Source organism: Onychostoma macrolepis, chromosome 19 (assembly GCF_012432095.1).
Source record: "Onychostoma macrolepis isolate SWU-2019 chromosome 19, ASM1243209v1, whole genome shotgun sequence".
Classification (NCBI taxonomy): Eukaryota; Metazoa; Chordata; class Actinopteri; order Cypriniformes; family Cyprinidae; genus Onychostoma; species Onychostoma macrolepis.
In genome coordinates, this window is record NC_081173.1 from 16122670 (window position 1) to 16263652 (window position 140983).

The following is a 140983-nucleotide window of genomic DNA, read 5'->3' on the forward strand; positions in this document are numbered from 1 at the left end:
AAAAAATTATATATATATATATTTTTTTTTCTGAAAGAACAATAGTTTTCAGTGACATCTCCAATATAAGCAATATACACTTAAAGAAATGTAGCTTTTTGACTTGTAGCTCAACTGTAGCTCAAACAAGCTTAATGACTGGCTGTATTTACACCAAGGTAAATCAATTTCACGTTAGACTAAAACAATTACATGGTAAATACCAAGTCCAAGATACTGACACAACTCACAGTGAATGACCCAACTGTCACAATTTCACCTCAAACCTTGAAACACAACACACTATGTACAGCTAAATATCTCTTAAATAAAAGTACAGTGTTGTAGTCCAAAGTAACAAAAAATTAACATTTCGTACAGGCTTGTGTCCAGAGTGTTGTTGTACTGAATATATAAATTCACATTGTTAGGAAATGTGAGCATTCCTATACTGTAAATCAATAGGGTATTTGATTATCATTTAGCAGAAACTGATGCATTTATAAAGAACACTTACAGTTGCACATGTGCATTTGATATCTGTGTAAGTTGTTACTGCATTCTTGTGACAGGCAATGCAAACTCTGTGACAGCTGCCTGTCATCACATGCATCCCAGACGCGTCTGATTTGAGCCAAGAGGGTCTTGTTATCCTCACAGTTGTCCAGTCTACACACGCTTAAATATACTGTATGTGGGCGTGCTGTTCTACATTTAGTTTCAGAAAACACCAAAGTATTTCTGAGGAAATTATTTCTTCAGGCATAGTAAGATGGGTTGCTTTGATTTTTAATAATGTTTGCAAACCTACAGTATATGCATGTGTTTGTATGTATGCATGTATCACTAGCAGTTAATATTTTTGTGGTCAATAAGATTTTAAAAATATTTTTGAAAGAAGTATCTTAGGCTCACCAAGGCTGCATTTATTTGATCAAAAATACAGTACAATTTACAATTTAAAATAATTAAAATGTAATATTTTTTAAAATGTAATTTATTACTCTGATGGCAAAGCTGATATTTCAGCAGACATTACTCCAGTCTTCAGTATCATGTTTCATATTCTTAGGAAACGTGAGGAGATCTCTTTTTTTTAGGATTCTTTGAAAATGGAAGGCTCAAAGAAAAACATATATATATATATATATATATATATATATATAAAAAATTAACAATGCAAAATCTTACTGACCCCACATAGTTTGTATATATATATATATATATATATATATATATATATATATATATAAAGCTTAAGCTATAAATGTTTTATTTAGAGCACCATTTATTTTAATCTAATTTCTTAATTTGTATTTTCAGCCAAAATCAGTGAGTCCCAGAAGTAATTTGTGCCCAAACAATGGCAAGTGAAGAAAAGTGGATTATTGATCACTAGATGAAAACATGAAGTGAATTTGGTGCATTCATGAGAGGTGGATTTTGGTTTCCAAGAGGAAATGCACTTACGGGCAAAGTGGCACTCCAGAACACTGAAAAGATGCCTCGAAATCAGACTTGATAAATACAATCTGCACTCTAAAACACGGGAGCTTATTAAATATATATATTTTTTTTGTTTTGTTTTTGTTTACAGAATACATTTTTGTGCATATCTATGCACATGTTTATGAATTAGCTTTTAAGCAGTCCTAAAATTGTCCATGTTGTTCATCTTTTCCTCCACACCCCCTTTCGCAACAAAGACGAGGCAGAAAAGTACAGCTGCAAAAACAATAAAGCAGTCAGGAGTCTCGCAAGACCGATAAAAAGCTATTTTCAAATGCGAAATGACCATCAGACAGATCTTTGTAACCTCCTTTGCCATTTCACCACCATCAGGAACAGGATTCAGGCACAGAAGAACTTTCCTTTGTTCAGAGACAGATGAGTGCAGCCTGTCCTCTGGAGGATCGTTTCCCAGTGGCTTTAGAGAAACACTCAGCATCCCACAAATCAACACATCCTTTGGTTTTTTGCAAAGTAACATTTTTTATTTGTGGCCACCAGCCCAAAAAGGATGTGAGAGGAGCCTGACACTAGCAGCTTTAGTATGACATTTTAAAAAAACGCAACCCATGTCTGTTTTTTTTTTTTTTTTTTTAGTTTCCTTTGCGTTTCAACTCGCAGAAGCAGAGCTGAAGAGAATATAAACAAAGCCTTGAGTAGTATTTCAACAGAAACGGCTTTGCCAACACAAGGCTTTGAATGTTCTGGTGTCAACGCTTAAGTGCTGTCTGAGATGGGGGAGTTTGCGAACGTTCAGTCAATCTGAGTCTCCAGTCTTCAGTTTGATTGAATCACTTTCTTTCCCAGTATTCTTTCTCTCCAAATGTTTATGCGTATGTCTCACCCGTCTTGAGGGCCACTAGCTCTGAGTCTTCTGTTTGTTTACCATTCAAGTGTTCACTGTTGCAGTCGTGATGGTACATGAAGGCGGGCACCTCAGTGATGGAGGTGGCGGTGTAGGAGGTGGATCTCATGGAGCAGTGCTCACGTCGTCGCTGACCCCACTGGGCTTTGTATTGCATCCACTGCCTTTTCAGAGCTCCCTGGACCTGCAACAGGTGACAATCGGTTAATATCTAACTTTTACTTATTTCAAATCTTCACTGCTCATAATAACATACAGTATATCTATGCTAAAATGCATCATATAGAGATTGAGGCTGTGTAATGATTGGTAAAAAAAATAAATTAAATAAAATTTAAAGTCTCTAATGCTCACCAAGGCAAGGCTGCATTTATTTAATCAAAAATACAGTAAAACACATGAATATTGTTAAATATTATTACTATTTAAAATAATTATTTTCTATTTTAATATATTGTCATTTTTTCCTGTGATGGCAAAGATTAATTTTCAGCAGTAGTTACTTCAGTTGTACCCTTCAGAAATCATTCTAAAATGCTGATTTGAATCTCAAGAACTATTTATTGTTATTATAAATGCATAATAATGTAATATAAAAACTGTATATTTTTACAGGATTCTTTGATGAATAGAACAGTATTTGTTTGAAATAGAAATCTTTAATAATCTTTTGTTTTCTTTCTTTCTGAATTTAAATTATTCATTTTAAAAAATGACAGATTTATTTTTATAATTTGGCTGTCCTAGTGAATCCGCCAGTGAAATGAGTCTGAATGTGTCATGTAATTGGACACAGATATAGTAATTTTTCCTTGTGCTGAGACACCTCATCACTCACAAGATTCTTCGAGTCTTTGTAGTTTTATTATAACCATCCTCAAAGACTAACTTGATTTAAACACAGTCTGTGAACATTCAATATACAACTATATTATATTTTTTAAATCATTATAAAATCAGCTGCTATTGAATTTAATGTTTAACAATTTCAGATGGCAGGTTTTAGTTTAACATCTGTTCTTATCTGGTAACATCTGGTGTCCTAGAACCTTACTTTGTCGGATCGTTTTGATTCGACAAACTGCTCTGCACTGTTTGTGCACACTGCACAAGTTACTTGCACTCATGTGTTTTGATTAATTGAGTAACATTTAAGTATAAATAGTTTTTTTTTTTTTCTTCTTTCTTTCTTTTTTTAACCTCTTGTGTATTTAGTGGATTTGGAGAATGTGGGAATTATATTACTCTATTATTATCATAACCGAATTTGATGTGCCAATTACCGCTCTGTGTATTTTTAACACATAACAAAGAAGGATATTGGATCAGGCACAAATTTAGAGGAGACAGGGGCACAAGGGAAGGACATTAGACTAGAACGAATCATTCCGCTGAGGTAAACAAACACCACCACAAAGAAAATATTATTCTGTGTCAGTGGCCCTTTTATTGTCCTGAAACTGGATCTGTGCTTAGGACACATCCAAATAGTTTGTAGACGCGCTGATGCTGATGCGAGCTGGCTGCTCATGCATAGGCTAATAATTGACCCATTTTCCAGGCCCAGAAATAATTCAGCATGTTTAAAACATGACTTACACATAGGCGGATGAAAGGCGCTAATTCATTCCATTCAGGTTTGTGCCAGGAACCTCATGCTGAGTATTCTAATGAAACTGTCTCTTCATTGTTTTGGTTTTGTCATGCATAAGTGCTCTAAGTCTGTTTTCCTCAAGTCTGGTAAATGTACTTTGACGTGCTTGTTGGTATTTACTGCCACTTAATACTCTTTTCATGCACCCCCTCACTTCGAGAGAAACGTTGAAAGTGTCTGGCTTTCAAATAGATGTTTGGTGAATGTGAAAAGACACAACGTGAGAAACGTCTTTTGCGATTACGACCAAGCCTTGAGAAAAGTATATCAGAGTCGGTATAACGCCACAGACGAAGTCTTAATCAGGTCACTCGGGAAATGTTTAGGCCTACATTTACGATTTATGAATTTGAATTGCAAATAAAAATTACACCTATTTGGATTACACAGTTTAAACATATATTCACTTGTATAACTAATACATTAAATGTGATGCATATTTGTAAGTCATGCATAAATGAAACAGGTAAGATTTCTGATCATGCATAATTCATTATTAACTATTTGCATCTGTTTGATTTTATTTAATAACTCATCTTTTCAAAATGCATTCAAGTACCTTAGAATCAGCATACATTTATCTGAAATCAATTTAATTTATTCAGTTAAATAGGTGCGGAACACTGAATTAGTTCAAATGTGTGAGATTTATTGATGATGATCAGCTAAACCTGGTTATTGTTTATTTAAAACAGAAATATTACCTGACTTTTACTTGATTTATATACAGTTTATATATTTCATTAAGATTATTAGTTTAGACACATAGACTCCCTACAATTGTTATCAAACTGCGTTTAAAAGCAATAAAAGTCACCGGTCATATCATATGTGCTTCCTGACAGATCATAGAGGAAAGTGACATCAACCATGTCTGAATCAATGTGTCAGTTGCACAACATGGCCAGGTATTCAACCAGAAACTGGCTGAACGCCTGACTGACTTCCTGAACACCAGCCACTAGCACTTTGGTGTTTTGACAAAACGTCAAGCTATCCCAAAGGTCGCGTCCTTCACGCAGGGGGTGATTTTGCTTAAATTTAGCCCCTTTTATAAGGATGACATTTATAAGGCAATTTATAAGTTATAAGGAATTATTTTGACATTCTTTAATGTGATGTGGCAAGTAATTGTCATTATTAGTCACCCTCATGTCACATCAAACCTGAATGCTGCATTCCAAGTCATCTGAAGGCATAGTCTTTTATCAGAAAAGGGTTGAAAACTCTATAGTTTTGTACTGTTAGCCTGAGGTACATCTTGAAAGTCATTCTCCATTCCATATATTCAAGCTGGCGATTCATGTTTAGTTGAAATATACTGTATGTGAAAACCAATTCCATTTGACATCACACCTCTGACAAGACACATCTTGCCACACATTTTTTTTAGTTTGAATGTGAATTATCTGACACAAACAAGTCTTATGAACTACTTTTATGGGCTTTTTGTGATGTTGCATGGAAAAAATTAATAATATTCTTCAAAAACGTTAAAATGCATGATGTAAGGGTAGGTAGGTAGGATCAGGGGCAGCACCAGAGTATTTTGAATGCAGGTGCTGAGGAGGTGCTAGATCATTGACAGGGGGAGCTGGGCAATTAATAGTAAATATGACCAAAACAGGTTATTATTTTTCATATAAATAATAAAATCACCCAGTCGATTTTGTAACATTTTATTACATGGTTATTTGACATGGTTATTTTTTTTGGCCGTTCACTCTGATGTTAATTTTGATGAATATGCGCTGTGCAGGCACATATGTCAACTGTTTATGAGTGTGGGAGTATAATCGAGGCATGGAGGTGTCTGCACAATCCCTTTCTTTTTTTTTTCCTGCGGAAAGAACTTAAAATACATAGCCGATCCGTCATTTTTGGATGCGCTTTCTGCCATCTCATGCAGTCTCCATGAAATTCAGCCCGTCACAACAATGAACCGGCCCACAGACATAATAAATAAATAAATCTAGGCCTATAGAAAACTTGAAATGTAGGCTGTACTATTATACGAACCAATTCAAATAAAAACAAATATTTTTTAATTATGTAGTCTGTATGAAAAGGTGCATTTCTCTATTAATTGCACGTCTATTACTGTGGAGATGGCGAGTCAGCGTCGGCATTCAGCAACTTCACGTTTGCAGCCAACACAGAGAAAGCACTAGTTTAGTAATAAATAATAAAAAATGTCTTCTTTTTCCCAGACGCATTCATAATCATTACTTTTGCAGGTGCTTTGCGGCAAGCTTTATGCATGCACTTGAGCGCGGAATAAGCAATAATACACAAGTATGACTAACCTATATTAAAGGATGGTTTAGTAGGTTATTTTATTAATCAATTTAACATAAGTTGACTAGACTAGTTGACTAGAAGAATCTTTAGTCGGGCACAGGCCTAAGTGATCAGACTTGTGGTTTTTGCATGGTGGATAGTTAAATGGATAAAAAATCCCATAGACCGATCCATTTTTAAAATAAAATGCTATGACATTACGAAAAGTGCGACTGCAAATCATGTCATGTTGTATTGTTTTGTATGTTATGCATGCGTAATGAGTCAAATGTTTTTTTATATTTTGTTTATTTCATCATCTTTATTTTTGGGGGTGCTATGGGGGTGCTTTGGTTTTTCTTGGGGGTGCTGAACCACCTGCTAGCCCCTCCCTAGCGCTGCCCATGGGTAGGATGGAAGTGTTTCTTGCACAGGATTAAAAAAAAATAATAATCTAAAAAATCTTTTTATCTCAAAATCTGGACTTTTTTCTTACAAGAGTTCATATCTCACAATTCTTACTTTTTTCTCAGAATTGTGATATATAAAGACAGAATTGCAAGATATAAACAGAATTTGGAGAAAATTCTGATATAAAGAATTTTGAGATAAAAAGTCGTTTTTATTTTTTATTCGGCGGTTCATATTTTGCAATTTAGAATAAAAAAAAAAAAGATATATAATTGTGAGATAAAAAGTTGCAATTACCCTTTTTTCATTGACAGAAAGAAGCTTCCATATTAAATAATGCCACCTCTATGTATTATAAGGATATTGCTCAATTTACTTACCTCTCCATTGAAAAAGCAGAATATGGTTGCCACCAGCAATCCCTTGCAAGACAGAAAATATAGAAGCGTTAACAATCATTTTGAGATATCTTCCACAAGTAAAAAGAGTTAACATTTAGTCTGAGTTACCTGGTAATGCATTAATATGTGCATGATGTAATCGTATATCTCTCCTGCCAAGCGGTTCTCTGGCCGCCAAGGGAAGATGACGAACTGAATGCCCAATAAGGGCACCAGAATGAGGGTGGCCCTCACCGCCTTCATATACATGTTAGACTCAGCTCGATGCGTATCTCTCAGTTTGGTCACTAAAACCCGTACTATGTTCAGCAGAAAGAATAAATTGACCTACAACATAAAAAAGTATAAAAATAAACTCCTATGTTCTCCAAACAGTCCTTACCTAACATGCTCTATTTAGATTTTAATTTCACACAGCGTTACCACAATTAAGCTTGATTAACTGTGAATGAACAAAGCCATTGACTCGATAATCCAATTTTAACAGAAAAGCGCTCTAATGAGATGTTAAACGCAATATTTGTCATTTTGGCACTAAGAACATGACATTGCATTAAAAGTTTTCCTCAACATTAAGCATACTCAAGCTTTTTTCAATATTAAAATGGATTATTCAGGGCAAATACACGCTGTGTGCATATATGCAAAAGCTCAATATAACAGATAAATATATTCAATAAATGTAAAAGGCGCTGACTCACTAATAAAGCTGCCATGATGGGGCCGTGAACCACATAGAGCAGATGTGTCTCCACACTCATCCAGCAGCTAGTGGAAAATATAATAAATCCCATATCAGACCCACTGTCCACTAAACCTGGCCTGTCTTCTGTATTTACTGCTGAAAAGCAGTGAACATTACTCACTTGTCATCAAAGTATTTCTTCCTCGCCACAGCATGGATGGATGCAGGCACCAAGGGGAATCCTGTTGAAAGGAGAATTGAGACATTAGTCAAACACGAAATATTATACCTCTAATGTAAAATGAATGATAATGCTGTAACTGTTATTAGACGGCGAGCCATGACCACGCGAAATGCCTCGCTTGATTTATTGAAGTATTTAAAATCATGGTGCGCTACAAACTCAGCATCTATAGGCTAAATAAACTAAATTGTCTTTGATGCATAAGGAATTGGGCACTGGAGGAGACGATTATCAGTGAATAATGACTTACATTTCAGCCTGTTTCTTACCCTAAGTTATTGAATAACTTCAGATGACTTGGAAAATAATGCATAGATGATATTAGCCACTTTTATAATACATCTAAAAAATTTTATGGAAAAGAGTGGCTTGGACATTCTTCAAACATTTTTTCTTTTGTTTTGTTTTTTCATGGCAAATGTAAGTCATAACAAGAAAGTGAGTAAATAATGACATTTTATGAAATTTTCCTGGGAGGTGAAATATTCCTTGGGAATACTGGGAATTTTTAATAACCTCAGAACAGCGTGAAGAGCCACAAGGCATTTTAGCAGATCTTCTAGCAAACAGTCAAGGGATTCTCTCCCTTTGGGGACGGACGACAGATCCTGCACGGGATTATCAGACAATCTTTAATAATGCTCCACAATTCAGGTACTTTCTCGTCCATTTATCAGGCTAGTTCCTGACCCATGTCATTGCTAACATACAGAAGAGGTGAAACAAGACAGTTAGGGCCTGACCTTCCATAAACCGTCATCGTAAAACTGCTAGCGGGAACCGTAAAGTACACTAGAATGTGAAACAAACCATGAACCGCAAACATCCACAAGTGTCCAGCACATTATGTCCTAACTGTGGATTAGCTGATTTGTCTGTCTTTAAACAAGTGTTTTTGTCGGCGACCGTGTTTTCTGTTTATGGAGCGTGAGGACATGACCACGAGCAAATGTATCCAATAAATTATGGAGCAAAGACTGATGAAACAGCTGCCTATGAAAACAGGTCACGCTACACTCCGTGCTGAGCAAATAGGGAGGGTGTTCATATTTACAATTCAGAGTTTGCTGACAGATGGGAAAGCAGAACAACTGTGGGGCAGCAGAGCTGGCAGAGACTCACCCCAGCCCAGAAGATAATACCAGTGCAGATGCTGCTCCTCCGCAAATACGGCCACCACAATCAGCGTGTGCAGGTAAATCCCCTCACAGAGCATCCAGAAATAGTTACAGCCCAGCATGTACATGTGGAAGAAGTGAAGCACCTTGCAGCCAATCTGCAGGGGGGGAAAATGAAGTAGACGGGTGCTTTAAGTTTCACTGCAACAAGCAATTTAGGCAAAAATGAAATCTGACAGGACAGCCCTGCTGAAAAGACCAGCTCACAGCAGTGTAAATTACCATGGTTCAAGCTGATTTATGCTGGGGGTTTTTTCGGGTCTGCGTTTCCCAAAAGCATCGTAAGTGTAAGCTGATCGTAGCTCAATTGGTTTCAATGGGTCTACGATGTACTTAAGCTTATGATGCTTTTAGGAAACGCAGCCCTGGTCTAGATAGTTAAGATAGTAATAAATGAATGCTTTGCCAATTATCTACTGCAGTTGTTTTCAGCTGGTTGATAAAAATGATCATCACACTTTATTTTAAGGTTGAATTGTCGCTGTTAACAATCCATTAACTACGACTTTTGCCTCAAAAAAACTCCTAATTTGCTGCTTTTTAATAGTTAGTAAGGTAGTTGTTAAGTTTAGGTATTGGGTAGGATTAGGGATGTAAAATATGGTCATGCAGAATATGTGCTTTATAAGTACTAATAAACAGCCAATATGTTAATAATAGGCATGCTAATAAGCAAATAGTTAATAGTGAGAACTGGTTCCTATACAAAAGTGTTACCAAAATATCAATTTCATGAACTGTACAGGCCACATTATTAACATTATAAATCAAGCTCTTTAAGTTTTTAATATATATATTTTTTAATGTAATGTACATTTATAACATTATAATTTGTGTTTTCTTACCTTGGCAATAAATTACATAAAGGGAATAATCAACATAATCTCTTAATATTTTTTCCTCTCTTTTGGAAAGTCATATAAATGCTAATGATTTTTTTTTCTTTTGCTGTTGGGGCAAATGAGAAAGCAAAAATGATATTTGTTGTAGTTTCCGTTCACCACTATAGAAGTTGACCCACATATGGCAACGTCTGTTTCCGAGAACCCGGGAAATGTGAAAAGGGTCCATTTGTGAAATTATTAACATGACATAGGCTGATTAGGACAAGTGACAATTTTATAAATGCGTAAACAACAGCAGAAGTGTGATTTAACAGCCTAACACATTGAACAAACACTGATCCAAATGTTGTTTTAGTTTTAGCCAAATTACTAAGTGACAGATGGATTCACATCAAAATACCATAAAGTTTGTCTGGACGGCTCAGCTCTGAGATCATCAAGAAAAATATGGGAAGCATTTTCTCCTTCCTAAAGTACATTTATTTTGCTATCCTAATCATGTGGGATTATATATTTTGTTGCAGTTTATTATTTGCATTTAGCAATGTTGTCCACAACAACAGTCTAGACAAAATATTCAAAACAGAAATGCTTTTAAACAGGTTACAGAATATTAAATTCACATTATTAGTTAATTAACATTCCATTAACTTCACAAATACCTGCAGAATATTCATTTTGTCCATTTTTTATCTCTTTAACGTGGCCCGGACATTACCTTACTCTGAATGTTTGAGATGCCTGCCTCCTTTTTAAGAACATGTGTGCAGTTATAATTATAAAATGCTGGCAAAAGTGTCTATTCTCAATCCGCTGAGCTCTGGATCGCACACCTCCCAACAACACGTCAGTCATCCAGATTAACTTTTTACCATATGTCCATAGCTCTCATCTGCCTGCTGCACCCACGCAACTGGCAGCAAGTCCTCACACATGTTATTCTCCACACACAGCTTTCTTTTAAAAGTCAAGGCTTCTTTACTTCAATTCAAATGTCCTAGATATGCAATGGCGTTCTTGTCAGACTATGTCAGAAACAGAGGATTTAAGTCGAAACTAAAGTGGGTAATTCTGGCTGTAAACTCTTCTCCTTGACTGGGAATGCATTCTGTATTGACTTCTGCAGAGTTGGAAGGAAAAACAGAAGGAACTTGTTCTCCAGGCTGAACAAGGATACTGTAAATTAAACACTGAGAATGCACCCACCCCTGTAAGAATGCACATTTCAAGACATCTGTATTACACTGGCCGCATAAAACGGATATCATTTTGAGAAAGCACGAGTAAGGATGGTACTTTGACAGGCACAGCAGCATTTTTATTTTATTTTTATTTTTTTAAATGAAGGAGTCCGGTGATTGTGCTAATGCGTCTCTCAGACACAACTCAGTATTCTCAGGCAAGTAAGAACGGGTGATTATCGTCTGTCTGCAACTCCAAAACTACATCTCCAATTCATCCAATCCTCCACACATGATGACAGGCCATTTCAAACCCCGGACAGCAGGGTGCAAAAACTCATTTTAGACTGTCTCACTTTTTAGCTCTGTTTTTATATCAGAAAAAAAAAGAATAGGCAATTCTCCTCAATCACATTAGATACAGTAGCTAAAAGTTAATGTTTTTCTTGAAACACATCTCCTCACCACACCTCTTAGATCATGCAGTGCATTCCAGTGTGGCAGATTTATGTATTCCTCCATAGAGAGCAAAACCTGAAAAGATCATATTCCAAGCAAAGATCTTATGCAATGAAAATACAATGAGAATTAAACAGTTTTGTGGTGGACTCAATATGCGCTTCATCTGAAGTGCAAAAACGCTTATACTTGCCAGATATAGAATATATAGCTAAATGATCTTCATTCAAATTTAAATACTGTTTTTAATAAAGACACTATGTTTAAAATGATATGTAATGTGAACAATTCGACTTAGTATTTTAAAAAGTATTTAAATGAAATTATAAAAAATGTAAAATAAAAAGTATTTTTTTCTCATTATTGAAACTGAATATATAAACTGTCATTCAAAAGTTTGGGGTCAGTACAGTTGCTCAGCATGGTTGCATATATTTGAATAATAAATACAGTAAAAACAGTAATATTAGGAAATCTTATTATAATTAAAAAGTTCTATAATAAAATATTTTCAAATGTAATCTATTCCTGTGATGGCAAAGCTGAATTTTCAGCATCATTAGTCCAGTCTTCAGGGTCACATGATCCTTCAGAAATCATTCTAATATGCTGATGTGCTGCTTAAGACAAATTTCTTGAAGATTTTGAGAATAATATTTTTGTGGAAATTATTATATATTTTTTCAGGATTCTTTGATGAAAGTTCAAAAGAACAGCATTTATTTCAAATAGAAAACTTTTGCAACATTATAAATGTCTTTATTGTCACTTTTGATCCAGTTAATGCATCCTTGCTCAATATAAAATGGTTAATTTCTTATTTTAAAACAAACAAACAATAAATTAATTAATAAATATTACTGACCATGAACTTTTAAGCAGCATTTATACGGTGAAATATGTGCTTTGTACTTTAAAGGTCTAAATGAAATTGTAAGGAAAACATATTTGATTTGATCTGATTGAGTACAATTACTCAGATTGTTCACACTTGTTCTCTAATATGTGGATCAGCCTCTTTTTCCTCCCTTTTCATAAACAGCAAGCATTACTGGCAGTAATTGTGGATGTAAAGGCACGCACCGGATTCCTCTGCACCACTTTGGGGTTGTTGACCACAGTTATGAGGTTGACGATGGTGAAGGCTGAGTTGAGCACATACGAGCAGAACAGGTTCTTGTGTAGAGTGATTCTCTGACAGCTCAGACTCCTGGATGATAGACAAAGAAATATTAATCACGACAGTAGCAGTTTTTGAAGAATAATTCAGTTTGGCAGGTCATTTAAGGACAGAAACAAACCATCTTTTGGATAATTTCGATACATAATCGATCATAAATCAGTCTGCTTCTGATGGATTCCATTTTTCACAAGCCTCAAGCACTCAACTTTTCAGCATTTCCAAGATTTGCCAGATTTACTCTAGATTTTGTCTGTTCCATCCTTAAATGCCTTTTTGCAAAGCCTGCATTAGATTATGACTGATTCATAGGCAAACATACAGCGCAAACAATAACAATTAGTCTCACACGATCAGGAAGATCAGTAAAATAAACTTCTGCTGCTTGTTTCTGACACTGGTATCATTTTGTCAGACACGCAGAGCAGAGCACTGGATATTGTCAGATAAATGGATCTTTTTGGACTTTTGAGTTCTGAATTGTACAGAATGTTTTCGTAGTACAATGAACTCTTTTATATCGAAAGATCAAGGAAAATTTGATTCATCATGATATGACCCATTTAATGAAGTAAACAGAACTAAAATTAAGCGTCACCTGAGGCCTGAGTATCCTGGCTTCATTTCAAATAATGTGATTGTCAGATGCTTGCCTGTTTTTACTATGTATTGCTTAGTGGCTGAAAATAAAAACTCAGTGTGCTTGCAAGGGATTATATCAAAACTGAATTTATGAAGCTCTGTACGATCAAGGAATAGTGCTAAAACTGGATATATATATATAGAGAGAGAGAATATAAATTATACAACAGCAAAAAATAAAATAAAAATAAAGTGATATAAATTCAAAATTATGTAAAACGCAATGTTGGCAAAGAGAAATGTGATTTCTAAGTAAATGCTGTCTTGTTGTTGGTCAGGAGTTGTAAAATAAGGCAAATTTGAGAGTTCATACCTGCATCAGCTAGCTCTGTCAACAAACACAGCTTCTGTTAGACAACAAGTTGATCTATATTTTGCTGTCAAAAGATAATGGTAAAATATCCTTGCACAAATGGCATCACAATCACCCAATTAAGAAAGTCATGCGACTCACATGATTTCACTCAATTTAACCTCAATTTGAGTGCAAAGCTGCTCCTGGAGCACTAGAGGGATGGGAGTGAAAGCTGAACTCATTTTCCAAAGCTATTTCCCATATTCCCAACCAAAAATTTCTGGCATTATTCAGGGGGCATAAATTAAAGCTTTGTGCAGCTGTATGCTGACACGTACCTCTCCTAGCACCACATCTGGACCCAATAAGACAACATTAAGACTTTGACATCTCAGAAGATCGGTCTGTAAATATCACCATCGCACGTAAAAACAAGCGTTGCTATGTTACACTTCCAGATATTGTATCAAAGCAGTTAAACACAATTTGTTTTGCACGTGATGCATTGTGAATGACACAATAAAAATATTTACAATTGCAAATTCATTTCCCATTAATCCTTAAAACAAAAATGCTCAGACCCCTTAGGAAAAAACAGATTGGTTAAATAGTGATTGCTCTTTTTTTTCCAGACATTATATATATTATCTTTCATTCACATTTTCAGGGACATGAAACATTTTGTGTATGCCATAATCAATATTGCACAGCAAATTAAACCGCTAACATTAAAATATTATTAAATTAAATTAAATTGTATTTTGTGGTTGTGTTTTTCCTAAAAAACAACAACAAAAAAACAACCTTTCTAATGAGCACTAATGTTTAAATGAGGTCTTAATCAAAATATGCTTTTAAACTCTCAACCTTTCAATGATTGCTTAGTGTACTGAAAAAAATACATTTGTAAGTTTACTTGCTGGATTCAACTGTCATACTATGTAACATATAACCCAAAGTTTATGTGCCGTCTAATGCATATAAGACTCTTTGGCTCCTACATTTAATTACCCATGAAATTAAGTTTACCCTAGGGGATACAGACGGAAACCAAGTCAGCATGAAATGACACACAAAACCTGACAAATAATGCTCGTCATTTGGCTCAGGGCTTAGTGCAGCTCTGCCAGACAAATGGACACCAAGGATTTACACTCAATAAAACACAATGATGAGAAACTATCGTTTTTTGCAATGCCAGAGCCAAAGGACCTTTTGCTTTCAGTCTGTACACAGTTCAAACAGTTGGCTCCCATTAAAAGTTCATTTGTTAATGTTGATGACAGAAGCATCTCTAAATCATTTAAACATCCATAAAAACATGCACGCTCCTTTTCCTACAATGAAATGTAATGTTCTGTGATGTTTTTATGTCAAGCACCAAATCAATAATCTTAATAACTTCAATTCGTGACTGGCAAAAATAAAAGTATACTTATGTGAGCAGCATATTTAAATCTCTCCATATTTTAATTCAATTTAAGAAAATGAACGGGAAAGAGCATCTACTGTACCTTTAAATAGTAAAGACATCAAAGCTATGAAAACAAAAATTGATGTTTTAAGGAAAAAGGCCAAAAAGTCACACTATCTTGATATTTTATTTTAGATTATAACTCTGGGCATTCTCGCAATGTTTTTAAACAGTAGTGATGGTGTTCCCATTTATGCTGGACAATTATTAGCTGCTTTTCTTACACAATCCAGTCCAACCCAACCATTAAAACTTGTTTGTAAAGAAATTGTAGTTGAGTTCATTCTCCTACTAAAAGATAAACTTTCAGCCAGTTAAAACAAGTTCCCCAGTAGAATTTCCATGCTTTTTGCCCCATACATTTTTTTTAAATTTTCATTTGATCAGGTTGTCCAAGTTCTTTTGATGAAAAGCTTTTCTTGTTTATGCATTGAGCATTTAGGGACCACATTTTCACAGTGTTTGGGTGGTCTGGTTTAACTTCCACATCCAGATAGTTAAACCAGCAATGCCGACTGAGACATCAAAACACTTGGATATTGTTTGTACGCTTTTCCTAATTTATGCCTTTGTTTTCTAAATCTGTAATGTCTGCTGAATACTTTAGGTCACTAATAATCTAAAATGTCACAATATAAATGCTTTTTAGATTGATAAAATGAGTATTAGCCTACTTATTAATCCATAAAATGTGGTAAGTGTTTTAAGGATAAAACAGCTAGGGAAATCGTGGCTAACTTGTAAGTAAACTGTTTTTCTTCAGTATTTTTTTCTTCACCAAAACAATATGACATTGAAATAATTCCATTTGGGTTTCAGTGCATATCCAAACATGAATTACATTTGATTTGCAATTCAATCAAATAAGAGGGTTGGTTTAGGATGCATTTGCGAGACCGTATATGGTAATTCAGTCAATACGCCCAGAAAAAAGGAACGTTTTCCTGACTCTGTAGAAGGAATCGCCTGAACCGCAGTTGTATATAATTCAGAGGTTAACGCATTTAACTCAGGGTTCAGACTGTATTTCCGTGTGGCCATGCTGACGGGAATGCCGATCCATCTTTTCTATTTGGTTTGAATTGGCTGTTGTGATAAATGGGGTAACCGAGAGCCTCTTGGTAAATCTCTATTTGAAAAGCTTAAACGTTGACTTCGTCAATTAAATAAATCTCAGATGCCACCGCAGCAATCTACCTCTACACCGTCATCATCAACAGCTCTGACAAATGACAAACTGTTTGAGAGCAGACAACACAAAGCCCTGCCAAAAACAAGTAAACAACTGAGCAACCCATCATCAAGAGATTTATTGATCGGTCTGAAGTAACTGCAACTATGCAGCAGATATTTCAAGGCTTCTTCAAGTCATATGGGTGGATACAGTTAAGACGTAAACTCACCTGAAATAAAAGAAAATGGCCAGCGAGATGAGAAGGGATACTATAGAAAGAGCATGACCCACAATTGCCATGTAATACAAAATATACGCCATCTGAAATGAGAAAAATAATGTTATGGTTAGACTTTTGTTCTCTTGAGATTCACTTCACTGTTTTATTTTTTTGAGTTCAAGAGACTCATGAGACCCTAATGTAAAAATAATGATAGCAATTTTGAAATTCATCTCTTGCTATTCATTATTCAGTATTTTTTATATTAAGAATAGTCCTAATAATAAAAAGGTTCCAAAAATAGCATAAAAGATCAAAACAGTTTATATAGGCTACAGAACGTACACCAGTTATTTGAAATTCAATTGTGTTTGTAACTGCAATTAAATTATTCATACAGGGTGTTTAAAGTATATTATCACATTAATATCCTGGGTATAATCAGTTCTCACAAGATGGGAAAAAGTATCAACCTTTTAAGTGCATTTTTCAAGAAAAAAGATTATAAACTTATGCCATGGTCTGTCTGAATACTGGATTCTGATTGGCTGGCAGGTGTTGATTAAATTTGTTGAACTGCACAGGTAGTTCCAGGTCAGTTTAATCACGTTCTATATTAATGCGCTTCCTATAAACATTGGTAACCATAGTAACGTACAGTTACAGTTGAATAGTAATACAGACGAAAATAACCGCCATTTTTATCGTTCCGGTCAAATATTGCAGCGCAAATATTATTAACATCTTTAATATGTGAATGCTGGCAAATGACCATGGCATAAACGGCCAGCTGCGCGTCGGGTGGTTCTTCGCCTCCACGTCGTGCATTCAAATCGTTTAATGCACAGCTAGCCGTTGATTATCCCTTACATATTTTGATGTGTGATATTGAACAGCAAGTTTCAAGCAACAAGGATGAAATCTCAAAGTAGTAAGAAGGCTTAAAAGTAGCATATCTCCATTTGAAAGTGCATATCTCAATTTGTTGTACCTTTTTCATAAACTCCATGCAATTTCATCTGGTTTGATAGAGTGAAGTGCACAGACTTTATTTGAGCTTGTCTGAGCTGACATTTTCCCTGCTCTCCCTCTCTCTATCCCTTGCAGTTTGTAAAGCAGCAGTTGTATGGCACTGAAACCATTATGTTATGAATAATTTTTAGTGCCACTGTCCTCCAGAAAAGCTGTTTAGTTAAACTGAAACTGCCTTGTGTAGACCTTCCGCTTCACTGCTACCGAGTCTAAAAGAAACACCCAAATCCAACATGCCCTTCAGGAACAGCTTTTAAATCATATATCGACCAATCTAAGATGTACTGTATGTATCATATTTATACTTTTGTGGTATGTTTACCCAGAAATGTTAATCTGCTAATTATTTGTCCTGCCTAGTTGTAATTCAGCCCTACATGTTTAAACACATGGACTAAATCACAGGAAATAAAGTCTTTATGCACTCTAACATGTGTAGGAGTTTGCTTTCATAACATCTGACCATTTAATTTAGAGATATACAGAATGTTAATTTAAGACAGGTGCAGAATTTAAAGATAACCTACCTTGAGCTTGTCCTTGGTGTGAGCAATGCAGAGGGTGTAGTTGGACCATGTCCTGTTTGTCTCAGGGTGCCTAAACCAGTTTCCTGTCTCATCACAATACTTGGTGACCTTTTCTAAATAAACAAGGATAAAGATGTGAGAATAAGTGCATTTCAAAAGCCTCTATACTTTAGCTTTTAAAGTAACCCTGGTAACAGGAAGGCTCAGCGCTTTCGAATTGCTTTAGTACAGTTTTCAAAAACAAATCTGCATTTTATATGCAAGTCAGGTTTCAACGTATCCTTCAAAAACCATTTGAAAATTCTTTAAGAATTGCATTGGTGTAGACTAGTAGAGTGGTTCTAGTCTGGTTTTAAAACCCAAATAACAAATGAGTGAACTGTACCAGTAGAGTCAAAGTCAGGGAAGTAATTGGGACAGTTTTGAGATGTGAACGTTCCTGCTGGCGTGTCGTCCCAGCATAGCCAGCCATCCCAGGTGCGGTTGCAGTATGGACCTAAAAGACAAGCACACAAACAATCAACGCCAATTCCACCGTGCAATTGCTCTTTGCACTTTGCGCTATGAGTTTCTGATGATTCAATTTAAAACCTCTTCTGAGGCTCTCTGTTTTCACACCTGATTTGTTATATGGCTGGTCTCTGTTCATTTTCTCAAAGCATTTATATTGACCATCAATGATCTTCTTCCTCTCCTCTGCTTTCTGAGTCACTACAGGGCTGACCTGACTCTCAGCGGTAGGATCCATCTCCGTCTCCATCTCTAAAAAGCCATGAACTGGTAACGTCTGAAGAAGAAGACATTCGTTTTGAGAATACACATAAAAGAAATATCTGAATATAGGCCTACTGGATAATTAGGGGCCAAGATTTGAAGTGTCAGTTGTATCTGTCATTTCTCTTTCTTCTTGCTGAGAGTCTATGCAGTCCATAAAACCGTATTTAAAGAAGTTGTGAAATGTGGCCCTCCTGCTGAGGGGGGTCTGATAATTCCTGCCAATTTTGGGTCCTGTTAAATCCTCTCTAATCTCACTGTTAACAGTTGTGCCCAGTGGTTTGATTTCTGCTTGACAAGACATTTAGTTCTCTGTTGAAAACACACATTACCTTTCAAAAACTTGGGGTCAGGAGATTTTTTTTTTTTTAATGTTTTTGAAAGAAGTCTCTTGTGCTAACCAAGACTGCATTTATTTGTTCAAATCAATACAAAAAATGTAATTTGATGGCAAAGCTAAATTTTCAAAATTTAAATCCGTTATTCTAGTCTTCAGTGTCACATCATTCTAATGTGGTTGTCAAGAAACATTTCTTACTATTATCAACAAGGTGGGCTGCTTAATATTTTTGGTAACACTTTTACTAACTATTAATAAGCAGCAAATTAGGAATTTATTGAGGGAAAAGTCGTAGTTAATAGTGAATAAGTGTTCCCTATTCTAAAATGTTACCATATTTTTAAATTAAATTTTTAATTTCACACATCCAAAATGAAAAGGACTAATAGGCAGATCCGTGGCTCTGCATATTTACATAATGCTCAAAATCATTTGCACAATGCGCTGTAAATATATCAATTTGGCGACAGCACTACCTTATTAAAAGTTATAAGCAATTGTACTGTGTTGTATTTATTTCTGCTTAGGGCAAACCAATTTTAGTGGTATTACCAAACAAATATACAGCTCATTATAATGTGCTTTATTTTACCTTTATTTTCTCCTTTGAGAATGTGAGACAGTGGGACCAGGTCTTATTGATAGATGAACTGTGTACCCAGTTGCCAGATTCATCACAGTATTTGGTTACTTTTCTGCAGGGAAAAGAAAGTTTAGTGTAATGACTTGAGCTTAAATGTTCCAGTGATTAACTCCAGTCTTCAGTCTCTGGAATCAATCAATCTGTGTGTTAGAACAAACACACTGAGCCGAGTCTCAGACAGAGAGATCTCTATCAAGCGAACAGCGGAGAATATCAATATTTCAGCACCTCAGCAAAATCCTGTTATATCCTTGCTATGGTCATTGCTTTATTTCACTGACATTTAGAATCAGAAATCAAATCATAAATGTTTGATATGAAACGTTGTCCTGTAGCAAAGATCCTTCCCCTTAGAACAACACTGCATGTCGCCTAATAAATTGTTTTTGCACTTCTAAATAAAAGCTCATATGAATGTTTCCAGACCTATAATCAATAATTTATCACCTTTGTTTCATTAAAGGACATAAGGTATCTTCACAGTAGCTTGCCTCTTGTGCTTTGCGATTCATTCTTTGGAGCAACATCTTGTGTTTCATAATAAGCAGACATGTAACAGATGTCATGCCTGCTGTAGAATATCAATGTTTTGCAGTGTCTGAGCGCTTTGGTCTGGATTGATAATCCAGATGTGATCGTACAGAATCTTACCCAAGGGTCAAAGCTGGGATAGTCTGGGCAGTTCTGGTGAGAAACGGATCACCCTCACCGCCTCTCCGAGGATGATCTCGCCAGATCCACTCCAGACCCAGAGCCCAGCCCACCAACTCCCAGCGGTACGGAGCATCAGCCCGAGCCCACCGATGACGGAGAGCCATTCCCCGCCGCGATCTGCGAGCCAGCGAAGCCGAGCGACTGAGCGGAAGATCGCCCGGAAGTTGAGCCCAACACGCCAGATCAGGTGCGAGCGGCGACGGTGCCCATCGCGAGGGAGCCAACCGTGGACGGTGTGAGCGGAGTGGAGCTCCACCCCTGCATCACGGCTGAGGATGAGCTGATCATCTATCTGGGGCTGCTGGACATGGAGGAGGATTTACTGGACTGGGAAACGGATCTGCAGAGAGTATGGCAAGCCCGCCGCAGAGAGTATGGCAAGCCCGCCGGCAGAGAGTATGGCAAGCCCGCCGCAGAGAGTATGGCAAGCCCGCCGGCAGAGAGTATGGCAAGCCCGCCGGCAGAGAGTATGGCAAGCCCGCCGGCAGAGAGTATGGCAAGCCCGCCGGCAGAGAGTATGGCAAGCCCGCCGGCAGAGAGTATGGCAAGCCCGCCGCAGAGAGTATGGCAAGCCCGCCGCAGAGAGTATGGCAAGCCCGCCAGAGCCGGCCCCTCGCAAGAGCCCGCCAGTGCCTGCCCCTCGAAGAGCCCGCCAGTGCCTGCCCTCGCAAGAGCCCCCCAGTGCCTGCGCCACGGCGCTTCCAAAAGTCCCCGCTGGTCCCGTCCAGCACCGCGCTGCCAGAGCGCCCCCAGTGCCTGCGCCACGGCGCTTCCAAGAGTCCCCGCTGGTCCCGTCCAGCACCGCGCTGCCAGAGCGCCCCCAGTGCCTGCGCCCACGGCGCTTCCAAAAGTCCCCGCTGGTCCCGTCCAGCACCGCGCTGCCAGAGCGCCCCAAGTGTCCGCGCTCAAGAGCGCCCCCAGTGCCTGCGCCACGGCGCTTCCAAAAGTCCCCGCTGGTCCCGTCCAGCACCGCGCTGCCAGAGCGCCCCAAGTGTCCGCGCTCAAGAGCGCCCCCAGTGCCTGCGCCCACGGCGCTTCCAAGAGTCCCCGCTGGTCCCGTCCAGCACCGCGCTGCCAGAGCGCCCCCAGTGCCTGCGCCACGGCGCTTCCAAAAGTCCCCGCTGGTCCCGTCCAGCACCGCGCTGCCAGAGCGCCCCAAGTGTCCGCGCTCAAGAGCGCCCCCAGTGCCTGCGCCACGGCGCTTCCAAGAGTCCCCGCTGGTCCCGTCCAGCACCGCGCTGCCAGAGCGCCCCCAGTGCCTGCGCCACGGCGCTTCCAAGAGTCCCCGCTGGTCCCGTCCAGCACCGCGCTGCCAGAGCGCCCCAAGTGTCCGCGCTCAAGAGCGCCCCCAGTGCCTGCGCCACGGCGCTTCCAAGAGTCCCCGCTGGTCCCGTCCAGCACCGCGCTGCCAGAGCGCCCCCAGTGCCTGCGCCACGGCGCTTCCAAAAGTCCCCGCTGGTCCCGTCCAGCACCGCGCTGCCAGAGCGCCCCCAGTGCCTGCGCCACGGCGCTTCCAAGAGTCCCCGCTGGTCCCGTCCAGCACCGCGCTGCCAGAGCGCCCCAAGTGTCCGCGCTCAAGAGCGCCCCCAGTGCCTGCGCCACGGCGCTTCCAAGAGTCCCCGCTGGTCCCGTCCAGCACCGCGCTGCCAGAGCGCCCCAAGTGTCCGCGCTCAAGAGCGCCCCCAGTGCCTGCGCCCACGGCGCTTCCAAGAGTCCCCGCTGGTCCCGTCCAGCACCGCGCTGCCAGAGCGCCCCCAGTGCCTGCGCCCACGGCGCTTCCAAAAGTCCCCGCTGGTCCCGTCCAGCACCGCGCTGCCAGAGCGCCCCCAGTGCCTGCGCCACGGCGCTTCCAAGAGTCCCCGCTGGTCCCGTCCAGCACCGCGCTGCCAGAGCGCCCCCAGTGCCTGCGCCCACGGCGCTTCCAAGAGTCCCCGCTGGTCCCGTCCAGCACCGCGCTGCCAGAGCGCCCCAAGTGTCCGCGCTCAAGAGCGCCCCCAGTGCCTGCGCCCACGGCGCTTCCAAGAGTCCCCGCTGGTCCCGTCCAGCACCGCGCTGCCAGAGCGCCCCCAGTGCCTGCGCCCACGGCGCTTCCAAGAGTCCCCGCTGGTCCCGTCCAGCACCGCGCTGCCAGAGCGCCCCAAGTGTCCGCGCTCAAGAGCGCCCCCAGTGCCTGCGCCCACGGCGCTTCCAAGAGTCCCCGCTGGTCCCGTCCAGCACCGCGCTGCCAGAGCGCCCCCAGTGCCTGCGCCCACGGCGCTTCCAAGAGTCCCCGCTGGTCCCGTCCAGCACCGCGCTGCCAGAGCGCCCCCAGTGCCTGCGCCCACGGCGCTTCCAAGAGTCCCCGCTGGTCCCGTCCAGCACCGCGCTGCCAGAGCGCCCCAAGTGTCCGCGCTCAAGAGCGCCCCCAGTGCCTGCGCCCACGGCGCTTCCAAGAGTCCCCGCTGGTCCCGTCCAGCACCGCGCTGCCAGAGCGCCCCCAGTGCCTGCGCCCACGGCGCTTCCAAGAGTCCCCGCTGGTCCCGTCCAGCACCGCGCTGCCAGAGCGCCCCCAGTGCCTGCGCCCACGGCGCTTCCAAGAGTCCCCGCTGGTCCCGTCCAGCACCGCGCTGCCAGAGCGCCCCCAGTGCCTGCGCCCACGGCGCTTCCAAGAGTCCCCGCTGGTCCCGTCCAGCACCGCGCTGCCAGAGCGCCCCCAGTGCCTGCGCCCACGGCGCTTCCAAGAGTCCCCGCTGGTCCCGTCCAGCACCGCGCTGCCAGAGCGCCCCAAGTGTCCGCGCTCAAGAGCGCCCCCAGTGCCTGCGCCACGGCGCTTCCAAGAGTCCCCGCTGGTCCCGTCCAGCACCGCGCTGCCAGAGCGCCCCAAGTGTCCGCGCTCAAGAGCGCCCCCAGTGCCTGCGCCACGGCGCTTCCAAGAGTCCCCGCTGGTCCCGTCCAGCACCGCGCTGCCAGAGCGCCCCAAGTGTCCGCGCTCAAGAGCGCCCCCAGTGCCTGCGCCCACGGCGCTTCCAAGAGTCCCCGCTGGTCCCGTCCAGCACCGCGCTGCCAGAGCGCCCCCAGTGCCTGCGCCACGGCGCTTCCAAAAGTCCCCGCTGGTCCCGTCCAGCACCGCGCTGCCAGAGCGCCCCCAGTGCCTGCGCCCACGGCGCTTCCAAGAGTCCCCGCTGGTCCCGTCCAGCACCGCGCTGCCAGAGCGCCCCCAGTGCCTGCACCAAGAAGGCGCCTCCTGTCTCCAGCGCTGCAAGAGCGCCTCCCTGTCTCCAGCGCTGCAAGAGCGTCTCCCTGTCTCCGCGCTGCCAGAGCGCCCCAAGTGTCCGCGCTCAAGAGCGCCCCCAGTGCCGGCCCCTCGCAAATGCCCACCCTCCCACCCGCTCCTGCCTCCTCCACCGCTGTCGCCTGGCAGCCCCTCTGCTCGCCCTCAGCCCACCATCAATACGGTGCGAGCCCCACAGGACTGCCATCCTCCAGCATCGCTGGGCTGGAGTATCCTCACCTCCGCCTCCAACCTCCTCGGCCCGGACTCTGCCTCGGCCCGTTGACCCAGCGGCTCCACCTCGGCTCCTAGCTCCCTCGCCTCCACCGTCACCCGTCGATCCTCCAGCTCCACCAGGCTCCTCGTCCCTCCGGCTCCGCCTTGGTCGGGCGTCGACCCGCCATCGCCTCAGGACTCCGCTCCTCCGCTGCACCTCGCCGCTCCGTCCCACCGGCTCAGTTGGGCTCCTTCCTCCCGCCAGCTCCACCTTGGTCCTCAGTCGCCTGCCCGCCCGCTGATCTCCGGAGCTCCGCCGCCTCGGTCGCCAGAGCACTCTGCTCCACCTTGGCCCCCGGATCCTCGGCATTCCCTGGCTCGCCGGCTCTCCGCCTCCGCCTCGGGCTCCTCCACCACCTGCTCCGCCGCTGGTCGGCCCCTGGAGTCGGAGGCCATTCCTCCTCCATGGCTCCTCCCTCCGCCGGCTCCACCGTGGCCATCATCATGGCTGTGGCCTGGGTCCGCCAGGCTCCTCCTGCCCGGGTCCCTCCTGTCTCTTCCTGGCTCCTCCCTCCTTCGTTGCCTCCTGGTCTCTGTCTGCCGACCTCCTCCCGGTGGTCCGTCCTCCTCCTGAGCCTCCGCCATGGTTCCCACCCGTTCCCCCCTCTGTTGTTCCACGGTGCGAGGACGCACCTTCCGGGAGGGGGAGTAATGTCACGCCCCTGGACTGTCTTGTGTGTGTTTTGCTCCCCATGTGTGCCCTGTGACCTAGTTTCTGTCTCCCTTGATTGGTTAATTTGATTCCAGGTGTGTCTCCTTAGTTCACTTGATTGTCTTGTCTTTATAAACCCCAGTCCTTTCAGTTAGTGTTTGTCTGTCTTTAAGTGTCTACGTAAGTGTCTACCCTACCTGTGATCTGTGTTCCTGTCTATATATTAAACTCCCGTGTTGCTAATTCCTCGTCTTCTTGTTCCTGGTTCCCGGGCTCCCCCGTGAGTTGTGACACCCTCCTGCTGAGGGGGGTCTGATAATTCCTGCCAATTTTGGGTCCTGTTAAATCCTCTCTAATCTCACTGTTAACAGTTGTGCCCAGTGGTTTGATTTCTGCTTGACAAGACATTTAGTTCTCTGTTGAAAACACACATTACCTTTCAAAAACTTGGGGTCAGGAGATTTTTTTTTTTTTAATGTTTTTGAAAGAAGTCTCTTGTGCTAACCAAGACTGCATTTATTTGTTCAAATCAATACAAAAAATGTAATTTGATGGCAAAGCTAAATTTTCAAAATTTAAATCCGTTATTCTAGTCTTCAGTGTCACATCATTCTAATGTGGTTGTCAAGAAACATTTCTTACTATTATCAACAAGGTGGGCTGCTTAATATTTTTGGTAACACTTTTACTAACTATTAATAAGCAGCAAATTAGGAATTTATTGAGGAAAAGTCGTAGTTAATAGTGAATAAGTGTTCCCTATTCTAAAATGTTACCATATTTTTAAATTAAATTTTTAATTTCACACATCCAAAATGAAAAGGACTAATAGGCAGATCCGTGGCTCTGCATATTTACATAATGCTCAAAATCATTTGCACAATGCGCTGTAAATATATCAATTTGGCGACAGCACTACCTTATTAAAAGTTATAAGCAATTGTACTGTGTTGTATTTATTTCTGCTTAGGGCAAACCAATTTTAGTGGTATTACCAAACAAATATACAGCTCATTATAATGTGCTTTATTTTACCTTTATTTTCTCCTTTGAGAATGTGAGACAGTGGGACCAGGTCTTATTGATAGATGAACTGTGTACCCAGTTGCCAGATTCATCACAGTATTTGGTTACTTTTTCTGCAGGGAAAAAGAAAGTTTAGTGTAATGACTTGAGCTTAAATGTTCCAGTGATTAACTCCAGTCTTCAGTCTCTGGAATCAATCAATCTGTGTGTTAGAACAAACACACTGAGCCGAGTCTCAGACAGAGAGATCTCTATCAAGCGAACAGCGGAGAATATCAATATTTCAGCACCTCAGCAAAATCCTGTTATATCCTTGCTATGGTCATTGCTTTATTTCACTGACATTTAGAATCAGAAATCAAATCATAAATGTTTGATATGAAACGTTGTCCTGTAGCAAAGATCCTTCCCCTTAGAACAACACTGCATGTCGCCTAATAAATTGTTTTTGCACTTCTAAATAAAAGCTCATATGAATGTTTCCAGACCTATAATCAATAATTTATCACCTTTGTTTCATTAAAGGACATAAGGTATCTTCACAGTAGCTTGCCTCTTGTGCTTTGCGATTCATTCTTTGGAGCAACATCTTGTGTTTCATAATAAGCAGACATGTAACAGATGTCATGCCTGCTGTAGAATATCAATGTTTTGCAGTGTCTGGAGCGCTTTGGTCTGGATTGATAATCCAGATGTGATCGTACAGAATCTTACCCAAGGGGTCAAAGCTGGGATAGTCTGGGCAGTTCTGTGAAGCAAAGGTTCCAGCTGGTGTTTCATCCCAACAGAGCAAGCCATCCCAGAATCTGCTGCAGAACGAACCTATAAAATTTGAATAGGCATCTTAAAGGAGGAATTAAACGATCCTTGATCTTATGAGATACAAGAGTTCATCGTACAGTGAAAATGTACTGTAACATTCTGAACTCTAAATGGCCTCCCCAGTAAAACAAACATAAACGAAAAAACACTGGTTGTGTGTAGCACCTGCAACTCTGCATGTCATTCTGAAGGATCTCAATCTCAATGTTAAAAACTAGTTCATTTTTGAAAATGTGTCTGATTATTTTAGTCTGATCCTGTAACATTTCAACACACATTGTTTTGTGATCCATAATGTAGGCTTTGTAAAGAGGCTGTTGTTGAAAGATAGGGGAAGTTTAAACGTATACAGGACTCAACAACAAACTCACAACTGTGAATAACTCCAGGATAGGCCACTGCACATCCATATTTTAATTTCTAAGGATGAGAAAGAGGGTGGTAAATGGTCATTAAAACAAGGCAGCGGCTATTTACACTAAATTAAAATATAATATTTTCTTAGCGATATGCTCTTTACATTAAGAGCAAATGTAAAAATAAATAGCACTATGTAAAAATAGCAGTAAAAATTGCAAAATTATCACTTGGATGCTATTTACAGGACCGTCCTTTGGACAGTGCAACTGGTGAGGTCGCAACGGGTCCCGCGCTGTGAGGGGGCCCCACGGCGAACGGACCGAGGGGGACCCCGCTCCCTACCTCGCACCGGGCCCCGCGTCAGCCAGGGACGGCCCTGGCTATTTATACTACTTAGTGCAAGTGGCAGATATTCCTCGGTATTGTACATTATAAAACAGTATGCAATAACAACGAATTGGGTGTAAATGATTTTTTAATTAAAATTATTAAATGGATGCTGCTTTAGTGCATTAAAGCCACCCATACACCTACCCCTAAACCTAACCGATCTACACTTTATTTTTTCACTTTTCGATTATTTCCTTCATTTTATTGAAAATAAATGCTTTTCCGATCTTACATGTGATGTGAAAAAGGAGAAGAACGAGTTCAGCAAAAGGTGGATTCGAACTAGGGTCGATCGTGTTATAAAAGTCACCACTACGCACTTTACCTACGCTGCTGGGGCCATTGTTTAGCAGAATACACACATCTGTGGGTGGAGTTAGTGTAAAAAGCCTCTCCCAACAAGGTTGGAGACACTCTGTTAAAACAAAACTACTATTTTTGACAATAAAAGGACCTCATGTGGAAAAAATATATATGATATGAGTCCTTCAAAGGTGTTATTTCTGCACCTAGCGTCACCAAAAATAAAAAATAAAATAAAAATTGGTCCCACCCTATTTCACACCATTGATTGAGTCAGTGGTGCATTGTGGGCCACTCAAACAGACTAATCCTGAAAAAGCCACAGCATCACAGAGTTTACACTGGGGAATCAACTAATGAATGTCTTAAAGTTGTCTCTGCACGTTAAACCGAGATAGGAAAAAGTACTTTAACATCCTAAAAGCTTAACACACATCCGTTTTGAAGATAAACCTTTATTGTTTCTCTGATCACCTTGTGATAGCTTTCAGCCATTTAGTGTTCCTCTAACAGCCTTGGCACTTAACGAGCTTATGAAAAGAGTAAAAGCACCATTGTCTGTCATTCAGATGAAAATTAATTGAAAATACAGCTACCTGTTTTATTATGGGATCCATTTCGGCTCAGAAGCTCCAGACATTTGTACTGAGACTCAGTCATGATCAGCCTCTCTCCCTCCATTGCCATCATGACAGGAGTAAGGGATAAGTCAGCGGTGGGCTCTGCTTTCGTCTCTGTTGTTCCAGCCTTTGTTGCACTCTGCAAAGTGAGATGATCTTGAACACAGCAGCAGTGTTGGGCAAAATCCAGTATTTAAGAAATGGCTCCCTTTCAATTCATGAACTTGAATTTGAATTGACATGAATTGATTACTTTTTTTGAATAAATATAGATAAAATCAAATTGTTTCTTAGTTATTCCCTTATACTGTATGCACTGTAGAAAACACTTTTTTTTTTAATAAAAAAAAAGAAATAAATGTAATTAAATTAAATACAATTATTATAATGGGAAATGACTAATGGTAACCTGGTACATGAATTAATTTAAGAAGGTAATTTAATTAATTTGATTTAATTTAAAGGAAATGTATAAAAATTAAATACAAACTGCGATCATACTTTAGTTTGGGGACCAATTCTCACTATTAACTATTAACTTCGACTTTTGCCTCAATAAACTCTTAATTTTCTGCTTATTAATAGTTAGCAAGATAATTGTTAAGTTTAGGTATGGGGTAGGATTAAGGAATCTAAAATATGGTCATGTAGAATAAGGCATTAATATGTGCTTTATAAGTTCTTTGAATTTCAGTAATTTCACTTCCCTAAATTCAAATGAAACTTTTACACCCTGTTTGCTACCGCAATTCAAATTCAATTCATACTCGGGAATTAGACTGGGATTTAAAAGCCATTTCTGAATGGCACCAAACCTCAGCAGAAACACCATAGACACAGCACAGTACTTTTTTCCCCTTGCGACCTCATATGCACACTTACTCGATTCTGAGGACACCACATGGGCACTTGACATTTTAAAAGGTATGGTTTTACACATGAAAACTGTCCAGATACATTCCTCTGCCATACCATATCAGTATAATGAAGATAAGAAATTCTTCACAGCCATTGGAGCTTTTCCAGCAAAGACGTACAGGGGGATAAAGCTTCACCCACAAAGACAGGCTTGATATCAAAATTCAAAGCGCATCTCTAACCATTGTGTTGCTGGTATGAGTCATCTTATAGTTCAATGGGAAGTCAAAGAGCCAATTCAAAAGTACTTTACTTTTTTCCCCTTTTAGACACCTCACAGTAATGAATTCTACATTCATTTATGACTGAAACTTTGATGTCTTTGTGCAAAGATCTTAACTTTGGCAGATCCTCTCAAACCCACCTTCCCATACCATTAAACAAATTGAGAAAATTCAGTGGCAGCTTCTTTAGTGCTGTGTGTCTTACCTGCACACAATAACGCATTTACAACACCAAATTCATCTGTGAGGTTTCTGATGTCCCATGTAGCAGTTTAGCAGCCGTACATATGATGTCACTCCAAACTTTGAAGTAAATGACGTCATACATACGACCACCAGGCCACCACCCAAGTCAGTCAGGAAAACCTTTAGTCCTTCAATAGAAACTGAATGTCAAGAATGGATAACATCATGTTTCAGAAAAGTCCTACAGAAAAAAAGTATGGTACTTTAATTTAGTCAACTTTTTAGACTCGTATTTACACCCATTAAAACCAATCCACACCCTTGCTCTCAGTTTTTGTTGTTTAGTCTAGCTTTAATTAAATGCCATTTCCCATTATACTTTTAAATGTGATGTGCTATTCTGCAAGCTCATTACTATTCCACTAAGTTAGATTTATATGCAGTCATGGGAAAGTAGCTTCAAGGTCAAAAATAAACAGAGAGGACTTAGACATATTAATGCCCACATACAATTAGCAAAGTATGCTGTTGGCTTGTTGCAGTGTTAACATAGTGCTAATGTACTACATGCAGAGGGCTTCATATGCTCCCATTTCATCATTCTGACACGGAGCCAGCTGCTCTGATACCAGCATTGATGGAACTTTGTGGAGCCACCATTTCATGCCTCAGGAGTTCTGTGGGTTTTCAGGTCACCTCCGCTTGTAATTACCAAACTGGAGCAATTAGTAAGTAATGGATTTTTTCTACTGGATAGTTTGGGGCTGGGGTAATCAGGAGAGAAATCTTCTAATGACAGTTTGTAAGAAAAAAAAACTTTAGTGACCAGTAAACATTTTAGCGACAGCAAGTTCAAATGGTTTAAATGTCAAAAAGTACAAGTATGTATTTTGGACTAACAAATGCATAAAATAAATATGTATTAACATGAATAAACAATGAATGTAATGTTACGGTCCACTCACCAAGATAAATGATGTCAAAAGCCATAGGGTCTCTTGCCAACCCATGCTCTCAGATCCTGACTTTATCTGTGAACACAAAAAAGTATTACAAAAATTGTATAAAAAATGCAACAGACTCCGAATTTGAAGTTGACTTTAAAAAAAATGTAAATAAAAATTGAATTGAGAAAATATGTTTTATTATTATTTTATTATATATATATATATATATATATATATATATATATTTTTTTTTTTTTTTTTTTTTTTTTTGGAAAATGTGAATATTTGGGGGGATAAATCATCAAAATTAAAAATCTTGTTCTTCAATTGGGAGGTGCTGGGAATATAAGACATCATGCAAATCTAGACTGAAAGCTCCAAGCTCCAACCTGTCCTCCAACCAATGCGCCCGTATAGGTCATTTGTCCAAATCCCTGAAATAAGACCCATCAGAGCGTATACTGCAATTGTGCCCCTATCGGCAACAGGAGCATTGCGTTGCACAACGATATGTAATCATGTGATCATGCGATCATGGGTTCAATACCAGAGAACGCATGCGCTCATAAAATATGCACTAAAAATTTTGATTTTGCATGATTTCTGTAAGGGGTAAGTTTAGGGGTGGGGTTAGGTGTGGTCATTCGTACAAATTAGCCACCTAGTAAAAAAAACATGCACAGACAAATCCAAATTAGACCCTGCAGCTCGTGACGATACATTGATGTCCTAAGACATGAAACGATCGTTTTGTGCGAGAAACTGAACAGTATTTTTATCATTTTTTACCTCTAATACACCACCATGTCCAACTGCCCTGAGGGCGTGCACGGCATCCGGTGCGTGACGTCTGTGTGTGCTCTGGCGTAGTTTGTGCAAGTCAACACTCCCGGAAGAGTTCGCGCAAGCAAACGTAATCTTTTAGGTTTAAGTCGGTTTGAACAATCAGGATAAGTGCAAGTAATTACCATTTTGATTAGCCGTCATACCCACAATCTCTGTGCACTGTGTAAACAATGAGTGATTTATACATGTGACAGATTGCTTCTGGCGCTTGAGTAAACTACGCCAGAGCACACACAGACGTCACGCACCGGATGCCGTGCATGCGCTCAGGGCAGTTGGACATAGTGGTGTATTAGAGGTAAAAAATGATAAAAATACTGTTCAGTTTCTCACACAAACTGATTGTTTCGTGTCTTACGGCATCAATGTATCGTCACGAGCCGCAGGGTTTGATTTGGATTTGTCTGTGCATGTTTTTTTACTCTCAAAGATTGTGTGCCCATTGACTTGCATTATATGACTGACAGACTGCAACGGTTTGAGTTAAAAATCTTCGTTTGTGTTCTACTGAAGAAACAAAGCCACCTACATCTTGGATGCCCTGGGGATAAGCAGATAAACATCAAATTTTCATTTTTGGGTGAACTATCCCTTTAACTTTAAAATGTAAATATATGTTGTAATAAGGCGCTTGCACAAACGACCGATAGGATCGTTTTTTGTTGGAGGACAGGCTCCTTGATTTAGTAGACACTTTCTATATCTTTGATTTGAATCACTTGAAACACACAATACATTACTGAGGGTAAACTATCATTGTCACAGTTTGACTTAAACCATATAATGTTGTAGTTCCTTATAACATTACCAGCCATTGCTGAGTAATTCAGTTTTATATACTTGCCAAAGTCATTTTATCCTCCCATTTGGCTCTTGGCAACTGTTAATTTTGGACCCTGAGTACGATATATCAAAGCTAGACTCTGGCTGTTAACCTACAGCACTGACATGTCAAAACTGCTTTTATTAGCCTTGAGTGTCATGTAACATTTTTATACAAAACTGTAGGTCAAACAGTCTCTGCTAACAGTTTACCGTCTGTATTCTCTACTCTGTCTGCACTTTATCAACAGAAAATGCTATCGCAATAAAGCAGAGGGGTGAGGAAGAGAAAAACACATTAAAGATGGCTAATCATTTTGTTGTCACCGTAACACATGTTATGTGTTTTCAGTTCAGTAGCTAAGATCGTAATTAGCATTCCCTTCCACCTCTTTTTCTCATGCAATTTAAAACTTGCTTGCTCTCCTGTGTAACTAGGTTTCAGAATGTTTGTTCTCAACACCTCTCTTCAGAGCACAGCGGGGGTATTTCTCTGATAGACAGACAGACAGCTACTGAACCTCTGGATCCACTCAGCTGTGTTGACATTACCTCAGATTAGCAGCAGCCAAGTCTCCACAAACTGCCCTGGTGTGCATGTAGTTTGAGTGCTGATTTATTGGGATGTGGAGTGTATGTACCGCCTCAGGCCTCTTACTATGTTCTGTCACAACACATATCACGTTCAGAGAAGATATTTGGCTCAAAAATTACTCTGTTTTTCTTTCCAACCTGGAGGATTCCAACCAAAAATGGGCCATTATTTTAAGAACAAAAAAGAACAGCCTGAATCACTTCAACTCCTTATGCAACCAATTTTTGGGCATGCAGTTCAACACACAAAATGCCTTTAAAACGCATGATGCATCTGTTCAAGTGGAGGAAAAGTTGCCATATTTAGTTTTTAAAAAGCAGCACGCAGTCTATAGCACAGTTCTAATGTAGTGCTGTCAAAATTAACACACTAATGTATGAAATTACTGTCAACTTTACAATAAGGTTCCATTTGGTAACATTAGTTAACTGCATCAGTTAACATTAACAATGTAATATTATATTATTAATCTTAGTGGATGATAATTTCAAATTAAATTTCAAATTAAAATCAAAATTTGTCTGTTAATATGGACCTGTGCTATCATGAACTAGCAATGAATAGTTCTATTTTAGTAACTAACGTTAACAAGGATGAATAAATACTGTAACAGTTAATGCATTAACTAACGGTAACTAATGGGACCTTACTGTAAAGTGTTACTGTTTATCACAGTCAACACATTTATTCAGTTACACATTTCGTTCTGTTCTAACTGTTGTTAGCATCATTTTAGACACATTTTGTTTTTCTCATTTGGGACTTTTTATTGACGAGGGCTAATGACCTTTCTGCATTTTTACATTTTCATTAAAACTCTATTTAGCATGTTTATTAAGCTGTTTATTGCATGGGGACTAACACTAACCCAAACATCAATGTAGGTGATTTAAGGTTTAACCATCCTTGTGGGGGCATTTGGTCACACATAGTCTTACGCAGCCCACAAGTCCCTAGCGGACCATGCATTTCTCAGAAAATGGGGTAAGACATTGTTTACAGGTCATTTATATACCGAACCCAGACGGGACATTTAACAAAAGCCATTTACATTCTTTACATGGTGAAATTCAGTGATGACTGAAGCTATTTCCTGTGTGTTTAATGCAGGTTTGTTTATGGGTGAGACAAGTAGTTGCTGTTGCATAAGTATATATTTCCGCTTTGAGTGTCATCCACACAATCTACAGAACCCAATAATTGCACATTGTTTCACTTAAAAAGAAACAAAATTGCCCTATTCTGATGTGACAAAACACCCAGAAAAAATTAATTATGAACACGTCTCCATCATTGAATACTGTCTAGTTGGCAAATAAAAAGAAGTGGAAATATAGAAAGATGGTGAGATAGAGCGCACAGCTCTGTTCAGCATGCCAGATGGCTGTGGTCAGTGGCACAGGGGAAAGAGGAAGAAATCAGGCTTGCTTAACTGCCTAATCGTTGACTCCCAGAGTGCAGGAGGTCGGTTGTTTTTTAAATGCCTGCCAGTATCTGGATGGAACTTAGCCAAAATAAGAAAAAGAAAAGGAGGCTGAGAATGGATCCAAGTCTTTGGATTCAGCTCCATATAAGTTCTGGTTATTAGCCAAGGTAATTATTGTTCCTCCATGAGGATGAATTAAAGCTTTCTTCATTAAATCTCATCATGTTTGCCAATAGGCTGGTTATTCCCTAAGGAAGCACCAGACTGAAGATTCAAACGTTACTTTGGAAGTAAGATCTGGAATTACAAAATGGATGTTGAATTAGTAACCAAGACCAGACATTACTCGTTAAAGTTTTTTTTAGAATGAAGGATCCAAGATGGCACTCACTCTTCCCTGAAAGGCTTTCAGAAATATTAATATTGTTTGTTTTGAAAAATGACTTTTAATCCTTTGGTGACTGCAAAACTCAAATCCTCTGTGTCCACTTCCTTAAAGCTCCATAAAATGGCTTAGCGATGACTGATAAGTGATTAACCAATTATTTTTACATAATCTCTTGTATGTTGCACTACAAAGTTTTTTTTTTTTTTAAATAATAGTTTGCTTGTAAATGTATGTTCACATACTTATGCAGCAATGTGAAAATATACATGAGGAAAATGCTTTATTTTACCGTTATACTAAGTCATTTAATCTTTGTACACTAAAAGGATTGGTGTAGGATTTACGTTGAAATACCTTTCACTCAGAAATTGCAAAATTTCACAAATAATTACATAGAAGCAGCACAAGCAGCACATTGAATTAAATATGCAAATTTGAAGTAGAAACACTGAAAGTGTCTTTTTGTAGAATGTACCCTGATAATCTTTATTTACAACTAATAATTTTACAAAATTATTTTTATTGTATTTATAGCCAGCGTAGCTCATGCACAGCGACCACTTTTAACCTAAAAACTTCTAAATCATGCAGTGCAACATTGCCAAAAACTTTACATTAAAACTATGCTGTATCAAAATGATTAATTTCAAACAATATATCAATAAATCACATTATATCAGATTTTTAATACATAATTTTCAAAAGAAAATATAAGAAGTGGTTATCTGTGCAAAATTGACCCCTGCAATGTTATGGGTTAGTTAAACTGGGTTAATGGTATAATTAATCTACCCCAAATTTAGCATTGTAAAGCAAAAAGCAAAATAGATAAACAGGATGAATGTATTGTTTATAAAATTCCTTTAGGGATAGTATAATTTATGGATGCCTTGAGACCACAAAATTGGTCGAGACTACAAAATTAAATTTCTACGTATTTAAGTGAATTATTGTAAGCTGTGGGGGTTTCAGAAGGCACATCATGTGTTTTATTAAAACTTATTATTAAATCTTATTTATTAAATTCTATTTTGCAGCTGACTGTATATATACAGTATATACCCAGGATAACTAAACCACCTCACTTTATTTGACTCATTTTTTTTAACTTTATTTGACCCTTTCCTACTTTACTACTGTTAGACTTTCTCATCCTTAATGTGCAATGACAAAAATCATCCAACACAATGAAAAGAGAGGCTGAAAGGAAAGCAGAACAAGGCTCCTTTCAACTTATCTAGACCCTCCCTTGGGATTATTCCTACAAACAAATCCCCCTCTATAAACAAGATAGATTTGGTGGGAAGACAAGTATGATCCACATCAATATCTTCTCCCATTTACTAAAATAAGGCATAAAGTGAATTGTGAGCCATTACAGTCAATGGTGACAGAGCACCTCAGTGTGGCAAAAGCACACTGGTATGAGCGTTTAGTGCTATTGTGAAATGCTGTCATGATGCCAGGGCTTTCAAGTACAATGGCATGCAAACTCAAGGCTGTTTCTTCCATGTGCCGTTAGGCCAGCAATTTTTCTCTCTGCAATATCGAGCTTTCCTGAGAGCCTCATTTGTACTCTCAAAATCTGACCTTGTGCTATGCATCAGGTCATAAAAGAGAAAATATCTAACCTGCTGAAGTACAGCTGAAACACAAGCAGATGAGGGCAGGGTGTTTTGGTATATGAGAAGCACTACATTCTAACTCATTAACCCGGCTAATTCTGTCAGAGAGTGAGATCCCCTGTACAGCAATAAGCCATTAGCTGGCTTTAATAGGTGGCATATTTATATAGCGCCAAAATGGACTGGAGTGATATCAAACAAGAGGACAGGAAAATGCACTCTGAGGGATATCCATAATTCAGAGAGCACTTAAAATGCTGTGGCACTGCTGCGTACTCTGCTCTTCCCAGATTTGGACCTCAGGGCTGCGAGCAGTAATGTGAATCAAGTGTAGGGACAGGTACAGGTATGGTGTTGTGGTTTTCCTGGACTCTTTAATCCCGCTCAGTGTTAGGACTATAGGGTTTTGTTGAACTGTACACAGTAAAATCAGCAGTGTAATATTTGCAGTGTTAAAAGTTATTAATTCCCAAAGAGTTGAATTAACAATCTACAGTGTTAAACAGTATTGGTGTTCAGTGTTGTCACACGGTGTAATATTTATGTAATTTCACTTTTACACTGAAAGTGTAAACCGAGACCGAGACGGTAAGTTGGATTGCTTTTCTCTTTATAAAATTACACGGGATAAATACTTTTTGTTGATAATTTTACTCAAAATATGATTGGTGGTGAACACATTTAGAAATTACTAACTGCGAGTTTTTTTGTCAGGTTTACAGTGTTAAGTTCGTGAGGTGTACAGATGCAACGTAACGTAAGCCTGAGTGAAAGCTTCTAATGCGGGCTCGATTTCCTGAAATAAGGTGATTTTACGTTTAAAATAATTTTTGGAATGTGTTTACAATTTATGTTATATATATACTTCTAGCTTCTTTCATTTTGGTTGGTTGACAGATCCTCTCTCCTTCATTCCCGCCGAGGCCTGGTTTTACTACGAGTCTGAAGCAGACACATTTGGGCGGTTTTCTACTCAGAGGAGAGAATTCATCAAATGGTAAATTTATATTTGTTTTTGAAAGCATTGAGTGCTTTGAAACAGTAATAGTGGGACTGTTAAACATTTACGCGCTAAAATTTCGCTTTTGTGACGCATAACACCGTGTTGAAGTGTCGTGTCGCGTCAAGTCTTTCTGCAAACGGAGCCCAATATTATCCGTCTGCAACTTTCAGGACCGCAGTTGTAGGACTGCACTTCTAGGACCCTAGTTTTTTTTTGTGACAGCGCCACCTACCGAGCCGGAGAACCGCAGTCCCAGGACCCTAGTTTTGGAGGACTGAAAAAAGTGCCACTAAAGCAGTATTTCCACCCAGTTTTAACTACATTAGAATTTTAGAGTTTTTTAAAAGTTTTATTACACCCAAATACTGCTTTCTTTATTGCAATTAAACCTGGTTCCTAGGAATGTTGAGTAATCATTGGGTCTAAGTAGCATAATATAATAACTCATGTAAAATAAACAAGGAATCATGGTATAGTCTTTTCAGTCACTAGATCAACCACATTTTCAAGTACAGAGGGAAGACACAAGGATGACTCTGGGAGTAGATTTAAGATTGTGTATATTTTATAAAATAATATATTACAACAGTTGAACTTGAACACACACAAAAACAAATTTGTTCATGACGTGAACCACATAGAAAGAACTTCATGGACAACGTCTTCACTGACTCCTAAGAGAGAGAAAGAGAGAGAAGTGAATGAAATAAGGAACATTTAGTTGAACCTGTTCTACTCTCTAATTTTAAATTTCATATTTAAAAGATCTTAGTTACCACAGAGCGCACACACATATACGATCCAAAAATAATTATATCAATCTTCATACTAATTAATGTTCATAATACTATTATTGCATAGCTACTGTTCAAAGATTTGGAAAATTTTTATTTTGATGTTGTGGGAACAAAGGTTCTTGAAACATTCATGTCAATAAAGCCCATCTGAACTGAGAAAAAAAAATAATAGAGAGAGATGCAAGAAATCTGAATAGAAATAACATATTATTGACATGACTTTAAATATTTAAAGCACACGTTGTGATGTATGCAGCAGCACTACCTACCACCTGGATGCTCTCCTCTCTTTTCTCAGTTGTTTCTCTATCACCCTATTCAATTCTTCCACTTCACTGAAATAGTAAATGGAGAACATAATCACTGCTACGTTAACAGAAATACTGTTAACGCTTAAAAAAAGGATACATTGGACATTGTGTAGAAACAATTCCAATACTTGACCAATTTATTTATTTATCTTTTGTCATACTATTGCCTGCCCTGAGCTGTGTCCTTGAAAGCACTTCATATAGAGTACAGTACACAGTAAATGACACGATCTAACACGTGGTATTTTAACAGTCAATTATTATGATGGCCTCTCTGTTATGTCTGACTATTAAAATGTCATATGTCTCAACCAACATTATAAAACCATGTCAAAATGAAGAGACGTACTCATAACATGTATTGTGGGGTAACTTTAAACATGCTGAATGAGCACATGACAGTTAAAACATTAAGATTATTTTAACTTAATTAAAATGGAAAAACAATGAGTAATTAACAAGCTTTCACAACGAACGTGCTACAGTTTATTCAACACAGGCTTATCATGCTAACAATTCATTTTACAGCATTAGAGGCTAATATATGATGGCTATGCATTCAAGACTATTTAGCAAATCACGATCACTTCGGATACGTTAACTTTCCAATTAAATGCATCACAATTGTTTTTAATGTTAAACAAATAAAAATGTATTCACATTTGATACTCACACTCTGACTGTCATCCATCTTCGCCTCTAATTCGGTAGGTGGCGCTGTCACTAAAAACCTAGGGTCCTAGAAATGCGGTCCTGAAAATGCAGCCTCCGGTTTTGCAGGCAGATGCTACTCGACGGAGCTGTGTAACGCGGGACATTTAACTTAACGTTATCAGTCATTTAATTGACGTTATCTAATGCAAAACTGTGAAATTAGAGCGTTTAAAAACTTTGTTCGCAAAGTACGTTAAACTGTAAATCCATCAGTCTTTCCTTCAGTGCCCATGGGCAGAGCATGCTTGAAACCAGTCTTTATCAATTCATATGGCATGCTATTTTGGGTAAATAATGTCCTAAATATTTCCAAATGTACAAAGTTAAGTTTTAATTTAGAAAGATACGTCTGAATCTTAAGATGCCTTATTACTCATGTTACACATTAAAATTATATAAATGTGTTTAATAATCAGATTAAATAAATACTTAAATTGTTCCAGGAATGCCTCCATGTGAATATTGCACGAGGTTTTGTAGCAAATTTAACAGTCGTTTAATTGACCCTGGAATTAAGGATGTAAATAAAAATAAGTTTGATTTGACATCCGTATTATAGACAGCTCTCAGCATACTCAAAATTAGGGGTAATCACAATTATTTTACCATATTTACAGTCCTAATGTAAATTAAATTACTGAAATAAGTGTTTTTTTATTTTTATTATTCTTTTTCAATAGAATTGGCCCAGACTTCTGCAATGTCAAATAAAGGAAGCTCCTCTCATAAGATTGCAAACTGGGAGTCTGATGACACTGAGTGATGGAAGCCCTTCAAGAAAGGAGCAGAATGTTGAAGATGAAGCCAGAATTGTGAGTCTGTGTCATTTATGTTATTCTGTGTACAGTAAAAAACACACCTGGAATTTACTAATTATTAATTTAAGATATCAAAACACATGAAAAATGAAAACTTGTCGTCATTTCTCACTCTCTGTCATTCCAAACCTGCAACACTTTCATTCATTTTCAAAACACAAACGAAGATATTTTAAATGAAACCTGAGAGATTTCTGTCCTTCCATCGACAGTCTACACAACTACCACTTTGATGCTTCAAGAAGTTTATAAAGAGATCATAAAAGTAATCCAAATGAATCGAGTGGTTTAGACACAATTTGCTGAAGAGACTCGATCGCTTTATACAATGAACAGATTGAATTTTTTTTTTTAAATGTCCACATTTAAACATTGATCAGGGATCATAAACAGAAAATTTGGACTAAACCACGTGATACGTATGGATTAGATCTCTTTATGGATTAGATCTCTTTATGAAGTTTATGAATTATCAAAGTGGTAGTTTCGTGGACCGTCAATCAAGGGACAGAAATCTTATATTCTATTAAAATATCTTCAGTTGTGTTTCAAAGATGACGAAAGTCTTGGTTGAGTAAACGATGGAATTTTCATTTTTGAACTAATCCTGTAATAAAAGAATGTGGCCTTGTGTCTTGTGTTTGTTCACTTGTGACCCAAGATGCATGCTAATGCCAGGTGTGAACAGAGCCACTGTGTGACTACACAATCAGTTTAGCAGAATGGTTCCTGAGAGAGATATTGTCATTATTTTTATTTATATATATATATATATATATTTATTTATTTATTTTTTTTCCCAAGAAGCCAACTTCCTGGCTTTTCCCAAGACCTTCAAGGACACAATTGACCTTGGAATCAGCTGTAAAGGAGGATGAAACCGATGTTTAAGGTTAGACTATATTTCAGAATAAGATCTATATTCATTTATTATCTATATTCTGTGTTCATGCATTTTTTGCTGAAGTTGTCATATCTTTTATTTAGAATGGGACAGCGATATTGCATCAATTTGTCTCCTACTTCATTTGGTTCCACCATTGCCACAAGGCTGCAAGGGACCTGGAGAAATGTCCTCCTATCAAGCTGAAAAACATCTTCAAAAAGGTACATTTCTGTCACTACCTATTGTCTGCCTCAAAATATTGCCAGATGTGTTTTATATGAAATACTAATAAAAATAAAATCAATTGGAGAGCTGACCTTAATTGTTATTTTTGTCTTTGATCTGCAGGTACTAATAAGAAGAATACCTTGTAGAGACCACACAGCCATACCTGCTCGCTGATGGGACAACGAGGAACAGCGTTCATGGATGCTACACAACTGTCGACAAGTATCTTGCTGCAGTCTTGTTCAAATCTACCTGTCATACTTGTAAATTTGATGATTTTATGTGTTTTATTAACTATGTTATGTTTCCGTGCAACACTTAATGAATGTGACTGACTAATTAACCTCTACACATCTGGTATATGCTTTAAAGTTGCCACTTTGCCCATTTGTTAAATAAACGTTGGAATTTGTACATCTGTCTGAAGACTCTTGATTTTATGTCTAATCTTGTACATTAACACCATACAATAGCATTTTTATTTTTGCACTGAAAAGAATACTTTATTAATAACACTTAAAACAACACCAGGGGTGTTAAATACCCCAGAGTGTAAAATTTGAACAACAATTGCAAGTGTAACAATTTACACTCGGAGTGTAATTTTTCTACACTGTAAGGTGCTATATTAACACTAAAAATTCAACACTATGAATGGTGTACTTTTAACACTAGACAGATTGGGACCATATATGATCTTTAGTAGTGTTAAAATTGACACTTTTAAGTGTTAAACTGACACTGCGTTTTTTACTGTGTACAGCTACTCTTTGAGGAGACTGTTGTTTGGAGTTGACTGAAAATCCTCAATTGCAATATTTTAAGATTTGTATGTATACGTATGGGTGAAATCTGTCAGCTGTCCATTACACTTTAAATGAGATTTATCATAGTCATAAATAAAACAATGTGGTAACACTTTAGTATAGGGACCAGTTCTCTCTATTAACTAGTTGCTTATCAATATGCCTATTATTAACATATTGGCTGTTTATTCGTACTTATAATGCATTTATTGTATATGATCATATTCTACATCCCTAATCCTACCTAATACCTAAACTTAACAACTACCTTACAACTTATAAGCAGCAAAATTGGAGTTTATTGAGGCAAACGTTGTAGTTAATGGTTTGTTAATAGCAAGAATTAGACCTTAAAATATAGTGTGACCTAGTATGTTTTAAAAGAAAAGAAAATTTCAGTCCTTCTACTTCAAAATTTCACATTCCATGTGTTACTTTGAAAGTGAAAATTGTACCAAAGTATAAAAAAAATTCTGTGTACAGTATGTATGCAAATGAAATGAAATTCTATATGATTCTAGGCCCTAATAATTATAATAATTCTAGGACATGACATTCTCATCAATTAGTCCAATTAATGTATACTGTATATATTCTGACAGATGAAATTAACATTTTTAAATTTCAATATGATTGAACATAATCCTTTCACTGGCCTACGGCTCTGTGGCAATCCATTCTGAGTTCATTAAACTGTTTTTTCATGAAATATTCTTGTGTTCTGTCTCCACTCATTTTTATTTTATTAATTAATTTTTTTCCCTATGTGAACAGCAAAAACATGTCTGTTCAAATTGTGCAATAATTTTTTATTAGGGACTTTATGTATGCGTTAGGGTTCGTGACTTAACGTGTTAACTCTTTTAACACTTTTTAAAAAAAATAATTAATCATATTAAATTAACATGCTTGTCAGTTCAGATAATACAGTACATATTGCATTTATTTATTTATTACATTTCATATTCTATACAAATTAATTAGCCATTCCAGTGTGACTTTGAGAACAAAAATGGTCATCTTTCTCTAGCCAGCACAGTGTTTGCAGGTAATTCACACCCTGTCAAAGAGATACAACTCAATGGCATGTGATGACACACAATCAACATCATATAAGATAGCTAAGGTTTCTTATGGCCTTGTCCTCAGCCTCCCCTCAGGATAGACCATTCAGATACAGTAAGTCTCCTATGGATGTTTATATTCCATCTTATATTCCATGTGTATATTGACTAGCGATTACGCTTTTGAAACCTCCATCATCAAACAGACTCTGCAGTGTCTGTGCTTCCACACAATTTAACCTTCAAGCTGCAGCTCTGTGTTTTCAGTGAAGGGAAGTCATGCACCTCTTCCCAGGCTCAGCCAGAACCTTCTGATTCATGGGTCTATATATATATTTATCTTCTCCAAATCGAGCCCTCTGTTGTGACGAGGTGTGTTAGCACTTAATCCATCTTGGCCATCGAGATTGGAGCCAGCCAAGTGCCACATGAGCTCCAGCTGTTCTTGACACAAACCCAACAAGCAGGCATTCACAGACACCAGCCAGGTGCGAGAAGACGGCTGGCAGTAAAGCTAAACGGGAATAAAATGAAATGGAGAAGGGGGAACCGCATGGATTGTCAGCTCTCAAATGTTAAATGGCCCATATTTTATGGTCCTAGTGTCCTGTTTGCTTTATGAGGGACATATAGTACTAAGCACAGCCATTGCACTGATGATGGATCTCTAATCTTTATGGCATCTGGAGAGTCAGACAGAGTCTTTGTAGTCACCATGTTTCACACCTCACAATCATTCACAACTACAAATTAGATGTTTACATTATTTTTCACAGTAAAGAATCTAATAAAGGATTCATTTATAAAACTTTGTCCTCAGTTTTTCACATTAAATGTCTGCCTGTGGGAATGTAATAGTAGGATCAAGAAAAATGAGAAAGATATACTATATTCATTAAATCTATAAATGAGTTCTATATGAGCTCTCTAAATGAGCTGTGTCCCAAATGATGTACTGTAAACTTATGCACTTACATTATGCACTTATGTTATGTATTTTTGACGGTGGAACACAAAATTTGTCTATACAACAACTGGAAATAACTGTTACCCACTCTTAATCTGTTTACTGAACCTTTATAATAATAAAAGAATAAAGATACAGGAGAATAGAAACAAATATTTTCCCCACACTATCCCCCAACCCAAATACGAAACTAAATTACACACACACAAAAAAGCCCTCAATATACAGTGTCAATTATGTATATAATAAACTTTGAATCAGAGTTTAGAAACTCATACAATGCACATACCTGTACTTAATACACTTTTGATCAAAATCATGTCACACATCATAATGATTAGATTGACAGATTACAGAAGAAGAATTTGCATAATCAGAAAAAAATAATAATAAATGGATCCCAAGTTTCACAAAATATGCCATTATTGCCCTACAGCTTTAATTCTTATTCCTGATATCAGGTTATGCTGCTACATATTTATTTAATATTGTATAATCAACTAAAATTGGTTAAATTTTAGTTAGCAATTTCACTGACTTGATTAACATGACCTCTAACAGAGGTGAAGTTGGTGCTTTTTTTTCATGGAAGCATGAAATTGATCAAAAGTGTTAAGAAATTTATGATGCTCCAAAATATTATTAATATAGTATTATAATATTATTTCAAACAACTGACTAAAATGAATAAATGATTAAATGCAATAATAGGAAGTGTTTAAAATTTTATTTTCCGAAGAATCATTTGACACTGAATTCACGGTTGCTGAATAATTCAATGGCTGCTTAATAATATTTCACAAAATTTGTTTTTATTGTTTGTTTTTTTTATCAAATACATACAGCCTTAGTAAGCAAAAACATTGACCCCAAACTATTGAACGGTAATGAATGTATCTGTAAAATACCTGCTAGTACTGTGTTAAACTCAATTCTTTACAACAAAGGCAATCATGCAGATAATGAAAGTAATTTAAGTGAATGAACAATCATAAATTAAAAATGATTAATCAGATGAAAAACAACTGTTATGTTAAGAATAATTATTTTTAAAAATAACAAATTAATTATTATGAATACAATGGTTAATCTTATTATTCATTCTTTTCAATCAATAAAACAGAACAGGGCTTTTTTTCAAATCAAACACAAAATGCCCCAAACAGATAATCCTGACCTCCTCAGTGCACTGATATCACGATAAAATGGCTTGACCAAATGAAGTGATAACCTTGCCGTTTGACATATTTCTGGGGAGTGTGCAGTTTGTTGAGGTTTGAGAGTGAGAAAACATTGTGTCTAGCAGATAAACCTATGATACGCCAACACCCTACGATGAGAGACCTACACTTTATCTCGAGCAAAATGGGAAGGTGGCTCATCCTCCTCTTCAATTCATGTGTTTTGACCTTCCTCAGAGAGCCCTTGATTTTTATCTCAATTGCTGTGACCTCTCTGTTCACAGCAGCAAAAAGCAGTGCCACAGAGAACAGATACGACTATGGAGCTGTTACTAGGCCTCCCAAATGCCAGGCTGTCAAGGGGAGAAAATAAGAACGGGTGTAGAGCACTTTTGCAGAGTCAGGATAAATTTCAAGGCACTTTTATCCGAGATGGCATACTGTGAGCTCATGCATTTTCATCTTCCTTAGAAAGCATGGGAGTGGGCTTGCCTCTGGTACCATAAACTCCTTTAAACTCTGGGGGAACATAAAGTAGGACTTAAGTTTCTTAGGGCACTGTTTCCTGCAGAGGCAGACATTCTCAGAAGAACATTTCCTATCTCATAGCTCAAAAAAAGAAGCAAAGCGAGAAGCAGTCACAGTCTAAACAACGGCTGTTAGTCATACTTGGGTTTGCAGTGTGATTTTGAATGTAATCATCTCACATCATCCCCATAGGGCTCTTTTTGATGCAGTTCACCATAATGCACTTTCACTGTAGAATGGAGAACCATAAAGGTCACAAAAAAGTTTTTATAATAAATTGAGAAAGTGATTGTGAAAGTGAAACTTACAATTACACTTTATTTGCCCTGTTATGGGAGTAAACTGCTCTTTTGAGAATATTTATGAAGACTTATACTTATTATTTACATAATGCAATCATTTACAATCTGCATTAGCTTTTATAGTTTGAACTAGCATAATGTGTTCCTCTCAGCATTCTGGGAAGAGATTTCTGCCCATTCTGATTTGAATTAAATTACAATTTAGTTCCTGAATTTGACATTCATAAAACTGCTAATCAACAGCTATCAATTTTATAATTGTGTAAACATTGTGGGAATGTTACTGTTGAATGTTTTCAGAATGTTCTGAAACAAATTTTAACATTTTAAAATATTAGACAAACATGCTACTAAAACATTTCAGAAACATGTTTCATGGATGATGCATAAATAATGCTTTTGTGCTAAGGTTATTAGAACATAAATAAACTGTAAGAAAGATTGTTCTTTGAGAAAAATTTACCATAATGTTCTCTGTTAGCTGATAAGTCATGTGACATTTTATGGTGTTGTATGGTGCCGTGTCCAATATGCGAATCAATATGCTCTGAAATAGGCTTATTTTATAAACAAAAATTAATAAAATGTATAGGTTTTATCACAAAACTTGAGTTGGACTAACGATTGTCATCTGTATTGAATTTGTATTGACACTGTAGAAAGTGAATGTGTTAAATGAGAAGATATCCTGTAAATTCAATATCCTTCTGAATTTGCCTAACTCAGGCTGGTAATAATATATATTTTAATTCAGGTACATGAGATTGGAAAACATTTCTGATGATGAGCTCGTTTTTCTGAACCTGTTGGACAACGGTTCACCTGCACTCATTTATGTCTTGCTGACTTGAGTTCACGTTTGATAATTGTAATAAGGAATGTTTGAGCCCCTCTGTAAATGAAGTTGACCCATTTATATTTCTATGCCCCATGTAGCCCCATCTGGCAGACTGTCAAATATTAAGTGACATTTTTCTGTCTGAGACCTCTCTAGGTGAGCTGCAATGCAAACAAAAGAGAATTAAACTTTGATTATCTAAGTGGAGCAATCTCACTTTTCTGACAGTTTTGACATTTTTCACTGACCTTAACAGGTTTCCATCTGATACAATGACTTCTATTTCTGTTTCGCTGCAGATTTTTGCATAGATATGCACAAGACGGTTTTAACAGCAGCAGGAAAGACTGACGCCGCTTTATCTGGCACGTCTTCTTTCTCCATTTCTGAGTATTCATTCAGTCATTTTCATTCAGTTTCCTAGAACTTTTTCATTTCAGCTGTCAAAAAAAATGATCTGTCTTTTTGTTTTCCAGATTTATTCTGGAATAACTGGATTCTTAGGATTTTGAGTGACACCTCGTGTAATTTTTAACACTTTTTCCTGATTTTATTTCAAAATTGACAAAAAACGCATATGGAGGAAAGAAAGGCAAGCTATAACTTTATTACTGAGAAGGTCAAACATGTTTACTTTAATAGCTTTGGAAACAGCATGAATGCCGTCCTGCTCCAGGTGATTAAACTGACTGCAAGATATATAGAAATATGGAATATGAGTAATACGGATGGTGTGCTCACCAGTAATGGCAATGTAAATTGGTTAGACATGGTTGGGCTTTACAAACACTGTTGTGAAAGGATTGGCTGAATAAAGACCATCATTGTGCACACAGGTACCAAAACCCCAAAGTAATCCCAATATTAAATCTGTACAGAGGCGTTTAAAAAGTTAAATTGGCAATGGATACGATTTGGTTAATGGAACAAACATTACCTCTATAAATCAGATAATGGGGCACGAATGGCAAAATAGCTTTCTGGGAGCAGACAGACAAGGCACATCACAGGCAGTCAATGGAGGCTCTAGGCAGAGATAAATCAAACACAAAGTAATGCTTAATGACTCCAAATTTGCTCTGTTTTCCTTCTTATTTTTCAAGTATGAAAAATCATTACTTGCAGTGAGATGAACATTAATAGCTTCACGCAGTATCCAGAAACCATACTGTACCTCCTGTGGGTTTAAATCTATGTAATGTACAAAACAGCAAAGAATTGAGTCGAAAGCAGTTCTAAACTTGTTTGACTTTTCTTTAAATGTCATGGAGTAAAAGTGCACATACTATACTGTAGGTACAAAACAATATTTCATATGCTAATTTCTAGTGGGCTGTCTAACAGATATGAATGGGGAAAAGGTATAAAAAAAAGAGGGACTGTTGGCAGGAATCTGTAGGAACTGAGTGTTCATTATTCCATTGCTTTGCTGGCTCATGTAAATCAGTTTACAAGCAAAGCCTTTATATTTATAATACATTTAATCACAGCAGCCAATGCAAATTGGGATTCTTCCATCACAAGGGGTATTTATACTTAGTAACAGTGTTTTTTTTTTCTCATATTGGATAAAACTAATGCATCTTGTAATTTGGCCACATACTTGTACATGAACTTTACTCCAACCAAATGGATGAGACAGATGGAAGGAGCAGCCAAAAAATGGGTTGCCATATAGTCCAAAAAGAGCTCTAAACAGAACATTTTGCAGAATCGTCACTGCACTGAACATAGGTGTCATATAGATAAATCACGTTATCTGTTTGCAGAGACACAATGTATGTGGCCAGATGTATTTTAAATGTGTACACTCAAAAATACCCTAATGTTCTTCTGGTCTTGCTATAAAACACAACATCCCTCATTTAGCAGTAGACACGCAGCATTGGTCCTGTTAACACCTGTTATTAACATCAGTCTTGCATGAGGTCAGGCGATACGGAGGCATTTAAAATGTGTCACTTCTGAAGGGACTATACATGTTGTGCATGTATGTACAAGTGTTCAAAAGGTTTACTTTGAAGATGCACATTCAAAACGCTGTTTTACCGCAGTGGTTGACTGACAAGTGAGTAAAAGGTACTTTGATGGTGCTAGGACAGATTATCGTTTACACTTCTAATATTATGGAATCACATGCATTTCTGAGAACCTCTAAAGGTGGTTTGATCAGATCACATTTTGAATCCCGTTTACCTACATTTACCTGACTTCTTGAGACTGGATGACCTAAAATGGATGTTAATACCAGGATTTAGTCCCTCAATGCAAACATCTGCTTTCCACAACATAAGCACAGAATTCTTTCCTTGATCTATTTTATTAATATGATTTCATGCATTTTGTGTTCAAAGAAAACCGTATCTCCTTACTCCGTTTTATTTATTCTAGAGTGTTTTTGAGAAAAAAGCATTTATTGAAATAAAACATAGTGATTTTAATCGTCTTATTCATGTATTCTTTGATTTAACTTTATATTCCAATAGTGGAAAATACAGATTGAATGCAATATATTGAAAAATTATGTAATAATGTTACAGCTATTTAATACAGTCCTGTTTTGCTGAATTTTCACCACATGAATTATATAAATCATTTTTCGTTTTTATCAGCAGCCAACTATGAGGTTAAATATAAAGCCCGCACAGCTGTGTCTGTCTTTGCCTGCTGAGAAAATGTGCTGCTTGTTCTCCAGAGAGTCTTAACACAACTGGCAGCGACGCAACGGAGGAAGAGCTTTAAACAAAAGACTGAATTCTCAATTGCCCCACTTTTAAGAAATTAGTGTGTGAAAAAATATACATTTTAGCTCAACCATCTGTGCTATAAATATCACTATCAATCACATAAAGAATGAATATTTAGGCTTATGAATATTTTGTCATGTTTTGTTTGAAACTGATTAAATGTGTTTTCGTCTGTCAATTTTCTGATATTCTGATAATGGTCTGTGCAGATTATGTAAAGACTAAAATTCCTATTCAGTCACTATTAATACATGTTACTCTGTTTTTCCACACTGAGAATTGAGAAGCCAGGAAAAGTTTTGATCACCACATGAAAAGACTTCCCCTGTCTTGAGTCTGTGACTTGGCATTAAAAATGATGCTTGGAAATCTTTGATTTACAATTTTAAAATACTTGTGCATACAGAGAACAGCGTCTGATGCTGTCAGCCATGCTAAACACTATCCTGGAATGAATAAATATTGTAATATATAAATAGAAATCTGGAAATATAAGTAATTCGGTACCATTTGCAAGAGATAATAAAGAATAAATAAAGAAATCTTTACTTGGGAGCGGTACCAATGTATAAGGCACTGCTAGGCTGTAATGTTAGACTTAATGCTGACACAAATATAACTCAATATAAGAATTTTTCTCGCACTTTATGCAAATGATTCAAACTTCTGATACAGAAATGTACATGCACATTCTTTGTATGATTTTAATAAGCCTACCACAGGGGGTAAAATAACACTCTGTCTCAATATTGGAATTTTATAAACACTCGGCAGAGTGCTCACTGAGAGCCTTTTAAGAATATTGGTAAGGACTGTTGATAACTGCGATTTATGTAAGTGCAATATCTGCAAAAATACAGTTCTATCCATAGAAGTACATGGCAATTTCTCCTGCCAATCAGAAAAGAGATTACAACTGTTAACAACCCACAAGCACTGCTTGTCAAAACTGGCGAAAGTAGATTTAGAGAATCCAGCTGTTTTGTATACATCTGTGAAGGTGCTAACATTTCAGAAATAAATAGTAGCTTAAAACAAGTTGTAAATATGTTAGAGAGAGACGAAGAAATGTCTTGGATAGTTTCGAGTTTTCCACACATAAAAAAATTGTACCCACAATGCACCTACAATGCTTTTATTCAGTGTTACGATTTCAGCTCCAGTTTCTAACCGAAGGATATTTTCTGTATGTCGGTTACAAAATATCCTATCATTTTCATTTAAACATCAATGAAAATTACAAACGTTCGTATGATCGGCGGTTGTCCATTTTCTCAAACAAGCAAATTCCTCCACCTGCCATGACTGCCAGTCATTGCAAACCAATTCAACCTTACATAAAGGCTTTATAGAGTCCATTACACAACACATATGGCACCCTGACAGTGTCTCCACTGAGAATGTAGCCAGTTTGATATGCTCGTCCCATATTTTCTCCCATCTAAGCATGTCCATATGAGAAAACATTACTAACACATTTTACTACAGTCAAGCACCATAGCATTTTTTCTTTTTCCAATAGTGTTCAACAAAGATGAAGATTACTCAATGCCATAAGTGATAGTTCAACCAAAAATGAAATTACTTTTATCATGTACTTACCTGGCAGAGCAGAAGAAGATATTTTGTAGATTGTTTTTTGTACATACAAATAAAGTTCTACAGAATAAAGAAAGTCATACAGTGAGTAAATGATCATTTTTGGGTGAACTATCCTCTTAAGAGGCATGTTGCATTAGTGCCATAACCAAATGCAACTAAATTGTATTTATATAAAATCATATTTATATAATTAAATACAAGAACTTGACATGCTGATAGTATATGATTTCCAACCTCGCAATGAAGCTGCTTCTAACAAACCTGTGACAAACAATCTCACCTTCTTGGGAAAGCAATTAAGATTGTTCTACGTATGCAATATATTAAGCAAAGCAATCACGAAACGCCATTGACGCAAAGGCAGTGAATTGAGCAGACAGGCCCATGTGATGCCAAACACTCCCATTACGCAGAGACAGAAAGAAGGAGAGAAAGCACGCTCCAAACAAACCGTGCATTGCCTGCTGTCAACCTCTGCTCGTCTGTCGGCCTGCCTGCCTGCCTTCCTACTGGTGAGCAGGGAGCTACTCAAGGAAATAGAAAAAAACAAATAGGCTGTAAATGAGAATGGGAAGTACAGACCACCAGAAGGAAAATGGAGTAAGATTGCATTAACAAAATTTAGCACATAACATTAGTGGAGATGAGAGTGGACAAAATGGGGTAAATATAAGCGGCAGCAAAAGAAATTGAATTAACCAGTGTGGAAATGACAGACATAGTTGAGACATAAAGGAAGATCTTATTTTGAGGTTTAAATTAGAAATAGTTTTGCTTTATCCAACACAAACAATTTTGATTTCTTTTCCTGTGAATAGAGAAATCGCACAGAGAAATTCTCATCTACAAAAGAAAAGAACATTCCTCATTCAAGCCCAAGTGCGTACTGTTCATGTGATGTGCTTCATCATAGAAATACTAAAATGAATCAGTCCAGTTTAAACAAGCATAATCATTTATATCTGAGTGAAAAAATGAACTCATTAAATGAACTCAATTCATTAAATGAACTCAATCATTACAAATAGGGCATGTGACATTACTCATGAATACTTATAAGCTGGTATGTATTGTGAGAACAAGTGACTCAAGAGACGCTGCTCAAAGTAGAATGCTTTACTTCAAATAAATTATATGACGTTCAAAAGTTGGGGTTGGTAAGGTTTTTTAATGTTTTTGAAAAACTGAAATATTGTGAAATATTGTTTAAAATTTAAAAGAACACTTTAATATTTTTAATAGATTTTAAAATGCAATTTATTCATGTGGTGGCAAAGCTGAATATTCACTAGCTGATTTGGTGCTGAAGAAACATTTCTTCTTATTAATTTTGAAAACAGTTGTGCTGCTTAATATTTTTGTGGAAAATAAAACATATGGATTTTTTTTAATACAGAATTCTTATGGGATTCACAAATCAATAAAAAAAATTCAAATAAACAGTATTTATTTAAAATAAAAATGAAAATAACAAACTTTTGTAAAATCATAGTCTATAGTCTGTTTACTTTTTTTTTATCATTTTAATGCATTATTGCTGAATGAAAGCATTGATTTCTTAAAAAAAATAATCTCATTGGCTCTAAATTTTAGAATATAAATTTTCATAATTCTTTAAAATGTTTAGTATTTAAAATACCCCCCAAAAATGGTCCAAAACATACTGAACGGTCTTTTAAATGCCTCTCTGTAGTAGACAACTGTAGATCTATAGCACATGATTGTACTTTAGCTCCACCTACTGATTCCTCACATCTCATGTGTAGCCTGTCCAGAACAAGCCTAAACTCAAGAGTATTGCAAACTTGCCCAAATTAAATCAAAATCCAGCTGACAGAGTACCATTAAACTTTCTAAGGAGATTACCTAGCCGAAAACTGTAATTATTTTCAGCTACCTGTTTACGCTTGAGCTGAATCATCAACTGACTGCTTATGAAGAATATTAATCTACATCCTACAGGTAAAACGCATTAAAATGCATGCTTTGTATAACAATAACACACAAATGCTGCTCATAACTGAATGTTTTTGCAATGAATAAAACTTAATTACAGTTAATTGGGTTTAATTTTCAAGCTTTGTGCTTATTGTGTTATTATAAAAGGTACTTCACTTTCAAAGGGAAGTAAATTATATCCAATTACTTCTCTTGTGTATGGTACAATAAAATCCATAATCTGTCTTTACGAATTCAAATATCTGCTTACTTATGGTCAGTATTAATCATAAAAAAGAGTCCAATTATAGATCAGTGGATGCCACAGTCAAGTAGATTATTACTTTTCTTCTCTACAAAAGCCCATTAGGTCCGTGGCAAGTATGAGTTTTCTGGTAGATTACCTCCATATAATATTTTCAGCACTGCAGACATGTAGACATGTCCTGGGACAGTCTGAAACACGCTAATGAATAATGCATGAGCCATTAGCTGAATTGGGAGCAGAGCTCAACAAGTGAATGTCCATGACCCCATGCATGGACTGAAACTAGTCCTACATTAACATGGTTGTTTTCAGTCTGATGCACTTTCAAGTTTGCTTTCCTTCTTTTCTTGTTTGAGATGAACTTGTCAGGCTGATCAAAAAGGAAACCCATATGTGAAAGCTCACAAGCGTTCTTCAAAAGCAGGCGGTATCTAAAATCACTGTCTATTTCTATCTCTGCTCTCAGCCCAACACAAATAATGCATTTTGTACTATTCGATTACAGGAAAGTCAAACCGTTATCTCAGCAAAGAAAAAAATCCATCTTTTTAAGATACATCGCTGCTTAGTGTCTTTAGTATTTTGTTGCTTTCTGACATTTAACTTGCATGCATTGTTACTAAAAAGGTAAAATATGCATCACAACAAACACTTTCTTTAAAAGATCCCAGTTACTTTACAACCAAACTGTAAAAGCAGCATCTGCATGGGTTTGTTTCATCTCTTTTCAGATTTACCAGTTGCATCTCTTCATCCTCTCAATGGAATATATGGTGACTCCAATTTAATCCTCTTGCCGTAAAGAAGATAGAAACCTAGAAAGACTGCTTCCTGTATAGGGTTTATATAACGAGCCAATGTTCTACACAAATTATGAAATTTGTGGCTACCATAATCATAATCACAGGGATGTCATCTAGACCAGACCAGCATGGAACTGCAAAGCGCTGTCAGTTTATGAGGCATCCGGGGTAATATCTGACACTATCTGACTGCATGCCCCATATTTAAAATAGATTTATAAAACACAGATTCTGCCATGCTGTCATGTGCACTCTCATTATATAATTGCTAAACCAATAAAGGAGCTCAGCTTATGTTTTAAAATGGCTTTATGTTCAGTCAATACATGCCTTTATGTATTGACAGTAGGAAATTATGAATAATTTTTTTTCTGCAGTGATTTATATTGGCAAACAGAGGTTTGCATGTTGCCAGATTGACACTTACCATTTACTGGGCAAATGTAGGAGCTATTTTGTTTAACCTTTATTTTTATTCTCCATATTTTTATTAATCAAATTATTGTAGGTTACATTTAATAACAAAGCTAACAGAAACCAAACATCAATGTAAAGCACAGGCTACACAGTACGCAGAAGTCACAAACCACGCAAGATAAAAACAAACTACGAGATTTAGCCTATAAATATATGCAAAACATACAGGTAACAAAGCAATAGAGCGATGTTTATTCCATCAGAATAAAATTCACATCTTACCGTTATATGGATGAGAATGTAAATCCTGCGCGTACTTCACTTTCTCACACTGGGCTTTTCAAACTGAATTCCATCGTCTGGGACTATAATAAGTGATGCTCTCGCTGCATCTTGTGTTTTATCTCCGACTGAGGAGAATATCCACTCGTTAAAAAGACGTATAATGAGAAACGTCACTGTTTTACATATTTTTATGAGCGGAGACGTTGTTTCAGTTCAGCAGCCGGTAATCCAAGTGCATCTAACTGTCGCTCATATCTCGCCGAGCATGTGGAGCGTGTGGGCTCCTCCTAGAATCACTGACAGCGGGCTCCATCTCGCTCAAAGACACATTGAGGCTGTGTTTCAAAATCTAGTGAGCTGCCTTCATAGACAGCATTTCGAGTCTCGTAGAAACATTCCCAAAATAGGCAGTCTAGGTAGGCAGAATGTTTCGAGAATATATTAGCATTATATTATAGTCAGTGTGAAGATAATTCGGGGGGGATTTTCTGTTGAGGCTCCTCTTGATAAAACCATCATGCATTTTGGCGCCCACACTTAGCTAAACAAAGCGCTCAAGTTTTGGTATATTTATGATTTAAAACACAAACTAACGTGATAATGGCTTGTGAAGTTCTATTTTGTTTATGGAAGTTTCGAAACGAATGCGCTGTTGCTATGGTTACTTCCCAACGAGAACGCGATTTCGTTTCTATAGAGCTCACCGTAAACTATTTTTGTGGTTTTTGAAATTTAGTTAGTGGAAAACAAATATAGCTTGTAGGCTACACGTAAAGGGAAGAAATATTCTTTAAGACTTTAAGACCAAACCAAGGACACTGCTATGCCAATAGCCTACCTTTAATACTGTGCATTTACTGCATTGTTTAGCCTGCAGTTATTAATATCACACAGTTTTGATATAGTTTTTAATTTCGCTGAAGAAATTCTTTATTAGTTGACAATTTGTTGCAACCTGTCGACTGACAACAGTCTGTCCCACAAAAAAAGGGCAGTTTTAAACCTCAATTAATAGAATGAAGTGGCCGTTTGCACAGGACAGTAGAGAGTAGAGTTCTCAACACGCATTTTTAAAAGTAAAAAACTTGGCGTTCTTGCGCGAGATGCTGAAAAAGCAGAAAGACGCTGCGCAACTGTCAAACAAGTCCGTCCAGCACTGTTGACCCCCCATAATTCGCACACTGATTACAGTACGTGTAGGCAGTTAATTCAGTGACAATACGAATTGCAAAATATTTGCATATGCTACTTGTTGTTGTTCACTGAGTTACAAGAAAACATTCAATCATCTGAGAAACTCTGGAACTCCTAAAAAATAAATAATGCATCTAAAAGTTTAAAATACATAAATAAACCTGACAAAAACAGCAGATTTTAGGCTAAAGGTCCCCTGGGGTAAAAGGCATTTTTGGTTTTTACTTTCTCCCACAACACTGTAACAAAAACACCAGCACAGCATTTTCTTGAACTGTCAAGCTGTGATTTCCTGATCTTTGAGCTGGTTATGAGCAATAACAAAAGCTGATCTAACATTAATAATTTTGAAACACATTTGAATGTGAAAATTTAAATGAGAATTGTAATAAGTTTTATAAGTTTAACATTTTAATTATAATAAGTATTTTAAGACAAGGCATTTTATGATTTTGTTTATGCAGGTTTTTGTTAGGTGATTAAATCAATAGTTTTGCAGTAATTTTCCAATATGCACAATGATTGTTGCTGGAGCTAAATACTAAATACATAATACATAAAGGCCACCCAAATCCCTGAGCTTGCAGAGCAGGAAAATGCAGAATGTCAGTACTGCAATTAATTGTTTTCCTTAAGTGAGGAGAATGGATTTGTTACAGAGAAAGTAGTCCCATACTGATGCTCCAATTACAATGGAGATTCTTATGTGAAGTATGCTTGTACTAACACAAGCTTCCAGATACAATTACAAAAACAGAATGATAAAGAAGTAGGCCTAGTTTTTTTTTAGTAGGCTACTTGATATTAAGAAATGCTAAATGTTTTTGAAATAATACATAGTAATTATTTTGATTAAGTGTTTAGTTAATTTTTCTTATGAAAATATATTGTTGTATGAAATGTATTTGCACATGGTGACATACAGTATTTTGCCATGTCACTCTTTCCACTATATCTACTGTATATACCGTCACTCTACGAGGACAGCCGTTTTAATTACATTTTTATTTTATTTTTTAACTTATTGTTCTTCCCTCACACATTGTGTTGCCATATCAATATTCAAAAAAATTAATATTAAATGAAAAAAAACAACAACCTTGGGAAGGTGAATGAAAAAGACAATATCCTTAGGGGTGGATGTAAGCATATTTTCAGTAACTATATCTTTCATAAATAGGCTGCTTATTTAAAAACATGATCATAATCCAATAGCCATCATCAGTTCTCAGTTTCATGATTGTTTTCATCGTTTCTTTTGGATGCTAGCTACATGCTACAAAAGTCTGGGGGGGGCTTTGGGGTGACTGCCATCTATTTCTCACCAGCATGTTGCTCATGAGGTCTGATACCATCTCTCACAGTGGGTGAACTGAGAAAGTTTAAAGGTTCAGCTGTAGTTCAAGGAACTGGAAAATTGATGTCAAACTTTGTATGTGCAGCGAGATTCAAAATGATGATAAAGGAAAAAATAAGCAGAAAATCTGAGGAAAAATATCAGTCCTGCTGTGATGTCCACAACGCTATAATCAAAGTTGACTGACATCCCTGTAACCCACTATTAACACTGTGTTAATATTTAGTGATACAGTCACAAAAAATGTATTTTTGAATACATAAATGTATATGTTTTTACAAATATTAGTGTTCACTCAGAATTAGTTGAACTGCATATTGTGGTTTGATATAAACACCGTTCATTTGTCTTGCGCTGGGCGGTCTTCAAAGCACAGCTCTAATTCATATTGCTAAAACAATGCGACACCATGACTCTTCCATGAACCAAACACTCTCTCTCCTTCTGATCCACCTCCTCACCCATCTGTGCTTCTGTGCATAAATTCTCACGCAGACAGGAAAAGATTTGATAAGCATGAAGCAGCATATTTATGACACATTAAAACTTTCAAAGGATGATATCTCTATGGCTCAGAAGGACTAAACGTGCCCTATTCAGAAGCATGAGATTAAATGGTCTCGTGTCTGAGAGAGGTGTACAAATCCACACGTTTGGAATTATCTCCATTTCTTCTTTCAACACAAAATGGCTTTTACCTTTTACTTTGAATATTCCTCTCCAAGCATATGCTATATTTTTTGTTTATTCCAAGAAAGCTAATGCCCAGTGTGTTGTTTTTTGATCCTAACAATAATTTCCCTCATTATACATTGTTATCCCCTTTATTCGTTCACATTCAGAAGAGATGCTTCTCAAAGAACAGTCTGACCTCAGTTAAAGGTTAAACTCAGCAGGAAACACAAAGACAAGGCGGCCTTATTTTCCCTCACAGCGGCTATCAGAGCAGAACACCAGCCTGCTCATGCCTGAAAGAAAAAGCAGAGGAACTGTGAGGGCCATACATGCCTCTCACAAGAGGACGAAAGCAGGCCAGCGTCATGAGGTCACATCATACCTTCTTCATAAGCAACTACAGTCTCCTCTGAACAATGATAATTCCCATTAGGATTGAGTGTCTCTCTGCAGGTGGCAGCATATTCCAAATCATTATGTTATGGACTTCTCAGAGACAGATAATGTGGCAATTGTTGATGTCTGTTATTTCATCTGATTCTAATCCATTTGTATCTGTTGTCACACACTCCACCCATGATATCATTCCAGAAATTGGAGTGTTGTCTCCATAACAAACCATTTGTGACAATTAGGCCGAGTGTTCGTCATCACGTCTAATGCACGATCAGGCAAACTTGGCATGTACATTGCAATTTGTCACAATGCCACCTTCACTCCCCGAGGCATTGAGCAAATGAGATACAGGCCATGTTGTGTTAGAAGAACCCTAACAACCCCACCGCTATTTGTTTTCAATCCGTGAACTGCTCATCACGTATGGGAAATTATAGATAAAGAGAAAGTCATTATTTTTTATGTTATTACCAGTGGTGTCAAGTAAAGGTGATGTCATATTTCAGTTCCTCTTCCCTATCTGTGCGCTGAAAACCTGTGATTTTATATATATATATATATATATATATAAGGTTACAAATTCTACAAGTACACTGTAAAAAATATTTTTTAGTTGTAAATTAAGGAACATTTTGTAAATAAAAGATTATTGGAGTACATTTTACAAGAAAATACTATTTTAGTCTTTACTTTTAATTTTTTTCCTTAATTCCATGCTTTCCTTAATTCAGCTATTTCTGAGTATTTTGTAAATCCTACACCAGTTTTTATTTTTTTATTTTTTTTATAGTGTACTTGGAAATAAACTAAAAATGAGATGGTGGCTCAACAAAACATTTTTGGGCCTCATATAAAGAGAAATCAAAATTTCAACAAACCAGTAACTTATGAGGTGTTCTGCATTATTAAACATGTCTTATTTGGTTTTGCCGTCTCTGCGAAAAACTGTCACTTTCAATTTAAATGTGTCATTGCAGAGAAATGAAAGTTCCAGACTTGTGATTTACATAAGGCACACCTTTGCTGATTGACTGATTATTTATTTCACAGGAGAATCCTGCTGCTTCTTAGCAATCCTACATAAAATAAGACTTTATTAAGCTGCAAATTCAGTTGTGCTGCTGTGCAACCTGCTAAACCTGCTGAGAGCCAACAAATCTCTTTTTGGTATAAAACTATTAACCTTTGCAGACTTCAGCACAGGACATGCAGACTCTGCGAAAGACGTATGATTGCAATCTAACTCCCTACATAACTGACATGAATTCAGAGCGAGGCTAAAAGAGGGTCTGTATTTCTGGAAACTGTTATCGGAGGAAATGCTGCAGCTTATCAGAATGTATTCCAAAACATATCATAGTCAAATTATCACGGGAAGTTTCTCCTTATGGATAAGATTTTTAACCTCAAGGGAGGGTGTTGCACATTGAGTCTTCACTCCATAAGTTTAGTTTTTCCTTTAATATAGCTCCATGTCTTTCTTTATTCAGGGTGGGCAAAACAACACTTTCAAAAATGCAATATCAAAAAAAAACAAAAAAAATTATAACACACCATCCTTGTCATGCCAGCTGAAAACACTGAGCTGCAGAAATGCGTTTAAAATAAATAAATAAATAAAATAAAAAAAAGCATTAATGGTATTGTATAAAGTGTCACAACAAAGGAATTTCTTGCTGAGCTCCGGTAACAGAGCTTTATACTGCATAAATACAGAACTCCACCTTGTGGTTGTTTTTAGTAAACCTTAATCTGAAGGCATTGACTGACACTAGTTTGTGGAATATTAAGATGCCAGGTTGGTAATGGGAATTTCAGCATTGCTTTATTGATCTTGACATGAAATTACATTTTTGTTTGTGACAGATGCCTCAAGCCATTTTATGTCTAGACTTTCTACAGTATATTTATCTGGCCAAAAAAGTTATTTACTTGATTGATAAAATGCACTAGGGGGCGCTATATATAGACTTCCAAATAAATTTTCACAGAGTTATGATTAATAACAAATTATTCGGAACAATATATTGCTTTGCTTATTTCACAGACGATATACGTTCACAACAATAACATGTAAATATATATATATATATATATATATATATATGTGATGGCATTTTGGAAATTAGAATGTACAAGAGATGTGTTTGATGTTACTTATGGTAATATTTTTCAAATGACAGATCAAAAAACAACATGAAACAAACTGATTAGAGAAATGATGATACAGATGAAAGACTCATAATGCTTGTATTCAAGGTTTATTTATTGTATTCTGGCTTTGATATCAAGTGCCATTAAAGGCATGAGACAATTTGATTTTATATACCATATATAGATTGAAATAAAAATAAAACATTCAAAATAAAAAGGCTGAATATATGTCATTTCTCACTTTAACGGTTAATAATTTTGTAACCTGCTTTTTTTGACCCAGCAGATAATGACCATTTTCATTCTTCTTTCTCAAGTGTCACTAGCTTTTTGAAATCACTGTCATGTGCTAGACTTGAGATGATATCAATTAAATATATTGGGTATAAAACATAATTATATGAAATACTGTTATTAAATACTGTCAATTAAACGTTATTGCACTCTCAGAAATAAAGGCACAAAAGCTGTCACTGGGGCGGTACCTTTTCAAAAGGTAAATTTTTGTACCTATTAAGTTCAAATATGTACACTTTAAGTACTAATGTGTATCTTTAAGGTACCAAAATGGACATGAAAAGGTACCGCCCCAGTGACAGCTTTTGTACCTTTATTTCTGAGAGTGTGCTTTATCACTTAAACAGTGTTAGACTTTACAAAATATTGTATTTAATAATACCAAATAATTAAAAGTAGTACATTTTTATTTTATTAAAAATAAAATAAACATTTTACAAATGCATAAAAATACATAGAAATATTAAAAAAACTTTTATTAAACATGTCTTTAAAAAAACAAAACAATCAATATCATATATACACAGAGTGAGATATGAACTGCTGCCTTCAATTCCAATAGTGTAAAATCAGTGCAATCATCTTTGTCGGTAATACAGTGTCAACGACTTCATAAAGCATTATTTGGGTGACTTCTCCTTTTGTGGCTGGGACTTTACTCGTTTAAGGTATTCTTTGGAAACTCTCACAGACTTTTTAGCAGGGCTCCAATGTTTGCTGCCTGAAAACAACAAAACACACTGTTAGACAATTGAAAATAAATCTAACTAATAATACATAACAATACAACTAATAATAATAATAACATTCAAAATAAAGCTGTTCTATTGTCTTGATATTGTCATAATAATTACAGACAAACCCAAGGTGATTAAACATACCATTTTTACCACAAACATCCATACAGCTTTGTTTGGAGATGAAGTTATTGTTGCTTCCACCGCATCCCGTGTATGTGAACTCCTCACATGTCTTTGTAGCAGAGTTGTAGTAATATCTTGGGATGGAAGCTAAGCACTTTCCTTTGTCCAAAATATCTTTGCAAATCACAGGGATTGCTGAAAAAATAAAATAAGACAAAAATGCTTAACTTCTGATCTTTGCATTTTATCGGGACCTCAGAGATGTTCTAGGTGAAGCCAGGGTCCATTAACTAAGCAAGGCAAGAGACTGGAAACCATTTAGACAAGATGGCCATTAAACAAGCCTGTTGTGCTGATAATTTGAAAAGATGAGAATAAAAATATCTTAATGTGTTCCAATGAAGACAATTAGGGTTGCAACAAGTACACAGGTCCCTTAATGTTCTCTTCTATGTTCCGCTCATCCATTTTATTAATGCTGTTGACATTTCCTCACCAAATGATTATGAAGATTTAAAACGTCATTCCTGCTATTTTTCTGAAGATGGCAAACACACTTTCCAACCATCTTGTCTTTAAATGCATGTATGTATTTTTATTTGCATTTTAAATGTTTGATTTAAAGCCTAGAATGCAAAAGCCTAAATGTAAGATTTGTTAGAAATGCTAGTGTGTCTCAAAAGGTACTTACTTTTAGGAGGTCTGCAATATTCAATACATTCCTGAAGGTTTTGAAAATTGTTTTCATTCCCTTGGCAACCACCATAAGTGAAGGGTTCACACTGCATGGAGGTCATATTGAAGAAATAACGCTTGAAGAGGCCACGGCAGGGGCCCTCTTTCTTTTCAAAACGACAGATCTGGGGGATTTCTGTTGTGTGCAGAAGAAAACAAGTTAAAGTGAGCATTTCACACCATTTGCACAAATTACTATGCCAGTTAAAGTGTGAACATAATGCCTATGTTATTTTTAAACCATAACTGCCCTCAGAACTCTCATGAAGTCAATTTAAGATGTTATGTGTATCACATAGCACATGAGTGTATTCAGAGTGGACGTTTAAAATAAACGTACTTGGAATCCTGAAGCATGTTTTCTGACATTCCATAAAGGACTTGAAGTTGTTTGCGTTTCCTTCACAACCGCTATAACTGAATTCTTCACACTGTTGGGTGATTGTATTGTAGTAATAACGCTGGACGTCGTCATTGCACGTTCCCTCTTCAACTTGCAACAGGCAAACCTCTGTGAGGGCATAAATCACGCATTAAAACAATGATAAACCTCAACCTCAAATTCACGTGCAACTGTCCGGTTTCAGCGAAACAACGCATTTGTATTACTACAACTTTTGAAGAAGCCATTAAAAGATAAAAATTTTTCTTTACCTTTGGGTTGTAGTCCGACGGCGCTTTGCAGGACAGCAACAATAAACAAAAGACCTCCAGGCAAATCACACGCCATTGTGATAGAGTTTGGATTCTGGGGTCGTGTAGTAGGCTAGTCTGTTATGGTACAAACTGAAAAGTTACTCGCCTGATAAGTTACTAACTTGACTTCTCACAATCGTTGCCTTATAAATGGAGAATTTGGTAGGGGTGGAATTGGAAGGGCGGGCTATACTTAGTCATTTCCATGACAATTCCACGCAGTACAGAAAATTGCGTCTATTCCCAAAGCTATTGCGTCTATTCCAACATTTAATGACCTTAGAATTATATCAAAGCTAAACTTACTACAACTATTATATAATATTATATATAGCCTATATATAACAATTACTACTAATAATAATGCACTGTAAACATATTTATCAAAGAAGGTTGGAGTTGCCTATGTTTTATAATACTACGACCAGCCACTATGCTATTACGACTTAGACATACTCCGTCCAAATTTTACGTTAATTTAATGTGTTTCTTGCCTTTCTTTATAGTTATTTTTAAAATTTACTAGACATTTCTAAGTGAAAATTGCTTAGAAATTTATTTTTGGTATCCTATAACATGTTTTTAGTGTAGTAACATTGTAATATAGCTATATTATATAGCATATACATTACATGTATTATTTTATTAAGATGATTATAGAATAGTTGATATAACGGTACAATGAAATAATTATATAATTATGTGCGACCACCTTTGAAAACAGTTCTTTGAGAGAATACATTTGTCATATCTTGGATGATAATGCATTATCTAATGTGACAGGTCAGGGGTAAACATGGATTATTAGTATGCTCATCACAGCAGCCTGTAATACTTTCTATGTCCCCTTGACCTATATAACAATAAGGGTCATTACAAGAAAACCTAAATCAATTTCATTATGTTTGGGATATATTTTATTGTTTATGTAAATATGTATTTACTTTGTTGAATGTGTGATTGTTCACAAGAACAGCTGACCAGAAATTTGGAGAAGACTATGGAAAGATAAAATAAGAGTGCTTGTTTTAATGAGATTAAGAGATTACAATGTTTATGCAGATTACTTTATAAACCGGATTGAGAGAGAGGTACAGAATCTCTGTCCATTTTCACAGGTGGAGGAGACCTCATCATAAGCGGCAGTAAGTCTGGTCATCAGCAGTATATTGTATAATTAAATATCTCAAACATAAATACCCTACCACATGTGATGTGATCATTTGATTTGGTTTCTCAGACAATGCCGGTCATAAATGTAGAAGAGCTGACAGATCTGGATAAGGCTAAAATGGAAGTAACCCAGCTCAAAACTGAAGTGAAGCTTGAAAGGGCGCAGGTAAGCGTTGAAATCTACTCATGACCCAAGTACACAAAATGGACTACATCCAAGCTGGTTGGGCATTGTTGGTATGCTCATTTTTGTTTGATTGTCACTTCAATTATTATTTTTTTTTTTTCGTCAGGTGTCCAAATGCTGTGAAGAGATTTCAGAGTACATTCAGGCTGGAGCAGATGAGGATCCTTTGGTCAAAGGCATTCCAGAGGAGAAGAACCCATTCAAGGAGAAAGGTGGATGTGTCATTTGCTGATGTGGACAGAGAAACCCCCAACTTTAGTGTTCATTGCTGCCCATGGACACCTGCTAAAATTTAATCATAGCTGGAATCCACTCTGCTACCTGAAAAAGGACAATCACAAACATGGATAGATGTTCGATTAACTCTAAATGGCTTTTTCTCCCTTGTAAATGAGTCCCCAGGATCTGGACCCTCATATGTTGTGTATTCCTCTTTGAAGAGCTGTAATAAATCATACTACCATTGTGCACTGATCACCAGAGACTTGATGGACTAATACATGTATTTCTTTCCTGGGCAGCCAGCCAAAGGGTAACATCTGTGTGACAAAACAGGGTGAAAATGAAATGTTTGAGCTTGTAATTCACATGATAAATCAAGGCTTAATCGGTGGAATATTTTAGCTACTCAATAAAATCTCATTACTTGGCAAAGGGCCACTACAGTTTCTGAGTGAAATTTTTGTCACCACAAGAGTCATAATGGGTTTAGTTTAAAATTTGCAAGTTGTTTTTATTTTTTAAGTAAACCATATTTTAAAGAAAACTTCACTTAACGTGTTAAAGGAGTTTGTATTTATAATTCAGACAAAATGCCACACTTTCTTGTTAATTACAAAATAGGTACCAGCAGCGGTAACTGCCAAAATACCGTAACTACTACATTTAATATGTTTTTAATTAATAAAATGGATTTTGTTTCATTTGACCATTACTTGTTTACCACAGTTTTAATGTAGAACTATGAATATGTTAACAGTTATTAACATGAATATATTAACAGTGTACAGTTATCTTGCTAAAGCGCTGATAGCATACTGTAAGTTCGAGTTCTACGTGAGTTGTCTAATGCGCATGCGCAGATCAACACATTTCAGAATGGCACTGCGCGTCTTGAGATTCAGTTTGGCTTTGAATCGCAATTTACTTAAAACAACTGTTGTCTGCAACAAACGGCACTTGTCAGAAAAAGCGTCCTCCAATCCGAAAGCGTCCGTTTCTACCGAAAATATCGATCATGTTCTCTACACAGAGGAACATTTTGCATTAAAAGCATCTTTGAGAAAGGTAGATATGACCGCGTGTTATTGTATTGTATCTTCAATAAATGTATAATTCTCTGTCGAGAGGAATGTCGAATAAGTTTCTTGCTATCTGATTATCACACTAAAATGAATGTGCAGGTCGAATCTTTTTCAGCAAGTGAATGTAGGTAAGAGGTCACTTACTATAGCTTGCATTGCACTGCTAGTTGCAACTGGTCGGTTGTATAATTGCTTGGGATTTTATTGTCAGTATCTGACATAATTAAATGATTTTATGCCGGATTTTCTGATATAAAGATACATTTTCAAGATTAACAGATGAATTGTGAAGATTAACCGCTTTGTTTTGATGCTTCCAGGAAGCTCAGATTGTCACGTGATGCTCAAGTTGCGTTATGGCCTGTCAAATCCTTCTACATTAACATTAAAATTACAACTTGTATTTTTATGACAAAGCTATCTTCTGTTCTGCTGTCATTTCCATCACACCAAACATTTTTGAAAACAAATATTTATTTTGCCCAAAAAGTTTATGCTTGATTATTATAGGTATTAGAAGTCATCAAGTGATCTCTCTATCTCTGTTATTTTAAATGGCACATTTAATTTACTAATAGGTAATATTTTGAATTTGCAAGGTCAAGACTTGTATAATGGAAAAATCATTCCATTATACCTTATTACCTTCTTTAAGGCATGTGATAAATGTTAACACGAATTACATTTGAATTTAAATGATTGGAAGTCATTATAATTAGACTAGGAAGGGTTACCGGGGCTTGGGAAGGAAGTTGCTTTCTCCAATTCCCAGTGGCTTCAAGTGTGTCGGAACAGGCTAGTATGAGAAAGGATATAAGTGGAAATCAGAAAAGGCAACGGATAATGAAAACAATGCCATAGTGTGAAGCTCAGGGACGGAGTTTATTAAAAGAACTCACCAGAGACAGTGAAACATTGAAAACAAGGTAGAAAAGTCCTTGACTTAGAAGAATGTAATGTTGTTATGCATCTAAATGAAAGTAAAGACTGGTGTGAAATTTAACAGTGCATAATACTTGCAAGCTTGGTTTTAATTTTCAGCTTTTACTCATGCTAAAAGAATTTTAGAATAAAATGCACTTCTTCTCAAGGTCATCTCATGACTCAAGAAGAAATTCTTCACACAGTATTAAACTTGCGCAATGCTTAAGTCACACGTCAGTTATGTTCAGGTTAAAATAAAGGGAGTATGATTTTAAAAAATCTAAATGTTTTATGCACAACTAGGGTTACCACTTCCAGGAAACATCACCTACTGTTATTCAGTTTAGTTCAATGGTCATGTCTTCTGGGTGCATAAAGTGTTGACAAACCATAAGTCAGAGTTCTGGACTCCACCAAACCATTCTCTGCTCGAACCGACAAGAGAATTGTGGAATGTATCACCAACATTTATTAGGAATTAGGAACCTTGTAGTAGGTTCGAACAGGGCGGACCAGACTTCCTTTCTGACTGTATTATCCAGTCACAGTCTTCTGGGTTTTGAGTAAACCAATAATATATAAGATGCTTCCGTTACATGTTTTCCCGCCAATTCCTTCTGCTGAAGAAATTTTAACTAGTTCACGCTGAGTTTGTTAGCGTGCTGTCGACCCCTGGCTTCCTTTCAATTTTAAACGTTGTTTGTCCTGTGAACACTGCTTTTGAGTCAGGACGTTTTTGTTGGCCAGTGAAGAAGCACGTCTGCATGTTTTTGGGGAAATGTGGAGCTCATCCCTTCTGCAGTATTTTTCTAACTTTTCACAGACTGTACCCATTAAACGTAGTAAGCATGACATATTAGCTCAAGATGACTCATTTCCATAGCTGAAAAAATGTATAGCCTTAATTGAATTAAAATTATTGGCTCATCAACTTACTTTTATTGCTCACATAATGCATTATTGGGAAAAGAATTCAATTCCTTTTTTGCTTCATTTGTTTAAGTAGATTATAATGAATTGCCTTACTTCCATGCAACATTATAGTGTTCTTGTGATCAGACACTAAAACAGTACAATGAGTATTACAAGGTCTGTTGACTTTTAATTGCATTTGTTTTAGGGACTTCTGCTCCATCTGTTTTAAACTTAATAGTTTAGCCCAAAATACTCACCCTATGTTGTTTGTAATCTGCCTGATGTGTCCGTTTCTATGGGACACAAAATAAGTTAATAAGCAAAATGTCCAGACTGCTAGTTTACAGCAAGCAGAAGGCAAGAATTTTGGTCAATAATAACTTCAATTTCAGTCCGCTCCTCTCAAAAGTATACTGTATGGCTTTGGAAGAATCATAAATATAGAATATATTTTCTGTTTTTTTTTTTAATGGTACATTTCATACCTTTTTGAAACTTTTTTTTTTTTTTTTTTTGATAAATGTCACTCCTCTGTCATTTTTGCAGTGCTTGGCTTGTATGGTTCAAATGTACATGGAGTATTGCTGTAGACACTCACTGTATTTTACAATGGTTATTACAACAGGCAGGCGTCTTGAAGTGACTCAACAGGAAATTGAGTGTCTGGTCACGCTTTCAAGGAAGCAGCCTATTGTAGGGCTATTACACTCTATATAGCTTGAAGGAACTTGAAGGTGTCTTATTTTGGCCTTTTGTTAATGTTATATAAAGAGAGGGTGGGAAGTGATGAGTAGAAGGGAGGGTATGGATCAGGAAATTACGTGAACCGGATTCAAATCATCGTTACCCTTTGTGAGCTACTTGCTAGGCCACATGTCTCAGAAATTAAATACTGAATTACCTGTTGATATTTACTTTGAAAAGCTTTTGTGATTTATTGCTGATTATAGGAATTACAAACTTCAATCTCTATTAATTAATCCTTAGTTTTTGATGGATCATTTATGTAAACATTTAGACTGTTTCCCAGTTTCTGATGTGTTCTTTTTAGATAATGTTGTGTGCGTCAGCGCAGATGTTTCCTCCAGTGAAGTAATTTCTCGTAAAATCCTGCTTCAATAGAATAAGCATTTAATTGTAAACAAGGTGTTAATGTAACGCCCAGTTTCCCTGAAATTTATAAATCCGATCATATCCAGGTCAGATTTTTAGATTTGGTTACTGTACTCAGATTAAGCATTCTAATCTATGTTTGAAATTTAATGTGTTACAGATCATTGATCAAGAGATCAACCCTTATGTAGATAAATGGGAGGAAGAAGGGCAATTTCCTGCTCATAAGATCTTCAAAATCTTGGGTAATGCGGGATTTCTAGGAGTCAACAAACCTGTGGGTAAGTAGACATTCACTACTTCTGATTTACCATATGCATACAAGTGACCCATTCTTCTAATATTTTATATTTGTATTTATTTATTTGTCATAAATTAGTCTTAATTAGTCATAATTTCCTTTAACTCTCTGGCATTTAGAATTAAACCAGAAGTTTAACCTTAACCATAACCCTAAATCTTCAACCACGCTTTCCTAAAACTGGGTCCTTCCAAAGAATGCTATATACAGAGTTGCAGGTGCTACATAACCACCTGATGGCATACTGTTTCAGATTTAGATGCCAGAACACAATTTCAGCACAAGCAGTTTGTGCAACTTAAAGTATGTTTTTTTTTTAGTACCATGAACGCTATCTATTTTGTTCTATTGCACAAGATCAAGGAAAACTTGATGTGGCCCGCTGAAAGCAGCAGGTTGAAAAAGACATTTGTGAAAAGTATTGCTCTTTCACAGAAAAATATGTGTTTAAAGCACAAACTGGAACATTTTGATTTTCCAATAATGACAGAATCACAGTTCTAAGAAACTTTCTTCAGAAAAGCAGAGAAAAGGAAGATTTTATTGTAGGGTGCCCTTAATGAGTCTTAGTTTTTTATGGGAGTATAAATGGATTCATGACAAAATAACAACATGGCTCCAAGAAGCAATTATGAGAACAGTGGAAAATACCTTGTAACACAAAATAGATTTGTGGCCGTACACATATCAAAATGTCAGTACACAACTTTTTACCGTACGGTTCAAAGCGTTGCTATAAGACCCCAATACATGAGAAGAATAAAGAACAACCAAAAGGAAATACAATTGGTGCCTGTAAAAAAAAATGTAAAAGCCCACAGGCTCTCAGTGAAATGTCAAATTCAAATAGAAGTATTTTTTGCCCTGTTTTTAACACTCTTCTATGCATTTGTATTAATGCAGATTATATCCTCATAATTTCTTACAATTTTTCTTCTTTTTTTATGAGATAGCAAAAGTTTTAGTTATTAAATGTTAAGAATATAATGCAGTATAATTGCTAGTTGGATGGAGGCTCTGGGGGAAGCAGCTTCATAAATCTGTAGGTCAGAGGAGAGCACTTGCATTAAGAAGTGCTGACACTGTGACACTTTTGCATTAGCAGGCTGGATTTACAGCATCTTCTTAGAGAGAAGATTAGTACTTGAAGCGTTGCCTCACCTCTTTTGATATGTGCAGCACAGATACACCAGCAAGTCTCTAAACAATAACGTAAAATCTGTTCAGGTGAATTGTGACTTGACTGCTGTAGGCTAAAGCGGAGCTTTTCCTGTACACTCTCTCGTCTGAGCGCTCACTCTCAAGATTTGGGGGAGTTTTGTAGCTATATTTATATTCGAAATGCACCATTTCTATACATTTACAGAAACCAGTACCATTTTAGTTGAATGTAAGCATTCTTCTTAAAGCATACTTTAAAATTTTGTCTACAAAAAACTTACATGAACACTTCCATGGTTATGGACTACTTATATAAAGTAGAAAGTAGAAAGTTCAATGAACACATTACTTGTTGTTGTATTATTTGGGGTAAGCTGTCACAATATAACTTGCTTTTTTGTAGGGCTGCAACAACGAATCGATTAAATCGATAAAAATCGATTACTAAAAGCGTTGGCAATGAATTTCATAATCGATTCGTTGTGTCGCGCGACGCGAGACGTTTGATTATTAAAAAAAACTTTAGTTGAGCGGAGCGGAGTGAACACACTCAGTCTCTCTCGCGCACGGATGCTAGCAGAGTTTGGCGCCTCATAAATAAAAACAAAAAGTAAAAAAAAAAAAAAAAAACGAGCGGAGGTAGAGGAAAGATACATGGCGGAGGCAGAGAAATCCGTGCGACCCAAGTCATCCAAGGTGTGGGAGCAGGGGCGGCGTTTGCGTAATGCAGTGTATGGCAGTTGCCATACTCTAGCCCAGTCAGGTGCTGTGAAAAATTATCCAAACTTGAGTCGCTTATAATTCGTTTTATTATTTTAAATCAGAGAGTTTTAAAAATAGTAAACCAATGATAAGCATTAAAATAACTTGTCAGTAAAACTTAACGCCATTGGATCATCGAGCTCTCAGCGAGACCTCGTAACTTCACCCGCCTCCGTTCAGATTGACGCGCGCACAGCCTGGAGAAGATGAGATCTCTGCTTTTTCGCAATGCAAGGGTGAATAAATAATTGGTGTTTGAATAGTACAGCGTTTTCTTTACTCAAACACTATGTCAGTAAAGGATAATGTTTTTGTGTGTTTGAAGAGTGGAGAAGAATTAGTTATTTGCTGTCTATATACGTTTTAAATATCCTGTGCATTATGTGCATAAGCGCTTAATTTGAGATTTTGGCCAAGTGTATTAAACAACAAGAAAAACTAAGCGCCCATATAGCTACAATCAAAGTTATATAACCTGTAAAAGTTGATGAAAGCATAATGCACTTAATGCACTTATGCACTGCATAACAGTTACAGCCGTTCTAACGACAGACAAAACACTCCATCTCCGTCATTCTCTGGTCAAAAACATTATTAACTCCATTTGAGCTTGATTTTCATATAATGTTAAGTGCAGGTGTCTGATACAATACCAACGCTAACGACGCAGTGTTGTTAAATTATTTAATTTTTGCACCCCAGATGTAAAGCATACATGTGTATGTTTTTGTGTTAGTCCATTTTATTTTATTTTATTATTATTATAACAGCTCAGGGATGTTCAAGGAGCAACATGTTTGTGCACTTTCTAAAGATTTTAGTTCTGTTTTTGAATAAAGGGTTGGAAATGAATGCTTTTTGTTTTTAATCCGATTCATCGATTAATCGAAAAAATAATCGACAGATTAATCGATTATTAAAATAATCGTTAGTTGCAGCCCTACTTTTTTGAATCTACCCATTATAAGCAAAATGTAAACTGTAAAACAGTTATGAAACACGATTCATGAAACAGCAAAAGGCAAATAGTAATTTATAAAAATGTCAAACCATTATTTTAGCCCTAAGTAATTTAGTATGTTTATGAGTTATGATTTAAATCACTTGCCCTATCTTGATATTTATGAAAAATTCCTACTTCTGACAATGTTTTAACTTTTAGGTTTGAATTTACCTTCATTATATAGTTAAATTATGTCTAAATATGTTTCAGTGTGGTTCAGTTGTGTTTGCTTGTTTACTCAACAGCTACTGTATAACAAAAATGTGGTATTACCATGTTAATGGTTGTGACAGAATTCACAAAAATTATTCAGATTTTTTTTCTTAACTAATTTTTTTTTTTAAATAACACATTTGTCAGTTACATAGAAATAGCTCTTGTGAAAACCAGCCCCTCATGAGCCTTCAACATGCGCACAATGCTCATAGATGCAAACTCCTCACCTTTCAGTGACAAGCCACTTTTTTAAAATCAAAATAGGTCACCATTTTTATCGGGGTCTTACACGGGTAAATCAGTAGTTCTTCCTAAGCTCAGGAGACTTAGATGAGATTCTCAAATATCTCTCATTTTAGTATTAATGACATTTAATATGTTTCTCCTGGGGATGTGCGGGACTAGTCGACTAAACGGTACAGCTCCTGCTAGTCGACACTGAAATCAATAGTCGATTTCCAGGCTCTTTTCTAAACTGTCTGCTTGCTTGTAGTAATCTCTCTGCGTGCCTGTAACTTCAGTTCCTGCCGAGCGCGGTTTGTTTTTTCAAGTGCAGAATCGCCTCTAGTCCCGTCTTTCGCCAGACCACGTTAACATGTTAAATTCACTGAACAAATGCGCATGGTCTGAGTAAGTAAAACGTGCATTGTTTTGTTTTTAGACAATATAGCCAACATGAAGTACATTTTTAAAAGCCGTTTTAATGCTATTCCTTGATAAACTTTCCTATTGTTTTTGACTTGTGTTTTAATATGTTGGCTAACGTTATATGAAAATGAAGAATTCTGTCAGTCTATTTTCCATTTCTGCATTGCTCCAGCTGATCTGAATAAATAAGCTATGCACTGGTTTATGTTGAGTTATGCTCTTCCTTATTTTCTGTTTAACGACCACCTAAAATTAAATGATGATAACGTGAGGCAAGCATAGGGCATAATCATGACCATTTTTAGCAGAATTCATTGAGGGATTTGACAGTGTGATGCAAAGATTAAGTATTTCAAGTGTAGGCTGTTATAGACACATTTTTTTTTCCTTTTGCCATTTTTTGGGGGTTTCTAGCTTTTAGACTAGTCGGATACAAAACCCGTTTAAACGACTGTCAAATTAGTCGTAGCGCACATCCCTAGTTTCTCCTAAAATTCCTTAGGAGAAACAGAAGTAGACACAAATGAGACATGAGAAATATTTGGGGTCAAAAAAAAAAAAGAGTCAAAACTGAGAATGTGGTGGAAGAAACATAGAATATCTCTTTATTGTCTTGCTGCAATCTCTATCAAGACTCCATTATAAGAATATTTTTATTGCTCTGTGGTTACTCTTTCTAAGCTCATGAGACTGATTCTCTGATTCTGATTCAAAGACAAAAATCTAAGCACAGTGTGTGATTTTGTTGAGATCTTGTTTGAAACTTTGGAGAAGACAAATGTGAGACCACCAGAGTCTTGAATTTAGGAGAAAAATCTGAGCACAGTGTGTGATGTTTAGATCTCTTCTAAAGCTTTAAAAGAGACAAATGTGAGAGATCCAGTGTCTCTAGCTAAAGAGAAAAATATGAGCACAATGTGTGATGTTGTTGAGATCTCTTCTAAAACTTTAAAGGAGACAAATATGAGACCACCAGAGTCTTTAGACAAGGAGAAATATCTGAGCACAGTGTGTGATGTTGTTGAGATCTTGTTTAAACAATGGAGGAGACAAATATGAGACAACCACAGTCTTTAGCTAAGGAGACATATCTGAGCACAGTGTGTGATATTGTTGAGATCTATTCTAAAGCTTTAAAAGAGACAAATGTGAGAGATCCAGTGTCTGTAGCTAAGGAGAAAAATCTGAGCACAGTGTGAGAGTGTTAGAGTTTTTGTCTCAGGAGACAAGTTTGAGAAGCAGGAGACTCTCCATTCAATCTTAAAGTTACCTCATTTCTGTCTGGGATAAATTTTTGAGATGTTAAAGAGATCTCACTTTTGATTTTTCTTTCCTATGGGAACTGGTTATTTCAATAAATTTTGTATAGTATTTTCTTTACTCTTTACTTCAAAAACTATGTCTAAAAAGGGTAATATTTTACGTATTTGAGGTCTGAGAACAGTGAAGAGAGAGAGTTGCAAACATTTTGCATTTTAGGTCAGCATTGCCATCTAATCAGCCAATATTGTCTTAAATAGCCTGCATAGCACTTCATCTTTATAACATGGGATTTTGATCAAATATATTCAAATATCTTGATTTTTGTAAAATGTTGCAACAAGAGGTTATTTTTATTTATTTATTTAATTTTATTATTATTATTATTTGTGTGAAAAAATAACAGTTTTGGAAATATAAGGTAATAAAAAATTAAAGTAACTACAAAACACCATGTAAATAAATATCTTTAAAAGAAATTCCGTGCGGAGCATGCCCCCAATCCACGCTGTTTTCTCACCTTTTTTTCCCCCTTACCTGTTTGCAATCTCTGAATGCTACATGATATAGGTTTGCATTGATTGAAGGTATTTTGAGTCCTCGTTTTAGAGTTTTGCTAGTTCCCATAACAACTTCTTCCTCGTGAAATCACTGCTTTCAAAACCTGGCTGAAACAAATCCATTTTACAGAACACTGGCTTAAATCCAGATTGTCTGTTTTTCCAACCCTGGCAAACTCAGATAAGACAGTAAGACTCCATTCTTATCCGAACTGACCGGTCTTTTGACATTCACTCCCACGATATGTGGGTGTACATAGCCTCGTTTCTTTTGAAATACCTCTCATTTCACATCTATGTGTTGATTAAATGTACTGTGCAAGGTTAGGCCACCAAACAGGAGAATCACTCTCCACCAAAAAAACATTCATGTTTACATGCACACAGCGAATGGAAATGTTGACCACCTTCCAATAGCTGTCCTTCGTAAAGCACAGATCTTTAAACATTAAACATCCTTTTTCCATTTTGTTCCAACTGTATAGTATTTCATACTATACAACCTCATATAAGACACACAATATTTGCATGGTAATGTGGAAATCTATCACAGTGTTTTACATAACAATCAAATGTTGTATTGTACTCCAGTACTCCTTAAGGTTAGTTAAGCTAGTTTGTGGTCAGGATAAACAAACCTTCCATTTAGATGCATCAAATAGATCGTCTGTTTGGATACTGAATTGTTGGACTCCAGCTGTTCCTCTGCAGCTGTATCTGTTTCCTCTGCTCTCTGGCTTCTCTTTTCCTTATTTTGCCACACCAAATGTTGTCCATGACCATTGTGGGACCTGATGACAGAAAACATGGGGAAAGTGAGCATAGAGTTCACCACAGTCACTAAAGGACTTGCTTTTCAGCATTATTGTTGCCTTTATTGCTTTCACAGAATAAAATCATTTCCTTAATGTCGTAATATTTGTTTCCTGAAGGAAAATGCTAAATGAAATGGAACATGAAATGACATGAATAAATGCATGACAAGGAAAGTATCGTGGGAAACAGTAATGTTTATTACGGTCAAATGTAATAGCTTACACCACGTTTGCACAACACATTGTAGTATGTTATAATGATGACTAAATGGGATGTGAAAAGGGCATGTCAAGTTTTAGATTACTGCATGGCAAAAATATGTAGACGAATCTTACATGAAGCACATTTGTCTTCAGTACTGAAGTAAGCAAGTTCAGATTAATGCTGCAGAAGTCCAGATAGAAATGATCTAAATTACACCTGCTTTGTGATCATAATGTTCTGAGATATTTGTCTAAAGCATTCATTTCAAATGTTTACATGCTCATTAACAAAAATAAATCAATAAATAAAACAAAGAGCTGAAGCATCCAGGGGCTTCATTTATAACCGTTGCGTACGCACAAAACCAGCCCCGAAAGAGGCGTATGCCACTTCTTACGTAAAAGTTGGGATTTATAAAAACAAACTTGACAGGAAAATTTGCGCAAATCCACGCAAACTCTGACCCATGCGTACAAACTCTTTTTCCTGGAGTGAGAAAATTAATGAAGTAAAAACAATGATTTTAAGCTCTGTTTTCATGTCGATATACACATTTACATGAAATATTCCACTCTCATTAATGGAGATAAGCACTGAAATTACATAAATTCATTACGCAAAAGTTAAACCAAAATCATATGAATTTAGACAGTCTAAATGCATCCATTACAAATATGTGCTTGATCACTTTTCCTCTTTTAATGACAGCAAGGAGTGCTATAGGTGCACAATAATTCATCTTTACACTAAACTGCAGATCTCATTTTTTTAGCAACAACAATGATCAATAACGTGCACTTATTTCGATATTATCGCGGACACTGCTGGATTCGGTGGTCGAACGGTCCATTGAGATCAATGAAGAATGAGATCAACTCTATTCTAAAATATTTATCTGATAACTAAATTAAACAGTTTTGTTTTTATAAACATTTTGATATATTTATTCTAAAACATAACAATGATATTTGATGATTTTTAGCAGTAAAAATCAATGTATGGCACAAATGGCATTTATAGTCCGTATCTCATATTTCCTTAATGTCTTGTACCTTTGACGGTGTTAAACACGGTGTCGCGTGGATGGGAATATGCATGGAAATGATATGCAGATGAGGTTATGCATAGTAAAACTAGGCGTTGTAAGCTGACAACTGTATCTGAAAATATTTGGCCGAGATACAACTATTTGAAAATCTGGAATCTGAAGGTGAAAAAAAAATCTAAATATTGAGAAAATCGCCTTTAAAGTTGTCCAAATGAAGTTCTTAGCAATGCATATTACTAATCAAAAATGAAGTTTTGATATATTTATGGTAAGAAATTTACAAAATATCTTCATGGAACACGATCTTAATATCCTAATGATTTTTGGCATAAAAGAAAAATTGATAATTTTGACCCATACAATGTATTTTTGGCTATTGCTACAAATATACCCCAGCGACTTGAGACTGGTTTTGTGGTCCAGGCTCACATATGGTGGTTTCGGGGAGGAGTCGGGGTGGAGATGCATGTCTTCCCCTGACTGGGATTTATAAAGGGATTTTTGCGCAGGTTCTGGCGTACGCATGGTTTTATAAATCTGAAAACTTTTGTGCGTATGCAAAATCTAGCTTTTGCGCGTACATACACTTTTAGGATGAAATGTACAGAGAGTTTTATAAATGAGGCCCCAGGTCACTGGACATTCACTTACCTTTTTGTTCACTGTCTGCAGAGTATGGAGGTCTGGGATTGGACTTCAGCTATAGTGTGGCTGTTGCAGAAGAGCTGGGGAACATCAACTGTGGAGGAATTCCCATGGCCATCGGCGTGCAGAGTGACATGGCTACACCTGCACTGGCGAAGTATTTCTCTTGCTTAACCTTTAAATAGTATTCTTAACCACTTAATAAACTGCTTGCTATTTTTTTAAATTAGTAACAGAAACATTAGACATTATTCCATCATAATTTCCAGATGTATGCTACATTGCTCTTCACATTGCAAATGTGAGGGACGTTGCATTACTGTATTGATCAAAAATGGTATTTTTCACTTATAGGTTAATTGTTGGTGAGAAAATGTCAATACGATGAAATAATAATTAAAAAGAGATGGTAAAAACCATAATAATTTATTTTGGTTCATTTGTCACATGGGTAATGGAAGATGAAGTTGAGTGCATTGCATTGTGGCCTTCCTTACATTAAGAAAATTAGCATTTTGCACATTATACATAATTTATAGTGCAGAAAATGTAAAAGTAGTATCTAATTAAGCTATTCTGAACAGCCAGTTTCACTGGTTTCTTCATTAGGTGGCCTTCATTAAATGCCATTTGCCTCACAATATTCATGTCTCACTTTGAAAGTAAAAAAAAGGCATGGTTAATGACTGCAAAACTTAATTCTTCGTAATTACTATTTTTTACTTGTTTTCTAGTAAAATTGTCTCAACATCTTTTAAACAAGGCGGATTTACTTGAGAAATATCTTTATTTAAATGAGGAAACCCATTTGCAAGGTTTTTTTTTTTTGCTAAATAAAAATGAATTAGGTTTGGGAAAAATAGGGTAAGAAAAATAAGCTTAATTTAAGATATATGCTCTTATAAGAAAATATATTATGCAGTTTTGCTTTTTTTTTTATTTGTTTCTGTGCGTATTTCTGTATTTATTTATTTTTAATAGGGAAAAGGTTAAAAAAACAATTATTTAATTTGATCTAGTAGAATGTTGCAGTAGACTCTGAATGAGGTATTTCTTCAGCATGTGTTGATAGACTCTTAAAACAAATTAAATCACCTATCATACTGTAGTCATCAGGATGGTTCCTTTTTCTCTTTCTAGCATTTGACATATTCTGACTGCAGCAGGTTGTACGCTGTCACTGAGGGGATATTACTACACTGTGCTCACTCTCTGGAAACACTCATTTTTCTGTGCATATTCGTTTTGGCTATTTGGATTCAGAAAATCAGGGATTTTGATTAGTCTCCTTTGTGATTCTGCCCTATGGAACAGTTTCTGAAATTGCATTTGCTGCTAGTAAAATGTTAATGTCTTCTATAGCCCATTCTGTCTCACCAGCCTTCAATCACTTTTGCTACAACACTCACAAAATAACTGTGAGGATGTGACCTCTGTGCTGTTTTGTAGGTTTGGTTCTGCAGAGCTCAAGAGAGAGTTCTTGCAGCCCACCATAATGGGAGACGTAGTGGTCTGCCTCGGGGTGAGCGAAACGGGGGCCGGCTCTGATGTAGCAAGTAAGTATTTTGCTGGAGATAATGTACTTAACAGGAAAGACGTGCTCTTTATATTGCCATGGGGGTGTTCTAAACAGGATGTAAACATACACCAGACGCAAATCTAAAATTAATTACTTTCCCAAATGAAGATATCAAAGCATTTCAGGCCAGGGAGATTAAAAGACTTGCCTGCATGGGAATACCACACAGGGGGATGCAGATCCATTTTTCATAAATGTATTAAAATTTGTATTTGAAGTAAAGCTAGTACTAGTAGTCACAGCTTATTAATGAGTTGTTTTGAGGTGAAATTAAAGTACTTTATTACTTTATTTTACATTTAAAGCCAAGTATGATCTAAAGCAGTGGTTCTCAACCATTTTGGCTTGAGGGCCCTTCTTTGTTCAAGAAAAAATCCTCCAATTTCCTCTAATATTTCTGCTGTAATTATGACAAAGCTGGTTGTTTTAAACTTTTTTATTAACAGAAGCTGGGAGCAGTGATATAGTTAAAGGGTTACTCCACCCCAAAATGCAAATTTGGTCATTAATCACTTACCCCCATGTTGTTCCAAACCCGTAAAAGCTTCATTCGTCCTCGGAACACAATTTAAGATATTTTGGATGAAAACCGGGAGGCTTGTGACTGTCCCATTGACTGCCAAACAATTAACACTGTCAATGCACAGAAAAGTATAAAAAACATTGCAACATATTCTCTGTCATCAGTAACGCATGGATACGTATTGTACGTTTATTTACGCTTTGATTTAAACGGAAACAACGTATCCTAGCGTACGCACTTTGCATCCATTGGATGCTTTTCAAAATGGCGCCACGCTGACACAGAGAGACAGAGGAATTGCTGAATAAATGTCATTATTTTGATTTTCTTTGCGTACAAAAAGTATTCTCGTCGCTTCATAAAATTAATATTAAACCACTGATGGCAGATGGACTATTTTGGCGATGTTTTTTTAAATACTTTTCTGTGCATTGACAGTGTTAATTGTTTGGCAGTCAATGGGACAGTCGCAAGCCTCCCGGTTTTCATCCAAAATATCTTAAATTGTGTTCCGAGGACGAACGAAGCTTTTACGGGTTTGGAACAACATGGGGGTAAGTGATTAATGACCAAATTTGCATTTTGGGGTGGAGTATCCATTTAAAGGGACCACTGTTCATTTTGTGATTCCATAAGTGTTAACAAAAACTATAAAAAATAATTTTCAGTAATTGAAACAAAATTAGAACAAAAATAGAAATGCTGCCTAGGAAACTAACTGAAATTAGTTAAAGTACTAAAACTAAATAAAAAAAGAAATCAAAGCTATATAAAAAAGTAAAACAAAAACTAATAAAAATTGCTGAACAATATTAAAATAAAAGCTAATTTCAAATACTAATAAATACTATAATATTATATAATCAATAGTAAAATAACATTTTTAAGCATACATAGTCAAGCTTATGTTTATGAAAAAAATTGTTAAAAAAACCTAAACTTAAGATAAAACATATTATGCAGTTTTGCTTAAGTCATCTGGTCTTGTTTCAAATTTTGATATATTTGCTAAAAAAAAAAAATCTAAATTTGGAAGAAAAAAAAACTATTAAAGATGCTAAAACTTTTAAAATTAAAATGTAAATTGAAAATATAAAGGAATGAAAACTGTCTCCTTCAGGCATCAAAACTAAAGCTGTGCGCAAAGGAGATGAATTTGTCATTAATGGAGGAAAGATGTGGACTACTAATGGCACTCAGGCAGACTGGATGTGCCTCCTGGCCAACACCAGCGATGGCCCTCCACACAAGAACAAATCCCTAATCTGTTTACCTATGAATCTGCCAGGTAAGACGTAATGCAAAAGCACAAACTTTTGGAAAAGAGTCTTTTGACTGCCTAAGAAAACATGCCAATGTTTTACTGTACGTCCGCAGGCGTTCACATCGCACGTAAGATCGATAAAATAGGCATGCGATCATCGGATACAGCAGAGGTGTTTTTCGATGACGTGCGTGTGCCCTGCAAAAATGTCATAGGGCAGGAGGGAATGGGCTTCACGTACCAGATGCTTCAATTCCAGGAGGAACGACTCTGGGGGGTGGCCAATAGTAAGTTATCCTTTCCGACTCCCACACATCCCACCGCACAGCAAACATTTCTCTTCACAGGCACGGGCATGACGTCAGTGTGTTAATGTCAGTAGTGCCTGTGTGTTTACAAGCCAGGTCAGATCCTCTCAGGCCCAAATGTGTTTATCAGTGAGTCAAACTTTAAAAATCAAGGAAGAAAAAGGTCTGGCATATTCTGGAGGATCTTTTGACATCATCAGTAAACATTTCAGCCTTCCTGTCTAGATGTTAGGACTGAAATCCTACAGCTATTTCCTCTATCAATAAATATAATATAATCTCTGCTGAAAAACACATCGGAATTTTTCCTATGCCTTGTTTTTTTAAGTTCTGACGACCATGGAGAAAGTTGTCCAAGAGACCATTAATTACACCAGACAGAGGAAGATCTTCAATCAGCCGATTCTGTACCACCAGGTCGTTCACTTCAGGCTGGCTGAGCTGCAGACAGAAATCGAGCTGTTGCGCTCCCTTCTGCATCGCGCCACAGGTGAGTCCCACCGTTTCTAAAATTATTCCGGAATGATTTTATAGGCCAAGGCAGCTATGCAATTTCATGGGTTTGGGTCTGGCAGGTCTACAGGGCCACCAATTTCCAAATTAATAGTGGAAAGAAATTGTGTGAACCCTGGCTTGCAATCGGTCCATTTTCATTCTTCCTCCCTCAGGTTGTGAAATTAAAAATTGGAGCTGAACCTCAGCGTGCATGCCTGAAAATGAATACCTCTGAAATAGTTTTTTTCTGTGCACTTTCATTAGCTTTGTACATTAAGGGAAACGATGTGACAAAGTTGGCGTCAATGGCCAAGCTGAAGGCAGGACGACTGGCCCGAGAGCTCGGTGACAGCTGCCTCCAGTACTGGGGTGGCATGGGCTTCACCAGTGATGTCCTAGTCAGCAGGTTCTACAGGTCAGTTTCTCTCATCTGAATGAGGTGCATGCGCTCTCAAGCAACAGGTTTGGTTTGCATGTACAGGTGCATCTCAATAAATTAGAATGCCGTGGAAAAGTTCATTTATTTCAGTAATTCAACTCAAATTGTGAAGCTTGTGTATTAAATAAATTCAATGCACACAGACTGAAGTAGTTTAAGTCTTTGGTTCTTTTAATTGTGATGATTTTGGCTCACATTTAACAAAAACCCACCAATTCACTATCTCAACAAATTAGAATACATTTGTTAAACATTTTTAGTGAATTGTTGGCCTTCTGGAAAGTATGTTAATTTACTGAATATGTACTCAATACTTGGTAGGGGCTCCTTTTGCTTTAATTGCTGCGTCAATTCGGCGTGGCATGGAGGTAATCAGTTTGTGGCACTGCTGAGGTGGTATGGAAGCCCAGGTTTCTTTGACAGTGGCCTTCAGCTCATCTGCATTTTTTGGTCTCTTGTTTCTCATTTTCCTCTTGACAATACCCCATAGATTCTCTCTGGGGTTCAGGTCTGGTGAGTTTGCTGGCCAATCAAAGAACACCAACACCATGGTCATTTAACCAACTTTTGGTGCTTTTGGCAGTGTGGGCAGGTGCCAAATCCTGCTGGAAAATGAAATCAGCATTTTTAAAAAGCTGGTCAGCAGAAGGAAGCATGAAGTGCTCCAAAATTTCTTGGTAAACGGGTGCAGTGACTTTGGTTTTCAAAAAACACAATGGACCAACACCAGCAGATGACATTGCACCCCAAATCATCACAGACTGTGGAAACTTCACACTGGACTTCAAGCAACTTGGGCTATGAGCTTCTCCACCCTTCCTCCAGACTCTAGGACCTTGGTTTCCAAATGAAATACAAAACTTGCTCTCATCTGAAAAGAGGACTTTGGACCACTGGGCAACAGTCCAGTTCTTCTTCTCCTTAGCCCAGGTAAGACGCCTCTGACGTTGTCTGTGGTTCAGGAGAGGACAACTGTAGCCAAATTCCTTGACACGTCTGTGTGTGGTGGCTCTTGATGCCTTGACCCCAGCCTCAGTCCATTCCTTGTGAAGTTCACCCAAATTCTTGAATCGATTTTGCTTGACAATCCTCATAAGGCTGCGGTTCTCTCGGTTGGTTGTGCATCTTTTTCTTCCACACTTTTTCCTTCCACTCAACTTTCTGTTAACATGCTTGGATACAGCACTCTGTGAACAGCCAGCTTCTTCGGCAATGAATGTTTGTGGCTTAGTCTCCTTGTGAAGGGTGTCATTGATTGTCTTCTGGACAACTGTCAGATCAGCAGTCTTCCCCATGATTGTGTAGCCTAGTGAACCAAACTGAGAGACCATTTTGAAGGCTCAGGAAACATTTGCAGGTGTTTTGAGTTGATTAGCTGATTGGCATGTCACCATATTCTAATTTGTTGAGATAGTGAATTGGTGGGTTTTTGTTAAATGTGAGCCAAAATCATCACAATTAAAAGAACCAAAGACTTAAACTACTTCAGTCTGTGTGCATTGAATTTATTTAATACACGAGTTTCACAATTTGAGTTGAATTACTGAAATAAATGAACTTTTCCACGACATTCTAATTTATTGAGATGCACCTGTATATACAGTACTCATGAGTTTGAGCGGAAAGAGCCAGGTCAAGTGAATCGAATTTCCAAGTGACTTATAAAAGTGTTAAATATTGGATACAAATATATCTGATCTGTTTTTTCTTAACAGGGACTCCAGGTTAATGTCCATTGGTGCAGGAGCTGATGAGGTGATGCTGTCAATCATATGCAAATACATGGACACTCTACCCAAGAAATGACATATCCAGTATGAGTTTAGTTTGAAAAACAAAGTGCACTTAAAAGGAGAATCTGACATTAAATATAAATGAACTATAGTTATATCAGTTATAAAAACCATTAACAACCTTATGGTGTGATGGATGATTTGTGCCTTGCATTGAAAAAAGGTATTTAAAAAAAGACTTGATGAAAAACTTTATATGTAGTTATATGTAACATATGTAAATTTTGATTATAGTTTTATATGAAATGAAAATATGCATGAAAAAATAAAGTTTTCATAATTCTTAAGAAGCTTGTAAGATTCCTGAGAAGCATAAATGGGATATATGAAAACAGGACTCAAGTTGACAACATAAAGGAATTTATGTAATAATTCTCTCAAAAATGACATTTATTTACAAATTAGTTCCTAAAAAAAAAACTGAAATTAACCATGCATTATTTTAAACCCAGAGAGCAAAAGAGATTGGACAAGAACTTCAAAATTACTTAAAACATTTCTGAAGTACACAGAATTCCGGGGTTGTTTTTGATATGGTTATTATTGTACACCTGCATTGCACAAAAACTCATGTATCCCAGTAAGGTTTTCACAGTCTGAAGATCAGCCCTTTGAACACTGTATTCACACAATTTTGTGGCAACTCTTTCAAGGATGTTGTGCAGACTTGCACAGTAAAACAAAGGAAAAATAATCTGTTATTTTGTTTGCACCACATCCAGCTGGGCATAACCTGAATTTTCATCGATATGATTGTAGGACTACTGAGCTGTTTTGTGCCACCCTTTTAAATGTATTTATCTGTATCATTAACAGAAGATATAAATTAGCACACATTTATAGCACTGAAGTTCTCCTAAAAGAATAATACCATTAAACAAAGGTCATTATCATTTCTGAAAAAAGAAGGAAAGATGCATGTTAATCTTTAAAATATTTTTGTGACCAGTATTAGACAACTAGCACTATCCCTTCCCCTCGAGGGACACTAAGGGTGGGTTAAGACAGATTTTTGTCTCATATTGCACATTGTCAATCAATGGTTCAACTTCTTGTCCAGTGGAAAGAAAGCACTCTCGCACTCCTTAATAACCTCAGTCCTCGTCATCTCTCTGAGAATTCTGACCCTCTACCCCAAATGAGCATGGCACAAACGAAAGGTCCTGAAGTGTCTCATCAGTCCTACGATCACCTCAGTCTGATCACCCAGTACAGGACAATAAACACAAACAGGGCAAACAGCAGCATGTAGCAGTACACCTTGGTTTGGCTTCCCCTGGAGAGGAGCTTCAATCTACCAATGGTGGCTCCCAACAGACCTCCAGTTGAGTCAAAGTCCGAGTCCTTGAGGAGAAACAAATGTTAGATGTTAAAGCTATTCAGATAAGTGTTTTGATGAAGAGAGTAGTATCAATTCCCATAGCTTACCATTTCTCCTAACATTTTATTCTGGTACTTGACTTCATTTCCAATGTCAATTGAAAGCTGAAATAGATGTAAAAAGTATAGGTTATTAAGGATTCAACACTTTATTGCCATAACCTAGCTGTATGGAACAATTGTGCTTACAGGAGAATTAATGCCAGAAGAAAAACTGTATTTTTATCTTAACACAGCCCAAAATAGTGATACTAAATCATTTTTTATGGCATAGATATAATGTAATGACTGATAAAAAACCAAATAATAAATATAATTTTGTAATTATTGTGCATGCTTTAATAATTTGTATTATATATTTAATGTTACATACTTTATATTATTCATTTATATATATATATATAGAGAGAGAGAGAGGACAGTTGTGCAAATCGGTTATTAAAAATATAGAATCAAATATGTTCAAGTCCACTTACATGTTTAAGTGCATGTACTTTAGCTTTCAGTCCCTCCTGTAGATGTTCGTTCTCCTCCTCATACACACTGTATCCACTTGCAACGTAATTGCCAGGAGGGCCCCCCTCACCTAAACGACAATAAACAGGTAACATTGGCTAGATAAGACTGGTGTTTGTCAGTATTGTAAAATCCAATATCGGCAAACTATTTTAAATGTTAGTAATTGACTGAAGTTTACTAAGGTGGGCAGGACAAATAAATTGACCACATTATTTTTTAACTTCAAATAAGGTTTATATATTCATCAGAAACAACTGAATATCTAAAAATTAGAAACTATTAATTAAATCTTGATGGTCTTTACAAGAAAATTAAATAATTTAATTGTTTAGTATAAAAGCTATTTATTTTAGTTATTTATTGGTTACAATTTAAGAGCTGACTTTTAAATTATATGTTGATGGTTCTTTTCATTTAAACAATAGGGAAGGAATCTAAATTTAGATTTGGATGTCATATTTATAATGTCGCAGTGTTTCCGTGTTTTTATTCACACAGAAACACCAACAAACACTCATTCTTCATCTGATATAAACATCTCTATATGTTAACCTGCCCTATGGAGCAGTTGGTCTGAAATAGAGAAAACTAGCCAGTTATTAGCTGTCTCAGATCAGACCATTTTGGCTCGAGTCTCGTACCGTTATTTATTCATATGGTTCTCCAAACCCGGACATTGTGGCTAACTATTTCATATGATTTGGCCATTCATTGTTTGTTTAATGTCTCAAACTGTGACTGATATCTATTTGAATTGAGAACTTAGCTTAGCATAAGCTTCAAATATTACGACATATAAAGAGAAACAGTAACTTACCCAAACCTGCGCGCCTCATTATCAGCCGGAGACCTTTATATGATATACGACCACTGCAGTCTGAAAGTAATGTAACAAATATTTGCTTATCCTCCTATTTTGAGCCGCTGTACTTTCGCCTTCGCACTCCACAAGCGCCACGACAGCTTACGGAAGCCGCGGAGGATTGAAGCGCACGCGATGACAGCAAGGGCGTGTGGGTAGTGAAGTTTTTTCGACTTTATTTTTATTTTATATTTCTTTTTTACTTGCTGTCACAAATGTTCAAATGCTCCTTCTAAAAATAATGGAAATATCACAAGGACATGAACTTATTTTCAGCATCAAGGATAAAATCTTTAGTCCTAATTTTTAGGTGCAGTAATTGGTCGCCATTTCTTCTATTTGTCAACACATTTTATAGAGTAATGTTAGGCCTACAAAAACATCTGTATAATGTGTCACTCTCTTATTTTATCGATTAAAAAGACTTTTGATTTGTATTGAGCCATAAGCAAAAACATCTGTATAATATGTCACTCTCTTATTTTATCGATTAAAAAGACTTTTGATTTGAGCCATAAGTAAAACAGCTCGTAGGCCTATCTTTTCAGTGTGAGTCTTCCTAAGGGAAACAAATGCTAAAATAAAATGTCTTATTGCCAACTAATTCCTAATTTTACTAAATTGCTGACTACTGCTAATGCAAATTGAATGACTATCCTTAGGCAAATTGTCATTTAGCGATGGGAGTCCATTTTTTTTTTTTAATCTCTTTATTTTAATTTTCTTGAAACAACACACACACACAATGTCACAAAAATAGGTACTATACAGGAAAATACAACATCAAACACCTTAAGCTGTAACACTGTACATGACTTTGGAGCCAAGAACATTAAAGCTTTATATTAAAACATCTCCCCCTTCCCCCCTCCCAAAAAATAAATAAATAAAAGGTGTAGAAGGTTACTTCAAGTGCTTTACAATCAGGAATATTGTACATGGGAGTCCATTTTGTGTTGCACTCTGAATTAGTATTTTCCACCCACAAAAGTGCAGCATTTGTGCACTTTTCACAAACGTCTGTCCAGCGTTTTTCATGTACTTCACTCTGCAATTTCACAGATCACTCAACAAAAAAAGCTTCAGACAGAACCTCTCAAGGAGCCATTTCCGTGTTCCTGATTATCACCCAGTAATCCATTTGTGACAGGTTTCTTAGGGTTCAAAGTTCATATCGCCTATTGCTTTGGTCCTCGTCTGGTCTATTGTCAAAAGTAGTGCAGTTCTGATTCTGACTTGTGATCTTTCATACAATAAAAATAACAAATATTGTTTGAAATGGCAAAGGTATAATATTTTCCTTTTACTTGCGTCAGAAAAGTACAAACTAGCTAGCCTACATGTCAGAGGATCCAGACGTCTATGTCTTCTTGTACTTTGAAACCCCAAATCCCTTTCATTTCCTTTGAATTATTTCCTATAACAATCATCGTGGTCATTTAGAGATGATTTCAAAAATATGTGACATAGAAAATCTCATAATGCTGATGTCGCTCTTGACATCTCTGTGGAATGTGTGACGGACAGCTACAGAAGCCGAGAACGCGCAGTGAGTTTGGGATCTGTTCAAGTCCTGACAATCGTCCTGACATATTTCCAGATATATCATCTCAGTGATGAGTCACAGCTAAACAGACGCTGGCTCATTAGCATTCACCATCACAATCCCTAATCCATTATTTCGCAATGCTTAAGTTGGGTAAACATCCACAGAACAATGTACGTCTTTTCTTTGGCCATTTGTATTACACAGCTAAGACACTATTATGTGAGGATTATCCTTTATCCATAGTACATATTGCTTGTCTTACAGAAGAAAAACGTGACAGTTGTGGAATTATAAACTATTTTGTACTGAACATGTTATTAGTAAACCTTGCAATCTACACAAATACAGGATATCTGGAAATCCCTTGCTTTACTTTTAGAACATGTTTTTCTCATCATATCTGTTACAGCATAAACTGAGAATACTTTCAACACACAACAGACCGGATGTTCTGCTCTCATTGTGACATTTTCCATTAAAATGAAAGATTCCGATGTTGGTTATAAACATTAAGATGCTCATAACTCATTGCCAGCCTTGAGCAAGTACGTATGCAAGCGTTTTAATTAAATTTGCAAATGCTTATGCTGATGGCAGCAGTGCAGCAAAAAGGTTTCTCTTTTTGCAATGTTGTTTGATGGATTTCATGTGTATGTTCTAGAGCACAGACTGCAAAATGACTCCATATGTGAGTTTCTTTGTCAGTATGCCTAGACACACAACTCTGATTAAACCCATATCAAGAATCCTGTATCAAGAATAACTGAACATTATCCCACTTTTTACACAGTATTTGACATAATGACATAATATTTGAGTTGCAATAATTATACAGTTTTACCTTTAGCTTCTGTTAAAAATAAGTTCACTACAACGTGCACAACAATTGGCCTGCCAACAAGCCAAACAACAATATTACAGTAGTATTGAAACCCAAGTCCTCTGAAGTCATTTTCAATACAACCGATAACTGAAATGCTAAATGGCGCCAGTTTTGTTTGTCAGAGAAATCCTCTGTATAATAGCTGTGTCCCAAATCAAGGGCTGCATCCACAAAGGTCAAACCAAGTGTTGTTAAATGGGACAGTTTAGCCGACGACTGCTCTTGTGGTCTAACAGTCGTGACAGCTGCTGTTGACAAGCCACAGTAACATTCGAAGCTGTATCTGTCTCAATACAGACTTGATCCATTAACATAAGTATTAAATATATTTAAAATTACACCTTAGTAAAACAGAAGTCAACATTTGAACTGCTTTAAAGTGTTTGTTTTTTAACATTTGTTAAAAAGTTGAAACCCAATAGCGTAATCTGGCATTTTCTCTCAAAAAAGGTTTTGTCGTCACCTATGCACAATGAAAACATTACATCCAATCAGAATAAAGTGCTTCACAGAACCACGTTATAAATTGTTTAATTCAACAAAATCATAATATATCACATTCTGATCAATTGCATGTCATATGAGTTTTTGAGTTTCTGTTCTGTTCTTCAGTCATGAAATTCAACCAGTGATATTTTAACATGATGAACTAGTTCAGATGTGTGGTTTAAAGACACGTTTAACCGCATGCAGGGCCTTTGAAGCTGTCAGATAAGAGCACAGTATTAATCTTTACACTAATGGACCATGGCTGTTTGGATGGTCACATTCACAGTCCAGCTGCCTGATGTGACAGTAAGACACATTTGACAGATTTGTCTGAAAGGTCTGTTTTCTTGTGCTCTACGGCTCTCAACTAAACTAGGGATAAAATTCCAATATATATATATATATATATATATATATATATATATATATATATATATATATAAATTCCTTGAAGAAACAGAAAGCAGGACTATTACCTTTAAGTAAAACTAACAATAAAACCATACAAATATCATTACTTGAAATAAAGTAAACATTAAATGAAATAAAGCCATTTAGTTTTAGATAAAGTATTAAAATGATTAACAATAAAAATTAAGAACATAGAAGATATTTTGAAGAATGGTTGGTGACCAAACAGTTGCATGTTCCCCATTGACTTCCATAGTATGGGGGGGAAATACTATGGAAGTCAGTGGCTATAGCAACTGTTTGGTTACCCATTCTTGAAAATATCTTCTTTTTATGTTCAACAGAAAAAAGAAACTCATACACAACTAGAGGGTGAATAAATGAAGACATCCCCTTTAATACAACCATTTAAAAATTACTAAAAATCACAAGAAATGAATAAAAACTTGAACCAAAAAAAAAAGAAAAGAAAAAAGAATGAATATTAATTTGTGCTTTTTAGTTAGTTGATCTGTTGATGGGGACCTAGAACTGAGTCAATTATTGATACTTCACTACCACAAAAAAAGGAGTGAGGTTCAATTTAAGGTTAATTCTGTATATTGCTTCAAATGCAAAAATGAGACTGTTTGAAATATATACAGTGGGGCAAAAAAGTATTTAGTCAGCCACCAATTGTGCAAGTTCTCCCACTTAAAAAGATGAGAGAGGCCTGTAATTTTCATCATAGGTATACCTCAACTATGAGAGACAAAATGAAAAAAAAAAAATCCAGAAAATCACATTGTAGGATTTTTAAAGAATTTATTTGCAAATTATGGTGGAAAATAAGTATTTGGTCAATAACAAAATTTCATCTCAATACTTTGTTATATACCCTTTGTTGGCAATGACAGAGGTCAAACGTTTTCTGTAAGTCTTCACAAGGTTTTCACACACTGTTGCTGGTATTTTGGCCCATTCCTCCATGCAGATCTCCTCTAGAGCAGTAATGTTTCGGGGCTGTCGCTGGGATTTTCAACTCCCTCCAAAGATTTTCGATGGGGTTGAGATCTAGAGACTGGCTAGGCCACTCCAGGACCTTGAAATGCTTCTTACGAAGCCACTCCTTCGTTGCCCGGGCGGTGTGTTTGGGATCATTGTCATGCTGAAAGACCCAGCCACGTTTCATCTTCAATGCCCTTGCTGATGGAAGGAGGTTTTCACTCAAAATCTCACGGATACATGGCCCCATTCATTCTTTCGTTTACACGGATCAGTCGTCCTGGTCCCTTTGCAGAAAAACAGCCCCAAAGCATGATGTTTCCACCCCCATGCTTCACAGTAGGTATGGTGTTCTTTGGATGCAACTCAGCATTCTTTCTCCTCCAAACACGACAAGTTGAGTTTTTACCAAAAAGTAAAAACTCAACTTGCAATCCTCTTCTGGATCATCCAAATGCTCTCTAGCAAACTTCAGACGGGCCCGGACATGTACTGGCTTAAGCAGGGGGACACGTCTGGCACTGCAGGATTTGAGTCCCTGGCGGCGCAGTGTGTTACTGATGGTAGCCTTTGTTACTTTGGTCCCAGCTCTCTGCAGGTCATTCACTAGGTCCCCTGTGTGGTTCTGGGATTTTGCTCACAGTTCTTGTGATCATTTTGACCCCACGGGTGAGATCTTCGTGGAGCCCCAGATCGAGGGAGATTATCAGTGGTCTTGTATGTCTTCCATTTTCTAATAATTGCTCCCACAGTTGATTTCTTCACACCAAGCTGCTTACCTATTGCAGATTCAGTCTTCCCAGCCTGGTGCAGGTCTACAATTTTGTTTCTGGTGTCCTTTGACAGCTCTTTGGTCTTGGCCATGGTGGAGTTTGGAGTTGGACTGTTTGAGGTTGTGGACAGGTGTCTTTTATACTGATAACGAGTTCAAACAGATGCCATTAATACAGGTAACGAGTGGAGGACAGAGGAGCCTCTTAAAGAAGAAGTTACAGGTCTGTGAGAGACAGAAATCTTGCTTGTTTGTAGGTGACCAAATACTTATTTTACAGAGGAATTTACCAATTAATTCTTTAAAAATCCTACAATGTGATTTTTTGGATTTTTTTTTTTCTCATTTTGTCTCTCATAGTTGAGGTATACCTATGGTGAAAATTACAGGCCTCTCTCATCTTTTTAAGTGGGAAAACTTGTACAATTGGTGGTACAATTGAAGGTCACCTGGCTGGAACAGCAAACTAATTACTTGCTCCACTGATGGTCAGAAATTTCAATTAACATACAGTTCCAGTGATTTCATTTAATCTAATCTCTTATTGTGTCATAGTAAATACTGACCAAAGCAGATATCACTAATGGCTTTCTGCATAATGCATAGAAAAGCACATGCGACAATTTAGAGCATACAGTAATTATCTTTCTGTTGATTAGGAAAAGTGAAAAGCTGAGGTAAAATGGCGTCTTTTCCACCGCATTATTGATTGTGTTAATAGTTATTACAGTACATCTTACTTTAATTATTTTCTCTCAGGAACAGGGAACTCAACAATGGAATAGGAACACATCAGAAGAAGAGACGGCAGAGGACGCCTCTGTTTTTGGGTAATAGCATGTGAGACCAACTTGACATCGCTTTGAACTGCAGATAAGGAAAGAAATGTCTCAGCCTCATGCTGTAATATTCACATTTACAGCTATTTAATTACAAATGAATCTGGACCATGGAATCTTCAGAATTCTTGGCTTTATTGTAAGCCTTTATCATTTCCACACTTTATAATAATAAAGCAGTTAAAAGTGCACTTGTTTTTATCTCCTTACAAGAGAGGAAGGACATATTTCACGTGTAAAATATAAAAAGCTTTCAAAAAGTCATTTTCATCCTGAGTTGGAATCAAACAATATTCTTAATGTGGTTTCTTTATACTACTTATCACAAGGCCATTCTCTCTGTGTCACATTTTACTGTCGTTTTATATAAATATCAACTATATCAAGCATGTTTTATTAAAGATAAATTACTTTTCTTATACTCAACCCTGATATCACCCTACATGAACCTCTGCCGCATACAGACATTGGGATTCATGGGTTGCTGTGCTATATACACACATATACTGTATACATATATACACATTTCTGATTCTGCTTGTCTATATATATGTCTAAACATTTTAGGCTGTATTAATTAAAAATGATGTACTAAAGCTGGAAAATGTTATTAGCAACACATCACAAACCATTAAGCACACAAAAGCTCTGAGCTCATAATATTTTTGATAAAATAGCATTGTAACCATACAGTCATGCTGCACAGCTTACAGATCTGGCATCCTGCACTAAACCAACTTGGCCATATTTTCATAACTTTGTTCATTCATTTGCACAGCTGTGTTCCACTTCAGTGAATATAATCTCTGTTTACACACTGTGTTGTTTTACTTTCAATAATAAACAAGTTTTAAACTGTCCCTAGACATATTTTGCACACAGACCCACATTAATAAAGCAGTCTGGGAGCTCTAATAGATAAATAATCAGCAAAAATATCAGCCATTGCCCAGAAGCTGTTTATTATCAACTCGTCAAACATGCTTTATCTGTTTCCAGAAATCATTCCAAAGATTTCTGCACTTAGATCATAATCTAGTGCGTGCAAGAAAAAATATAAGAATGTTTCTTGTACAGTAGATGAACCCTATATATCCTCAAGATAACAGATAAATATTATTTTTTTCTTGCAGAAGGTGAAATCACCGTCATTTTTCCGCAGAACTGGTGCTTAAATTCTTGATGACTTGAGAAGAAAAATACAGCAAGTGAAGAGAGATATTCAAGCAGTGATAAAGACCTACACAGCAGGCCAAGATCATTCTTCTAATGGAAAAGTAATGCTTTTATGACGGCCATCAAAAGAGCTCTGACCTCCCGATGTATTTCTAGAAACTACAACCTCAACAAAACAATATTCATATCATGCTTCTACATGCAGCATTTTCCCTTTACAGCTAGAACAACTTTTCTTAAATGTGTAAGCGTATAAATCACTCTGACCTTCTTAAAGTCATCGCAAAAAGCAGAGAAGCCACCGGGCAGAGATTTGAAAGAAAAGTCTTTTAATTAATAGTGGATAAATCGGCATCAGCGTTAATTAATCTGATTGAGGTAAACACAACATGGACTAATCAGATTTTTAAGACGGAGAAAGACGGTCTGGATTGCTTCACGTCACACAAGCCACCAATGCAGCATAACCCAAGTGATAAAAGGTGAAGTTAATTATTCATCAAATTAAAATACATCACAAGTGAACCCATTAATAACATCATGCCTGAGGATGCAAGATAGACTGAGAAAATGCCAAACATCGCAAAATTCATCAGCTGGAAGTCTTCTTATCTCCAGCAAAGGCAGGTGAAACTAAATGAATGTAGTTTTTTAGGCATCTAATAAAAGCAATTCCCAGGGTACCCTATTTCTTGGTTGGTGTCTTTTGTCCTTCTTCATCCATTCCCAACAGGTCTCTTTCGTTTCATTCTACTAACTAACTGCAGATTCTCTGAGTTTAACAGGTAAATCATTGTTTGCTGAACAGGGAAAACTGCTTTTGTAAATCCCCTCTGCATGAAGTCCCCCGTCTGGTTAAACATTTCTTGTTATTTAACAAGAGCAAGTGCTTATCATTCCAAAGGCAGCATGGTGAGGCTGTAACTGCTTTCTTTATTAAAACAAAAAGCATAGATAGGTGAATTCATCATTCACTGGATGAATTTCTCCAGAGCCTCTGTTTTCTGAAAACATATGCGCAGGGGATGCAACCATCTGCTCAGCATGAAAAGCCTTTGGTTTTTTCAGATAGGATGAAACTGCAGAAAGCGATGCTTTAAGTTGCAAATGCTGATCATCAAAATGAACAGAGGCACAGAGTGTTATTAAGTGTATAGGAGGGAATTAGAGTAACTCCCAGATTCATGTGCATCATTCATGTTCTGGGAGTACTGAATACCTCATTAAGAGACGGAGGAGTAGAGGGGAAGATGATAATTAAATATAGACTCTTAATGAGTTTTAGTGCCAAATTTGTTCATATCTCTCAGAAAACCCTCTTAAAGGAATACTGTAGTTCACACAAAATTGATAATTTGACAAAACAGTTTAGGCCATCCAAGATGTTGATGAGTTTCTTTCTTTATCAAAGCAGATTTGGAGAAATTTAGCATTATACCACTTGCTCACCAAAGGATCCCCTGCAGTGAATGGGTGCCATTATAATGATAGACCAAACAGCTGATAAAAATATTACAATTATTCCACACGACTCCAGTCCATCAATTCATGTCTTGTGAAGTGAAATGCCAATCCATCATTGAGGCATTTTAACGAAATAAAATATTTTTATTTATTTTGGATTTTTTTTTTAATGTTGTCTCTTATGCTCACATTATTTCTGTAATGGAAATTTTTTCTTCAGTATTCTTTGATTAACAAAAAGTTAAATGTACAGCATTTATTGAAATAAATAAATATATATATATATATATATATATATATATATTTTTTTTTTTTTTTTTTTTTTTTAACATTATAAATTACTGTCACTTAAGAACAGTTTAATGCACCACTGCTAAATAAGACCATTAATCTAACACAGTTTAAAAAATCGTACCCCCAAACATTGTAGTATATCACAGTTTTCACAATAACATTAAGCAGCAAAACAGTTTTCAACATATTAAGTGTTTCTTGAGTAGCAAATCAGCCTATTAGAATGATTTCTGAATGATCATGTGACACCGAAAGCTGGAGTAATGGCTGCTGAAAACTTGACATCACATGAATAAATTACATTTTAAAATATATTCAGAATAGAATTTGATAGAACGGTTATTTTAAATTGTAATAATATTTTATATTATTTTTGTTTTTACTGTATTTTTGATCAAATAAATACAGCCTTGGTGAGTAAAAGAGACTTCTTAAAAAAAAAAAAAAAAAAAAAAAAGTTAAAAAATCTTTATGATTCCAAAATGTTGTTCTTCAGTGTATATAATATAAGTATTAAATAAATAGTAGTTATAGAAAATATAATAATATAGATTTACATCAATATATTACAATATATTACACAAAATAGGCATGTAAATATTTCCTATTATGTTTATTTTAGTTTATTATAAGGAGGAGCAACAGTGCCATCCAGCCTACTGCAGATACATTACAGCCCACATCCCTCTGTTTTTATGCTTTCTCCAGAGTCTCTAGTTACAGGACGCCCTGGTAGTACCAAACAATCTCACAAAAAGCTAAAGCTTCAAAGACATACAATATTATGCATTTTTAAAGAAGTCCTTAGCTCTACGAGACATACGCTTTAACAAAATATGCTGCACAAAAATCTGGATAAAACGAATTAAAGTAGGGAACAAAGTTTGATGTCTGCTTTATAAATATGTAGGGCAGGTTGTCATAAGAAGAAGAAGAAAAAAGCCCTTTGTGTTATTTCTTGTGTTTTTCATTGTCATTCTATACAAATATCAGGACGTGTCAGAGAAAATGAAAATGGCGATTAATGCACAGCCTTGTCTGGCAGAGGCTTTCTAACCTAATCTCCTTTCATGTTTCACAAAACTCTCTGTGCTGTCAGGGGAAATGGCTTTCTCTGACCAACAAAATATACAAAAGAAAAATAGCAATTTTTTTTGACCTATGTAGTTCAACTGAAGCGTGGCAAGCAAAACAACACCGTCCCACTATTTCAGCATTCAGTCTCAGATGATGGAATAGAAAACAAACTCACTTCGGCTTATAATACTAGTTCTTATTTGGATAATAATAATAATAATTAAACAATGGGAATGTCATCTGAATGATATTACTGGCAAAATAAGTCATTTCTAAAACTTTTCCAGCATTAATGATGCAACATAAAGCAATATTTTAGTCCAAACAGGAAAGACTGAAAACTAGCTGTAACAGAGCTAGCTATCTCACCCTTTTTCCATCAATGTGTATTGCCAAAATTGTTCAACCGGACGTCTTTGTATGACCGCTTCAACATGTTACCTCATAGATGTGGGCTCAGTAAAAATATATATAAAAAAACAGGATACTGAAGTGCACTCGGTATTGTTTTTTTCATTGTAGAAAAGCTTGTTTATGGCCAAACAAATCTGCCACTTTCTTGGTTGTGAAAAAAGTCTAAATGTAAAATATGCAGGAAACAGCTTCATACTGATACACTATCAATCAAAGCTTTTACAATTTTCCTTAGATCAGATCAAAACAGACAGCATTGGTCAATTACTGCCATGGAAACACCTAATCTAGAATCTACATGTCTACTTCCTTTCATTGTTATGCACTGGGGCCTCAGTGGACGAAGTGCTGAAAAAAATGTGAGAACAAACTGTAGCACAACTCATGGTGGCAAGAGCTTACTTCTGTTATAGGACCTTGACAGGTAATTAATCATAAATATTACATGAGTTCTATTTAAGAAGAGTCAAATGAATCAGCCTACAGGAGCTTGATAAAAATATTGCTCATAATTCAAAATGACTCGATCCATTTCAAGATATTAAAATGTTACATCAACATTTAATGCTATCATTACATAAAACTGAACATGGAATTGTCAAAAATGGCAAGAACTGCATGAATCTGTGAAGTACTGTACAAAATTAGCTAAACCATATAAATGTCAAACATAGGCTACATTATTAAGTGTTGGAGAAGCAACTAGCTACCAGCTACAGTATGTAAGTAGCCTACTACTTAATGTTAATCTTAAAATATGCTAAATGAATTATGAAATACAAATATTTCAGTATATATACATTAAAATGCATAACTATATAATGTTTTATTTAATCACAGTGGTACAGTATTTCTCAGGGAAAAAAACAAGGGTTTGAGTAAGTAAACTCAGGTTGGGTAAAAGCATCAGACTTAATTAACAGTCTAATGTAGGCTATATAACTGAAGTGAAAACACAAGAATGAACAGTACATTTCATGCAAACTTACATATGAAGACTCCAGCCATATCTGTAGCCTAATAAGCTTATTTGTTTTGCATGTAGCAGGTAACGGGGGCACTGGGCAGACATGTTGAGATCACATGAAAACTTTCCTGTTAATGGACATTTGGGGCGTGAATAATTAAATAAATAAATAATAAAAATATTAATAGTGCACTTTTAACTAAATATTCCGCTATTGCTATAAAAAAGAGACCAAAAAATGCCATGCACTCAAATAGGCAAAACGATTCAAATCTGTTCATTTATAAGTCTGAATGAACTAAATCTTACGCTTCATACACACATAGGCCTGTGAGAAAGAGCTGTTTAGGATGAACCGATTCACTAGAACGAATCAGTAGGCTATTTCAAAGAACGGTGGCTTTAACTACAATTATATTGTAATTATATTGTAATATATTCATTGCCTCCTGTATTCAGATTAATAGTTAATGGGTTTTTCAAATTATAGGCATAACGCTTTTATATTTACATTTGTATGTCACTCAGTAAATTGTGCATACAGTGTGCCTTAAACAATAGAGTTACTCGCTGCACGTTATTTTGAGACCAGCATCGCTTCTTTTAGTTCAAATGAAAATGAAAGAGTAGCTATGTTTTGAGTACACTTTTTGTTTCTCTGACCAACTGTGGCTTTCTCTCTAGATCTGAGGTCCCCCTTTCCCCACAAATCTCTCAGAAATCCTCCAACATTATTTATAAGCTCTATGACCTGTATCCTGCTAATTTACAAGTCTAATTCTGCAGATGACAGACATATTCATTTTCTAACTATTCTAACTGAAGATGGCCAGACAATGGTGGACCTTTGGAAGTAAAAAATGCAAGGGAACCTGATCAGTCACATCCACAAAAAGCTGTAAATATCATTACAGATCACAAGAATGATATGTTATTCTAATGGAGATTAATAGTGATGAGGTGCATCTCACAAGGAGAACACCATAACTGCGTTAACTCTTGCAGTGCTATTATAAAACTAATACACACTTTTAAAAATTTTTTTTTTTTTTTTACAAGATTGTCTTAGGGCACTATGAATAATAGTACAAATAATGTCTGAAGACTGAACTTCTCAGATATTCAAACACAGACTGTAGAGATTCTGTACAAACAGCATTTAAAGAGATCAGTTTGCAGAACTCATTTTGATAACATCTCATCTGCTGACCTTTGTCTGTGTTACATCACAAAGGCACAATTCCAACATGTTTAGTCGCAAGGAGCATTTCCAAATACAACCAGTAGGCTATAGATACCATGTTTCTTCTTAGACTTTTATGTAAATTTATGTAAACATTCTTTTGCGATTTTTCACAGGGAAAGCATATAATTGCCAGATTTTTTCCTAGAAATGTTATTGACTTTTTAACAAGGTCTGTATACTGTAGCTCAAACACATTCCTGGTTTTGTTTTGTACTAAATAAGCAATGTGAAATACAGTCACACAAGCCATGTGGTATCAAACAGCTTCAGCCTCCTGTTATCGCACATCTGGTGGCTAGATGTTGATAACAAGCTTTCCGAGATAACAAGATACAAAAATCAAAAGATGTTTGTTGCTTTTTGTCTCTATTAATGTCTGCCTGAAGCAGAAGTAATGAGGATAGGTCCTTCAATAGGCCCACAATTCAATGATCAAGAAAAACAGGACAGTAGGCAGGTATAGCCAGTATATAATATGCGTTTGGTCGTGACATGTGCTCAGGCCAGTCGCTGAAATATGAAACAACATCATTCCACTTCATGTCTGTGAGCGCCACCCCGTGGAGACAGATGGAACCATTTTAAGGAGCTAAGGTAGGCCTATATAAAATATATAGTGGTGGCCAAAATTATTAGAACACTAGCATTTAGCAACCAGCTAAAAATGGTTTTAAATCAGTTATTTCTATCTTTTGCTGTAGTGTGTCAGTAGGAAATATCAGTTTACATGTCCAAATTTTCATTTTGCCATTAACTGTAATAATCTAGTGAGATTTTTGTTTGCACAATGAGTCTGACAGCAGCAGTGCTCCACACAGAGATCTGATCTCATTATCATCCAGTCTGTCCGGAATGACATGAAGAAACAGAACAAACTGAGACAGATTAAATCCAGAAGAACTGTGGCAACGTCTCCAAGAAAAGTCAGCGATCTATTAATTATCATGTTAATTACTGTGCGCCTTTAGCCCCAACAGCAGGGGCGCTTTTTACCCCAAATACCATACTTTTACACATTCCTTCGTTATTTAAAAACTGTTACTTTAATTACCTTAAACAAAAAATGGAAATCATAAAGAAGACCTTTGTCTCAAAATATATGCATTCATTTTAGTGATTCTCATTTGCTACTTAAATCTACAACATTTTAAAAAGCATAAAATATTAGATCAAGTAAGCACAGAATCAATATCGCGTCAAATTTCAGATAAATACACACGTGCATCTTGAAAAGCGGATGTTTTGGAAAGTGCTAAACCATGTTTTTGTGCCATCTAGTGGTTTAGATGGAAATAATATCAAAGGTTCCTTTTACCCCGGGGCGCCTTTAGTTAGCCCCGTTGTACTCTATACCTCTTATTCGAACATAAATTACACTGTAAAAAGTAATAAATTGACTTAACTTAAAAAAATTGAGGAAACCCCTTGCCTTAAAATTATTAAGTAAATAATTTTTTTTTTTTAAAGTTGTGAACTTGACAATTCACTTAACTTATTTTTTTTTAATTATAATTTACTTAAAAATTTTAATTTTTCCTCATAAGTTGACTTAACTTTTTTTAAGTTAAGTCAACTTATCACTTTTTACAGTGTACCTCGGAATTCATTTTTATCACTCTTGTATAAACTAGCAGTTAAAATAAACTATCAGCAGTCTTTACTTTTAACAATGGAAAATTCAATGATTAAAATCATCAGACATCGTCATTTATAATCACTTATTTTCACTCTGAATGTTTGAGATCTACTCCACAAAATACGGTATTACATATTGATTTGACCAATTATAATTCATTAAAGGAAAACAGAAAGATCCAACTCCTCATTCATGCCATTTGGAGCAGCTAAGTGATTTAAGCTTATTGATCCAAAATGCTTCTCGTTTCAATAATTCTTTATTTATATTACCTCCTCTGCGTGATCCAATTACATTTAGCCTACAGTTAAACAATTAAAATTACATCTTGTACCTGTTCAACTCGTAATGTGATCTATATGTTAAAATGTCCCTAGGTAAATCATCGCGTCATTTGAAATGACAAATCAATGAACACAAATCAAGTATACGACGACAAGACATAACTTCTTCAGTAGCCAGACATTTTAATGAACTGGGACATGACATCAAACAACTGGAATACACTGAAAAAAATGATTCATTGAATTTACTCAATTTTTTTTTAAGGTAAGTGGTTGCAATCAATTTATTTTAGCTACATTTAAATAAACAAATTTAGTTGACTAACTTTCAACATTTTTTTTTTAATTAAATGTAGCTCAAATAAATTGTTTGCGAACACTTACCTTAAAATTAAGTGAAAGTGAAAATTCAAAACAATTATTGAAACGAGAAGCATTTTGGATCGATAAACTTACTCCAAATGGCATGAATGAGGAGTTGGATCTTTCTGTTATCCTTTAATGTATTATAATTGATTTAATAAATCAATATGTAATATTTTGTGGAGTAGATTTCAAACATGCAGTGTGAAAATAAGTGATTAGTCGAATATCGTTTGTGTCCCTGTCCTATTGGTGATAAATGTAGAATAAAACGAAAAGAAAAGACTGTTTCGTGTTTTCATGGTTTTGTATAATAAGTGATTTAATGGAAGAACGCACCTAAACGAAAGATCAACGGAAAACAACTTTTGTGGACTTTTTGCTGCAAGGTGAAAATGGATGGAAAACGGTCCATGATAATATCCACATCCAGTCATGATAACATTTATTTAGTCAAAGCTATTTTATTTATTTTATTTTCTACACAATAAAATATAGCCTACTGTCTAAAGAGTCTTCTTGTCTCAATAGGCTGAGTTGCTCCCATAGAAGCTCCTCCTATAAGAGTTAAAAGCTTTACTGTCACTCAGATTTTTAATAACACACTAGTTTACTAATAATAAATATACAGTACTATCCAGATAATTAGAGGACAAAAAGTTAAATTGTAAAAAGTTAAAGCTTTCATTTCAGCAATGAATGTCTGCGAAACCTTCGGGCAGCTCTTTACCAGAAGGGGTCGCTGTTCTCTCATTCATGGAGCTTTTGAGCACAAGAACTAAAGGCGGATCTAGAGATGCTGATTCTGAAGGGTTGTTTTTATGCCAAATCTGCTTAACCAAACTGAGTTTAAGTCTAGTGAACCCTTTTACTATACTACGTTTAAACCTGGGAGGCAAATTTATATTTATTTTAAAGCTGAATAATGGCCTATTTTGTAAATTTGACAAAGCACACTGATTTCTCAATGACTGCTGTAAAACTGTTGAAAATATTCATGAAGATCAAAAAGTCTTTTTCTCCTGTGTATTTTTACTTATATTTTCTTTCTTTCGAGTTCAGTGTGACCACCTCACTTCTGTTTTCTAACTTGTCTGGTGAAGTCGTTAGGCTTGAGAATAGGGGGAGGTGCTGCTGAATACCTCAAGTCACTTAGTTTTGTTCCAGGGCTATTGGGTGTACTCTTTAACACTTTTCTTTCCAGATGCATTTAACGACCAAGCTAAATTCAATAATATAGATGTTATCAAAATTAAATAAATGTTATAAAAATGTTGCAAAAGATTAAAATGAATATGTAACTACAGGAAAGTAGCTTCACAAGATTACAAAACAACACTGGCTGCAGTTTGTGAACTGTTTTAGCTGTTTTCTTAAAGGTCCAGTGGTCAGACATTTTGAGGTACAACGGCAGTCTACATGAATGCAACTAAATCTAGCAAAGCACACAGCATCTGTTCAATCTGTGCATTTGCAGTAAAGATCAGAGAAAAGGATATGTTTTACTGTCCCTGTAATCATCGACCACTGAACCTGTGATCTTAGATGAGGGTTTTTCCACAGGTATTTCACTAGATATCACTCCAACATACTGTAAAATGTTGTGTTTTCTCCTGTTTTTCTGTAAAAAGATCTAATCATTCTTAAATTTATTTGAGAAGCAAAAGTGAAAAGGACAAGAAGGCTTCTTGGTGCTCCGACATTTGGTAACATGGTGTGTTTAGGATGGCATTGAGGTCAAATCGCCCAGGAAGTCCCTGAATTACACTGCCTCCTTCTGGCCCAGAAACAACCACATCTGAGACTGAAATGCATAGAGCTAAACATCAGGGAGGTCAGAGAGCATGTCAGAGAAAGAGATGGGATGCTACGCCAGCAGGAAAATGCAGAGGGAGAAATAGGCGTGAGAGACAGGGAGGGGAATGAGAATGAAAGAGACAACGTGGCAGTGTGTATTCCTGTGCTACTTCTGGAGACAGTCAAATTACTAAAGGTTCATCTGAGGTAGCAAAGACGACCATGGCATTCAATGGTCTTTTTCCAAAAAAAAAAAAAAAAAAAAAAAAGGTTTCACGGTGGAGCAAATGAACACAAACTCCCTATGATCTTGGTTCAAATGTTAGGGGTCAGCAAGAATTTTTTGAAAATGTTTTTGAAAGAAGTCTCTTATTCTCACCATGGCTGCATTTATTTGGTCAAAATACAGTAGTGTACACTAGTGTATTCATACCAACTTGAAATAAAAATCTTTTGTAACATTGTTAATGTTTTTACTGTCATTTAATGCATCCTTGCTGTAATTTCTTTAAAAAATAATCTTGCTGAACCCAAACTTTTGAACAGTAGTGTATGCTGTATATCACAAAATGATCCAAAGAGTGCATCTTAAACATCTGATTCTATGTACAAAGACTCACATGATCAATGTCACAAATTCATTTTATTACAGTTACCAAGAAATAGTAGAGGAATATTTCTTATTCATTTTATGCCCTAACACTTCAATTCAAATCCTAACTATCTAAATGTTGAATTTCAGATTTTCAATGCGAGCTCAGATGTTTGGACCCCACTGCTATCAAATGACATTTGCTTTTGAGAAAAAAAAACAACAACTTCCTTGTACTGTACTGTAGGTGTCCAGGCAGAGCTTCCTAAACCTTTCTATTTAAAGTTTATGACCCCTGAGATGGAGCCTCTCAACATGCAATCACTCCACACGTGGCTCTAAAGAGCAGGTATGCCGTGCCACAGGTGTGTAATTTGATGGGCGGCATAGGCCCAAACGTGGGCTGCACCACAGATCGGCTGTTAAGGAATGGGTACATGGATTGAAGAGCCTGTTTTGCAGGATGAATGAAAATGACACCTACAAATAAATCTAGGTTACAAGTATGGAGCCATAAAATTGATGGTATTTTGTTTATATAGAAATACATCAAAGGTTTGGAATAATTATGATTTTTTTTAATTAAGTCTTTAATGCTCACCAAGGCTGCATTAGTTGATGAAAAGCACAGTATAAAAAATAAAACAATGAAATATTATTACAATTTAAAATAACCGTTTTCTATTTTTGGTGTCACGTGATGCTTCAGAAATAATTCTAATATGCTGATTTGATGCTTAAGAAGCATTTCTAATTATTATTGTTGAAAACAGTTTTTGCTGCTTGATATTTTTTTTGGGTAACTTTTTTTTTCCAGATTCTTTGATGAATAGAAAATTCAAAAGAACCGAATTTAAATATAAGTCTTTTAAACTTCTTTTTAACATTTAAATAGAAATCTTGTCTTTATTGTCACTTTTAAACAATTTAATGCATCATTGCATAGTATAACTTTAGTATTTTATTAATTTAGAATTGTAAAAAGTATAAATTTTAACCCAAACCTTTAAAAGATAAAGAAGTGTATAACAGATTTCACACAAAAAAAAGTTAAGCTGTAAAAACATTTTTAACAATGATAATAAAAAGAAAGATTTCCTGAGCACCAAATCAGTATATTAATCATTTCTGAAGGATCATGTGACACTGGAGACAACGGCTGCTAAAACAATACAGCTATGCAATCACAGAATTAAATTACATTTTAAAATATATATAGAATAGAAAACAATATTTCAGTTTTTACTTTAGTTTTGATCAGATACATGCAGCCTTGATGGGCATTAGAGCCTTCTTTCAAAAACAGTAAAAACCATAATCCATTATTCTTTCATTGTTATGAACTGTAGTGTATTTATATACAAAAAAGTTTAGACTTTGCATCTTTTACAGTTCTAGTTTCAAAATACAAAGTTCATGACTTATGATTTTTATAAAAAAAAAAAAAAATTGTATTAGTAGTTATATATTAGTATATTTAATGTAAATCTACATTGTTGCTGCCATGTAAAAGAAATCAACCAGGCATTGTTGCTTCAATGGAGGAAGTTTGTGCATTGATGAAGGGGCTTACTTTTTTTGTTTGGGTAGGGGAACGCATGAAGTGTGAAAGTTCAGAAATGGGCGGTGCCTAGACGCCATTCACAGGAGGGGTTTCTCGAAACAGTATTTCCTTCAAAGACTGACATTAACCCAAAAACTCCTCCTTCTTCATCAAGCCTGGACCACACCCCCCTAGAATAAGGGTCTTGCACCTTCAGGGTCCCGTAAAAACCCCTGGCTGATTACGTTTGGTGCCCACTGACCACCACAGGCCCTGATCAGGGAGGGGCAGAGCGGAACGACGTCCCACCTTTATCTGTGTGTCTGCGTGTAGCTTCAGGCCACAGGATTCCATTCCTTCCTTCTGCTGTGTTTTTTCCAGACCTGACAGGCAGGCTGAGGCACTGCAGGAGTGAGAGAAACGGAGAGCGAGACAGGGGAGATAGTGAGGGGGGGGGGCTCAAGATGTCTGTGGAAAATGAATCACAGAGGCTGACTCAAGGGAGAGGGATAGAGAGAGACGAGAAACACATCTGGACAAAAAAGGAGAGCAAGAAAGGAAAAAGGAAAACTTTCACAGACACATATCTAACTTTCCGTTTTCCGTAGATATGTGTATTTTATGCCTTAAAAGTTTGTAATCATTAGTTTAGTAGCATTTACAGATTTTGTTCAGCAAAATGTGTGCCAAGTTTTATTGTCCAGCTCATCTAGACTCTGCAATTGAGTCGAGATCCCTTCCATTACTGTAAGAAGCAGTCTGGGATCTATAGTCTAAACATTCGGACAGAGTAATCAAGCTCTCCTCGCCATCCTCGGGTTCCTTTAATGTCATGTTTTTTCAAGGCTGCAGACTGCTATGTAAAATACTAGCCACCCTCCACAATAACAGATAGAACAGCACTGCAAGCTTCAGCTGCCAATGCCCAAATCTCTTTGGCTCGCCACACATGTCATTACAGTTTTTTCTTTCCTCTTCCTTTTCTTACTGGAGGTGTGTGCTGCTCAGTGCAGTAAGGTCATGAAAATCTTTGTCTTCAGCCACGTCATCTACTGTTGAGAGTAAAAGAAGCATCTTTTAAGCAGACGTGTAAAGGTAGATCGATAGATAGATAGATAGATTTTTTTAGCAAGGAAATAAAGATAGTTTTAATGTTATATTATTGTACTGTTCAAAAGATGTTCTATTTCAAATAAATGTTGTTCTTTTGAACCTTCTATTCCTCAAAAAATATATCACGTTTTCCACATAATATTAAGCAGCATAACTGACACTGCAGACCGGCGTAGTGACTGCTTTAAAAAAATCACAGGAATAAATTACATTTTAAAACACACTTAACTAGACAACAGCTATTTTAATTGTAATACTACACTCTTAAAAATGAAGGTGCTTAAAAGGTTCTTCACCGCAATGCCATAGAAGAACCATTTTTGGTTCCGCAAAGAACCATTCAGTCAAAGGTTTGGTAACACTTTACAATAAGGTGTCATTTGTTAACATTAGTTAATGTATTAACTAACATGAACAAACAATCAACAATGCATTTATTACACTATTAATCTTTGTTTATGTTAGTTAATGGAAATAGAGTTGTTCATTGTTTATTCATGTTGCATTAACTAATGTTAACAAACACAACTTGTGATTTTAATAATGCATTAGTAAATGCTGAAATTAATATTAACTAAGATTAATAAATGCTGTAGTAGTATTGTTCATTCTAAGTTCATAAAGTGTTACCAAAGGTTCTTTAAAGAACAATCTCTTTCTTACCTTTTATAATCTGAAGAACCTTCTTTTGCAATAAAGGACCTTTTGTGAAACAGAAAAGTTCTTCAGATGTTAAAGGTTCCTTTTAGACAAAAAAAGGTTCTTCTATGGCCTCGTGAAGCACTTTTATTTCTAAGAGTGTATTTTACAATATTACTGTATTAGTTTTACTGTATACTGTATTACTATTACTGTAGTTAAATACTGTAGACAAATGCAGCCTCAATGAGCATAAGAAAATTCTTTCAGAGAAAAAACAAAACAAAACTATAAATAAATTGGTAACACTTTAAATAAGGTTCATTAGTTAACAACATTAGTTTAGTTAATGAACTAAGAATGAACAATACTTCTACAGCATTTATTAATCTTAGTTAATGTTAATTTCAGCATTTACTAATGCATTATTAAAATCACAAGTTGTGTTTGTTAACGTTAGTTAATGCACTGTGAACTAACACGAATAAACAACTGTATTTTTATTAACTAACATTAACAAAGATTAATAAATATTGTAATAAATGTATTGTTTGTTCATGTTAGTTAATACATTAACTAATGTTAACAAATAACACCTTATTGTAAAGTGTTACCAATAAATTAATTAATTTAAAAAACATACCAACCCCAAAATACTGGCATAAGAATCAGGTCAAACTGAACAACAGAGCAAAGCATAATAATAAAAATGATAACAAATAATAAGTAATAAATAGAAATGTAATTTATTGAATTAATCAATTAAAAAAACATTATATTTTATTATATCTTATTATAACTTATATATCATAACTTATTTGTATAATCGCGTAAGCAGAAAATAAGAAAATATAGAAAGTGCTAGACATATAAAATATCACAGTGGAAAAGCAGATTGAAAATTAATAGTAAATTCAGCTGCACACGTCCCTTCCCTTTTTCTCATGCATTGCAAATTCCCTTCCTCAATATAACTTTATATTAAATTGCATTTTTACATTATATTTTAGATGCCTGATCTAATACCCAAGTAAATGCTAATGCAATACTACAGTACATACATTTCCGCCTGTAACTGAGACAGGACTGTAGTTATTATAGACCTATCGAAGCTTTTGGGGCAGTGGTAGTGGGTGTCTGTGTAATTTGTAGTCAACATAGCCAGAAACAGCCCCGTCACTTCCTCCGGTCCACACTTACATATACACACCGATCACACATGAAGATCAGACGAGAAAAAAAACACAGCGTCCATGTTGTGAACTTGCGAAGAAGAGCTCTGGGTCTTAGGCCAGCGTATGAGTGTGTTTATCTAACTGCCCCTGGGACAAGCAGAGGAAACCACTTTGATTCCAGCTCAGTACGGCTTATCCTGCTTGGTAGGGGCTAAACTAAACGTCCCACACAACACACTTGCAGACACATTTTCTTAACCTGTGTGCGAAGTATCTGCTTCATCCATGCATCTGTTAAACTGTGTGAAATGGTGACTAGCTTATGGTGTTTGTGAATTGACGAGCAGCTGAATTCTTCCAGTGTGCAGCCACCAGTCCTGTCAGCTGTTAATAACCCCAAAAAAGCCCATCAGCACTCTGATGCTCCGCTGTGAGGAAGCACACGAGAAGCTACACAGACAGACAGCCCATTAAAGAAGCTTTAGGTTTAAGAGTCTGTTTTAGTAAACTTGGCTCATGCTTTCAACAAAATAATTATTAACCTATAAAAGGATTGATCTTTTGAACAAAACAAAATAAAAAATCATTTTATTATTCATAAAATAGTTTTTTCCCAAATATATTTTCATTGTTAATTTTATATTTTTTAAAGTAATTTTTAATGTTAAATGACCTATTGACTATGGATCTTTTATAAAGGGTTTTAAATGCTTTAACAGCTGAATCCTTCCCATTTCATTACTTTAGTTTCTTTGGTGAATGAAAATGGTTCTTCTATGGCATTGTTCGAAAACCCATTTATGGTCCTTCCTGTTATCTTTCATTTTAAGACTGTAGTCTGTAATAACGGCGCTAAAGTATAAACAGTAGAGCCTTGGATCTTTATAATATGAAAGAACTTTAATTTCGGGTCTTGTAGCATATCTGGGGATTTCAACAGGTACTAATAAACCAACACTCTTAATAAACTTCAATAAAAGTAAATGCATAATTTTAATTTTAAATTTTTTTTTTAAAAATGACCTAGGTGGGATTTAAACGTTTTGAACATTTGAACATGTTGCTTAGACAATATGCTGAGCACATCCCTGAAGTCTCAGCAGGACTGGCAGGTGTTCCCTATATAGAGCACCCCAGACAGGACCCTAATTTAACCACACTCAACACATGGCCACGAGGTGACACTCACCTAAAACTTCTTCTTTTACAACCAATCCTTAAAAATGAGAGAAATCATTAAAATGAGAGAAGAATGTTTACATTCAGATTCCACATGCACAACTGTGATTGTTCCATATTTTTAAATAGGTCTTTTTATGTTTCAATTATCCTCTAATACAGATTTTGCAATTGATGTCTCTGAACTACAATTCCTACCAAAATTACAATAGAGGTAGTGCATGAGAGATGGTAGTGAATGAGAACTGTATAATTGTTTAGAGGTTTCTGTTGTGCCCCTAATTGCCTGTGGGTTGCAAATGTTATGAACTGCATACTAAGAGAGGAAATATGGTTGAAGTATGGTTGATTCACTAATATGATGCTCCCAAAATGAAACTGAGGAGGACCAAGGCTATTATAAATACTGATGAAGAATGCATTTTCCACACCTAATAAGTCTATAAGATCATTTTAAAGAAGTAGATTTGAAATTAAAAAGTATTGAAAAACAAGAGGGAGAAAGAGTGAATGTAATTTGAGTCTGTGCAGACTGCAGCTGCACCAGTCCTGGCCTGTCCTGTCTCTTCCAACCCTCCACACACACACACACACACACACACACACATAAAGAAAAGCACAGCTCATGACCTGAGGGTTCCCATTCTTGACTCGTACTAAACTTCACTCTCAACTCCCCCCATATACCTCCCAGGAAATACAACACTTCACACAGAGGCCTGTTTGCACCAATCTATCCTCAATAAAATTTAAAGAGACAGACATTTACCAAGTTTGCAACTTTATAACTGTGAATATAATGGACTAATAATGAAGCTAAAAGAAATAGAATGGCCATTATCGCTAACTAATAATATAAAGATAACACAATGCTGTTTTAAAATAACTAGCCAGAAGAGGCTGGGTAAGGAGTGTTTTAAGTCACGGCGAAGAATATTTCTTTCGTAAAAATATTTTGACTTCAGAAAACGAAAAGCTTCACAGCGGTCAGAAGACTAGATAAATACATGTCTTCTGAACTCAATGAACTTCTGAAATTCTCCATAAAAGAATCATAAAAGTATAATACATATATTTATATACTGTCTACACACAAGTCTTTTATGGTATGTTTATGGAGCTTTTACATCCTTTTTAAGCATGAAAACTTCAACCCCCATTCTTTATAATTACATGCAAAGAAAAATGCATTACATGCTTCATATTTCATTTATGAGTGACTGTTCTTTTTATACAGAAAATTTGTGCACAACTGTGCATTTATTGCAAATTTACATGGGCTTTGACCTCGAATTTAGAGTTCAAGTGATCTGTTTTAAATTATGATTAAAAGACAATGTTGTACTATGGTTTGATCCTAATCAATTGATCAACAACTGTCTTCAGTTAGAAACACCCATTTATTCTGATTTCTGGTGTCTGAGATACATGAAGCTCAGAATAGCAGAATATCTTTATAAACACAAGAACAAATATTACATTTCCTTTCAGGCAATCAGCTCACTAAAGTACCTGTCAACTTGTCAAATTGAATCTAAACAATGTACTTTAATATTAATGTGCAGTAAGAGGAGAATTTGGGTCAATGGATTCTTGTTTTCTTTTAGGTCTCTAAACACGAAATCGACATACTTTAAAGAGCTTGAATATTTTTTACACGTGTATGTATCAGATTTCAGAGAGTTAAAAAGGGAAAATGCTCCTCCTCTACAGTATAACAAGAAAAGAAATCATCTGATGAAAAAGCAGCAATGAAAATGGGGGGCACACCCATGACCATGTAAAGTGTTTCTCCATGCAGCAGCAGAGCCTATACGTATCCATTCTGAAATGTAATTCATATATTCAACATAGAAGACAAAAAAAACAGTCTTATGTCGTTTTTCCTCTTTTTAAATCATTTTGTAGGTTAAACAAATTGGGAAAGAAAAACAAATGGAAAGTATTCCTTTCAATTCTTTCTTTTGTGACCTGGCAAGTGTACTACAAATTCCAGGCTAAGATTCCTTAATAGATCAAACCGAAAAGCCAGTTGATACCTACAGTATTGTATTACTGTAATGGAAGAAATGCATTAAAAATCTAGAATAAGGTGAATAGAAATATGCTGAATATTTTGGACATTTGTTGCAAGGTCTGTTTCAGCATATGCTTAATGTTCTTTTAAATTCATTAATGCATGCTGACAGTTTATACACTTCTGTGACGAATATGAATTTTTGCTTAAGAGACTGTAAAACTCTGTTTTCACATGAATCGCCTGTTTTTCTTTGTTTAGAGAGAGAGAGCAAACGACGGAGGGAGGGAGAGGCAAAAGAGCTGAGAGAAAAGACAGGAGATTTCTACCAGATGCAGCGGTTTCACGCTGGAGAAAGGCCAGTGAGAATGTACTCATGCTTCAACTATTTCATGGGCAGCTCAATTTTTTTGGGGGGAGGGGCTTATTAGTTACAGAGTTCAAAAAACTTTCATCCTACTTTCAACACGTTCAAAACTGCATAAAGATGTTGCCATTTTTCAGATACTGTAGCTGCATCTCTCCAGAATGATGCATTAGATATATGAAGCTCAACTCAACTCAACTCATGTCTGCAAAACAAGCACTGCAATGGTAAAATGGCAAATGTATGCTATTATTGAGCTATTTAATGGCGACTGGCTCTCTTTCCATTCAAGAGGGCCGAGAGATGTTAAGCACAAGGAACTGCATCTCACATTAACCGTGACTGTGATTTTCCACTGCGAGAGCTCTTGGAGAAGAAAGGGGGAGGGACGAGACAAAGGAAGCTGGAAAAAATAAATTCGTCTGCAGTTCTCCAAGCTGGAATTTCTGGCATCATCATCCAGGCCGAATGGAGGGACAACAGAGAGACAAAACGACATTTGAAAAACTTTCAAATGTTAACCAGACCAAATGTACTATGTTAACCAGACCAAAAAGCACACACTTTGAAAGTCTTCAAATTCTCTGATTTTCTAACATTTCGATCTTCTTGGTTGACGGATGACATCACAAACATCCCGATGATGTCATGCACCAGACCTCCCACAAGCTCTTCAATACCTTTAAGGCACCAGTGTAGAAAAATGGAGCTATGCTTCTTTAAAACTGTGTGCCCTCCATATGTTTCCTCACGGATATAATGTCTTCCAGGTGTCTTTAGGGATTTTTATGGCCCTGTGATATGACTTCTAGTCATATCACAGTAGTTGTTAGTAGTTGTTAGTAGCTAGTAGTTGTTAAACACTAAAAGCAGTTTAGTCTACTCTTTCCAAAAACTCATCATTTGATTCTCTCATGCTTCATAGTTAAATTCCCTTCTCCTTCCTCATACCTAAACAAGCCAACAGAACAATCCATCAACCCTCCCAGCTCTCAGTGGCTCCAACTTATTCCACTAACCCAATGTTTCTCAGATCTGAGAATGCCATGCCACGTTTTTTTTTTTTTTTGAAATCACACCATAAACAACCAACGACCATTTTTACCCAAAGCACTATCACATAAGCTGGGTGCAAGTTCCCTAAATATATACTGTATTTGTGTTGTTGTTTTAGTAGTAAAATCCTCCTATGGCCTTATGTTTTTAATGAGCACATGCAAAGAATACATCTCAAGAACCACTGACCACATTGTTTTTGCTCTGTAAATGCAATGCATTATATTAACTAATTGTAATAGGACAGATATGGTAGAAGTATATTTGGGCAAAAACACTGTTTTATCAGGCAAAATAAATGTTTAGATTTTTTTTCAGCAACAGACAAGATGAGCTGGAGATGGAGGAAAGACCAGCGGGAAAGAAGGAAGAAAGCATGAGAGACAAGATTGAAGGGTCACATATGTTGCTTATAAACTCACTGAAAGTGGAGAAGGACAGAGAGAATTGTCTGTTTCGGAGTTTGAGAGTTGCCTTCCCCCACTCACTGACAACATGGAAAATGTGACACAGCATGTGGAAAACTCACATTACGGGCAGGAGGGAATGACCTTAAAAATTTTGATGAAAAAAAAAAATCAAAACAAAACAATGAAGCAAAGACAAATTATAGCCATTTGACCTCTGTCATTAGAAATAAGTCAAATACATTATACACACATAGTGGATATTTCTGTTGAATATTAATATTAAAATTTTATCCTTCAACTCAGTATCTTTTTTAATTGTAGTGCTTTACTGGACTTCGTAGAAAGAGTTAGTCTTGCACCAAACAAATTATAGCATGAAATTTTAGAAAATAACTTAACAATAGAAATGTACAGAATGTGTGAATGATGTGTGTCATCATGAAGAGATTTAACAGGATGAAATTGAAATTTGTTTGAAGACATTTTGGCAACATGATGCATGTATGACAAATAAAATAAAATAAAAATAAAATAAAATAAAATAAAATAAAATAAAATAAAATAAAATAAAATAAAATAAAATAAAATAAAATAAAATAAAATAAAATAAAATAAAATAAAATAAAATAAAATAAAATAAAATAAAATAAAATAAAATAAAAATATTGACTGAAGGTCCTGTGTGATGGAGAACATAGTTCTTCTGTTAGTGGTTCCTCACATAACTCTGCAACATTTTAAAAGAGTGTTGGATTGTGCCTGAGGACTGGTGATAATTTTATCAGAAGGTTCAGTGGTATTTAAAGGCAAACTAGTTAGGGACAGTTTTGTTTGACAGGTGGGAGTCTAATTGTAAACAGGTGGCTGGCATTGCTAAATTTTCACCAAATCCAGAAACCAGTAGTACTTCAGTCGTTGATCAGTATGTACACACACTTATATAGTATATGCCAATATGAACAGTGCACAATTTCTCTTTACCAAAAAAAGAAAAGCTTTTTAACCCCCCCCCCCAACGTATTTGCCCTCTTTAACCATAACTCATGCTTGCTGCAGTTTCTCCTGCTGTTTACGTCTGAGCTCAGGCTGTGGGGGTTTGGGGTGTGGAACGGGAAGAGAACGGAGGACTTCTGGGCTCTAAAGGTCTGATGCTCTAGTCACTTTTGAATGCAAAGTATAAACTGTATTGAAAAGCTTGTCTTTCATACTGATAGAAAATATGAAAGAACTGAGAACTGCTTGCATGACTGTTAAAATAGTTGAAGACAAAGGAATTTGTGTTGGAGAACATGATAAGTCGACTGGGCAGCCACATTTTCCATTTTGGAAAAGCAATGAGCCCAGCCTCCTCTTGAACCAACAGGAATATTTTTTCTATGCAAGAGTTTAATCATTTATCTCAGATTTCAGATGCATACATGACATAAAACAGTTTTTCTTTCTCTCTTTTCATATGAAGGTGGAGCCCAGTTCACAGTTCCCTCCCCATTACTTTTGACGGACAGCCGTGAGGCGGCCAATGAGCCGAAGGCAATGTAAATTGCTGCGTTCTATCATTGGCATTCACGTTTCCTTTGCTTCCCACACTGTAGGAGACCACAGTACCAAAGAGCTGTAATTGCATGTGTTTACAGAGTGGTATATTGGTGCATGGTGAGGTTGGCAGGACAGCTAACAATATTCAACATTCTGTGTTTTTTGACAATTTAACACTTCTGTCTTCTTTTTCTTCTGAGATCAGGAAATCTTTCAGCTTACAGCTTTGTCTTGCTGCAGCAAACCAAATGTGAGTTTCCCAGATGTGTGATGATATACTGCACCACATTTGCCCTCTTCCAGAGTTAGAGAAGAAGGGAGGTGGGGGAGAGAGAGAGAGAGAGAGAGAGAGAGACAGTCCAGACAGCTGGACTCACTTAAACTATTCCTCATGTGTGCTGTTATATGGAAAAGATTTCACCGTTTGACTTTACTGAGGCTGCTTTAGCTTAACTATTTAATGACCCACTCATATGCAGGATCCAGCTTTGCTTGGGCCTGATCAAATACAGTCTTTTACGAATTAATATTCGCTTTTACGAATATTAATATTATAGTATAAGTATAATTATACTTATTAACTGCACAGAAATATTGAAGATTTACTTTGCATGCATAAATGTGAAACAGTATTCACAGTAGACCTTTAAAGGTGAATCAGTTTATCAGTAAAAATTGCACATAGTCTTAGTTTATCAGTAAACTTATGTCTGATTTTAAATTGAATGAATGAATAAATAATCATTTAATACATTTTAATAATCATACATTTTATAATTAGTGCTTCCAAACGATTAATCGCGATTAATCGCATCCAAAATAAAAGTTTTTGTTTACATAATATATGTGTGTGTACTGTGTATATTTATTATGTATATATAAATACACACACATGCATGTATATATTTAAAAAATATTTTATGTTTATATATTAAATATATTTATACACTGTAAAAAAAAAAAAAAGTTGAGCCAAATTAAAATTTTAAGGCAACGAACTTCATCAGATTTTTGAGTTTTCTCAACTTGTTGTTTTAAGTTTATACAACAAAAATGTGAGAATCTCCCACAAAAACAAGTTGAGCAAACTCAAAAATCTGCTGAAGCTGGTAAAAAATGTTTTTTTAAGTTCGCTCAACTTTTTTTTTTCAGTGTATATGAAATAATTTACAACGTAAATACATGTAAATATTTTCTAAATATATGCTGTATGTGTGTGTCTTTATATATACATAATAAATATACACAGTACACACACATATATTATGTAAACAAAAACTTTTATTTTGGATGCGATTAATTGTTTGACAGCACTATTTATAATCTATAGTAATTTCTGGGTCTAAATGTTTTCTAATCCTTTTTTTAGTGCATTTGCTTTGATCTTCGTAAGAACAAAAATTGATACATTAATATTTATAATAAAATATTATTATTCTTACAATAAATATATTATTAGATTAATAATATTAATAATATATTTCAGTATTTTCTTTAATTCTACTAAATGGTCAATACGCTTCTTGTGCTGGACAACTCCTTGCTTGTCTTAAAAGGTATTATATGTTAGGTCTTAACTCTCAAACCACTGCAGACCCATCTACCAATTTAACTGGCTGTGCGCTCCTGCGACATTGTGCTTGTGTATTTTTATACCGCTTATTATGCCTTTGCTGACCAGACTTTGAGTCATGTGGACACGGAATAAAACTAACTATGTGTTAGGCAGAGGCAAGGGTGGTTCCCAGCTCTGATTCTCTCTTTTCTTCTCTCTCTTCTTCTCTCTTTTAAGAAGGCAAAATTCTTGATTTATCTCACAGATTAAGAATGCTCAATCTAGTTGTCAGATGATGATGGTGTTAAACTGCATATTTAAGTTTTTTAATGATGACCAACTATGCTGGGATGATGAGGAGACAAATATCAAATATCTAATGGATGGTCCTAATAACTTAGGGTTATTAGTCCTTAAAGATGCAAAACCGTCAAAACTGCATTAGTAGCACTGAGGTGTCAGACAATACGATTTGCTCTGCTCATTTTTGCTGCAGATTTTCTCTCATTTCATATGGAAAGGTCATCACCACAGAGCCCAAAGTAAGGAAAAAGGATATCAGCCTTGGAGCATAGCCTGTAATTTCAAAACCTCAGCCTACTTTCTTTCTCTGTGTGCGAGTGTGTGTGCTCTTCTCAGTCAAATGAGTTCTAAATTATGGGAGTGTGTGCTCCTCCTCCTTAATGACCTACTGTCTAGCAGTGCTTTCTCAAAAGATAGGATAATTCACAAGCCACACCAGCAGTCTAGCGCTCTTGCTGCTCACCCACAGTGCCTGTGTATCCCGTATATGTGACCCTGGAGATTTATACATCATCTGAAAGCTGAATAAATAAGTATTTTATGATTAATACATTTTGTTATGATAGGACAATATTTGGCCCAAGATACAACTATTTGAAAATCTGGAATCTGAGGGTGCAAAAAAATAAAAATATTGAGAAAATTGCCTTTAAAGTTGTCCAAATGAAGTTCTTAGCAATGCATATTACTAATCAAAAATTAAGTTTGGATATATTTACAGTAAGAAATTTGCAAAATATCTTCATGGAACATGATCTTTACTTACTATCCTAACGATTTTTGGCATAAAATAAAAATGGATAATTTTGACCCATACAATGTATTTTTGGCTATTGCTACAAATATACCCCAGCGACCAGAGCTGGGTAGTAACTGATTACATGTAATCTGGATTACATAATCAGATTCCAAAAATTAAGTACTTGTAATCAGAGTAAGTTACATTTTAAAATACACTGTAAAAAGTGATAAGTTGACTTAACTTAAAAAACTTTAAACTTGACAATTCACTTAACTTATTTTTTTTAATTATCATTTACTTAAAAATTTTAAGGCAACGGGTTTCCTAAAATTTTTAAGTTAAGTCAACTTATCACTTTTTACAGTGTACTCGTAATTATGGATTACATGATTACATATTATTCACACAATAGCAATAAATTATTCATAAATCATTGATTCTCCCTAATTTCTCTTTTTCATCTTTTAAATTTTCCTTTCTAAAATAGCCTACCGATTATATACATATTATATATGTATATATAGTCCAGTTTTGTGGACATTCACACAAAGATCAGTCATTAGTCAGGTGGCGACAGCATTTGAACACTGGATTTACAAAAATCATTGATTTGATGATTATATTACCTAAAATGTGTAATGTAACGGATTACGTTACTGACTACAATTTTTATCATGTAATCTGGGATCAGTAACGAATTACAATTTGTAAGTAATCTACCCAGCTCTGCCAGCGACTTAAGACTGGTTTTGTGGTCCAGGGTCACATCAGCAAAAACGCATTATACTCATTATAAATCCATTACAATATTTACGCTAGGTAATAAGGCGGTATAAGAATTGAGAGAGTTAAGCACTCCTTGCAACTGGCTTGACTTAATATAGCACATCCTAATCTATTTTATTGCTTTTATTAAATGCGTACTAAAATTTGACAGATGCTTTTTATCCATTTTTAAACTATAAAAGCAAAGTGACATACTGGGAATTGAACACATGAACATTATTAGTGTCATATTCTGTTTGAATTTCATTCATTTATTCATTTAGTTGCTTACTTAGAGTTTTTGTTGCTCGCTTTGGTACTAATTTCACTAGTAAGGTGTACTTTTTCAAAACTCTTAGTACTAATATCACAACAGATCATCAAAAGTGCACTTTTTTCAAACATTTCAGCATATTTTCAATTGTCTTAGTACAATACACACAATCACAAAGTATCCTTTTCACTACACAAAATAATTGTTTCATCTATATCAATGTTTCATTCACAGTAACTGCTTTTCATAATGCTCTTACTATCAAGCTTTTCATTTGCATGTTTTCTCATTCAGTTTCATACATTTGCCTATTATTTAATCTAACTCATCTTAATGGTTAACCAGTGAATCATTTGGTGCAGCTATATATATCTATAGATATAGATTCAATAGATATAGTTTTTAAAAAACTTGTTTGCTATTTAGGGGCAATCAAATGTAATTCTTTTTTTTTTGCACTAAAAGTGATTTATCTTCGATGATAACCACTATTTTGTACATGTGTGTGTGTGGTTCAGGTAAACTCTATGTTATGGGAACAAAATGTTCCTCAAAGATGGCAATATCTGAAATCAATTTCCTTGTGGGAGACTTTTTTTCTATAAACAAAAAAAAAATTTTTTGTAAGGGTAGGTTTAGGAGTAGGGTTAGTGTAGGTGGATAGAATATATAGTTTGTACAGTATGCTATAAAACCCATTACTCCTATGAAATGTCATCATAATGATAGGAATACCTGTGTGTGTGTGTGTGTGTGTGTGTGTGTGTGTGTGTGTGTGTGTGTGTGTGTACCTAATCACCCATATTTTGGGGACAAATTGTTACTCAGAAGTGAGCAAAACCTGATAAAATCACACACACACATACACAAAAACATTTGAGGACATCCTCATTTGTAAAACTGTGTGTTTTGCAATTTGTGAACATACAGCAGGATACAAGGGAGAGGAACTGATCAGAGATTGATCAGAGATGTATCAGAAGAAGGGAGACAGATGGCATCAAATACAGCATTTTACATTACATTATGCCATGTGATACTGTATATAGAGGCATTACCATGGTAGAGACTGCACATTACTATAATTCATCTGAAAAGTCCAGTTACAGTGTAGATTCAGTCATATGTCATACTGCATTGACAGTAAACTCTGTCTAGCACCAAACCTTATGGCCATGTCATATCTTCATGACACCTTTTGATCCAGTAACACACTGTATAAATACTTTTACAAACATTATGCATTTTATGCGAGTTATGCAAGCTAGGTAATGTAAGTGTAATTTCTGACATGACAGTTATTGCCTCTATTACTGTAATTATTACAGCAACAAAGGTGATTTGAAACACGTATCTTGTATTGTTTGCTATTAAATTAACTGACTGTTAAAAGTATTAAACTGAAAGAAGATCATACTGTTGTGTTTCGGTGATTAAACCAAATGTTGTCATTACATATTACACTAATCTTGTGTTTGAAACAGTGATTATGTGGACTGAAAATATGTGCAACTGAATAAAAGCATTACATCATGTTTTGAAAGAATGACAAGCTGTGTTACAAGTGTGATCAGTTTGGATTTTTGTACTAAGAGTTTTGAAAAAGTACACCTTACTTGTGAAATTAGTACCAAAGCGAGCAACAAAAACTATAGCATTAGCTAGACATTTTGCTTCAACTGATGATATCATGTATTTTAGCACGGTTGACCAATATATTGACCAATAAGCATCCATGACTGGAACTACCCATTAATTAAATGAATGAATGAACGAATGAACGAACGAACGAACGTAAAAAAGATATAGTCAAATGATACAATATGGATTTCATTGTCCTTTTACAAATATAATAATATAATATAATATAATATAATATAATATAATATAATATAATATAATATAATATAATATAATATAATATAATACAATATAATATAATATATAAATGACTACATAGTTACTCCAAACTATGTAGTCAGTATAAGAGTTTTTTTTTTTTTTTTAAGTGGTGTAAATACATTTATAATATAAATATAATATAAACTAACAAAATATTTCTATTTCAAATAAATGCTGTTCTTTTTCACTTTATATTCATCAAAGAAAAATATGCATCACAGTTTCCACAAAAATATTAAGCATCACAACTGTTTCAACACTGATAATAATAATTTAAAAACAAACAAATTATTAATAATAAATAAGCACTAAATCAGCATGAGAAAATGATTTCTGAAGGATCATGAGACACTGAAGACTGAAGTTATGGGTGCTACAAACTTCAGCGTTACCATCACAGAAATAAATAACACATATAAAAATATATATAATAATATATAATAAAAAATACATGCTAAAATATATTAAAATAGAAATTGTAATAATATTTCACAGTAGTATTGTTTTTATTGTATTTATCCCATTAGATAATATATTTATAATAATATAGGATATTTTCTAATTTATAACTTACTATTATTCATGATCTGCTGAATGAAATGTCATTTTATTCCATTAGCGAGATGAACGCCTTTAAATGTAAAGTTGTCCAAATTAAGTCCTTAGCGATGCATATTACTAATCAAAAATTACGTATTTATATATTTATTGTAGGACATTTACAAAATATCTTCATGGAACATGATCTTTACTTAATATCCTAATGAGTTTTGGCCTAAAAGAAAAATTTATCATTTTTACCCATGTTGGCTATTGCTACAAATATACCCATGCTACTTATGACTGGTTTTGTGGTCCAGGGTCACATATATATTATGTATAGTATATATATATATATATATATATATATATATATATATATATATATACAGGTGCTGTTCATATAATTAGAATATCATCAAAAATTTGATTTATTTCACTAATTCCATTCAAAAAGTGAAACTTGTATATTATATTCATTCATTACACACAGACTGATATATTTCAAATGTTTATTTCTTTTAATTTTGATGATTAGAGCTTACAGCTCATGAAAGTCAAAAATCAGTATCTCAAAATATTAGAATATTTACATTTGAGTTTGAATAAATGACCATCCCTACAGTATAAATTCTGGGTATCTCTTGTTCTTTGAAACCACAATAATGGGGAAGACTGCTGACTTGGCAATGATCCAGAAGACGAAGGTCATTACTGAAAGGTGTGGCTGTTTACAGAGTGCTGTATCAAAGCATATTAAATGCAAAGTTGACTGGAAGGAAGAATTTGGGTAGGAAAAGGTGCACAAGCAACAGGGATGACCTCAAGCTTGAGAATACAGTCAAGCAAAGCCGATTCAAACACTTGTGAGAGCTTCACAAGGAGAGAACTGAAGCTGGAGTCAGTGCATCAAGAGTCACCACGCTCAGACGTCTTCAGGAAAAGGGCTACCAAGCCACTTCTGAACCAGAGACAACGTCAGAAGCATCTTAACTGGGCTGTGGAGAAAAAGAACTGGACTGTTGCTCAGTGGTCCAAAGTCCTCTTTTCAGATGAAAGTAAATTTTACATTTCATTTGGAAATCAAGGTCCCAGAGTCTGAAGGAAGAGTGGAGAGGCACAGAATCCATGTTGCTTGAAGTCCAGTGTGAAGTTTCCACAGTCTGTGATGATTTGGGCTGCCATGTCATCTGCTGGTGTTGGTCCACTGTGTTTTCTGATGTCCACAATCAACGCAGCCATCTACCAGGAAATTTTAGAGCACTTCATGCTTCCTTCTGTTGACAAGCTTTATGGAGATGCTGATTTCATTTTCCAGCAGGACTTGGCACCTGCCCACACTGCCAAAGGTACCAAAAGCTGGTTCAATGACCATAGTGTTACTGTGCTTGATTGGCCAGCAAACTCGCCTGACCTGAACCCCACAGAGAATCTATGGGGTATTGTCAAGAAGGAAGATGAGAGACACCAGACCCAACAATGCAGATGAGCTGAAGGCCACTATCAGAGCAACCTGGGCTCTCATAACACCTGAGCAGTGCCACAGACTGATCGACTCCATGCCACGCCGCATTGCTGCAGTAATTCAGGCAAAGGAGCCCCAACTAAGTATTGAGTGCTGTACATGCTCATACTTTTCAGTTGGCCAAGATTTCTAAAAATCCTTTCTTTGTATTGGTCTTAAGTAATATTCTAATATTTTGAGATACTGATTTTTGACTTTCATGAGCTGTAAGCTCTAATCATCAAAATTAAAAGAAATAAACATTTGAAATATATCAGTCTGTGTGTAATGAATGAATATAATATACAAGTTTCACTTTTGAATGGAATTAGTGAAATAAATCAACTTTTGATGATATTCTAATTATATGACCAGCACCTGTATATATATATATATATATATATATATATAAAACGAATGAATGAATTGAAATGAATGGATTATGTATGTATGTATGTATGTATGTATGTACTCTACACTACTCTGTGCCAGTATTACCTTGGAAGTTGTTTAAAGGCAGGTTGTTTGAATGCACGCTTGACTGAGGATGCCTCACTTGGGCGTGTCTCCCACCTTCAAGAATGGCAGATCTTTAGAAACTCTCCTCAGGGGAAGCGCTAGTTCAGTTTGAGTACGAGCATAATCTACCTCTGAAGCACATATCCCGTCTCTTTAAAAACTAAAAAAAAAATGTAAAACTGTACCTAAAATTTGGCATAAGTAGCTAACCATTGACAGGACTTTACTGCACTGAAAAAATGTAAATAACATGTTTCATATCAACCTAAATTTTTCAGTACAATAAGTACATATTTTTAAAAAAATCACAAAACAAACAAATTGCTCAAGTTGTCTCTTGCCCCCCTTCCTCTATAGTTTAGCTGTGAATCTACATTGTTTACACTTGGTTTTCACACTTGTGTCTGACTGCATTAGATACATGCTGTGACAGCCACACTGGTATGATAGTCTTGTACTGATCATGTTGCAGCTAGCTGGCAGGTGTACAGTGAATAAACTCTAACATGAGGCTTTTTGTGGTCCATGTACCTCCTCTGCTCTGCCTCTGGATGTGGAGAAATCTGAGACGCGGAAACTGGGTTGAGCACGCAGCCAATCACACGATGCCTGAGCTAAGCACATCTGGAATCCAACAAAATACAGCACTAGCAAACCATTCGCAGTCTGGAGACCTCAGTGGAAAAAGGAGAGTTCTGCAAAATGGCTGACAATAAAAGCTGAGCAACATCTGAAAAGCAACATCACAATAGGGATCTCAAATATTAATGTCATTAAAGCGGATGGTGCATGAACAAACAAAGTTAACCAAGCCTTTATCCTGTTTCAGAAACATTTACAATCTTAGAAGATGCTTTTATGAGTATGAATTATTGATATATATAATTTTACTGCAAAACAGGCATACGACTACGTGTACAGCACAATGCTAAGACCAAGCAGAGCTATGCAAAATAACCATAGAATTCAAATAAAGCATCCTTTGCATCTTTTTGTACAGGCTATTCTTGTTCAATGTGGAAAATTTAAAATTTTGCTGAACCATAAAATATTATTTCTTATAATGATTAGACTTAAAAAAAAAAAAATTTACTATTACGCTTTTTTTGTTTGTTTGTTTGGTTGGTTGGTAAATTATTATTGTATTTATATAAACAATAATAATTATTATGATGATTATTGCAACTATTGTTCTTATACTTACTTTAATTATTATTATTATTACCTTTCATAAAGCTCAAATTAACAACAGTTTCATTTATTTCTTAAATTAGGTGATTTTACTAGTTAGCAAGTTGACTGTAAAAAATTACTGTGTTTTAACGGTAAAAAACTGTTAAATGGTTAATGGTAAGTTCCTGTAAAATTTACAGGGAAAAACGTAAACTGACATTTCCAGAATTGTGTTGCATTTCAAATTTTGTTTGAATTTGATGTTTTTTCTTTGAAATAACTATGTTTTTTCTTAGTTTTTTCTTATCAGTTATGTTTATTAGGGTTGTATGTTACATCAAATGTTGTTAAATTAATGTTTATTGCATATTTCAGTTTAATGAGTCTCACTGTGATGGTGTTTAGTGTTTGTGTGAATGACACTGTGCACCTTCTGTATATGTTATTATTTAAAAGCTGCTTGTGATGGACTTTGGTTCATCATGTGACTTTCTCATCACCACCTGCATTTGGTGGTTATCAGTGTATTTCTAAGGTACAAAACAGATTTCAGTACTTTAATAGGTTGGTATATTAACATTATATCAGTTAATGAAATTACGGTATTTAACTGTAAATTTAAGTTAAAACCGTAAAACCTAAAATGTTGTTACCGTATTTTTTACAGTAGAATGCCATTTTTTTACAGTGTGGTAAAAGTTGGCCTGTGGTTTTACTTTCTATTTAGGTAAAAAGTAATTCAAGTAATAATACTTTTACAGTGAGAGTTTTTAGAACATTTTATACTTGAATCACTGTTATGAATAAGGTCAGTTATGTAGTAAGCAAATGTGTTTTTTTTCTAATTCATCCTCTGCTTCACTAATGCGGTACGTAAGCACTGTTCCCAACTCTTCATCTAGTCTCTCTTGCATCTGTTGAATTCCATGTTTGACTAAACATGCTGCAGTGCCTGACCATCTTTGAAACACATTTTCTCTCATACGCTCCTCCCCCTCAATGCTTTCCCCGCTTTAACTACAAGCTAGTTGCTTGGACATTCCAGCAATGACTAATATTTTTCTGGCGCAGAGAAGTGAAGCCCAATGGAAAAGAAATAGTGGAGCCGCCATTTTAAGAAAACTTGTTATTCAGCCTAATAAATATACTGTATGTATACAATACACCTTAATTGCCACAACCATTTCTGGGTTTCAAGTAGATGTCAAACGTATATGACTCTGTCTGTACAGACGTCATTAACACTAGTGACAATAATAGGTGTGTGTTACAGTCCTGCTGTGGAGTCTAATTAAGCACTCATAGTCTATGAACTTTCCCATCCTGTCCAATTAACCATTTAAACAGTGGGTGGGCTGTAACAGACCTCAGGAGTTTATTACACTGAAGAAAACAAACATGCGTGCACATCAATTATCATTACAGAGTTTCTATTTACACTAAGTGCAAATAGCTTCATTTTGTGCATATGCTCAAAACTGTGGCCCCTACAGGACACCTTTACTACAGGCTGATTTAGGGTTAGGTTTTAGGAAAAGGGACAAGTATGGTCCCAATATAGCATCTTTTTGCGATTTTAATAAATACAGCACGGGACTACAATACACTGAGGTTCAAATAATATGCTACTCTATACACTAAATAGCATTTAACATTATTTAAACTCATGCTATTTGCATTGTAACATCTGCTCATTCATTATAAAGTGTCAAGTGAGTTTATGTGCATGTGTGAGCCTCAGTTTCCATGTATTCATCAACATAACAGTGCCACTTGCAGTTTACTGACAACAGAACATTACTGTAAACTGCACAGAAATATCCTGCAGCCAACAACAACTGATGCTTTTAATCAGTGTGGGATCCCTGTTTAGCTGTGGAACTGTAGCCTACTGCCAGTTTCAAAAAAGAAACACCATTATTAATGATTAAAAGCTTGAAAGCATATGCATTTTACTCTCTTTTTTAAATATATATATATATATATATATATATATATTTTTTTTTTTTTTTTTATACAGTGATCCTATTGGTAGTAATTTTAGATTGGAAGAAAATTTAGATTGAATTAGATTGAAACACACACACTTAGACACAGTAAATGTGTGTTTTGGTGAACATGCCATAGGTTTTGTGTGCTTTCAAGCTCCACATTCTGCAGAGGACTAAGTGGTGGATTCTGGCTGCAGACATGTCTGGTCCTGTGGCCAGAGCTGCACTGAGGAAGGCAGGATCTGAAATTAGATCTTCTAGACTGGCCTTGGTCTTCTGTCTAAAAGTGAGCCGAAGTAAAGGTCTACAGCAAAATTGTCTCTCAAAGGAGTTACAACAAAGAAAAAAGCCTGAGGCTAGCCAGTTGGTCTTTAATGTATGGGTAAATGATAAATAAGAATGATTAAAAAAAGAGAAATCCTTACTTTAAAAAAATCTATTCTACCAAACATATGAGACAAAACATATTAGACTTTTCATAAAAATGACAAAAATGTGCTATTTTAAAGTCATTTTTAAGTCATGAGGGTCTAAAAGGGTGGTCGCTGTTTTTCTTGTCACATGACAACAAAATGGCTTCCTGCATGTCAGTTATGCCACACTGACTTTTTCACACTGATTTGCAAGAGAAATGTTTATTTTATTATTTTAACAAATTGCTCCACAGCTTATTTTCTTATTAAATAATAACTCGACAATAAATCAATCCCAAATGTCAAACAATGTAACATTTTTTACTTTTTCTTTGTCTTTTTTTTTATTTAACAATTTCAGTCTTTTTTTATTTATTTATTATTGTCCTGTTATTATTGTTTTTAACTTTCTTACTTTTTTTAAATGTCTGAACAGTGACATGACCCAGACTTAGGCTATATTAGCCCGCAAAACGATCATGACTTAGAAACATTCATCACTGAAGAATAGTCATTTTTGTCTGAATTGCATGAATGTGATTCTAAATAAGCTAACAGATCCAGGGGGAAAGATCGTCACGTCATTGACCCATATAGCCTAACAGTAGCCTACACTGTATGGTTCAGTAGAGCTTTACTTTAGACAAAGTCCAAATTAATGGCAGAGCTATGGCAGTCTGCATAGTGCACACACATAAAACGAAAAAATGTGAGGATTTCAGTGTGGTATCTGTATGGCAAAGCAGATCAATTTAATGCGTTATGAGTTCCTTTCGAACAATTGCGCGTATTGGTGACCTGATCATACAGTGATGCGCGTTTTTACATTTCAAATCGATATGCCGAATGGCGTGATACCGGGTTGAGTATTCTTCAGTTAGATATATCTCCCGTGAATCCGGGGTCAGAAGCGCATTGTGAAGATGCGTCAAATGCGCAAAACGTGCCATAGGTGTCCGCTGGACGCGCTCGGACCCATCCGTTCCACATAAGCTATAAGCGCCATTGAAAAGCCTGAGAAAACGGTAAGTTTTTCTCTTATAAAGCTCGACCATGTCCACGTCCTCAAAAGAATGGATCTAATTAAAACGTTGTACTCGTCATCATTGTCAGAGCATTGCCAAAGTCTGAGAGAGAGGCAGGGATGAGGGCAGTGCTAGGATGAGAGTCATATAGAGTCTCTCTCTCCCATTGGTTTGGGGGCTCACTCTGGACACGCAGTCAAGGGAACCTCCTGCCATATAAATAGGGCTGGTTGGTCTTTATTATTCTAGCATCACGGCAGCAGGTTCCTGCTAAGTTTGGAGTTTATACCACAACTGTATGCCTGCTTGAAGTGGTTAAACCAGGGCACTGCAGCACAAGGAGTCTGCATGTCGGATTAGACATGCTCAGCTTTGTGGATACCCGGATTCTGTTGCTGCTTGCAGTGACTTCGTACCTAGCATCATGTCAATGTAAGTTTGAAATATGCTTTTTTGTCTAACCAAGGATCTTAAGGCTTTTTCTTTCTTCTACTGGATTTGCTGCGCTTGCTTGGTTGAACCTTGCTGGGAAATTACCTCAAGGAAAGCTAGAACTACATCTGAAGAATTGAGGCGTTTCCTTTTGGCTTGCCACTGTAAAATCCAGCGGATCTTTTTAATGGATTCTTCGTGGTCTTGGATATTTTCATCTGTTGCGATTGAGAAACGGAAACACAAGGCATAGTTATTAAAAACTATTAGCAAAAAAGTACAAAAACATAGACAAATTAGGGACAGCTGGTTAAATGTCTTTATTTTTAAAGTCTAGGTTAGGGCGCTGTACCTCATCATTGTCCCAGACTCCAGGAGTGTTTTTTTAATTATGGGGGTCTGTAAAATCTGCCCCCTGCTGGCTAAAGTCTGTAACATAATTTTTAAGCAACATCCTATAAAATTGTTAATAATCTGATTTAAATTATGTGTTTTCAGTATTAAATAATAAAAGCGTTACTACCTATATGTTAAACAAAAACTTCACATTTAGGCCTATCGTAAGCCAATCATAAATTTGATGGCATGCCTCTAAAACATAAATGCATTTTAGAAAAAAACTGATTTGATAAAACAGATTTTCCTTAAATTTTTTAGCTGATTTTAGAAAACAGAAAATTGGCATTTAATGTGGCATTAGGTCATCACCCAGTAGTCAAATACGCCACCTGGTGGAGAATAAGTGACATGACACGTAGCTGCTCCTACTGGATGAAAACTATTTAGTTGGATTTGGAGTCATACCTGGCATGGCAACCGGAAGGCCTAAACATGTAAACAATTACTCATAACCTCTACTGATAACAAATGCCTGTGACTCACTTGCTATAATAAATCAATAAATAAATTCACCCTAGGACAGTACTATATTATATAAACTATGCGACAGAATATAGTTAAAATTATAGCCTATATAATCAAAAGATTGCATATCATCCACCTGTAAGAAATTATATTTTGAGAAAAAAACATTACTATGATTTTCACACTTTAATTAGACTCAATAAAGTAATTCAAACATATAAAAAGCTGTTTAGTAAATGTAGTAAATTAAGTACATAAATAAGTATATTAATTAGGATTTCGAGATAATACTTTTAGCAAATGCACTATACTACAGTTTTGTACATTGTCCATTCTTACAGATGCTCAATCATAAAATCAAATTTAACCCCAAGTTATTAATCTAGGCACACTTTATTGTTTTTCAGCAAGACATGGATGTAATTGAACAAAATTCAATCCAGGCCTACTAAAATCTGCTCTTCTTATTTTGGCAACAATGCAAAAAAAATTAAATGTGCATAATTTTTCTTTTTAACACACAAATTTTTGCATGAGGGGACTGTATTTCGCATAAACGTTTATTTTTTTTTCTGTTCAACATCTTCTGAAATGCTTAGACTGAGTGAATATTAGCCTAGAATAATAAATAGTAGACTTTTATAATTGTTTTTTTTTTTAACTGTTACCGTATTTCAACATATGGAGTGCATAACTAATCGATCACCTCTGTCTGTCTCTCTCTCCTTCTCTCTCTTTCTGTTTTCTTCCTCCACCCCCATCTTCATCATACAGCGGTCAGTACACTCGCATGAAGTTATTTCAATTGTATTAGTAGAGATATTTACCTTATCTGATCCCAAATCTCCAAATGGATGATGATATTCGGTGAGAAGATCCTTTGGTCAATCTCAAATATACCAGAGCATTTCGGACTATCAGAATTTCTGGGGGTTTTCCTTCTTGCCTGTGACGGGAAGGAGGAAAGCACCATTGGCTAGAGCAAATGTCAGTGAAACTAGAGATCACCCTATCCTGCCTACCAGAAACTTGGGCACAATGGATCTTTTTAGATGGCCTGCTGAAGAGGTGGACTCAAAGTAACAAAATCAACATGCTGCAGAAATTCCTCCAGCCTGGTGGATTTTGCCCAGCAGTTCCCCCAAGTGGACATGCATAACATAGATTATTAAAATTGGCATAAATATTGAAAGTTATTTGGGATTGAATCAAATTGCTCTCCTGAATATCACATAACAGTATTGATCACTAACAACAGAAGGTGCTTAAAGGAACGTAATGAGAAACATCAAATTTCAGTCAGTGGGACAGGTTCAATGTCCTGTCCGGGTGAAGTAAACTAGGCCTCTGAGCTCCTTAAAGCACCTTGGTTGAATCATGACTGGTGCATTGCTACCTTCATTAATATCTAATTAAGTTGCATGCATGACGTTAGTGGTAGTTAGTGATACATACTGCACTGTGCATGTTATAATTGTTTTGCGAGATTAATTTGCATGTTTGTAGTTTTAAGAATACAAGAAATGATTTTGATATGAGCTATTGCACATCAAATGACATGAGAATCTTAGAAAGGTGGAATAAATAAATCCTGTATTTATTTATTCACTTTTCTATGTGCAATTATATGAAGATAAGCATTGGTTCTAATGTTCATGTTCATCACTGTAGCATAGCATATGTAAATGTGACTTGAATATTTTTTGTTGTTGTTGTTGTTTTGCTATAACCCTGAGCATGCATATAAAAAAGCAAGTGGTCTTCATATGAAGGAGTATTAATATACTGTTGGACTTTAAAACAGTTGTCTGGTTATACTTTTCTGTAAATAGAGCCCCAGGGGACCAAAAGGACCCAGAGGTGAGAGGGTAAGTTTATCCAGTAATTTTTCAGTATTATAGTCATATTTAATATAGGCCAAAGAAATTATTATAAGGTGTTTAACTTAACCATCTGTATATTTTTGGTATCAGTTTCACTAGATTAGCATGGTGGCTAGTTTACATCAACACAACAGATTTTTAAAACAATAGAACAATCACAACTTGCTTAATTTTGTTATTTGTTCTTGTTCTCCATAGGGTCCTAAAGGACCAGATGGAAACCCCGGCAGACCTGGACTTCCTGGGCCTCCCGGCCCCCCTGGCCCCCCTGGTCTTGGTGGAGTAAGTTTCCATTTTGAACAAAAAACTTTTCCAGAGACCAAAACCTGTATATTGCATAGCAATTGTATGATTAAAACTTGCGGGTAGTAATATTTGAGTCTCATGATCCTCCCATTACCCCTTGACCCAGTCATATTTAACATTTGACCTTTAACCTTTGCCCTGAACCTTGGCCTCAAAATGGCTTCCAAAAGTGTGAGCTGTATTTATTTTCAATACAAGCCTAGAAACAGTGTCATAATTTTAGTATGAAAGAATGAACATTTAGAGAATGTTTTGTGTCAATAAAATGCTAAAATAACTAAAGCTTTCTATGATATTGGAATATAAAGTTAATATTAAAATACTGTATTACTGAAATAAAATAAATAATAATTATTATTGCTCAGTGTTTTATTTATGTATGCTAAATATTTTGCTTAATTTCTTCTGTAGAACTTTGCTGCTCAATATGATGGCGCTAAAGGACCTGACCCTGGCCCTGGACCTATGGTGAGCTCATGTGATTTAATATCAGCTTCTTTTCTGTTCAGTTTCATTTCAGTTGATGTGAATCCTCTGTGCTATTAAATATATTAATATCACATTTATATTAAGAGTATATTAAAAACTAGAACAGTTTGCTACTCATGTATGATGACATCCAAAACTGAGGATTTTTCTTGCCAAAATGTGTTCCTATTAATGTTGTAATGTCATGCAAATGAAATACTGGACCTTTTATTTTATTTAATCATGATATGTAAACTACTGCTGATCATATTGAGTCCTCAGACCACTCATTTTTACTTTCACTTGAACTTTTTCAGGGTTTGATGGGACCTAGAGGCCCATCTGGACCTCCCGGTGCCCCTGTGAGTATTTGTTTAACAAACTGATTGAATTATTGATACCTTTTCAATAAAATTAAATAAAAATGTTTAGAATTAGTGATGTAGATGAAGTTCTTATTTTGATAATCATTTAATTAAGTATTATTCTGGGTGTTTATGGCTCTAAAACTAAATGTAACATTTCTTCCTTTTTCTGTGACTATATAGGGACCTCAAGGATTCCAAGGACATGCTGGTGAGCCTGGAGAGCCCGGACAAGCTGTAAGTACTCTTGGTCAACACAGTTTTTTTTTCACACAGTTTGGAAATGACTTTTCAACTTTAATGTTGATTTCTCTCTCTATCATCTCATTACAGGGAGCTGTTGGTGCTCGTGGACCTCCTGGACCTCCTGGCAAAAATGGTGAAGATGTGAGTGCTATAATACCATTTACTAAAACTGAGCTTCTAATTCGACCATGCATTGCCCCATTTATACACGCTGTGTCTTGACATCCTCTTTTATATTCTTCTCAAAGGGTAACAATGGCAGACCTGGAAAACCTGGAGACAGAGGAGTCCCTGGAATACAGGTAAGGGCATCAAAATGCACTTTTTTGTTTAAATCAAGGATGTTTGTATCTACCTCAGTCATTTTTCTTACAAGGAACATCATCTTTGCTCTTTCTTCTACAGGGTGCCCGTGGTTTCCCCGGAACTCCTGGACTTCCTGGCATGAAGGGACACAGAGTAAGTGCTTAGTATTGAGGACCCATGAGAAGACATTGTTAGCTTTTAGCTATTAATTCCAAAAAACAACATTTCTCATAGAAGATGAGACTTAACATGTTGTTTCAATTGCTTACATCTCCTAAGTAACCATGATCTTAATTTCTTGTTCCTCAGGGTTACACCGGTCTTGATGGACGCAAAGGAGAGCCTGGTGCCGCTGGTCTTAAGGTAGCAATCAAAGATTTACATCCTAAAACATCTCAGACTATAAAGAAATGCACCTGCCACTTTAAAAATACATAAAACAATACTGTTTAGTGGAATGAAAGTGCAATTCAAAAGACCAACTGCACTTGCTGATGCTTTACATAAATATACTGACTTGTGAAGCTGCATTATGTGTATTAAGGTGCTATACAAATAAAATACATTATTATTACTATTAGTACTGATATTATTACTCATAAAGTACAGCACACTTACCACATTTTATAATGCATAAAATGAATCAAGTCAAATATGTCTTGTCATATTTTAAAGGCTTATTATGTTTGTCTTTTTTCAACAGGGTGAGAATGGTGCTGCTGGATCAAATGGAACCCCTGGACAGAGAGTAAGTGAAACTTTAAAATTTATGAAAATCTTCAGTGTACTGTATATCCCAATTCTGCCTCCAGCACAAATGACTTTATCAGCTTAAATACATACCTACTTCAACTCTTTATATTAAGTACATATTTCATTCCTCGTTGCACAGGGTGGTCGTGGTCTTCCTGGTGAGAGAGGTCGTGTTGGTCCTTCTGGCCCAGCTGGTGCTCGCGGAGCTGATGGCAACACTGGTCCTGCTGGCCCTGCTGTGAGTGGACTAGCTGCCCTTTGACCTCTCTGTCTCCTTAAAAGTGCCTTATGGCATAGTCCTAATGTAGACGTAATACATTTTCTCTCCCCTTAGGGTCCTTTGGGAGCAGCTGGTCCTCCTGGTTTCCCTGGTGCCCCTGGACCTAAGGTATGAGTGACAGCTGGTGAAATCAAAACTGAATAAATTCGACTAAATTTGACACCTGCCTGGCACCTCTGCATAAAACAATGTGCCAGAAGATTAATAGGCATGCTAGCCAATTCTGCCAGTTCGTATCATTTGATTAGATTTCATGCTCTACATATACAATACCTTTCGTTAATTCATCATAGCAACCTTCTCTCTTTTGCCATCTAGACAATTTACAGTGTCTGTAATATTTGACAGGGAGAAATTGGACCCGCTGGTGCCACTGGCCCATCTGGACCTCAGGGACAAAGAGGAGAGCCAGGCCCGAATGGTGCTGTTGGCCCAGTTGGACCCCCTGTAAGTGCATTTTAAATATTTGCAGATAAATTCATCTGATTTTCTTGAAGAAAAAAATAATAATAATATGTCTCTCTTTGTACTTTTACAGGGTAACCCTGGTGCTAATGGTATCAACGGTGCTAAGGGAGCAGCTGTGAGTTTCCATTTTATTCATACAAAATAATTGAACTAAATTTGTTGTGTGCAAAGAAATGTGCTAATCATTTTAAAGTACAATTGCATTGGAATTGTAGGAAATAATTGCCTAGTAGTTGTGAAACAAATCATGTCAGAATTATTTTTGCTGTATTTTTAATACTTTTATATATATATTCATTTTTGATAAATGAAAATTAAATTAAATACATTTAAATACATTTATTCTTTTTATTTTTTACATTTTTTCATTTATTTTTCATTTTTAAACAGCAATTACTATACATTGCAATCACAAATCACAATCAACTAGCTGAAGTGTCAAAATTAATTTGAGTTACTCTACCATCTTAACTGACTCACTGAAAGCTGTATGCTTTCTTAAAGTAACACTCCTATAAATTCAATATTTGTGTGAAAGTGTATGTTCTTCTTAGTTTTTTTTTTTTCAAATGTATTTTTGGTGTATTCCACAGGGCCTCCCTGGAGTTGCTGGTGCCCCTGGTTTCCCTGGCCCTAGAGGAGGCCCTGGCCCCCAAGGACCTTCTGGAGCCTCTGGTCCTAGAGGTCTTGCTGTGAGTACCATCTGATTAGCCTTAGCTGCCATTTTTGGGTTTTTGGCTGAAAGAAAAAAAATTGTTTTATAGAAACCGTTACTTAAACAGATTCATTATCAGAAAGGTTGACATCAGAAAACCAGCTTAGAATGAAGTAATCCAGGTTTAATTAGATGTCATTTAAACTCTGGCCAGAAAAGAGGTCACGTTTTCAGTTGAAGAGACAATGCCATTGCACAACAGTCATGATATGGAAGTATTTTTCAGTCAACTTATTATTACATATATCAATACTAACATAATTACGTAAGTTTTAGTTCTATACAGTCGTTTTAGTTAAACAATATCTTAAAAAATAGTTTGAGCCTAGATTTTAATCAGAAGTAACACCAGCTGAGGGAGAAACTTTATGTATTTTACAGAAAAAAGGAAGCATGTTATTCTATCAAGTTATTTTATTACGTTATTGCAAAGCAAAACATAATTTGATATTTTCTGTTTTATTTTTCATTTCGGTGCATGACTCTATTTATGTGCATATTCTTTTTTTATTCATACATTTTTAATAGGGAATTTCAGATAAAATGGTCTAACCTTTGAACTGTTTCGATGCTCAGGGTGACCCTGGACCCGTTGGAGTGAAAGGAGATGCTGGTGTCAAGGGTGAGCCTGTGAGTATACACACTGACAATCATCTCAACAATTTATAAAGCATATAGTCAGTGCTATGGCTGAATGTCCTTGTTCACTTCCTTCTTTACCTTTTCCTGTACAGGGTAGTGTTGGTCCTCAGGGACTCCCTGGTCCTTCTGGTGAAGAGGGCAAGAGAGGCTCAACTGGTGAGCAGGGAGCTACTGGACCCGCTGGACTGCGTGGACCTAGAGTAAGTTTGGGCCAAGGCTTTAAAAGAAAAAGTACAAGACGTACAGAACAACAGTACAAAATATTGAAAAAAGTAAAAATCCAGTGGACTATGTCAGAGGTCTTCCTGTAAGAATAATGCTAAACATTTATAAAGCGTGATACAATGGTTCATTTTTCTGCATTATGGTTATGTTTTGTTATTATTTATTTTTGCTAATCTATGTATACTGACGTTTCTTGCAGGGAGCTGCTGGTACTCGTGGTCTGCCTGGTCTGGCTGGCAGATCGGGCCCAATGGTAAGATTCAAGTGATATAAAAAGATCTGTTCTGTATTGAAAGGAGCTATGGAGTGCATATAGAATGTGGTTTAGCTGTTTTGAATAAATAAAAAATATGTATACATATACAATTTATAATAGTTTTTCTGCCAAATCCATGCAATTATACATTGTTCTGATGCTTTATTTAAGACACTGATCTATGAATCTTGTATCTTAGGGCATGCCTGGTGCCCGTGGTGCTACTGGTGCCCCTGGAGCCCGTGGACCTCCTGGAGATGCCGGTCGTGCTGGTGAGCCTGGTCTTGTTGGAGCTAGAGTGAGTATCAGCCTCTTACTACTTTATATCTGTCCAGTCCATTATGACAAAATCTGTAAATCAAGAAGCAAGAAACATGTGAAATTTCTCCTATTTTACAAGTATGCATTGAGATCAATTACTCTTGACATGTGACCATATGAACAAGACCATCACTTTACATCTTTTCAGGGTCTCCCTGGTAGCCCTGGCAGTTCTGGACCCCCTGGAAAGGAAGGGCCTGCTGTGAGTACACAGCTTTTATATTCATACTATACACATAGTTTGAGGTACCCAGAAAAATATTACTAATCCATGAGCATCTTTGTGCACACTCATCACCACTTTATATGCTGTTCTCTAGGGTGCCTCTGGTCAAGATGGCCGCACCGGCCCCCCTGGCCCAACTGGACCCAGAGGCCAGCCCGGTAATATTGGATTCCCCGGTCCTAAGGGACCCTCTGTAAGTACTGACTGTATTTTATGCATTTCATCTTTATTTAGATATTCAAAATATAATGATGTGTCAATGAACCTTGTTGCAGGGCGAGTCTGGCAAGCCTGGTGAGAAGGGACCTGCTGGCCCCACTGGACTGAGAGTAAGTATTTCAGAGAGAGAAATATCCGTTATAAACATTCTTCAGTATCCAGTCTCAAGGAGTGAGTTATTAGTTATTGTGCTGCTCTGATTCCGTTCCTATTTTCACTTAGGGTCTTCCTGGTCCTGATGGTAACAACGGCCCTGCTGGTCCTGTCGGACTTGCTGTAAGTAGACCATCTGAAATTTTCTGAAAAGACTGTCTATGTGGATTAGTACATGACCTTTCACTGTTTCTTAGTGGTAATGTATTTTTGTCTTCTCATTTAGGGTGCCCCAGGTGAGAAGGGAGAGCAGGGACCCTCTGGTGCTCCTGGTTTCCAGGTCAGTGTCATACTTTTACAAGCCTTCTTTCAAGATTATAGTCTTCATTTAAGCTTGAAGTGTGAAGTTAAATATAAGAAGTGTTTCCCAACCGTCTTGGAAGCCCATATGTAGGGCTCAAGTACCAAATGCGGAGTTTCCTTTATTCAATATAGTGAGTGAAAATGGGCTAATGGGCTAAATAGTTTCCTTTATTCAATACAGTGAGTGAAAATGGGCTAATCAAGTAGCTCAAGCTTATTTGTCTTTTACAAGCTTTAACAGTTGTGAAGAAATCCAGACAAAATAGCAAAATCGCAAGGTTTCCAAGTTCTCCCTAGGTGTATCCATGGTTGGGAATCACTGTCATAGGCAAATAGAATAAGATCAATTTGTACTAGTCTTGTATGAATTCTTCCTGTTTCTGTAGTGTTTGAATCTTAAAAAACTTGTGTCTCCTGCTCAACCTTTAACAGGGTCTTCCTGGCCCCGCTGGACCTGTTGGTGAGGCCGGCAAGCCCGGAGATAGAGTAAGTTTTCATGGCTTAGATGTTATGCAGCTTATGCAGTTTTTGGTTCACTTGTATAATACTAGATGCATAATGTCATGCAGATCATTACATTTATTTCTTATCTCTCAACAGGGTATCCCTGGAGATCAAGGTGTATCTGGACCTGCTGGTGTGAAGGTGACTTACCTTTCTCTGATTTCTTGTTCTGTGTTTATTCTCATATGAGTATGTGCATGAGAAGAAATTAGCCTATCTTAAGGTTCTTCTGTCCTTTTATGACTGTTTAGGGTGAGCGTGGTAACCCTGGACCCGCTGGTGCTGCTGGCGCTCAGGGACCCATTGGTGCTCGTGGACCTGCTGGTACTCCTGGCCCTGATGGAAACAAGGTATGTACACAGGCCACCACACATGTCATCTAGACAGATCATTTTTATGAGTGTAACTGACAAAATCTGTATTCTTCAGGGAGAGCCTGGTGCAGTTGGAGCTGCTGGTGCCCCTGGACACCAGGGAGCTGCTGGTATGCCCGGTGAGCGTGGTGCCGCTGGAACTCCTGGACCTAAAGGAGAGAAGGTACATTTTGAAGCAATGCTCATGACACTCTATAGTGCATATGTTGTCAAATCTGTGTGTCTCTTACAGCTGACTAAAACATTTCTCTTATACACAGGGTGAGCAAGGATACAGAGGACTGGAGGGCAATGTTGGAAGAGATGGTGCCCGTGTAAGAATACCAAGTACCTTTATCTCATTTCATACAAAATTACACAAATGTTTTGTAGCCGTGATTTTATGGTACTTCTTCCTCAATTTACAGGGTGCTCCTGGACCCAGTGGACCCCCTGGACCCGCTGGTGCTAATGGTGACAAGGTAAAGAGCATTCTCTCAACTGCTATGTCAGATCAATGCAAAGAATTGTTGCTATCAATCTAAATCATTGAAATATTTACACCAGTCCAAAGGGATTTTCTTTTTATTCCTTATGAATCTTGCGCGATGAATCACACATTATAATCATAATGTCAAAAGTGACATCATAAAAATGAAGAGGATTTAAAATGATCACAAGATCACACTGGCATTCATTTAATGGCACACCACTAACAGAATGTATTAAGATTCTTACCTTCCCAAGGGGCGAATAATTTGCTTCCTTGGTCCATTGCTTGAAGAGGAAACCCTGCTGACAACTGTCAGAATCACTGCTGCTCTCTGCTGGAAAATTCAAACAATATTCCATTATTCAAAAACGTTAGGGTTAAAGCCATGACATGATTTGACTCATTTTCAGTGTTTTTATTTTTTATTTATTTACTTATTTTATCATCTGCAGTAAATATTTATAAACAACAATCAAACATTGCTACATTAATTTAAATTTGGTTCAGATCATAGTTTTAAACCTTCAGTAACAAATCTGTTTTTAGATGACAGCATGGAACAGGAAAAAACATTGCACATTTTAATTTCTAAAAAAAATTAACTATTCTGTTCTACAAATCTTTCACATTAGGAAACAAAAACTTTTTCTAAGACAATTTAATTCAACATATGCTATAAGTGAGTTTTATTTACCCTTGAAAATGATGAAATCATTATCTTCTAATCTAAATCATTAAATTGCTCTATATAAAGCACTGCCCATGTTCAAGTCTCAAATGTGGTGACTTTGAACAGTGAAAGCAACTGAAATGCTAATGCGCTGATTTAAAACTGGAAGTTAGTGCTGACAAATGATTAATCGCGATTAATTGCATCCAAAATAAAAGTTTTTGTTTACATAATATATATGTGTGTACTTTGTATATTTGTCAGTTACACTCAGCACTACTGGAAATCCAATGGTCTTCAAATTTTTATAACAAAATATATTAAATGTGAAATACTAATTTGTTCAGCATGCTAAGGTAAGATGTTTAAGGAATGTCATACAAGGAAAGGTGTTTAAATGGGCCACATTTAACTTATGTGAACGACCTCACAAAAATTAGAGTGGGGGACTATGGCTTGCAGAGTGAATGTATCCAAACTGTTCTGAGGGATCTCCAAAATGATTACAGGTGCTTCCTTGAGACTTTTTGCAACCAAAAAGAAAGTCATAACCTACAAATAATTAACTTGGAAGACTGGCAAAAGTACTATCAGATAACTGTAAAGACCATTCTGATCAAACCAAACTCTGTGTTCTCTTCCAGGGTGAAACTGGCTCTTTCGGCCCTGCCGGACCTTCTGGTGCTCGTGGTGCTCCTGTGAGTATTATGATCAGTTCTTCACTACACACTGATAGAATAATTATTTCATTATTTAATGATTTATGATTGTCCGATATTAAGGAACTAAAACAAGAACTGTGCATAAACTATAATTCACTTCAGAATCAAGCATTCATGCTCAAATCTTAACATGTGTTTTAGGGTGAACGTGGTGAGTCTGGCCCTGCTGGACCTTCTGGATTTGCTGGACCCCCTGTAAGTCCATGTGAATTCTCCTGAAGTCTGCTACAAAAGAGCACTTCTTTGTGATTCATGCATTCAATTTTAGACCTCAAAGCAGCTGTTTTAAAAACTCTGAACACACATGCACTAAAAACTGACAGGGACACAATGTGTCTTGTAGGGTTCTGATGGCCAGACTGGACCAAGAGGCGAGAAAGGACCTGCTGGTGGAAAGGGTGATGTTGGACCCCCCGGCCCTGCTGGTCCTGCTGGCAATACTGGACCCCTCGTAAGTTTGAGACTACATTTAATAAAAACTCATAGATTGTTGAAGAAACATATCTTAGTGAGAATTTACTTCTGAAAAGTAGGCTATTGTAGTTTTGACATTCACCTCATGTCTCAGTCAAGGATACACTGGATAACACATCCAATGTATCTTTATGATTTTGAACTTTTTTCAATTTCTTGTGCATCTTTAGGGTCCTGCTGGTCCTGTTGGCCCACCTGGTGCCCGTGGTGACTCCGGTCCCCCTGTAAGTATGCTTTTATGGATTTATATATTCATTTATTTGCTTGTTTAGTTGTGCGACATTTCCTACGTGACCCATGAATTTCTGGCTCTATCCTAGGGTCTGACTGGTTTCCCTGGTGCTGCTGGCAGAGTTGGACCACCTGGCCCTGCTGTGAGTAATATTAGATAACTTTTAATGGAGTTGTCCAGACCTAATGCTTCATGCTAGTCCTTGCTTCATTTCAGGATATATCTTTATAGTCTCATATATCATCTGATTTTCTTTCCACCCATTAGGGTATTGTTGGACCTGCTGGTCCCACTGGTGCTCCTGGAAAGGATGGCCCACGTGGTGCTCGTGGTGATGTTGGCCCTGCTGGTCCCCCAGGAGAGAATGGACTGATTGGACCACCTGGTCTGTCTGGCGAGAAGGGATCTCCTGGAGAGGCTGGCACACCTGTAAGTACAAGCTGAACACATTAATTGCAAAGTATCACATAGT

General features: G+C 36.4%; 6 protein-coding genes and 2 long non-coding RNA genes across 11 annotated transcripts in view; 3 read left to right on the plus strand and 5 right to left on the minus strand.

Moving 5' to 3' along the window:
* Positions 1–1271: 1271 nt before the first annotated feature.
* calcr (calcitonin receptor) lies at positions 1272–55152 on the minus strand. Of its 3 annotated transcripts, XM_058754703.1 has the most exons (16): positions 54883–55152; positions 30699–30764; positions 28382–28544; positions 26625–26732; positions 25920–26023; positions 18854–19022; positions 18621–18731; positions 18236–18348; positions 16686–16777; positions 12775–12901; positions 9151–9304; positions 7966–8026; positions 7801–7867; positions 7208–7426; positions 7079–7120; positions 1272–2537 (listed from the first exon to the last, which is right to left on the minus strand). In XM_058754703.1, exons 2-16 carry the CDS (start codon positions 30741–30743, stop codon positions 2316–2318), a joined length of 1797 nt encoding a protein of 598 aa, XP_058610686.1. In that variant the 5' UTR covers positions 30744–30764; positions 54883–55152; the 3' UTR covers positions 1272–2315. The 3 variants fall into 3 exon arrangements, with proteins under 3 accessions (XP_058610686.1, XP_058610684.1, XP_058610685.1); XM_058754701.1 differs by lacking the exons at positions 25920–26023; positions 26625–26732; positions 28382–28544; positions 30699–30764; positions 54883–55152 and adding an exon at positions 19942–20038; XM_058754702.1 differs by lacking the exons at positions 25920–26023; positions 26625–26732; positions 28382–28544; positions 30699–30764; positions 54883–55152 and adding an exon at positions 19085–19203 and having other exon boundaries at positions 18854–18997.
* A 5597-nt stretch (positions 55153–60749) lies between these two features.
* On the minus strand, positions 60750–63511 carry tfpi2 (tissue factor pathway inhibitor 2). Its single transcript, XM_058753508.1, has 5 exons — positions 63211–63511; positions 62897–63067; positions 62513–62692; positions 61840–62016; positions 60750–61679 (listed from the first exon to the last, which is right to left on the minus strand). Exons 1-5 carry the CDS (start codon positions 63284–63286, stop codon positions 61579–61581), a joined length of 705 nt encoding a protein of 234 aa, XP_058609491.1. The 5' UTR covers positions 63287–63511; the 3' UTR covers positions 60750–61578.
* Positions 62643–65060, plus strand: gngt1 (guanine nucleotide binding protein (G protein), gamma transducing activity polypeptide 1). 2 transcript variants are annotated; one of them, XM_058753511.1, is made up of 3 exons: positions 62643–62721; positions 64493–64591; positions 64719–65060. In XM_058753511.1, exons 2-3 carry the CDS (start codon positions 64496–64498, stop codon positions 64842–64844), a joined length of 222 nt encoding a protein of 73 aa, XP_058609494.1. In that variant the 5' UTR covers positions 62643–62721; positions 64493–64495; the 3' UTR covers positions 64845–65060. The 2 variants fall into 2 exon arrangements, with proteins under 2 accessions (XP_058609494.1, XP_058609493.1); XM_058753510.1 differs by lacking the exon at positions 62643–62721 and adding an exon at positions 64296–64397.
* Positions 64393–66264, minus strand: LOC131525644 (uncharacterized). Its single transcript, XR_009267267.1, has 3 exons — positions 66061–66264; positions 65074–65151; positions 64393–64933 (listed from the first exon to the last, which is right to left on the minus strand). It is a non-coding gene; the product is annotated as an uncharacterized LOC131525644 (long non-coding RNA).
* zgc:85777 (uncharacterized protein LOC405871 homolog) lies at positions 65669–84561 on the plus strand. Its single transcript, XM_058753507.1, has 9 exons — positions 65669–65899; positions 69029–69149; positions 77520–77649; positions 78942–79048; positions 80715–80882; positions 80972–81145; positions 81495–81656; positions 81926–82076; positions 83816–84561. The coding sequence occupies exons 1-9, from the start codon at positions 65681–65683 to the stop codon at positions 83904–83906; spliced, it is 1323 nt and encodes a 440-aa protein (XP_058609490.1). The 5' UTR covers positions 65669–65680; the 3' UTR covers positions 83907–84561.
* Positions 84237–86810, minus strand: bet1 (Bet1 golgi vesicular membrane trafficking protein). Its single transcript, XM_058753509.1, has 4 exons — positions 86610–86810; positions 85750–85859; positions 85322–85378; positions 84237–85237 (listed from the first exon to the last, which is right to left on the minus strand). The coding sequence occupies exons 1-4, from the start codon at positions 86626–86628 to the stop codon at positions 85082–85084; spliced, it is 342 nt and encodes a 113-aa protein (XP_058609492.1). The 5' UTR covers positions 86629–86810; the 3' UTR covers positions 84237–85081.
* Positions 86811–130735: 43925 nt separating this feature from the next.
* Positions 130736–140983, plus strand: part of col1a2 (collagen, type I, alpha 2) — a 13512-nt gene continuing 3264 nt past the window's right edge. The window contains exons 1-36 of the mRNA XM_058753888.1: positions 130736–130796; positions 131010–131093; positions 131529–131585; positions 131903–131947; positions 132134–132187; positions 132284–132337; positions 132445–132498; positions 132602–132655; positions 132812–132865; positions 133206–133250; positions 133395–133493; positions 133590–133643; positions 133884–133982; positions 134074–134118; positions 134597–134695; positions 135295–135348; positions 135453–135560; positions 135785–135838; positions 136041–136139; positions 136311–136364; positions 136483–136581; positions 136664–136717; positions 136830–136883; positions 136987–137040; positions 137496–137549; positions 137664–137708; positions 137819–137917; positions 137997–138104; positions 138202–138255; positions 138349–138402; positions 139728–139781; positions 139947–140000; positions 140149–140256; positions 140450–140503; positions 140600–140653; positions 140779–140940. Coding sequence (XP_058609871.1) covers positions 131583–131585; positions 131903–131947; positions 132134–132187; positions 132284–132337; positions 132445–132498; positions 132602–132655; positions 132812–132865; positions 133206–133250; positions 133395–133493; positions 133590–133643; positions 133884–133982; positions 134074–134118; positions 134597–134695; positions 135295–135348; positions 135453–135560; positions 135785–135838; positions 136041–136139; positions 136311–136364; positions 136483–136581; positions 136664–136717; positions 136830–136883; positions 136987–137040; positions 137496–137549; positions 137664–137708; positions 137819–137917; positions 137997–138104; positions 138202–138255; positions 138349–138402; positions 139728–139781; positions 139947–140000; positions 140149–140256; positions 140450–140503; positions 140600–140653; positions 140779–140940 — 2289 coding nt within the window. The 5' untranslated portion in view covers positions 130736–130796; positions 131010–131093; positions 131529–131582. The remainder of the gene's footprint in view (positions 130797–131009; positions 131094–131528; positions 131586–131902; positions 131948–132133; positions 132188–132283; positions 132338–132444; positions 132499–132601; positions 132656–132811; positions 132866–133205; positions 133251–133394; positions 133494–133589; positions 133644–133883; positions 133983–134073; positions 134119–134596; positions 134696–135294; positions 135349–135452; positions 135561–135784; positions 135839–136040; positions 136140–136310; positions 136365–136482; positions 136582–136663; positions 136718–136829; positions 136884–136986; positions 137041–137495; positions 137550–137663; positions 137709–137818; positions 137918–137996; positions 138105–138201; positions 138256–138348; positions 138403–139727; positions 139782–139946; positions 140001–140148; positions 140257–140449; positions 140504–140599; positions 140654–140778; positions 140941–140983) is intronic.
* On the minus strand, positions 134605–136790 carry LOC131525894 (uncharacterized). The gene is made up of 6 exons (XR_009267307.1): positions 136654–136790; positions 135990–136192; positions 135774–135884; positions 135439–135577; positions 135272–135346; positions 134605–134741 (listed from the first exon to the last, which is right to left on the minus strand). It is a non-coding gene; the product is annotated as an uncharacterized LOC131525894 (long non-coding RNA).

What these genes read in the sequence shown, in the direction of transcription:
- zgc:85777 (XM_058753507.1), top strand. Translation starts at nt 65,681, where the DNA reads ATGCGCATGCGCAGATCAACACATTTCAGAATGGCACTGCGCGTCTTG. An exon ending in TAAAAGCATCTTTGAGAAAG is followed by an intron (nt 65,900 to 69,028) that starts GTAGATATGACC and finishes AATGTGTTACAG; the next exon opens with ATCATTGATCAAGAGATCAA. An exon ending in AGGAGTCAACAAACCTGTGG is followed by an intron (nt 69,150 to 77,519) that starts GTAAGTAGACAT and finishes CACTGTCTGCAG; the next exon opens with AGTATGGAGGTCTGGGATTG.
- gngt1 (XM_058753511.1), top strand. Translation starts at nt 64,496, where the DNA reads ATGCCGGTCATAAATGTAGAAGAGCTGACAGATCTGGATAAGGCTAAA. An exon ending in TGAAGCTTGAAAGGGCGCAG is followed by an intron (nt 64,592 to 64,718) that starts GTAAGCGTTGAA and finishes TTTTTTCGTCAG; the next exon opens with GTGTCCAAATGCTGTGAAGA.
- calcr (XM_058754703.1), bottom strand. Translation starts at nt 30,743, where the DNA reads ATGGGTTGGCAAGAGACCCTATGGCTTTTGACATCATTTATCTTG. An exon ending in TGGATCCCATAATAAAACAG is followed by an intron (nt 26,733 to 28,381) that starts GTAGCTGTATTT and finishes CAAATTTTATAG; the next exon opens with GTTCGTTCTGCAGCAGATTC. An exon ending in CCATCATGGCAGCTTTATTA is followed by an intron (nt 7,427 to 7,800) that starts GTGAGTCAGCGC and finishes TTTATGTTGTAG; the next exon opens with GTCAATTTATTCTTTCTGCT.
- tfpi2 (XM_058753508.1), bottom strand. Translation starts at nt 63,286, where the DNA reads ATGGCGTGTGATTTGCCTGGAGGTCTTTTGTTTATTGTTGCTGTCCTG. An exon ending in CGTCGGACTACAACCCAAAG is followed by an intron (nt 63,068 to 63,210) that starts GTAAAGAAAAAT and finishes ATGCCCTCACAG; the next exon opens with AGGTTTGCCTGTTGCAAGTT. An exon ending in GGATGTTTGTGGTAAAAATG is followed by an intron (nt 61,680 to 61,839) that starts GTATGTTTAATC and finishes TGTTGTTTTCAG; the next exon opens with GCAGCAAACATTGGAGCCCT.
- bet1 (XM_058753509.1), bottom strand. An exon ending in AAGTACATGCACTTAAACAT is followed by an intron (nt 85,379 to 85,749) that starts GTAAGTGGACTT and finishes CATCTATTTCAG; the next exon opens with CTTTCAATTGACATTGGAAA. An exon ending in ATAAAATGTTAGGAGAAATG is followed by an intron (nt 85,238 to 85,321) that starts GTAAGCTATGGG and finishes TTTCTCCTCAAG; the next exon opens with GACTCGGACTTTGACTCAAC.